The 125,072-nt window shown below is 38.7% G+C and overlaps 2 protein-coding genes and 1 long non-coding RNA gene across 4 annotated transcripts; 1 reads left to right on the top strand and 2 right to left on the bottom strand.

Moving 5' to 3' along the window:
• Positions 1 to 9,651: 9,651 nt before the first annotated feature.
• Positions 9,652 to 17,860, top strand: LOC143854956 (uncharacterized). Its single transcript, XM_077365106.1, has 3 exons — positions 9,652 to 10,058; positions 16,268 to 16,435; positions 17,412 to 17,860. The coding sequence occupies exons 1-3, from the start codon at positions 9,798 to 9,800 to the stop codon at positions 17,649 to 17,651; spliced, it is 669 nt and encodes a 222-aa protein (XP_077221221.1). The 5' UTR covers positions 9,652 to 9,797; the 3' UTR covers positions 17,652 to 17,860.
• An 8,848-nt stretch (positions 17,861 to 26,708) lies between these two features.
• Positions 26,709 to 84,105, bottom strand: LOC143854941 (grpE protein homolog 2, mitochondrial-like). Of its 2 annotated transcripts, XM_077365094.1 has the most exons (6): positions 83,866 to 84,104; positions 59,158 to 59,365; positions 58,889 to 59,076; positions 58,586 to 58,753; positions 34,685 to 34,813; positions 26,709 to 27,116 (listed from the first exon to the last, which is right to left on the bottom strand). In XM_077365094.1, the coding sequence occupies exons 1-6, from the start codon at positions 84,007 to 84,009 to the stop codon at positions 27,027 to 27,029; spliced, it is 927 nt and encodes a 308-aa protein (XP_077221209.1). In that variant the 5' UTR covers positions 84,010 to 84,104; the 3' UTR covers positions 26,709 to 27,026. The 2 variants fall into 2 exon arrangements, with proteins under 2 accessions (XP_077221209.1, XP_077221201.1); XM_077365086.1 differs by having other exon boundaries at positions 58,889 to 59,365; positions 83,866 to 84,105.
• A 6,917-nt stretch (positions 84,106 to 91,022) lies between these two features.
• On the bottom strand, positions 91,023 to 99,268 carry LOC143862531 (uncharacterized). The gene is made up of 2 exons (XR_013240343.1): positions 98,840 to 99,268; positions 91,023 to 92,970 (listed from the first exon to the last, which is right to left on the bottom strand). It is a non-coding gene; the product is annotated as an uncharacterized LOC143862531 (long non-coding RNA).
• Between the last annotated feature and the right edge of the window lie 25,804 nt (positions 99,269 to 125,072).

Raw genomic sequence — 125,072 nt, 5'->3', positions numbered from 1 at the left:
CACATCTGTGGATTTTCAATTTCTTATTTTCAAAGCAAATTTAGAAATATGATTTTTTTCACTGGCAGCTGCTAAAATAGAAATCCAAGAATTTGATCCGTTCCAAATTACAATGTGATGGGGTCAAAAAGATCCCCATTCATAGATCAACACGTGGCACCAAGGCAAGCCCACATGCTCATCAACCAACAAGGGGTAATAGGGTCATCACAGCCTAAAAAATGAAAGATCAAGTGTAAACCTTGCCCGACCACAATCTTGCACATGTCCAAGGGCATGAAGGAAAGGGTAAAGTTTGATCCACTAATAGGCTAACACTTGTCCCCAAGGGCAAAAGGGTAATTCAATACCCAACACTCCACTATAAAAGGCCTCCTAAGGCTCAAAGGTAAGGGACCGAATCCCAAAGAATCGTCATTCCTAGCTTTGGTTTTCCCTTTTTGTGCTCATTACTGACTTGAGTGTCGAAGGGCCCATCCGGAGCTACGACTCTGGGTTGGTCTTATGACCTTGTGCTCTCCTGTGTAGGACACAATCCTTTAATCAGTTTAGCAACTTGGATTCGCCAGATCAGCTCTTTCATCACTGCCTTATTTGTTACCGATTTTGGGCGTACCAGATTGGCGTCATCCGTGGGACCCGAATTAAAAGCTGTTCTAAGTCTCATTACAAATGGCAGGACGAAAGAGTACTCGGGTACCTTTATCCAACCAACATCACATCGCATAGCTTGCGAGCGAATCGCCTCGCAGGTAGTTGTTCCTCCGGCAAATGCAGAGCGAAGTCTAGCTCGTTCAGAGCACCCAACTCCTGCTTCACCTCCTACACCCGAGCAAATTCAAACTCTTTTCCAACAGGGGACTCTAGTCGATCAGTATAAGAACTTGATACAACAAGTCCCTCAACAACCTCGTCCAGAAGTCTCCCAACCTCCACAAGAAAGGTTGAACCCTCAAGTGGAAGAGCCCACACCTCTCCATCGTGATCAGACTCACCACTCCTCTTCAAGACGGAACCATCACTCTAGAACAAGACATGCACGAACAGAGCCTCATCACCGTCATCGATCCCGGTCTCGTTCAGCGCATAGACATCGAGCTAGAGACGACAGTGCAAAACATGCAAGATCTCGCCACCGTCGAAAGAGCTCAGAAAGTCATTCAGATTCAGCAGCAAGTCCCGCTATGGAAAGAAGGAACAGACCAGCTAGCCGAATAGAGAAGAGAGCTGATCCAATGCTACGAAGATTTGAAGAAATAGATCGCCAAATCGAAGAGCTAGCAAAGGATCATAATCAGCCCATTCTAAGGCCATTCTCGAGCAGACCTCCCTTTACGAATAAAGTGTTACACGCACCAGCACCCAGAGGGTTCAAAATGCCGCCAGTCCCACAGTACGATGGAACCACTGATCCCGTCGACCACTTGGAAACGTTCAGAACCATGATGCTCTTTCACGGCGCTTCGAATGACTTCCTTCGCAGAGCTTTTCCAACTACCCTAACAGGGGCTGCGAGAGATTGGTAACCTCGTCAGTAGCCCAGAGTTAGTATTGTACCTATCGATGAGTCCGCTAGCGTTGGCAGCAGTATTGGTTCGAGAAGAAAACAATCAATAGAGACCAATCTATTATGTCAGTAAGGTTTTACATGAAGCTGAAACTAGATACCAGAAGGTGGAAAAGTTGGCGTATGCTCTAATCATGGTGGCCCGAAAGCTGAGGCCATATTTTCAAGCACACACGATCAAGTTCATGACCCATCAACCGCCCAGACAGATCCTCCACAGGCCAGACACTTTAGGACGACTCGTGAGGTGGGCATTGGAACTCAGTGAGTTCGATATCCGGTACTTACCAAGGCCAGCAATAAAGGCCCAAGTACTGGCAGACTTCATTGTTGAATGTACCTTACCCACACAAAATGCCACCTGAAAAGCAGATGAGACGATTCAACCTCCAGGTGCAGAGATTACAACTACACCCGGGAGCAAAGCCAAGAAAGAACGATTCAACCACCAGGTGGGGAGGATACAACTCCACTAGGGGGGCAAAGACAAGAAGAAATACATCTGAAAGAGAATGAACTGGAAGAAGCCGATCCGGATAGCAGCCCACAAATAAGAGAAGGAGACTACACTCCTCTCAACGCTCCTAGAAGTCAGATACTCATGACTATCCGAGATGAGCAGTACCTCAAATGGCCGCCGAAGTTGCTGATAAAAGGGAGTAAAAGAGATGAGTTGAAATATTGTCGATACTATATATCATGGGCATGACACTGACGAGTGCCGACACTTGAAAGAGGAGATAAAGAATTTGATTGGAAGAGGGCACCTCAGAGACTTTGTAGAAAGGGGAGCCCGTCCTCATAGAACACTAGAACGCAGAATTCAAAACCGATCTCCAAGCCCCAGAAGTCCCCGAAGACCACAGGAACAGAGTAGCCCACGAAGAAAAGAACACCATCAATAACTTGCTGGGGTCATTAAAACCATAATCGGTGACCTAACGGCGGGAGGAACCTCGTCCTCTGCGCAGGAAGCTTACGCAAGGCAGGTCAGCTCGGTGCACCTCCCTGATAAATAGCAAAAAACAAATCAATTCATCTCTTTCTCCGACAAGGACTTGGAGGGAGTGCTTCTCGCCCATGACGATGCCATGGTAATCACCATGCTTATCGTCAATTTCGAAGTACACAAGATATTGGTGGACAACGGAAGCTCCGTCGACATTCTGTACTACCACGCCTTCAAACAAAAGCTCTTGCTGGAAAGTCGCCTCTAGCCGGTCAATTCAGACCTGTGTAGGTTCCCTGGAAATGTCGCTCGAGTATAAGGGTCCATAGAGTTATTGGTGTTGGTAGGATCCCCAACTTTACCAAGCCTCTGCTATGGTGAATTTCCTTGTTGTCAAAGCACCCTCGGGTTGGGCCTAAGAGCGAGCTCCTCGGTTAGAATAAACACATGTCCACAAACCTGAGTCCCAGCTCGGGTTGGACATGCCTAAAGCTTGAGGTCCACCTTGGGTTCGGCCTAAGACCGACCTGTTTGGCTAGAATGAACACAAGTCCAAAAATTTGAGTCTCAACTCGGGTTGGACATGCCTAAAGCCTGAGGTCCACCTCGGGTTGGGCCTGAAACCGACCCGTTTGGTTAGAATAAACACAAGTCCAAAAACCTGAGTCCCAGCTCGGGTTGGACATGCCTAAAGCATGAGGTCCAGCTCGGGTTGGGCCTGAAACTGACCCGTTCGGTTAGAATAAACATAATTCCAAAAATCTGAGTCCTAGCTTGTGTTGGACATGTTGGCCTAAAATCTGAGGCCCACTTCGGGTTGGGCCTGAAACCGACCCGTTCGGTTGAAACTTTAAAATGTTAATTCCTAACTTGATTTGAACGTGCTCGCTCCGGACCAAAATCCTGCCTCGAACTAGGTCGAAGATCGAGTAGTTACTAATGCAACGATTAAACCTATCCAAAAAACGATTAGCTGAAGCTCGTTGTGATGACCAGTTCATTCAGAATTTGGCCGACCTGGATACAACACAACCTTCCAAAGTGGCCCACAGAGAGCATGTGGCAGCTCGTCTGAAATCCAAGTCATCCAAAATTCGGCCGATCTGGATACAACACAGCCTTTCACACTTGCCCACAAAGAGCAAGTGGCAGCTCATCCGAAATCCATGTTCGGAAATCCAGGTCATCTAGAATTTCGCCAACCTGGATATAACACAACTTCTACACTTGTTCCACAAAGGATGATTAGTAGCTCTTCCGGAATCCAATACATTCTCAATTCGGATGAACTGGATATAACGCGTGGGTAAAACTTAACCTAAAGAAGGATAAGTTATAGCTCATCCATTTTTAAGCCGACCTGAGGCGGATGACCTGAATCGGATGACCTGAATCGGCTGACCTGAATCAGTTTCCAGTTCATCCGTTTCCCAAGCCGATCTGGTATGACACAATCCACAAAAAGACAAAAATCAGATCGTCTGAAGCCAACCAGGATATAGCGCGATCCGCTACAAGACAAGATTCTGGTCTTCTCAAGCCGACCAGGATATAGCTTGATTCGCTACAAGACAAAATTCTGGTCATCTCAAGCTGACCTGGATATAGCGCGATTCGCTACAAGACAAAATTCTGGTCATCTCAAGCCGACTAGGATATAGCGCGATATGCTAACTTTGGGCTACAGTGAAGTAGTTCGTCCAAACTTCAATGCGGCCTACTCAGTTCGTCCTTAAGCCGAACTGGACACAAAGTTTGCGCAAAAGGACAAAAAACTGCTACAATGAAGCAGTTCGTCCTAACTTCAGTGCGGCCCATTCAGTTCGTTCAACTTCAGTTCGGTCTACTCAGTTCGTCCTTAAGCCGAACTGGACGCAAAGTTAGCGAAACAGGACAAAAATTGCTACAATGAACCAGTTCGTCCAAACTTCAGTGCGACCCTTTCAGTTCGGCCTACTTAGTTCGTTCTTAAGCCGAACTGAACAGAAAGTTTGCGCAAAAGGACAAAAAACTGCTACAGTGAAGCAGTTCGTCCAAACTTCAGTTCAGCCTACTCAGTTCGTGCTTAAGCCGAACAAGATGCAAAGTTTACGAAACAAGACAAAATACTGCTACAGTGAAGCAGTTCGTCCAAACTTTAGTGCGGCCCATTCAGTTCATCCAACTTCAGCTCGGCCTACTCAGTTCGTCCTTAAGCCGAGCTGGACACAAAGTTTGTGTAAAAGGATAAAAAACTGCTACAGTGAAGCAGTTCGTCCAACCTTCAGTGCGGCCCATTCAGTTCGTCCAACTTCAGTCGGCCTACCCAGTTCCTCCAACTTAAGTTCGGCCTACTCAGTTCGTCCTTAAGCCGAACTGGGTGCCAGGTTTGCACAAGAAAACAAAAAATTGCTACAGTGAAGCAGTTTGTCCAAACTTCAGTGTGGCCCATTCAGTTCGTCCAACTTCAGTTCGGCCTACTCAGTTCGTCCTTAAGCCGAACTGGACGCAAAGTTAGCGAAACCTGATAAAAAACTGCTACAGTGAAGTAGTTTGTCCAAACTTCAGTGCGGCCCATTCAGTTCGTCCAACTTTAGTTTGGCCTACTCAGTTCGTCCTTAAGCCGAACTAGACCAAAAGTTAGTGAAACAGGACAAAAAACGGCTACAGTGAAGCAGTTCGTCCAAACTTCAGTGCGGCCTTCTCAGTTCGTCCAACTTCAGTTCGGCCTACTTAGTTCGGCCTACTCAGTTCGTCCTACTTAATTCGTTCTTAAGCCGAACTGAACGCAAAGTTTGCGCAAAAGAACAAAAAACTGCTACAGTGAAGCAGTTCATCCAAACTTCAGTGCGGCCCATTCAGTTCGTCCAAACTTCAGTGCGGCCCATTCAGTTCGTCCAACTTCAGTTCGGCCTCCAAATCTGATTTTCGGCATTGCACCAACCTTCAATTATTCCATTCTTCTTTTTTTTCATCTTCTCTTGATACCTTACATGAAGCTTTTTTTTTTATAAGGGCTTGAAAAGGGCTCTCGAAGTCACTCTCAGATCCATGGCCGTCTTCTCCTGGATGCGTGTTTCGAGTAGTGCTAACTGTGTGAAAGTCTTCACATGTTGTTGGAGTTCTTCATTCTTCGCGGCTAGATCAGGCTGGCCGACATTAGGTGCAACGACTTTTTTTTCTTGTAGGGCATTCGTCATAGATCCCTTGTGCTCTGATACCAACTGATGCAGGGAGTGTGAGAGCAACAACTACAAGATGGAGATCACCACAAGCAGCAACTACAATAATCTTGTGGGGGTTTGAAAACCCATGCCACAATTTTGGGAAAAAACTCTAATATAACACGTGAAAGGAGCCAAGCTCCTTCACCCACATGAAAGAGCCAATGCTGTCTTCACAAGAGATGTCCCAAAAATAAACTTTATTCAATCTATCTTTCTTTTCTCATGCCATTACATAATATAAAGATCTAAAACCTAAGAATAATAACCCTACATACTTGCCTAACAATTATTCTTCATCTTCTATCTAAAGCAACATAAATAAAAGCAAGAAATATCTCTAAGACAATCCTAAAATAGTAATCCCGTAATAAAAACTTACCATATCCTAAAATGGCCTATAACTTAGCCAAATCAAGTCCAAATCGCGTAATCTTGGGCTCTCTAGATAGGTAATCAAAAATCCTTTCTAAACACACCAAAACCAAGCTAAATAGATAAGTTTTGACGCCCCAAAAAATACTATAAATAAATGACGAAAATAAGAAATAAAAAATAAAAGATTTGATTAACGCCATGCGTTCTGCATCATGAGTGAAATCTTCAACTTGCTTTGGGCCTTATGACTTTCTCCATTCTTTGAATTGAACATCTTCAATGGTACATGAGAAGGTCACAAATGCTAGTTCATCTCCAAGCTTCTCTTGGCACTTTGCAAGGCATGTTTGTGGGATCTTTGACTTGAGCTCTTGAATTGAATATCTTCCAAGGATGATGTCTCCAATGTATGTACAAGCTTGTTTGGTTCATTATGCATGTTGATCTGTAGGCCATGTGTTGAGTTATATTGTGTTATATGTACTATCTTTAGATTGACAAGTGAATTTTTTGTCTAAGGCACAACACTACAAAGCAATACATTAGTCTATAAAGACTAATTAATTTGGGTTTGCTAGCATCAAAACAACAAGGAGAAGATGATTAGTTGAACCCATGGGCAACTTTGGGCTAACAGTAAGGGTTTTAAAATATGTTATAATTGATTAAAGTAATTTTGTAGTACTTACCAGGGGCTTCGCCACAGAAAAATATGTTGCGCGTTCAAGAGAATTGTAAACCACTAATTTGTTAATATAAACTACTATTACACCTATTTTCACATTTGAGCCACTATTTGGACACTTTGAACCACTAAATAGACACTTTGAATAATTTTCAACTACTAATTACATATTTCAACCGGTAATTTCTCACTATAAACACTTTGAACCATTATTTGAATACTTTGAACCACTAATTACAGATGTAAACCACTAATTTGTCACTATAAACCACTATTACACCCATTTTCACATTTAGAGTTACTATTTGGACACTTTGAATTAGGGCTGCAACTCGAGCCGGGTTTTACCCGACCCGCATCGACCCGACCCGAAAATAGCCTGGGTCGGGTTCAGGTTTCATGGGTTTCGGGTCGAGCCGGGTTTAGCATTCAAAAACCCGCATGAATCTTGGGTCGAGCCGGGTTTGAAGGGGCCCGACCCGACCTGACCCGAGTTACATAAGTTATAGTATGTACATTTTTTCTATTGATAGTTAAAAGTTAAAGGGATAATTACATTTACACCCCCTCTAGTTTCTGACACATCCACTTCCACCCCTATAGTTTAAAACGTGACAAATACACCCTTGTAGTTTCAACTTGTTTAAGGTAGGCCCCTTCAGCTGAAGGTTCATCCATAGATTGAAGGGTTAGGATGATCCGATGGAGCTGATTTTTTGGGCACACCCTATCTATGTCAGGACCCATCAAATGAATGCTTTGGATCATCCAAACAATGTGGGCCCACATTATTTGGATCATTTTTTGGTAGTGTTTGGATTCGGGTAGGGGCCCACATTATTTGGATGATCCAAAGCGTTCATTTGATGGGTCCTGACATAGATATGGTGTGCCCAAAAAATAAGCTCCGTCGGATCATCCTAACCCCTCAATCTATGGACGAACCTTCAGCTGAGGGGGCAAACCTTAAACAAATTGAAACTAGAGGGGTGTATTTGTCACGTTTTAAACTATAGGGGTGGAAGTGGATGTGTCAGAAACTAGAGGGGGTGTAAATGTAATTATCCCAAAGTTAAAAGTGAAAACCCACGCACCCACTGTTACTGTATGTGAGTGTAATTTCTGCCTCTATGAGTTGAGTTGATTCAAGTGTTTGATTCAGCATTATTTGATTGTAATTACAACATTGTTTGATTACAGCATTGTTTGATTCAAGTGTGATGTGAGTATAATTACATCATTGTTTGATTCAAGTGTAATGTGAGTGTAATTTCTGCTTCTATGAGTTTAGTTGCCTTGCCAAACAAGAATTTTCCTTAAAAATTTGGGTCAACGTGAAAAAACCCGACCCGACCCGAACCGACCCGAGATTTATCATGGGTAGGGCCGGGTTTGGGAATCGTGGGTTTTCTGAAAAAAAACCCGACCCGACCCGACCCGAGATATTTCTCGGGTAGGGTTGGGTTCTCCAAAACCCGACCCGCCCGACCCGAGTTGCAGCCCTACTTTGAATTACTATATAGACAGTTTGAACCACTAAATAGACACTTTGAACCACTAATTACAGATATTAAGCACTAATTTCTCACTATAGACACTTTGAACCATTTTGAACCACTATTTGGCCACTTGGAACCACTAATTACATATTTCAACAACTAATTTGTCACTACAAACCACTATTACACCTATTTTCACATTTTGAACCACTATTTCAACAGTTTGAACCACTATTTGGACACTTTGAACCACTTTTAACCATTAATTACAGATTTCAACCACCAATTTCTCACTATAAACCACTATTACGCCTATTTTTATATTTTGAACAACTATTTGAACATTTTGAACCACTATTTGGACACTTTGAACCACTGCTAGTGGTTTAGAGGGTTCTCAGTAATGGTTCTCCACACAAAAAAACCTAACAAATCCCTAAGGCTCTGTTCACTTGCGTTCCCGGGAAAGCAAATCCCTGGAAAACAGCCTCTTTTTTCCTTGAACCATTGCTAGTGGTTTAGAGGGTTCTCAGTAATGGTTCTCCACACAAAAAAGCCTAACAAATCCCTAAGGCTCTGTTCACTTGCGTTCCCGGGAAAGCAAATCCCTGGAAAACAGCCTCTTTTTTCCTTGACAAGACAGAATTCTGGTGTTCACTTGCTTTCCTGAGAAAGTAACAAGCCTAGGTGGAAAATGTCAATTAATGACATGGAAACTGCCAAAAATGATGTGGAAATGTCTCTTTTCTCACAAGTGTGGGAAACCAAATCCCACTATTTTGGTTGGATTTGCTTTCCCAGGAAAACTAGTGAAAAAAGGTGGGCAAGCAATTTCTCGGGAAACCTTTTCCTGCACAGTTCCTGCGCACGTGAACAGGCGCGGGAAACCTTTTCCTACACAGTTTTTCTGGATTTCTTTTCCTAATGCACGTCAGATTCCCGGAAAACCCTTTCTTTTCCTTTTTCGGAAAAACAAGTGAACAGAGCCTAAATGTAATATGGAAGATGAGAAAAACAAGTGAACAGAGCCTAAATGTAATATGGAAGATGAGAAAACCTACTAACTAAGTCGTGCTTGAACGGTATGCGTCAACGACATGCTTCAACGGCGTGTAAAAATGGCGGGCTTCATCGGGGATGGCGTAAGTTTTTTCCGTCGACACAGAGGTAAGTTTAAAAAAGTAAAAAACAAAAAAGACATGCGAATAGTTTAGTCGAAAGGTTAAAAGCCTTTCCAAAATATGAACAGTGGAATTCACCGGTTGTTTTCAAATGTCCCTGCCTTTTCCAGATTAGTGCGAAAAAGGGCTTTTTTTTGGTTATTTTTGAAAAAAGGGCTTTTTTTGGTTATTTTCCCAAAATATATAGGGAATAAAATCACAATAATTCATAGAGGAGAGAGAGAGAGAGACAACACGCAGAAGAACCTCCTCTCCCTTCCACTGGTTATTTTTCGTCTGAGCTTATTAAACACCACCACCCACCCTATAAGCTGTGCCACCATTTGTCGCCGGAAATGGAGGCGGTGGGGGCCCGATTAGGTAGGTCTTCGACAAGGTACGGCCCGGCAGCCGTGTTCAGTGGGCCCATCCGAAAATGGAAGAAGAAGTGGGTCCCCGTCTCTTCTCCGCCTCCCTCCACCACCAGAAATGGTAATAACACCACCTCTCATCTTCTTCTCTATAAGTGGACCCCTATCTCTCTCAACAACAACCCCAAAGATGACTCTGCCACCGTGCCCGAAGAACCGCCACGTAGGAAGTTCCGATATGTCCCGGTAACCAGACCATATCTCCCTCTATCTTCCCTGTTGGGTTTTTATTTATTTATTTATTTTTGTTACTAGTAATTTTAAATTTGGGTTTTACTATCCGGTCAAAAAAGAAATTGGGTTTTACTAGGGTTTTGGTTTTTGGGCTTAGCATGGGTAGTGGATTTGGAGCTGTTGATGTGCAGAGATCAGAAACGTGAAATGGGTTTTCAAGATTATTAGATTTTGGATGTTGGGTTTCTGTTTGATTGCAGTATTATGGATGGGTATTAGAGTTGATAAACTTGAGGTTTAGGTAGGGTATTGGTTATAGGGCTCTTGTTGTGGAGACGTGGTTTGGATGAGATTGGGTTTGGGGATTATTTGATTTTGGATTTTCGCTCTTGTTTGATTTCACTATCATGGATGGGATTGTATGACAAGGGTTTGGGTTTAGCAAGGCTTTAATTTTTGGGTTGCAGTTGTGGAGGACATTGTTTTTTATAGACTTATCAGTATTATGGATTTGATTGTATGATTTTGGATTTGGCTAGGGTTTAATTCTGAGACTGGTTTTGTGGAAAGATGGTTTGAGTTGGGCTTGGGGATATTAGATTCTGGATTTGGGTTTTCGATTTGATAGCATTCTATGGTGAGGGTTGATGGTTGGCTCTAGCTTGAGGTTTATCATAATCCGCATCAGCATAATAAATACTATTATTATTATTTGCCAATTGTCAATTTAATATAAGCAATCACCAAAGAGAATCTTTCAGGGAAATAAAATCATCAAAGAGTTCTACTAAGCCCCTAAGGCAAGGGTTGTGCAATATACGCATTACAAAGTCGATCTAAAAGTCCACTAGCTGAAGAATGTGTTATCTGGTTTGCCTCCCATTATGCATGGTTAAACTGCAATTTGAAAGTTCTTTGAAGGCCATGTGATGAAATTGTCACTGTATCACCTAAATCGCAGGCTAAGTCTCTACAAAATATTCTCAACTCTTCTATATGTTCTCTTGCTTCGTCATCATTTGCATCATTGATGCTTGAAGGACCCAAAGAAGCGATATTAATCTTACTCTTGTCTCTATTAAATGCCTCACAATATGACATAAAGGATATTGCCTCTTCCACCTGACCAATTTCTTCTCCACCCTCTCAATTATCGGGACCCTAGGGCCTTAGAAGGGCCTTTCAGTCCCAATGGAAGACCTAAGTTTAGTATCGATAAATTCTTACACCCTATTATCTTCACTATCTCATCTGATTTGTCTTTTTCCATTCGTACCCCCATCATCACAATATTCACCATATTACCTTAAACTTGGGATTGCTTCATACCCGTCTCAGTTTTTTTTTGTATGCACTCAATTGATTAACTTCTGAAAAGTAATAGTATAATCCATAACTAAAGGTTTGATATAGAGGAACTAAGTGATGCCGATTGTAGGCCAAATAAGTGGGCATATTTGCCCATTAGGATTTATAGGATTTTTATTTCCATGTTATTTAGTCTTTAGGATTTTATTTTCCATGTTATTTAGATTTAGGGCTTTTATTTACTTTCCATGGAATTTTATTTCAGTTGCCTATATATAGGCCTCATGTATTAGGGTTTGTTTTTGAAGTTTTGGATGAATAATATTGATTGAGATTTCTCCCCTCTATTTCTCCTCCTCCTCGTCCTCCTCTTCTTCTTCTTCTTCTTCTTCTTCTTCTTGTTCTTCTATTATTCTCTTCTCTTCTTCCCCACTTTCTTCTATTTCCCTTCTCTTCTATTTCTCTTCCCGGGCATCACTAAGATTCCCCACTTGTCCTTCAAGTAAATCCATAATCTACTCAAGAAACTAATGGGAGAATTATTCAAGAGAATCAAGAAATGTGACAGTGTCGTTCAAGCCATAATCTGTTCTGTTTTGAACAAGTCATTCATTGAGAAAGAAAAGATGACAAAGTGATACAATGAACCAAAACCAAAAACAAAAGAGAAAAAAAAGTTGCAGCTCTGACTCTTCTACCCAAATAACTATATCATCATAGAGCTCACCAAAGTTTGTTAATCTGTTGGCCTTAAAGCGTCCATCAAGATCATTATACGTAAAGGAACACCTCACAAAACTCGATCTGAGAAGCTCAATGCCTCTAATTATCCCATGGAATCTCCATTCTTAGATCTGTTTAACCATTTAGCAACCCAAATTCTTGAGCTTTTGATCTCATTGAGGAATTTGAAATCAAACCATGCTGCTTTTACTTCAGCATCGTTCACTTAACAATCACAAGAACTCGCATGGGCAAAATAACTCTTCCATTAGTGTCAGAGATGGTTCCCTTCACAGCTGACAGCCCTAATGGTAGAAAAGGAGTTGCATGATTCTTTGCTACCTTCATAATTGAGTCTGAGGCTCTGAGCAAGCTGATCTGTGGGCTTCATGTCTGCAGGGAGAAATATAAGATTTCCAGGCATTGTCCCAAATAGAAACTAGTGAGTTAAGAAAAATAAATTATCCTTAAATTAATTTGCCACAGGCAAGAAGATTTTTCATAGGCACTTCCTCCTTTCATATTGAAAGGACGGCAACACCATTTCCAAAGGTCAAATGCACTTTAGGTTACAGATAAACTATCATTGATATTAAATGTATTAAAGAAGTGAGACCATATCTGGGATTTCCAGATGCAGTGAATAAATATGTGGGAAACAGTCTCCTCTGGGTGCTCACAAAAGACACTATCTTGAGTAAGCAATCCTTCTATATTATAGTTAATTTCTAATATGAATGTTTTCCTTGACAATCATCCATGGGAATGAAACTGCCCCTGAAGAAAGATCAGAATTCCATCCAACTAGAATTCTAGGTCCCTTTGTATGGAGAGGGGTGAGATAAAAATTCTTGATGGTGACTTGGCCAGAGATTTCTGGGGACCATATGAGCTTACCTTGGATCTCTTTAGAAGGGATATAGACTCTTTGGAGTTTAGCTGAAGGGATGTAAGTCATTAGAGGCTCAGTTCAAGAGGTCTTTACTAAGGATAGGGGTCATGATCAGATGCGGGCTACTTCTATTTATTTATTATTTTTTTGGGGGTGGGGTTTTAAATCTTTTTACGATATAAAAGGGGAATCCTCAGCTAGGATGGAGCCACCACACCATTTGTCTAGCCAAAGGCCTTGGATCTGTTTCCAATGTCAAATAAAAAATAATTGATAAAAGATTAAAAAAATAGTTCAAGCCTTAATCCAGTGTTTCACCTCTTTGGTTCTACATTGCTTGAATAGAAGAATTTCAAATCTATATTTGATCACATGCCTTTCTATGTCTACCATGAAAGAATATCCAAATTGTATTCCCTGCTTATGGGACCTGAAAAATCGTAACCTGTTTATTGTTTTGCCTTCCCTCGAAAATCCCCTTGAATGATGAGATGATAGGGCCGGATGTTTCTTTTAACCTCATGGCGTTCAATATGTAGGAATAGTCATTAAGGCTAATCAGTGTAAAGCCTTTTACCTCCCAGCTTTTTCTTCCTTTCGGAGTAGAATGATAAATGTGAAGATTACACACTTATTCAATTAACCCTACTCGTGGAATATATTTGTCAAATACTCCTTTACTCTCGTTTACTACCTCCAATATTCTTGGTAGAAAGCCAAAGAAAAAGCATCTCTCCCAGTGCTGTGTTTCTTCCCAATTCAAAAGTTTCTTCTTTCATTCTTCTCTCCAATTTCTTTTTCTAATTACTTCCATGCCTTGTTAACATAGGTTGGATGTGATATCTTCAAGTTTTGGCCTCCATTCCAAACTTTAGCTTTGGTTTTTTCTAACTGGATAAGACTGTTACAAGGAGTTTGGGAGAATCACCAACAAATCCTTGAAATCCAAACCTGGTAAGAGCAAGGGCATTGGGAAATGCAGGGTCCTATGGATTTCTTTTCTCCGAAGTCTATGAACATTTCCCAAAAGAAGCTAAAGTATATATTCCTTCTGCAACTCAGCAAGGCAAAACCACTGCTAAGTACGACAAGTGGTGGGAGAAATACTAGAAAGGCTGTGGAGACATGTTTGAAGAGCACTTCGAGAAAGCAACTCAGAGAAAGCTGCTGCCTGCAAATGAACCAGCCTTGCCAATACCAACCCAACCATCTCTGCCTGTCCCCATGGATCGATCGCAATCGGAGGCTATAACATCATCGGCCCCCGAAGCGGAAAAGAACTCGAGTTTGAGATTATGCATCAAAACCCAGATGAGTCGTTTCTCACTTATGTGGGGAGATTCAGGGCCACAGCCTCCAACCAGTGATAGAAAGTGACCAGATCGACATGATCCTCAAGACGACGAATAACCTGTTGGCCAGTAACATCTTCTATTTTTTTGAAAGCTAGGCCAGTAACATCTTGATGGGATAATATTGGGACTTCGAGTCTTTGGAAATAGAATGGAATATTTCATGAAAGTGGGGAGGTTCCCTGCAAGCAAAGAAGCTGCTAGTCCTCTCCTGGCTGAAGCGCCTTCCTCTCCCTCCGCCCAATCCGATGAAGAGTGGAACAGAAACAAGAAAAACCACAGGCACGGGAACCGTGGGAATCAAACCAGCAATGAAATTAGCGCTATTTCCCCGGCCCCTGAAGGACGGTTTCATGTCAATCTCCATTGACAACTATCAGAAACTCATGGAAGGACATGGGGTGCACAATCATTTGTTATGGATGGACAAACAAGAGGGGCAGGCCCTTAATGAATTTTTTGGTGGCTTGCCCTCGAGGTACGATGTTCGTGAAGGCGGTAGATGCTACATTAGAAGTGAAGGATGCAATTCAATTCACCCCAAAGATATGGATCGGTCAACCGTAGCAGGGGAAAGGGAAGTAGATGGGATATGGGCATATCACAATCATTCCTCCATCAGATAAATCATCCCTACCTCCTGTCGCAGATGTTGTATCTTCGTTGGCCAGCCGAAGAAGATCCAATTATTCGTTAAGGCTAATAATGGCTTACTCGACATCTTCTTCAGTGCAGTTAGTCAAGCTCTTTCAAGCTAAAAGTAGTTCAGTTAAGTGAAGCAAGTCCAGCTCTTCCGCTAGCTCTAAAGGTAAGCTCTAAAGCAGAGGGGCTTTTTACTTCAACCTTGAGTTCCGTTATGGTAAGCTCGTAGGCGTAAAGTCCCTTCTTTTCCAGCGGCTCATAAAAGAGTTCTGCTTTCGGGCTATCGGTTCATAAGGAAACAAGTTCCTTCTCTTCTGTCGAGCGGTACGGTACTCGCGGGCTTTGTGAAATCAAAGAGAAATGAAACTCATTCCGTTACGGGACTCTAGGCGTAGGCGGTAAAACATTCTGTTTTTTCTTCTGTCCGAGTGTGAATCCTGTATCATCTCTCCACATTAATGCTCTTACAAACTGCCAACCTGCTGAAAATGTGCCTACACTAAACAGGTCCCAGTTGGACATGACACATATTTAAAACCTTTTTTCTAGTTATAAAGGCTATAGAACCATTTTCTCCTGCTTAAATACTTCTGCATACTCTATAATTAGTGAAGAAATCACTGTCTAGAACCACAGTAACTCAACCTTAAGGCAAATCCTCAGCTGACATAGTGGTGGCAGTAGAATTCTACCAAGATTCAATTGACTTAACTAAAAGGGTGTTGCCTGTTGCTACTTTCCATTGGTGTCAAGCACGACTCATTTTATTTTTGTGACAATTTTGAGTAACTTTCCATGCTTCTAACCTACTACTACCACTGTCTTTGGTGAACTGGCTTGGGGTGCACTTGGTACAGATCCTGCTCCGCAATCTACACGACTCATTTGCAGGCAAACCAGGCCTCACTAATCACAGGTTCCCAGCACAGATGGGCCATGGTAAAAACTCTCATTGGTCAGATTCTAGCCATCTAATAAAAAATATTTTTGAAAGATGACTAGTCATATGATCAATGGCATTGAATGTGAATCTCTGGCAACTTCCATTTGAGCTATCTATTATGATTAGACGGCACTTGTTGCCATCTATGCCGGGCCTTTCAATAGGTGCAGTCCATAGTTGCTTCAACACATTCCATGTGGTGAGGCTTAGTGCAGCTCAAGTTGGTGCACTTGACCATAGTATCACACCTCCTACTATATGTTTTTCTTATTCATGTTCTTCTTTTTGTTATTAATGTTATCATCATCATTTTGCTTGAAGATCTGTTATTTGACGGCTATTCAATAACTTGAAAATGCAGGTTTCTGTAATAGAAGAACAGAAAGAAGCAGCTGCCACAAGTGTTGCTGATGATAATGACACTAAGCCAAGTGATGGCGTTGTAACTGATCCATCTCCAGTGGCAACCAAGAGTGATGGATCTGGTGGAAAACCTGATGTGAATGATGTACCAATGGAAGAAACTCAGGTGAGAGTCGAACCCTTTCCTTCAATAAAGCGTACTGTTTTCTGTCATCATTTTATTTACTTCCTCGGTATCTTTTATAGCACAATACAATATGTGTATTAGCGCAATCCAATTTGTTTTGGCTATGTTTAAGTGAACAAGCCCATTCTATGTTGGGGTTTTACCCTAAGCACACTTATGTTTGTATTTAGCATTTGCGTCCATGCATGAGATCTCCATTCCACTTCCTTGTGGAACTGCCAGCCGTCCAGGTTTTTCTTTGTTTATGACATCTTTCCCTTCCCAACTTCTCTAATTCCCATTAAAAGTGGGTTTGCTTCATGTCAAGTTATGCTTCTGCTTTCATAGTTTTATTTAATCTCTGTTTTTTCAATGGCATTTCAATAAGTGAATAAATATATGCGTAGGGCAAGCAATAAGTTCTAATACATTTCGTCTCTAAAACTGCAAGTTTGTGGCTTCATTTTGAATATATGAAAGTTTCCTATTCTCAAATTCATTTTATAAAATCTTGAAACAAAACTCCGAGAAGAATCATTTCTAAGCCACCGAGTCGTGAGAAACGAGTTTTCCTTTATCCAAATATTGCTTGGAGATTGATCTCAAAAAAGTCTAACTCCAACCCACAGCACTATCACCTCAGATTTAATCACTGCTCTGTTTTCATCAGTTTCTTTTAATCTCAGCTATCCAAGATCGTAAAAGAGTCAGGTTTTCTCGTTCCATGACTTCAGGTTTATCTCTTCCATGATTTTATGCCAATGGTCCCTATAAGTGCTATCAAGAAAAATATATTGGTGCAAATTACTATTTTTTTCTTTCAATTTGCATTCTTTCAACTACGTATCTTAGGCGTTGCAATTTGCATGATGCAATTGAAATGTTATATTGATTTTGTTTATTGGACAACATTGAAGTTTCTTGTTTGCTAATGGGAGAGTTTTTGAAGGAAATTTTAATCCACATTATATTTCAGGCTTCAAACAAGGGTCAATCGGCGCCACAACACCTAAATGAAACTAATCTGGATTTGAACTTAGGACTGAAAGCACGCGACGAAGGTAATGATCCAACAATGACAGATCAAAGTGAAAGCGTTCAGCTAGAGCGAGTAAGCTCCGGCGTGGATATTGAGATGAAGCCCGCAAAAAATTCAGAAGGCGAAAACAGAACAAAAAGGAAGTCCATGACACCTGACCTGGAAATGAGAGTGTAAGTTATAAGAGTGTAAGTTTCAGTTCATTCGTTTTCTTAGTTCTGTAGTGTACCTTGTTCAGGCCCATTAATGTACTGTCATCTTCATTTCTTTGCATGGTTAGGCTGCCTTTGCCACGCTCAGTGACACAAATTATGTGAAGTTTAGATAAAACAATGTGATCTTTGTGGGATAGTTTAGAAATTGAAATGAGGCTAAATGTTTGAATATGGTTCCTTTTCTCTTGGCTGCAGAAGCTTCAGTCCTTAATATTAAGATGGTTGTTAAATCTTTGCAATACTCCCTGTTTGTTGGTATTGCAGGAATTTTATGGAAAATTTTGGAAAGAATTTTTTTTCCAATGCCATGTTTGGCAACCAACTCAACTCTAACTCAACAAAGCCTTTGTTCCAAACTTGTTGGGGTCGGCTAGATGAATCCTTTAGAAAAAAATTCGTGAAGAAGGTGAAAGGAATCTACCAGGCACTAGTCCCGGCTCTAGTTGGGTTCTTCTACGTCGTTCATTTTCTTCTATTCTATCCTATTCAAGGCTATGTTCTCTGTTATGTTCCTCGCTATCAAGTATTTCCTCATTGTTTCTACCCAAGTTGTTTTTGGTCTACCCATACCTCTTTTTACTCCATCAATTTGGCACGAGTCGCCTCTTCTCACCGGAGCATCCAAAGGCCTACGTTGGATATGTCCAAATCATCGTAAGCGGTGCTCTCTCATCTTCTCCTCAATTGGTGCAATCCCTACCTTTTTACGAATGTCTTCATTTTTAATTCTATCTAATCTTGTGTGGCTGCACATCCATCTAAGCATTCACATCTCCGCTACACTCATCTTATGCACATGCTACTTCTTGGTGGCCCAACATTTTGAGCCGTATAGCATGACTGGCCTCACAACTGTCTTATAAAACTTTCCCTTCAACTTGGTAGGGATTTTACGGTTGCACAGAACTCTTGAGGCAAGCTTCCATTTCAACCAACCTGCTCTTTTTCTATGGTTAATATCCTCTTCAATCTCTCATTCCTTATATAGAATTGAACCAAGATAGCGAAAGATATCCCTCTTAGGTACCTCCTGTCCAGTCATATTCACTACATCCTCGTCCCGCCTCCTTACATTACTAAAATTGCACTTCATATACTCTGTCTTAGTCCTACCCAGTCTAAAACCTTTGGATTCTCAAGTAATTCTCCATGACTCTAACTTAGCATTTACTCATGCTTTGGTTTCGTCGATTAATACTATGTCATCTGCAAATAACACACACCACGACACCTCATCCTGGATACCCTCCGTAAGCTCATCCATAACTAGTGTAAAAAGATACGGGCTTAGAGTTGATCCGTGGTGCAGTTCTATTGTAATTGGAAACTCACTAGACGTGTCATCCGTGGTTCTGACACTAGTTACTGCTCTATCATACATATCCTTAATCACATCAACATATTTAGTAGGCACTTTTTTCCTTTCAATGACCCACCACATAATACTTTTGGGAATTCTATCATACGCTTTCTCCAAATCAATGAAAATCATATGAAAGTGCTTTATATTTTCTCTAAATCTCTCCATTAACTGCCTAATCAAGAAGATAGCTTCCATAGTCGATTGTCCAGGCATGAATCCAATCTGATTCTTTAACACCTTAGTCTCTTTTCTTAGTCTATATGCTCAAGTACCCTCTCCCAAAGCTTCGGTGTGACTCATTAGCTTAATTCCCCGGTAATTGGTGCAACTCTGAATATCCTTTTTATTCTTATAAATAGGTACTAATGTACTCTTCCTCCACTCATCAGGCATCTTCTTAGTCTTCAAAATATTGTTAAATAATATAGTTAACCAAACCAAACCCACATCACCCAAGCATCTCGAAGTCTCAATAGGAATATTGTCAGGCCCCCTAGCCTTACCTAATTTCATATTTTTCATTGCTACTCTTATCTCTAATATTCGGATTCTACGAACAAACCTTCGATTTGTATCCATCAAAAGCGTTATCAGGTTCTACCAAATTCGCTACCGGTTCTCTATTAAACAATTTATCGAAGTAACTTCTTCACCTCTCTTTAATGTCGTTTACTTTTACTAACAATCTTCGCTTCTCGTCTTGTATGCATTTTATATGATTCAAGTCACTACTCTTCCTTTCTCTCATCTTAGCAAGCTTGTAGACATCTTTTTCGCCCTCTTTTGTCCCTAACCTGTGGTACAAATCCTCATATGCCTTACCTCTAGCTTCCCTTCCTGCCTTCCTAGCTTCTTTTCTAGCCAATGTATACTTCTCAATGTTCTTCTCATATCTACACTTACGCAAATATTTATACCTCTCTTTTAGACCTAATTGCCTTTTGGACCTCCTCGTTCCACCACCACGTGTCTTTAGACGGCGGCCCACTTCCTCTAGATTCTCCAAGTACCTCTCTAGCCACAAACATCCCATTCTACATAATATTAGTCCCCTCGTATAGACTCCAAGGTCCTTCAAGTAGTCTATCGTGAAACATATTTAGTTTTTCCCCTTTGAGATTCCACAACCAAGTTCTCGGATGTCTAACAGCTCTATCTTTTCTACTCCAATGTTTGATACACATATCCAACACCACTAGCCTATGTCGTGTGACTAAACACTCACCGGGTATGACTTTACAATCTTTACACGCAGCTCTGTCCTCTGTCCTAGTGAGGATAAAATATATCTGGCTATAGTTGGTGCCACTGCTAAAGGTTATCAAGTGTGATCTGTTTTCTTAAAAAAAATATTCGTTAACATCAAATCATATGCCACTGCAAACCCAAAATATCTTCTCCTGCCTCATTCCTATTTCCAAAACCCAATCCTCCATGAAACCTCTCAAAACCTCCATTAGTTCTCCCACATGTCCATTTAAATCTCCTCGTATATGCGTTGCACCGTCCCGCGGGTCCAACCATGGGTTCAACCCAATGTGCAATCAAACAAGTAATAGAAAAGTGTAGTGCTTTATAAGCCCTTCTCTTTCTTTTCTCTCATCCGATTTGGGACTATCTTTTCAACTACATTACACTATTCTCTTTCTCTTGCAAAAAGCAACTATTTCCAAAGAAAAGTTTTTCTTTTTCCAAAACACACTTAAAGAAAATATTTTCCAAAAATTGTTTTGACCAAAAACACTTGATTTTGAAAAATCTTTAACAATAACTTCCTCCACTATTTTTTCCACTAGTTCTCCATAACTAAAGAGGGGCTGTTTTTCCACTAGTTCTCCATAACTAAAGAGGAGTTTTTCCACTGCAAACCCCCTGTCAGTGTATCAATAACTAAAGAGGGGCTGTTGTACTTATGTTTTAAGAATTCAATGCCCCTGATTGCCACAAACACTGACAGGGGGTGTTCCTGGTGATCAAAAGGGGCGGATATATCACTTCCCAAAGAAAAAACCTATTTGTAATTCGTTTTATGTTTTCCTTGTTTTTAGGGGCTTTCCACCCTTACCCTCACCCTCTTAAGTCTCTCTATCTCCCGCCCATCGCTCACAACTGGCACCAGAAGTATTCCATGGAATATTTTTGTATGTGGCCAGTCATGGCCTAAAAGTTCCTACATTTTTTACACACAAAGATAGTTTAAATTGAACCAATCCTAAACATGGCCTAAAAGTTCGGACATTTTTTACAATAAAAAAATAGTATAACTTGAACCAATCCTATTCAAATTTTATTTGGAGGGACCATCAATTTATAATGATAACCTACTAGATTTACCATAATCATATCATTTCCCTCTAAATTATAAAAAGAAAATTTTCTTGCAACCCAAATAGGGCCTTAAAAGGAGAGGCAGTATTCACCCAATGAAGGATCTAGATCACATGGGCTCATTCGTTATGTTTTGTACTGACCGTCCATTTGTAAGCCATCGATTGGGTGGTTTAGACCATTCGGTAGGTGCAATTTTTCGAATGTCATTTCCGTGATAGAGCCTACCAAATCAAGAATGAGGATTTCACTAATGAATGTTTACTATTTCCATTTGCAAGATATGATAGACGGCTAGGTTCGTCTGACAAGTCTAATTTTATGATCAAGTTATGTCCACAATAGGGTCAATTAGACAAAGGTTTCAACACCAATTATCTTGGGAGTGTCTCCTATACACCGATCCAAAAATTGAGATCATCATAGGAGTTTGATTGTTGTTATGTCGCTTTTACTGTGGAGGGTACTTAATGAAGAGTTTGGCTAGCACTCGAATTCGTATAATCTAAGTGGATAGTTCTTTTTATCCCGAATTATCCATTTGCAAGCCATCGATTTAATAGTTTGAGATCCCCCCAAAGGTCATATCATCAGTATTATAAAGCCTATAACAGAGGGGGCTCAAGTCGAATTAATAAAAGAACCTGCATATAGTAAGTTGTTATACTTGCACAGTACATCTGCATATTTTCCCCAAGGCTCTGTTTCCCATTTCTTTAAACGTAAAAATGGACATAAAATTTGTTTTATGCTGTAAAAATGAACATAAAACAAATTTACGTCGAAAGAAATGGAGCCTAAACATAAAATAAAACAAATTTTACGCCATTTAATGAGAAGAAGAAAAGAAGGTAAGATAAATTTCATTTTTCATTTTACGCCCATTTTTCAAAAGAAATGGAGTCTACATAAGGGTGTCAATTTTGGCTCGAGCTCGGCTCGGTAAAAGCTAGGCTCGAGCTTGGCTTGAATCCTTAACGAGCCGAGCCGAGCCGGCTGGCTAGGCTCGTTAAGCTTAACGAGCCGAGCCCGAGCTAGGCCAGGATCGGCTCAGCTCGTTAAGGCTCGTTAAGATGAGCATAATGTAAAGAAATACAGAAGGGGGGTGGTTTATCGAACAAGGGTGTGCCAATATCAGTCCATGTATACCAATTGCTAAAGGAGAAAAGACAAATGAAGAGTGCAGTTATCAAAGTGTGAGGGTGCTAATATCAGCACACCCCAATTCCCTATAAATCAGAAAACGACTAGGGTTTAAGGGATGTCTCTCATTTTTAGGGTTTTGACTTTTGAGTTGAAGAGAGAGAGAGAGAGAGGGAGAGAGAGAGAGAGAGAGAGAGAGAGAGAGAGAGAGTCTTCCTTTATCCAATGCAGGAGAGATCTGGTGAGATCTCACATAATCGGAAATGCCGATTGAAGAAGAGATGAGGATCGAAGGTAGATTGTAAGAGTATTTTTCAGGGTTTTAGTGGCGTCTGGATCCATTGAGAGAGAGAAGGGGATCTGGTCATTTTCTCCGACCAGGTCCGCCGACTCTATCTCGCCGGCAACTCCAACTCCGGCCGGAATCCCGCCGTGCCTCCTCCATTGCCGCCCACCTTCATCTCCCCTGACCTCCATGCCATCAAACCCACCTCCATTAACTTCGGCAAGCTCGGTAACTTCCTCCATTGAAACCCCATTTTCTTCCCCAAGCCACTATCACCACGAGCTTGGTAAGGCTCACGAGCTTGGCCTAGTCAATTTTGAGCCCGAGCCCGAGCCGAGCTACGTTTACACCCCTAAGTCTACATAAAATAGACTTTAATATTTTTCTATTAATATATGAGGAATGATAGAGTGAAGGGCGCCTTCACAAAAACCATTTACAACGGCGCCCCAATCGGTCCATCTCAAGAAAATGGCACGGGAAAATATGCAAAGGCACTGACAAATACAAAATTAAATGAACAATAAATGCACTATATTGACAATGACCAATAGGGGCGACCACAAGAACGGTTTCTTTTTCCTTTTTTTCGCAAGGGCGGCCTTTAATCTATCATTCATCTTGACATACTACATAAATCCACCAACTATAATTAAGTCAGAATCGTATCTAAATTTACTGACAGAAATTCTGTATGTATGGATACATTATATAGTTCTATTAGTTAATAACTAATAAAACTTCTTCTGCATCGACACTGCACAAGTTTCTTCTACATCTAATTTAGATCAGAGAAATGTCATGACCTCTAACTTCATCGTACCACTACCATACAATAGTTGTCACTGAGTTGTCATACGAAGCGAGGTAAGAAGCATAAGGGACTTGTCTTTTTTATGCAACTTTTCTTTCACCCTGGGGAGCTGATTCTGAAGCTCATTAAACACGGACATTTAAATGTACCCCTTGCATCTTCAGCTCGTCCCATTAAGCATTAGCCCTTTCATTCTTCGTATTTGCCTTTGATTTGAGCCCGAGAGCATAGAACGAACAACTACTGATAACTACCGTTTTATATATAATAGGTTGGCCAAGCTTTTCAACATACAAGAGGATTATTTCAAAAAAAAAAAACATACAAGGGGTCGTTTGGCAATGTCTGATTTTAAAATAAAAAAATCAGAAAAACATATTTAGCTAATAAAAATAAGATATAGGAATAAATTTTATTGATTTTTCGGCTCCAAAAACATCTAAATGAAACCAACAAAGTTGTTTCTTAAAAATGAAATAGTAGATAGTTTTATGAAGGACTCCTTTTCGCATCCCATGTCTCAAACACTCTACACAACAACCTGCCACTACCGATCAACGTAGAAAGTTTTGAATAGAAGATAAAATTGGAGGAAAAAATATACCAATTGCTTGGAAATTGTTCAGTCTAAAATGCTTCAGCGCGGTCAGTCAGTGCATCGAGTGAGGAGTGTGTGATGTGCGGGCATGCCAACCTCCTTGGAGGCAAAATTCGAGGGGTCAGTGACCGAAACATTTTTGTCCCCTGGGATTGGATTTCAGGCGATAGAGAAGAAGAGGGGAATGCGTCTTCTTCCTTTGGGCTCCTTTGAATTTACACGGATGGAAAGGACTTTTTCAGTACAGACGCAGACGCAGTATCAATTGCGGGGGTGTCGACACATGCAGAATGTGAACAACACGTCGACACATGCAGAATGTTTTTTTTTTTTTGAAATGCAATACACACGCAGAATGTTAACAACTCACAATTGGTCAAAACATCGATGCGCGTAGAACACATGAAATCGTCGATGTATGCAAAATGCATACGACTTTGAGGGATGAGAGACCGTTTGATTTAGCTAAACGACAAAACGACTAAAGCGAAACACCAGTGCCAGGGATTGTTGACTTAAAGAGAAAGACTCACATGGGAAGATGAATTCATTGCTTCCTTAATCCAAGAAAAGCTACAGTTACAAAAAGTAAACGTACAAGTACAGTAATGGAAAAGTAAAAAATAAAATGCTAAAACATGTTTGGATTTTGTTTTGAGATCTCTTCCTTAGAGACATCTGCCTCTTTATATAGCTTTATTTGGGTAAATGCCACTCATTACCCCACATTCTCTAGGAGGGAACTTTTTAGTAACTTTTCATCTCAGGCTCCCTTATTTGCATGTCATACATTCTTCAATGCTGTCATCATTCACCTTCCCTCAAGTGGCAACTAAAGAACCACTTCTTTGACCCGGACTACGTTGTCATTCAGTAATTCGATCCTGCTTGACCGATTGAACTTAGAGATAGGTACAAGTAGAAGAGAATTCCTGATAACTGTCCAAACTTTTAGGTTCCACTCTTTATATAGCTTTATTCGGGTAAATGCCACTCATTACCCCACATTCTCTAGGAGGGAACTTTTTAGTAACTTTTCATCTCAGGCTCCCTTATTTGCATGTCATACATTCTTCAATGCTGTCATCATTCACCTTCCCTCAAGTGGCAACTAAAGAACCACTTCTTTGACCCGGACTACGTTGTCATTCAGTAATTCGATCCTGCTTGACCGATTGAACTTAGAGATAGGTACAAGTAGAAGAGAATTCCTGATAACTGTCCAAACTTTTAGGTTCCACTCTTTATATAGCTTTATTCGGGTAAATGCCACTCATTACCCCACATTCTCTAGGAGGGAACTTTTTAGTAACTTATCATCTCAGGCTCCCTTATTTGCATGTCATACATTCTTCCAGGCTGTTATCATTCACCTTCCCTCAAGTGGCAACTGAAGCACCACTTCTTTGACCCGGACTAGGTGGTCACTCAGTAACTCGATCCTGCTTGACTGATTGAACTTAGAGATAGGTACAAGTAGAAGAGAATTCCTGACAAGTGTCCAAACTTTTAGGTTCCACTATTTGTGAATCCCAACCGCCCCCCCCCCCCCCCCCCCGGCACTGGTTATTTAGGAAGGATACCCACCATACTCAAAGTCGGCAAGCCTTAGATAATGAGTCCAAAATCTGCGGACATATAAGAGAGGTGTGCTAGGATTCCTTCCACAATGAGCCCATTCTAGCCCCCGTCAGTCCTTTGCCTCCTTGAACTTCCCAATCGAAAAGATGGGTTCCTTTTCGTCTCAACAAAGAGGAAAAGAATCATCTTGAAAATGCTCCTAACCCAGCGAAGTCCCTCCTCGAAAGAGGGACGAGCGGAACGGATTCGGTATCGGTACTGACCTGGCTCTTCAATCGACGATCTACTGCTCCCTCTTAGTAGCAGATGCCCATGCTTTGATTCGAAAGCCCCCCTACTCTCTCAAGTGCCAGCCTGGCACATATCTCTTCTGACTTGGACGGTAATTCGGTCTTTTATGACCGATCATGCCCAAAAATGGGTGTAAACCGAAATCATTGCGGAAAATAAAATGCCAATAACAGGCTTGAGAGAATTAAGCAAAAAACAATCAAAACGACTTCCACTCCCGATCATAAATGACCAGGGGCTTGAAAATACAGCGCCCAAACTAAAAAGGCAAGTTGGGTATTTATATTGCAGTTCACATGCAAAGAGCAATCTAGAAAGACACAAATTGCAATTTTTTAACTCTGGTAGACAGATCCAAACGTACCACAAAATTTGAAAAGATGTAACGTGGCAAAACATGTTGAGCGTTTAGGTGGGCAATAATTCTTCACATGCAAGTTTTGAGCTTATCTCCGGAATTTCTATTTGTAATAAATATTTCAAGCTGGCTTTATAGAGATTTTTGGTTTCTTCCTACTGTTCCCAAAACGTGTTTGGAAAGGTATTGGGAGCCACATGCTAATACAATTGAAGAGATAAAAAAAAAAAACCTTGAGCAAAGTAATCACAAGCATGTAAACAATTTCTATTCTTATTTTTACATTAAGTCAATGCAAGGTGACTTTAGTTAATCAGTTATAACCCAATAAATAAGCATTTAGTTTTCATAAGGTTGATCAACTTGAACATCTTCATGAAGTTGAACTGTATTATGGCACATCTACTGATATAAATAAAGAAATAATGTCTATCTATTAAGGCAAAATTTTTATCCACCCATCCTGGAATTAGAGCAAGTGTCCCTAAACATGACCATATCTCACTTACTCTTGACTAAATTCTACCTCACACGGAAGAATACAGATTCCCACCAAAAGAAACACGCAAAGCAGTTCATGCATCAGAACTTTGATCAGCCTCATCGCTTCTAGTAACACCAACATCAGCTGGCCGAATAACACGGTCATAAAGCATGTATCCAGGCTGCACCCAAACCACATTGAAATAATTGTCATCTATTTACTTTCTTAAAGCACCTTATCACATCAGCTCTATTGCAAATGTGAAGAACACTATCAAATATTTCATTTTTTTAATGGCACTATCAAATATTTCTTTAAAATGCAGAACTAGGAAATCGGAACATCCGGAAATTAGGAAATCAGAACATCCGGAAATTACGTCCATCAAGACACCCATCAAATACCAATGCCAATCACTACTGAAACTCAGTAGGAAAACAAATTGCCCCCCCCCCCCCCCCCCAAAAAAAAAACAAAAAAAAAACTCACTGGAATAATTTTTTTTAATAAAGAAACATCGAATGTGCTTACCCGTTCCTAGGGAAACAGAAAATCTCATTTAGGAGGACACAAAAATATATGATTTTTGCAAGTAGGGACATACTGAATAGATAGTTCAGTATTCAGGCACTGGGTCATTCAATATGAAACTGAAATGAACATAGATCCTAATCTCAGTACTAGACCATTTCAGTGATCTGAAGTTTGTGGTATAGGTTGGAGTAGCAAGACTAAGTTAAAAATTGCTGGTTCCCTAATTTGTTCCTTTACAATAATGCATTATATCTCGTAACTTCTAAACACATTTTCACTTGTTTTGAAATTTTATTTTTAACATCGTTTCCACCTACAAACCGACTATAACATTCCATGAAAAAAACCCAAATGACTGAAAAATCATGGGGCTTATGCTGCCTATGTCACAAGTCTGGTTCTCGGGAAATTCTCGGCAAGGGAAAATCTCGGGATATATTAATTTTTTCGGTTTTATTGGGTTTATATCAGGAAAAAGGGTAAAAATCAAATTATTTAAATAAAAAATATTTTTATTAAAAAATTACTTTTGGAATGGTATATATCATTAAAAAAGACCATTTGCAGGTTTAGAAATTAATACATGAGTAAGTTGCATGTTCATCATTCATCATAAGACCACTTGCAGGTTCATCACATAGCAGTAAACTTCATAAGATCACTTGCAGATAGAAGACCACTTGCAGATTTATAAATTAAAACAAGGGTAAGTTGCACGTTTATCATTAAGATAAGACCACTTGCACGTTCATCAAATAGCAGTAAGCTTCATAGGTTCACTTCCAGGTTTATCAAATAAGACCAGGTTAAATTAAGTTTCACATGTAGGTTAATCAATACACAAAAATGGTCCATAGATACATGCAGATTTTCCAACATAGGGATTGGAACCAGATGGCAAGAAAATTCAAAGGGGAATTTTGTTATAAAATCAGTAAACCTTTCATGGAATCTGAGATTTTTCTTGAAAACCGTACAAAATGTAGAGATCAAACAACCAAAAGCTCGGGTCGGAGTTGTACTTTTTGGAATACTTTACACATACTTCAACAAATATTCAAAAGCCCCTTCAATCGATGATAAATATCAGTGTTACGCTTCTCTGCAAGAATAGAGAGGCTATGCATATAAAAAACACAACGAAGATGTAAAAATGAAAAAAAAAAAAAAACCCAAACCTAAATTGAAACAATAACTTAACGAATTGAGGAACTCCCGAATGTACAAAAACCCCCAAACAAAATCGAAAAAAGAGTATTTTAAAAAATTATAGAAACCCTAATGCTCTGTATGGTTGCCGGGTTTTTTTTGTTCCTGGGAGTTATGTGGGAGAAAAAAATACCCTGGGAGATAGGTGGGAAAAAAAAAGTTCTAGAAGCATCCTGGTAAAATAAAAATCCCATGTTTGGTTATGTGGGAGAAAAAAATACCCTGGGAGATATGGTGGGAAAAAAAAACCTTTGTTTGGTTGCTTGAATTGTTGGGTAGAAAAAAATTCTTCTCAAGCTTATTTTTGGTTCCTGAGTTTATTTTTGTTCCTGGGGTTATCTTGGGATGGGATGAAAAAGCAATCATTACAAAAGTGGGATTAAAAAATTCACCCCACAAGCAATCATTACAAGAGTGGGATTAAAATAAACCTAGTGCTAAAAGGCAACCAAACATGGGATGGGACCAAAATTTAACTTATTCTCCCACAAAACTCCCAGGAACAAAAAAAACCCGGTAACCAAACAGAGCATAAAGAGAAGAGGGGAAAAGGCTAACATCTTTTTTCCCAGCCTCTTCTTCTCCCTCTTCTTCTTCTTCTTAGGCCCGGAGGTTCTTCACGGAGATTGAGACGGAAGCACGGCCAAAAACCCTTTTGCACAAGGGAAAGTCGGCCCACGAAAATTTATTCCCAAAACAAAACTTCGTGTCCCGCACGTATTAGATGAAATCGATTTTAGAAAGAGAAGGAAAGTTCTAAAAAAATCGTGAATTTATATATAAAATAGCAAAATTTTAATTTCCGGCAATAAATTTAAATATATAGGGTTTAAAATGTGTTTTAAACGTTTAGATTAAAGTGCGCGAATTTCTCACCATAAATTAAAAATTCGTGAATTTCTCACCATAAATTAAAAACTCGTGAAATTCGCGATTTTCTTAAAGCTTTCTTCTCTTTCTAAAATAGATTTCTCCTAATACGTGCAGGACATGAAGTTTTGTTTTGGGAAGAACCTCTGGACACGAAGTTTCTAAAATAGATTTCTCCTTACGCATAAGGGTTCTTGCCTGTATCTCCGTCTCCATCTCCGTGAAAGAACCTCTGGGCCTAAAAATGAGAAGAAATGGAAGGGAAAAAAAGAGGTTAGTTTCTGTCTCCCCTTTAGGGTTTCTGTAGTTTTTTATATCTTTTTTATAAATTTTGTTTGGGGGTTTTTATACATTCGGGAGTTTCTCAATTAGCTAAGTTATTATTTCGATTTAGGTTTGGGTTTTTTTCCGATTTAGTTTTAGGTTTTTTTTTCGATTTTATTTTTACATCTTTGTTGGGTTCTTCACATGCATAACCTCTCTGTTCTTGCAGAGAACAGAGAAGCTTACTCTAAAATCATCGTCAATGTATAAAAATAAGGATTTTTGTAAGGGTTTTGAAGATCGATTGAAGGGGTTTTTAAATATTTGTTGAATTCTGTGTAAAGTATTCAAAAAAGTACAATTCCGGCACGAGCTTTCAGTTATTTGAAAACTACACTTTGTATGGTTTTGAGGAAAAATCTCGGAATCCATAAAAGGATTATTTATTTTATACCTTTCACTTTAAATTTTCTTGCCATCTGGTTCCAATCCCTATGGATTCCTTGTTCCAATCCTTAGGTTGAAAAATTCGCCGCATATATCTACGGACCAATTCTGTGTATTGATTAACCTATATAACCCGGTCTTATTTGATAAATCTGCAAGTGATCCTATGAAGTGTACTGCTATTTGATGAACCTGTAAGTTGCCTTGTGAAGTTTACTGCTATTTGATGAACCTGGATGAGGCTTTATGAAGCCTACTGCTATTTGATGAATCTCTTAATGGTCTATCTTATGATAAACCTGCAACTCACTCTTGTATTAATTTATAAATCTAAAAGTGATCTTATTTGATAAATCTGCAAGTAATCTTATGAATGTTACTGCTATTTGGTAAACCTGCAAGTGGTCTTATGATAAATGATAAACCTGCAACTTACTCTTTTATTAATACTCTTGTATTAATTTATAAACCTGCAGGTGGTCTTTTTTGAATGATATATACCATTCAAAAAATATATTTTTTAAAGAAAATTTTATATTTAATATTTGTTATTTTCACCATTTTTTCCCGATATAAAACCGGATAAAATCGAAAAATTTAATATATCCCGACATTTTCCCTCGTCGAGAATTTCCTAAGAACCAGATTTGTGACATAGCAAGTAATTACCAACCATTCACGTGCAAAAGTATCTATAATGGTAAGGGATTAAGAATACCAGTGCTTCTTATGCGGCATAAATTGCTTTAATTTATAAATTCATGTATTATGGGCACCTACCTACCAACTTCTATAATAACGGCAAACCAACAAGTACGGAATAAATTTATCTAACCACTATGGAATCTTACCTCAGTTAAAAATCAAGATATGGATATAACTGTGCCTCAGCAGAAATGGTTAAGATGATTGAAAATTACAATTGGAGGGGAGAAAAAGAGACAAAAAATTCCAAATGGAAAGGGATGGATGATCGGGGAAGATGACTATTAGAGACGTTTTCAGAAGCCGGAGGAATATCCCGTTGAGAGTTTCGGGGTTTCAGCAACCTTCATGCTTCTTATGCGAATGTGGAATCAATCTTGAGCAAATTTGGGAGCCTTATATGTCTTGCCTAGATGGAGGCTACTCTGTTATGGAAGTCTTTGAATCACTTGGGATATTTAATCCTTGCTGCAGAAGATATCTATTTTCATTTGGGCATGAAACCAACTTGGAGAGGCCCCATTGGTCCCAATGGCATCCACCGAGATCGCACGCAGGTTCTTTGGGAAGCGTGGAGGACTGGGATACTAGGGGGAGGAGGTTGGATTTTGGTGCTAGGGAGGTTCCTGGTCGGCGAGCTGTGGAATCATCTCGTAGGCCTTTCTCGAATGGGAGTGACTGGTTATGCTCAAAATGTAATTACAGAAACTTTGGTACACACACCTTGTGTAGAAAATGCTTACAACCTCGTAATAGAGAAAACCCAAATTTAGTGTGGAGACCCAAACAGGCTCAAGCTGCCTCCTGTGAAGAGGATCGAAGCCTGGATGTTCCTGTGGTGGTAGTGGAAGAAAGAAAGACATCTTAAGAGCTGTCTTATTGGAAGCTTGAAATCTGGTTTTGGCTTTTAGAGGATGTTTGGGCTAGGGCAAAAAAGTTTTGGGGGCTCCCAGAATTGAAAAAACCCTTTACTATTAGCACAGTGGAGATCCTTTTCCGTTTTGGTTCGGAGGCCTAAGCTACGACTATTCTCCGACGAGGGGAGGCTTTCGGGGGATTCCTCTCCTCCCTCCAGCCATGGTTCCCGGCGTATAATACAGGAGCTAGAACTGTTCGGTTACGGTTTTATAATATTCCACTTCATGCTTGGTCCTCTGCCACGGTGGAGATTCTTGCCTCGCATCTGGGTCAGGTCCTAGAGACCCAACTTTTTGGAAATCACTCCAACTGTTTGACTTTTGCCTCTACCCTGGTTATATCCCCTCTTTGGAAATCCATCCCTCACTCAATTAATTTAAGGGTAGATTTCACCATTTACTCGGTGGGAATTAAGGTTGTGTCTGAAGATAGTATAAATTCTTTGGCCTTGTCGGTAGTGGAAGAGTCCAATAGTAAAGACAATTTTCCTCTTACTGGATATCCGGATGAGTCCCACAGATAAAGATTCACCGGCGGTGATCTGCCCATCGGAAAAGGTGGCAGAGGCCACTAGGTGCGATTCAGAGCCGGTGGCCCCCCTTACAAATTTCGAATTACCCACCTACCCTCCTGGCCCCCCAGAGCTTGTCACTGTCTCGTCAGGTAGTAGGGAGGCTAAGTTGAGGGGACCCGTGACTCTGTCAAATGCTACCAAGTCAGATAGGGTGGTGCAGGGTGGTGCCACGTGGCACCAAAGGAAAGGTGGGTAGAAAGGATATTGTGGTTTTTTTCAGCTTAAAATCGGCCGAGTGGAAGGCCCTAAAATTAAAAAATAGGTTTTGTAGAGCGGGTTCGAGCCCAGATATGAAGAGTACACGTGCGCTTAAAAGCAATCTCAGAAGAGACTCTGGACCGAACGCTCGCCTCTTAGCTACCCGTGGCGGCCTTTTAACTTTGGGCAGGAAAATTAAATGTGCATATCGTAAAAAGGAGGTTAGGAAGAAAAAGCCTCGTTTGAAAAGTCTCCACGAATAGAGAATCTTGCAAACCTCGTCTGGTTCGAATATGACCGGAAAAGCATGTTTTGAAGACCCTAGAAACATAAGGAAGGGAGAAACTTCCATGGTGGATGGAGACTTGGATCTCCTAAAAACTCTTAAATATAATGAAAAATTGGCGAGGAAGGAATCTCCTACTCCTAGTGAGGTGTTAATTTCTCCTCTTAAGAAGCAATGGCTGAAAGAGCGGGCAGCAGTTCATCAAGGCGTGGGTCTGTCCCCTTCCCAGGTCACCCTGAATAGTGAGGAGGAGCTTCATACGCCCCTCCGTAACTTGCCCATCTTTAACAAGATCCTAGAAAAGGAAAGGCTGACGCGAAGGCATTTATGGGAAAAGGAAAAACATTTGGCTATTGCAAACTTGGAATCTAAGCGTGCAACCCTAGATGAAGTTGTGTAGGGATTAGGGCACCTGAGAAGGAACAGGGTCAGTTAGGGCAGCCTAGTGAATCAGGTAGGCGAGATAAAGGAAAAGGAGTCTTGGTATTGAATGATGAGGAAGAACCTGGGCACCCAGAGTTGGAGGGCTTTATGATTTTCTAGCAATGGGCGATGTATTTGGGATCTCCTATCAGGAGAATTTAGGCAAGACAAGAGAAATGTTCCGGGCAATGCAAGCAAGAGCTGCAGATGATACATTAAAAAGAGTTAAAGAGGTTGAACCAAACGTTGGATTACAGGATTAAAGGACACACTTTGGGAGGTGCAGAGATGTAAGTTTTAGGGAGTATGGATTGTCCTCCAAAGATTTCAGTTAATGAAAAATTGAGAGTTGTGGGGTAGTACATAGGTCTTCTGATTTCAGTCCATTTAGACATAATGTTTCAGAGTTATTTAATTGTAAAGAGACAGGTTGGGAAGAAAATGATTGTAGGAAACTCGGAAGTCGGCATCAAGACTATGGAAATTGTGATGATGGTTTCAGTCCCGTAGGTTGAAGGTATGACAATTGTTAGGAAGAATTCTTGAAAGGGTCATTCTCTGCGATGATAATTCAAGATCCCTTTTTTTTTTTGAATGATTGTAATTCAAGATCCTAGTTGTGCTAAAAGAAAGTTGTAGTCTCATGTTAGCTTGAGAGATTATGGTCTTTTGCTAAATGAAGGCATTCTGGTCTGGGAATCTTCATCATTACCCAATCAAGGAATTAAGGTTCGGCAAAAGGTTGTGGGAAGAATATCTTTAAATATGTAATGGATAATATTAGAAAGATAGGATAGAGGAGGGAGGAAAGGGATAATCTTCACTTTTTGTTCTATATGTATACTTCATTGGTTACAGGAATACCTGTGCCAATGTTTATGTTATTCTCTTGTAATGCAGGCTGGGACCTCTGGTCCTGAATGTTTTTGTTTTTGTTTTGAGAACTAATGAAATATGTCAACTTTCAAAAAAAAAAATCAAGATATGGATAGCTGGACTTGGACAATCACCCTCAATATGAATAAAACACTCAATGTGTTCAAATGACATAAATTGTCATGACTTAATGGAGTTTCACTGCCATAACTTAAATTGTCAAATGACTTAATGGGGATTCACTGCCATGACTTAAATTGTCAGATCTGTGACAGCCTAAAAGGTAGCACACCTTAATGCTAGAGTAAGAAAGTCAAATGTCAAGCAACCAAACAATATTCAAGACATATGCAAGTAAGTTTCAAGCAATAGATTTTTATCATGACTAATAACGTACCAAGCAGAATTCATGATTAACTAAAGCATTAAAAATACCAGTCCATACCTTCAAAACAGCAGCAACAGTGCCAGATGGCTTCGAAGCATCAGGTACTTCGAAAACCGCTTGATGTCTATGTGGATCAAAATGCTCATTTATAGGATCAAATTTTTCCACTCCAAACTTTCTGAACACCTGAGAGCAAGAAGGTTAAGAGGAGTTTAAGCTACAAACATCATGGAATCCCGTATATATTGAGCATAAGTGAAAAAAATCATAATAAACTTCTATATATTAATGAAGCATGAGGAATTAGGAAAAACAGATAACTATTGGGTCATCCATTTCCACATAGAAAGGGCTTTCCTAAAAAAGCCTTCTCCTTTCCATTACTTTCCTAGAAATCTGCTTTAACTGTTTGATACAACAAATATGAAATGTAGAAATTTTTCTGCAAAAGTGTTTCTCCTATTTGGATGCTCGTTACTTCGAAAAGGAAAATGAACACATCATTTCTAATCAGTGATATACTATGGTCATTGGAACCCACACAAAGTACTTAAAATTCCCTCAACTAATTTTCCGCAAACATTGAATCATGCAGATCGGGGAAGATCTAATCCATTCTTCTATTAATTTTATGCTTACCCGTTTTATTCTTTAGATTCACACTTGAATTTCAAGTAGATCATCATACACGCATTTATTAGAATACATTCAACATATATCTTTTAGTCGTTAATCCATACTGAATTTATCAATCATATTCATTTTTACTTATATTATATCTCTTAATTAAAATTTTGTTATTTACACCCCTAAAATCCCTTAATCTTCAATTTTAAATTTTGTTATTCACTTACAATTTTAAATTTTGTTGTTTTCATATACGAGTGGGGCCTACATAGAGGGCCCAATGACTAAAAAAGTAATAGCCCCACATGCACATTAATCACTAATATATTTGCTGGACTAAGATGGATGGTCTAACAGCCAAAAAGCAACTGAGCCCCTATATAGTAATGAGTTACCTACTAATTTGTTTTGAACGAAAAAAGGATCCCACATGTACACTAATCAGTGATCTACTAGCAGGGTATTGAGGGCCCAACTAGAAAAAAAGGGGAACGTAAATAATACGGTATATACTAGTGGGGCCAAGATAGAGAGCCTAAGGGTAAAAGATAATGGATCCCACATGTATGTTAATTATGATCCACAAGAGGGGCTAAGATGTAGGGCACAACAATTAAAAAGTAATGGAGCCCACATATATTGAACCAAGTTATATACTAATTACCAAAAACCAAGGGATCCCATACGTCCGGCAATTCTTTCAAGACGGAAAGGTAAGCCGCATCCGAGGTTTTAAGGTGGATGTAAGCCCAAGGTTTCAACCTTGGTAATTCTCTAAGTCATGTTTGGATGATTCCAAACACAATTTGACACTTTATTAGTTGATTGTGCTAATGTGTGTTTTCTATTAGCAAGAAAATTGAAGATCTTATCAAAGAATCAAGTCCAAAAGCATGAATCAAAGGCACAAAACAAATTTGAAGATGTGAGCTTGAAGACATGGAACGCAAAGCCATGGAGTGGAGCTAAGTGAGAAGGCTTTAAAACTAGAATAGGATCCATGTAGAAGATGAGATATAAGTGAAGAATTGAAGAGGTTTTTGTCAAGTCTTATTCTTAGTATGTAATTCTAGTCTCTCTTGTAATAGGTGGATAATGGCACTAGGGAATTTAAAAATATTTTGAAATTATTTTTATCATAAAGTACTCTCTCTTAGCCGAATGCACAAGAATGATGAAATCCAATAAGAAATTAGAGGGATATGAATTTTTGAAGTAAACTGCGCAAAACAAAGGAAATCGAGAATCCTGGACATCTGAGGAACCTCGCTGAGCTCCGTACACAGACCTCCGTGAAACCCCACGGAGCTCCGTGCTATCCGTAGGGAGCCCTATAATGGCTAGTTTTGAGATCCCGTCTATATATAAAGGGCTCTAAGGCCCCAAAACACTCAGCGAACACACTTGAATCCTAATTTGAGCTACATACTTGTGAGAATACCCCTTGAGCCTTTATTTGTACATTATTTGAGGGACTAGGCTTAGGATTTAACTTGTAATCTTTCTTGTTTTGTTCTTGAGCGATACCTTTGTAAATTTGCCTTTGTGAAGGCCATTTTTAATCTACATTGTATTTGGTGGAGGGCACCACATCAACCCTAGGAGTCGAGCTTAGGGGTAAAGCTTGGATTAGTGGACGGGGAACAGCAGGAAGCAAAATCTTGAAACGGTTTGGACTTCACCTGTAAGAAGTCTGGGATAGTGAATCCATGAAGAGGTGAGAGTAGATGTAGGCCGATATTAGGCCGAACCACTATAAAATTGGTGCACACTTCTTCTACTCTTTCTTTTATCTTCTTGTGCATTTAATTTTATCTTCCTAGTTATTCATTGTTAATTTGTTCTTTCTTTATTTGCTATAATATTTTCAAGAGAAACAAAAGTTTTTAAAATCCCATTCCCCCCACTTCTCTTGGGTTACCACCTGGGCCACATAGTCCACTGTGGAAAACTTTAAGACGAAAAATGGGTGTTGTCCTTACATATGGAAAGGTCTTTCCACCATGGAAAGTCTTGTGCAACCAAACAAAGGAAAGTGGTGAAAACTTGGAAAAGGTTTTCCTTTACCCAATTTTCCATCACTTCCTGGCCAACCAGATAGGCCCTATAGTGTAATTAGTCTGTACTAGCATACATGGGTACATTGACAAGTAATATTTCCATATGACCAAATCATTTTCTTCCACTCCTTATTTTTACAAGATTTTAACGCAATGACCTTAGACCCCTTTTTTTTTTTCTTCTCTTTCTAATAACAATCATGCAACTACAATGACAATTTGACAACTTGAATTGATATAAAGTAGATGTCCAAAGGTCAACAGGGGAGTATCATTGATGTAAGCAAGAATCGCTCCCTTGCTTATCAGCATTTTCCATAACTTAAAGGAGAAAGATTTATTTTTATTTTTTTTGAAAATTGACATATCTATTGATAATAACAAATGTATAGAAATTTGGGACCAGTCGTCCCATCCCATTACAACATAAAAAACCAAAGCAAAATATAGCCCATATAAGTACTATCCCAAACAAACAAAAAACAAAGATTTAAAAGGCACAGATGAGGGAAGACTCGATACACGAAAGACCAAGCTCTCTCAAGCAAATTAATCGGGCCTAAAACCCCCATCATATCTCGTGTCTTTCTTCCAAAGAACCAGAGTGGGTAATTCAGCCATCCAAGACCAAAAAACACTATACCCCCTTGTAGCGAAGGACCACAGTCCCTTAAGCACACTTGGTAGTGTTATTATACCATCCCTTTTCAATTAGTAAGCAAGAACAAAATTTCCAAAACACACCAACTAGGACCACCATTTCCGTGCCCTCACAAAAATCGTCACAATCAAAGACACTGTCAACGCCCATGGGCCAGAAAATGCTTTATCTTTTTAGGGCCTTGAGCTCCCTACTTCCCTTTCCTGGAGTCTTCCCCTTTTTTCCACAGCATCATGCCTCTCAATTTCATTGAACATTTCCTTAGATTGGTCCACGTTTTCTTCATAATTGATTCCTAGAAAATTTCCCATTTTCGCCATTTCATCAAACTCGTCCAACTGCTACTCTTCCTCCCCCTCCGATGGTACATTATCGGCCCTGTTTAGATACGATTTACTGTTGACACCAAGTTCCCCGTCCAATGAGTCACGAGAAAGCTTGGTTTCAATGACCTCAACCGCCTTATCACTCGTGCCCTCAACAAGTTCTTCTTTTCGATTCTTCTTTTCTGATAACCCTTCCTCCGTCTCTTGTTTTTTATTTGCTTTAACGAAAGGTTCAAAAACCGGGAAACATACCTCTTCCAGAGACTTTTTCCCCGTTAGGTCCTCCAATTCCTTTTCTTTCCCTTTTGCCTCCTCTAGCAGCTTCCTCCATTGGAGCTTGGGGAATTCCTGTGCCACTTCATCCTTGTTGAAGAGATCCTGCCTCATCTTTCCTTTTTTACTGCTATGCCCAGTCCTCTTGAAAGTTCTCTTTCCATCCACGCCCATAAATTGTTCCCCACCCGAGGTCCTTTTGCTTAGATGGTCCAAGAACTCTCCATCATCCGACGATAAGGAATCGTCAGAGCAATCGAAATTTTCTAACATCGTAAGCAAATTAGAAACAGACAAATGGTGAAACATCAATGGGGATTAACCTGAACCTTTCAGATTCAACCTGAAAAGAAAAATTGAGTTGGGTTTACACTATGGAAAATCGGGTCAGGCAACCTGAGCCGAATTTATATCAGTTTAGGTTTGAGTTGAGGCCTCGGGCAACCCGAGCCGCCCAAAACCAAGGGGTATTTTGGTAGTTAGATACAAAATGAAGTAGGATTTATAAACATAAAATCTCCCTCTCCACTTCTTGCATTTCCCCCTTTCTATAGTTCTCTCTCCCTACAAGCACACCTCCCTTTCTCTCTCTCCATACGTGAAGCCAGGGTTGAAGAGGAAAGAAGAAAGACACACTCAGGTATGCATTGTTTTCCTTTTCCCTTTCATATTCCTCTACTTTTTTTACGATTTGTTCCTCTATTTGTTATTTCTCTTTATTTTATGTTTTTCCTCTCTTGACTTGTTTTTCTTTTTTATATTTCTTATTCTTTTGTTTTTCATTTCTGTAATCTCTTGTTGTGGTTATGTTCGCTTGGTTCTTTTTTCTTAGAAACCTTAGCTACGATTTTAAATAGTTGTCGGTGTACTTATAATGTAGGTTTCTCCTTTTTGAGTCTTTTTTGGGTGGTTTATTTGGAGTTAGATCAGGTAGTTTTATGTAATAATTGAAATTTGTTGATCAGTTGCTGTTTCCACTATTTTAGGCTGAGATTCGCAAAAATCCTTATTAATTTGTTCTTTTTCCTTTTCCGCTAAGTGCAGTCGAAATGAACTCTATTTTTTGAGCATTTCTTGTTGGGAAGTGATCTTTTCACCTGTTTTTTCTTACTTGGGACAGCTCCTATAGTGCATTTATGAGTACTCTTTTACACTAGAGGGGTCTGTCCCAAGTAAGAAAGAATATATCATTTCCCTTATTGTTTTCATCAGGTTAATATGGTATGAATTTTAGGATTATTGATTATTGATTCAATTTTAGACTTTGGGTGTATGGATGCATTTAATTATTATGATTATTATTTATCTTTTCGTATTTGAGTTCTAGAAGCTTAATCTGGGTGATTCGTGGATGATTTTACAAGTGTAGGAACATTTTCTTTGTTTCTTCAATATTTTCCCGATATCCTATTCCCAGTTGATCTCCCAATTTTGTCATTTTTCAAACTCCTCAGAGGTTATACTTTCCTCTGCATCTAGCGATACTTCTCTTTGCTCTTCTGAAGTCTCCTCGCCAGGATTCATCACTTCCCTTTCTTCGTCAGAAGTCTTCATCCCCCTTCTACTGATAGCTGCTTTCCCCTCTCAATGCAAGATTTAATTTTCCCACTGAGTTCCACTTCCATTGAGTCTCTCGTCATTTTGGATTCTTCATCTGGGGGTATTATTTCCTTCTTCTTTACCCTTTCTCTTGCCCAATTGGCCTCCGACCATTCCATAGTTTCATGCCGATTCTTTTCCTTAAAATGAAGCTCAGCTGGAACCGGCGGTTTTAAAGGATTGTCTTCAAAAGCCACGGCATCCTGCCAGAGTTTTGAGAGTTGAAGTTTCTTGAATTCTTTTGCTATCTCGCTTCTTGATGTGGATACATCGTAAGATCTTCCCTGCTTTTGTCTGCGACCTTCCTCTGTTATACTTGCTCCTTCCTTTCCCCTCATCTGAGTGCAACAAGCCACCTGATCTCTCATAGTTTTCTAACATTTTTATTACATTTGAAACAAATAGCTTCCTTTTATGGTCCTTACCATTTGAGACATTTCTCCCTCATCATTTCTTGGAAAACGCGTACCCACCTTTCCTACCTTCTCTGGGAGGGTAAGGGATTTTGGTCATATCGAGGCGGCTTGAGGAAACTTTATTTACACGTAAACTTTGTGATTTCCGTTCATTTTCGCTTTCTGTTCATTTAGCTGATTTTATTGAGATTAAAGAACACCGAGATAGTCAATACATGGGTGGGATAGAAGCATTACAAAGAAAACTAAAACAAAACAAAGAAGAGAATCAAAGAGCGCCAACGATTCCTTAGAGACTCCTCTCGCAAGACTATTGACCACCTTGTTGGCGCAACGGTGCACATGTTGAAACACTAATGAGGAAGATCTCACCTAGTCAAACATCTCATCAAACCACCTATCAAACATCCACGACGGCTTTTGTAAACCATTGACCCAACGGATTACATTTAATGAGTCCCCTTCCACCACTACATTGTCCAGGCAATCTCTTGCCAACAACTTCAATCCCTAATACACAGCTCACACCACCACTTTCGAAGCATCCGCCACCCTTAGGGGACCCGCATAGGCCCAAACTACCTCCCCCTTCTCATTTCTTAGGACTCCCTCAACCCCAGCCGCGCCGGGATTCCCGAAGCTAGAGCCATTGAAGTTAAGCTTCACAAAGCTAGGCACAGGGGGCACCCTGTCTTGAACAATTTTTTGCCTAAATTCCACACTGCCACAAATTTCGCCCCACCTTTCCCATAGATCATAGGTGAAAACAAATTTGAAACAAGGAATAGATTTAACACAAGATTTATAGTTTATGGACATTTTTTTTTTTTTTCAAAATGGTAGACGAATATATTGATAGAAGGAACGAGATGGTCAAGCTACAAGGAGGAACGAATTATATATCAACAAATCGATATCTAAGATAAAACAAAAAAATGGGGGAGGGAATCAAAGAGAACTAGTCATTGCTTCAATACACCCTCTCTAGCTAACCCATCTAATAGTTGATTACCTAAGCGCCGAACATGATGGAAGTCAACCTCCAAAGACTTAACCCAGTCATTCATTTCATCAAACCATCTGTCAAATCTCCATGGCGGTTTTGTGGACCTCTGAGCTATCGAATAACATTCATAGCATCTCCTTCTATCACAACTTTGTTATGATGATGATTCATAATAAGCTCCAACCCTTGATGAACCGCACACACCTCTGCTTCAGAGGCGTGTACCTCCCCGATTGGCCCTGCAAAATCCCAAAGAACTTTGCTACTTTCTAAGAATACCCCCCCCCCCCCCCCCCCCCACCTGCAGGACCAGGGTTCCCCAAACTAGAGCCAGCCATCAAAGTTAAGCTTCATGAAATCTTGTAGAGGAGGCTCCCATTATTGTGAAGGCATATGCTTGCTTTCACCACTATCACATATATCCCTCCACCTTTCCCATAAGTCGTAGTTCGGCACACTTAAATTGAGGTAGCGATGTTACCCAAGTCGTAGGCTAGGCAAACTTAAATTGAGGTAGCAATGTTACCCAAGAGATCACTAAGCAATCATTTTGATAAAAAGGTGAGATGGGCTCTTTGATTTCCCTTTGAAAACCCTAGCATTTTTCTCCTTCCAGCATTTTCCCTTTGTAGCTAGGAAAGAAACATTCCACAGCACTTTGCCTCTCTCCCTCGATGGGTTGGCCGACCTCCAGAGAGAAGGTCAATAAGAGAAGCTGGAAAGACCCAAGGGATACCAAATCTATCTTTTTCTTTGGGTTGGCCTACAAGTGGCACATGTGGCCCCCCACTTTTGGGTTTGGCCATTGCATGTGGATTTTGCTATTTTGCTATTTTGCTATCAAGGAGGTTTGAACCCAGGCATTTGCTCTGGTACCGTGTGAAACTACGGTTACTCCAAAAGTTTAAGCTGTTGGAGGTGTTATTTAATCTTTTATACTTTCACTCACCATTAACCTAAAAGCAGAAAGTGTCCATCTTTCCACTATGGTATGCATCCCTATCATACACCCAAAGTCTACCAAGCAATATCTTTGCAATATTCACAGAGATATCATCACACCACACATAATCAATCCGAGTGGCATAATTGGTTAGGAACCCTTACCGATGATGACATATCATGGAGAATTCCAAGACCTAATGCTGTCACCACGAACACCGCCAGAGCCAAATATGTTCGCATCCTTAGTTTAGAGGACACATCCTTCTACATTCCTCACAGAATTATGCATCGGTTCGGAGGAAAGCAAAGGCCATGGGAACCACTCTCTCATTTCCGTCCACCTGAAGAATTTAGTGAAAATACAGCCAGGACTCTATACTCAGCATGGGAGAATTGCAAGATAGTCTATATCCACGACATACGTGTTTCTCGTGGAGACATGATACATCCAGACTACTACTCAGAATTTCTCTCACACATCCCTTCGGATGCCGAGCCTTCGGATTTCTCAGAAACGTGGAAGCTCAACAAACTCTCTGTTATCTTCATCGCGGCTCAACCTTGCAAGTCAAGGGATTACTTCATATAGAAGATATCACGTTTCATTTTCTTTTTTGCAAAATTTTGTAAAAATACTATCTAAAGTCGGGATACCACAGGCCTTTTGTACAAATTGTAAAAGTTGATCAGACATATGAATAAACTAAGATCATTCGCTAAAAAATCTTGTTTGAAATCTTAAATTGTCTGTATAACTCTTTCTCCTTGCATGAAAAAGTTCTAAAACTAGTGTATATTCCCATCTGCAGGTAGAAAGTTCGTACACTTGAAACCATTGTACCTAGAAAAGAGAAAGCTGGTACCCAAACCGATTCTCGCTTAGTGAGAACCTCAGAACTACCTAGTTCTTTAGTTCATACTTACTCAGTAGAAATTTCAGAACCATCTAGTCCTACAACTCCTCTTGCCATCATGGCAGAACCGACGGACCAGTCCCAGGTTATCCAAGAGCTACAGCAAGCAGTAGCTGAACTCACTCAGACCCTCCACTAACTCTCAGAATAGAATGCCACACTGAGATCACCTCCTCAGGGTACTGTAATACCTAGTACACCTCAGCAACCTCTTCCTACTGTCTAGGAAACCATACCCACTCCACCAACTAATCAGTCTATAGCTCAGCCACCGGATTAGTTCCTAGGAGAGCAGTATGCAGATTAGAACCATCCCTTTGCCCAGATTCTGAAGCAGTGGGAAGATAAGTTTGCCAAGGTTAGTCAAGGCCTCAAAGTTATCACACACCGAGGCAGTTGGCTCTTCGGCATAAAGTCACGAGTATGCTCCCTGTTGACGAGTGTTCGAATCCCGCCTCCGACTTACCTGATACACGTGGTGTGTGTGTCGTTGCGTGTATCCGTAGGGACTAGTCCTACTCCCGAAGGGGGTGGGGACATCCTGCGTCATCAAAAAAAAAAAAGACCTCAAAGTTATCAAGGTTCAGGGGTCATCAGGACTCTTTCCGAGACATCTCTTTGTTTCTGGATGTACAGCTCCCGGCCAGCTTCAAATGGCCTGACATCAATAAATACGATGAAATTGGTTGTCCTCGTAATCACCTGGCAGTATTCGAAAGTATGTTGTGATCACAAGGTCTGTCCCCGGATCAGCTAGCACTCGTCTTTCAGATGTCTCTGAAAGGCGTGGCGCAGAAATGGCTTTAGAGTTTGCCTGAGCTGCCGACTATGGGTTGGGAACGCATTATGAATGAATTCATCAAGCAGTTCTCTTACGAAGACATTACTGAAACTTCTTGTCAAGATCTTCAGACCACCAGACAAGAGCACATGGAAGCCTTCTCCGATTTTATAAAGTGTTGGAGTCAGAAAACAGCTCAGATGCTCAAGCGGCTTACCGAGGAAGAGCAGATCGAATGACGGAGCAGAACGTCACCTTGTCCTTCCAACATCCTATGGCCATTCAAAGCTTCACTAGCCTCAAACACTTCATCGATACCGACAACAAAATTGAGGATTCTTTAGCTCGTGGTTGGCTAAGAAAAGCTTCCTCCGATTCTAAAAATACTCGGTCCAAAAAGCCTCCCGTATCCAAGGAGTTAATGAGACTAAATCAGTTCCAGAAACCTCTGAAACTCCAGTCATTTGGCAACCAAGCAATGCACCTCCGGGACTTGCCATTGTAAACAAGCCACCCAGGGAATTCACTCCCTTACCAGCCAATCTTTCTACCATCATGAAATTACTTCTCCAAGCGAATAAGTTATTTCTACTTGCACCCCGTCCACCTCCTAACCCTCTGCCAAAAAGCTGGAGCAACAGAGTATTGTGAATACCATTAAGGTAGAGGACACCAAACAACTAGATGTCTCACTCTGAAACATGCTATCCAAGGCCTTCTTGAAAGAAGCAGTTCATTCTTCCGCCTGGGCCAACTATCAACACAAACCCTCTTCCAAATCATAACCCATCTTCGTCCACCTTAAATGCCACCTTCACCAAACCTCTGCCAATCGACTTCTCGTCCTTAATTTGTACTATCGAACCCTATTTGTGGGGTACTGATAACAACAATTACATACGAGAAGTCGGGGAAGAAGAAGCCTATCCTCTTGCCATTTGCGCAGACTTCGACGAAGAACCTTATATTCTGGACCTAGAAGAGAGGCTGGGATAGACGAAACTCCTTTCGTCCTTTCATTAGAAGATTGCAGAATCAGTGATCCTCGAACTTCAGAGGTAGAACATCTCACCAGGGACGGTAGGAACTACAAATCCCCAGAACTCAAATCAGATGAGCAGATTGACACTGTCAAACGAAGGGTTATTAGCACAGAGGTTGATCAGGAATTTTTGAACATCATCAGGCAGCTTAGCAAGACTCAAACAGACATCTCACTTTGGGATTACTGATGGTATCCTTTAAACATCGAGAAGTTCTCCTCAAAAGTTTGCCGACTTCCCAAGTGCCGAAGGATACTACACCCGAACAGCTTACGAATCTGGTTGCAGCAGTCGGAGCCTCTAAAGTCCTCTCATTTTCAGATCAAGATCTGACCCCTGAAGGAAAGAATCACTCCAAGCCTCTCCTTGTTACTGTGTTATGTAATCAGAAGAAGGTACCTGCCGTACTCGTGGACAATGGTTCTGCCTTGAACATTTGTCCGCTGAGCACGGCCACAGCCATTGGATTTGGTCCCAGTGATTTCTACCCATCTGATCAAGGCATCATGGCCTACGACAACTCCCGACGAGATATAGCCGGATCTCTTTTTACTGCCATCTATATGGGCGGGGAAATTTTCGATGTTGAGTTCGAAGTGCTTGACATCAGTCATCCTTCAATATGTTCTTAGAACGACCCTGGCTTCACAAAGTTGGAGCTGTACCCTCTTCTTTACATCAAAACTTAAATTCATGAAAGGTAACAAAGTTATCACCATCCGAGGCGATGAAGACTTAGAAGTAGGCGCTATCCTGTCAGATGGTAATGGGAAGTCAGTAGGAGACAGTGTCTATCTCAATGGTTTTCATCTCGATGTTACCACAATCAGCTGGGAACAAGTCAAGAAGGAATTAGTTCCACTCCCATACGATAGCAACCATGTTGTATCTACAATCCTCAAGATCAGCGGTTACATCCCAGGAATGGGATTAGGTCGATATCAGTAAGGAGTAGTTCAGTTCGACGATCTACATTTCCCTTCCAATGTTGGTACAAGTCTAGGTTACCACAACACGTACCAAGAGGAACAAGAGATGTATCGAAGTATAACTCGAAAGAGGCTATACAAAGAAGCTAGAGATACACTAATGACTCTAATGGGAGTGTTAACTAGACTAAACAAGTCTCCTAGAAGAAGAGGAGACAACTAGGGTGCTAGTGAGACTGGGCAAGTCTCATAGACACAGGGACGGGCTCCAAGTAACCTTATCATTGCCCCTGCAATGATAAATAGGAATAAGTCATCTAAAAGACTAAGTTAGTCTTTATCTTACAAAGGGAGTATAACTAATGAGACTCAGTCAGTCTCCTATACCTGATTTGCTAATGAGACTTACAAAGTCTCCTAAAGGGGTAACTACCTAATGAGACAAAGCATGTCCCCTAGAGAGGGGACTTCTCTATTGAGACAAAGCTTGTCTCCTAAAAAAGGGAGGCTTCGGATAGCTCCATCATAGCCCTTGCAATAATAGGAGGATCTAATCTAAAAGACTTGGTCAGTCTCTCATAGAAGACACAAGAAAGAGGGGATGCTATAAGAACTAAGCAAGTCCCCCTAAAGGATGGGCTTATAATCCAACACTCGCTCTGAAACTAGATATGATAAGCACTCGAAAGTCAGAATTAAAAGCCATATTTTATTTTATTTTATTTTTATTTTTTTTTAAAGTGAAGCATACATATGAAATTGCCATTTTATTAAAGGCATTGTTACTGTTCCTAAAGGGTTCTACAAGTTGAGGGGAAAGGTAAGCTAATTACCAGGATATGGATGCGCTAATGCTATCTTCAATTAAGTCAATAGACAACAAAGCTTCTTCCTGAGTTAACATTGAATTTGAGAGTTTCCATAGTCCTAAGAATCAATCATTTATTGCCTCTATGTTCACTCAAAACACCCTTGAATAGCTGAGAATTGAAGTAACACATTCATTAACCACCAGTACTAAAAGAAATCAAGCACCGTTGAGTTGCCAGGATGGTGGTTTTACCAACCCACGCAACCCTAACTGGACTTGGATGTTTTTTTTTCTCATCAAGTGTAAAAGATTAATGGTTCTCTACGGACTACGATACTACGTTCATGTTGCTCCCTCAATCGATAAACAGTTGACACACTTTATCCCCACATAAAACATTAGTGTTGAAGATTAGCATTATAGATCCACTCCTCTTTTGATTTGGGGTCTCCAAGATACATCTCACCACGTCAATCTGAGGGGTATTAACTTCTTCATCAAGATCTTCATCAATATTTTTGCTCGGCCCATGCTCACACTCAAGATCCTCAATTGTAGTATCAATATCGTCCTCAAATCCAACATGGAGGTTTCTAGTGTGGCACTGGTAGGCAAGTTGACCTGACTTACCACCATGATAGCAATCTATTACCCACGTGTGAAGTTTCAGTTGTAACTTGCAACACTCTTAACCTTCATGTCATTTTCTATACCCTTCACACCATTGAATGGGGCAGGCCTAGAAGCATTGGGCCTGGTGATGGTGGTATTAGGTATAGTCCTGGGGAGAGGATCATGTTCTTGTTAAATAATTGGTGTGAGATATAATATTAAAGGAGGATTTTACAGCTATATTTAATGCGGCATCTCACAAAGACTTTTATGTGGATGAATCTTTTTTGCAGAGAGACCTGTCACATGGGTTGGAATTTCAGATTCGGAAAGAATTTCTTAGAGCAGGAAGAAGAAAATGTAACATCCTTATTGACATAGAACCCGATTAGCCCGGTAGATCCAAAAGTACCAGAAAGCCCAGTTGATCTACATATTGTATGATAAAGATAAAAAAAACTTTTAATACAATTTTTAGTCCTTCTTGTCATTAAAATAATGATCTAACTGTTCAAATTGCTAATCGGGACCAATTTGCCCCAAAATGGTCCCCGCCGAGCCCTAATTGATCCTGAAAGGCCTAAAATTTCTAAATTATTAAATTAAATGACAGATGATGAATTAAATATTTTAAGGATCATTTAAAGACCAGCAAGGATCATGTTTAGGAAATTTTAAATAAAAGCTTGCTAGTTTCTGGTAAAATTGCGAGCAATTGAAGGCAATTGAGTATAAATCCATGGAGTAACAAACGGGTCAATGTGGGCACTTGAAATTGAATAAATTAAGATCAATGTCATTAAATCATCTACTATTGGTCTTAAAATATTAATTAATTGTCAAACCATTAATTGTAAATTAATTGGACTGGTAGGCTAAAACAAGCCTGTGATCCGCTTAATTTGTGCCGCCGTTTAAAATTAAGGGCCCACAATTAATTCTCTAATTAAATTTGGGTTTTTAGTGGGTACTTAAGTGAAAAGAAAAAATTAAAAAATAGAAAATGAGAAAACCAAAAAGATCCTCCATTTCTCTCTCTTCATCTCTCTGTTTTCCCACTTTTCCCACTTTCTCTCCTCCAAAGTGCCTCACATTTTTTACAGCAATGAAAAACATGTGAGACTATATTTGCAGCCCCCAATGTAGGGGTGAGCATTATTCGGTTAAAACCGAATAACCGAACCGAATTGGTCGGTTCGGTTCGGTTTCAGTTTTTTTTTTTTTTTGGAAATTCGGTTATTCAGTTTCGGTTTCGGTTTTGGTTTTCTCCAAAACAAAATTTGGTTAACCGAATAACCGAAATTATGGATGAAAACCATTTTTTTCCAAAAAAAAGTGCTATATGTGCACTCCGTAGGATGATCAAAACCGTCCATTTGATTGATCACAACTTAATTAGGTTGTGCTCAAAAAATCATTTCGATCGGATGATCCTAGCCCTCTGAGCCAAACCGAGATTTTGATTTTTTCCCTCCTTTTCTCCCACAATTCGGTTATTCGGTTATAACCGAATAACTGAAATTTTTATTCGGTTCGGTTTCGGATAATTTCGGTTCGGTTTCGGTTACCGAAATTATTTCGGTTACCAAATTTCGGTCTATTCGGTTCGGTTTAAACCGAATAACCACCCCTACCCCAATGTTTCAAAAACCACCCCTTTAGTGCTGCTTCCAAAATCCTAAAGATTGCACAATTTCTTGTAATATCTGGTGGGACCCACAAAATCCTAAAGATTGCACAATTTTACAAAGATCTCAGATATGGTCTAGAAAGGGATAACTTGAGCACCAAGAATGAGATATTCCTTCCCTTTGATCTTTATTCTCTAGGGATTCTCTCAAATCTCTCAAATTCTCCAAAGTACCCCTACAAGGAGATAAATTTGCATGGATATAAGGCTATAGTGTGTAAAACGTCAAAAGATCTCTCTTGAAAAATCAATCTAAGAGATCCATAAATCTCCAAAGATTCCATAGAGATCTCATTCAAGAACTATAAATTGAGTTCTTCACTCACCATTCAAGATAACCAAAAAAGTTCTTAGCTTCCCCACACTCTAAAATTTCTCCACTCTCCAACCCTACGCCCCCATATTAGCAGCTCCCATTCTTTTCTTCTCTCTTCCTAACACTCCCAACAACACCCTCTTTCCTCCTAACACTCCCAACAGTACTCTCTCTCACTCCTTCACCATTAACACTCTCCTAGCCCCTTCTCTCTCTCTCTCTCTCACCTACATCCAACTGCCCTGTCTTTTCCTCTAGTCATTAGGCAAGCAATCATTCGGTCAAGCAAGTAATTCTTCACATTTGGTCAAACACAAAGCAAGGTATGTCCCTACTTTGTTCTTCTTCATGATATTCTAATTCCTCGTGGTGCTTGCATCACTAGTTAGGCTCTTCATCATGTTACTGTTTGCATTAGTCCTTCATATAATCTCATGGTTAAATTAGTTTTTTTTTTATGGGTTATTCCATATAGTTTATTTCATGATCATTTTGATTCTCACATTGTCCATGATTGATTTCAAATGCCATACTCTACTTATTTTATTTCGGCCTATTAAAATGTTAAAATTCATCAAATTATTTAGGTTTTTTTTTGTTGAAGTCAGTAGGTTCATCATGGAAAATCATGTTAAGAGTAGGCTTGTCTTGGAAAGCCAGTAGGGCGTCATGTTGTTTTTGAAGATAACAAAAATTTGGCTCTTAGCCATTGGATGCAAATCAGTAAGAACAAACAAAAAAAAATCGAATCATTGGTTTTGGTAAATGAAAGAAAAATGACACGCAATTGTTTAATGCATAAAAGGAATCATTAGGGTAAAGAAAACAAAATGAGAAGGAATTGCCGATGGAACTCGGGCCTACTCGGCCTTGGAATCCGATCAATACCCATTTTGACCCATTTGGCCATCCGAGCATCCAAACATTAGGGGCCTTCAAGGCCAAGCCAATCCTTTAGGATCCCACCCTATCTGGCTTAGGGTTCCATCCTATTCGCCTTAGGAATCCTACCTTGCTCGCCTAAAGGTGCTCACCCATTCGGCTAATCTCCAGGCCAGTCCCCAACTCGGTCTAACTAAACCCTAGCTGGACCCACACCCAATCCGAGTTAACCCAAATACTTGAGTTAATCCAAAACTCAGCCCAACCCAGACCACCTAGCTTAAGAACCCAACCCTTTGTGCATTAACACATGCGCTGTGCGTATTCATGAAAACAAAATTAACATATGAATGCAGTGTGTGCATGAGTGTTAGGGACATCCATACAAAACCCACATGGATTATCATTCTATACACTGTTCATGTACTGTGTGTATGAATAAACCCATGATTATAGACCCCAAAGAATTAACCCTTGCAATGTGATGTATATACCAATGCACTATGCGCATGAGATATACACATCTATGCAACAGAATTAAGTCTTGAATGCACTTGCGCATCTCCAAAAATATATGTGCTGTGCACATTCAATCGGCCTAACCCCACTCGAACCAGATCACCTCATCCGTACTACCTCATCTGGACCCGACCTAACCGGTCCAACCTGATCCCATACCTCACAGACCCAACCCAACCTGATCCAACACCGATTCAACCCGACTCAACCTGGTCTAACCCAGGCCCAACCTGACTCGACCCGGTCCAATCCGGGCCCAACCTACGCAAATTACCTAACCGAACCCATATTCCCCAATAGACCCATAACCCATATTTATTCAATCACATCCTCATCCTTCATCTAAGCCATCAACCCATATGCCCATACCCACCACCATACTATTCACATGCCTTGTAACATACTCCTACCCATGATATATAGCCCCACCCGCATACAACAGTGCATGGCCCCATCCCATACACCAACATCATACCCCATGATACCATGGGCTATGTTCACCAGACGATACCTCATCATCCCAAATTCTAAATCCATCCCATACCTCATCACCCATTTATATACCATCAGACTTCATAACCCACACCCCATATCATAACACAACCAAATCCGGTCCAACCCAGACCCGCCCCAACCAGGGTCCAACCATGAGTCAACCAAAGGCAACCCGTCCAACTTAAACCCGAGGTGGACCCAAACCCAACCCGAGTCCGGACCAAATCAAACCCCACCCTATTCAAACCCTTTAGGCCCCACTCTATTCGAAACCTAGGATACCTTATCCTTGAACCCGAAACCTAGAGCCCTTAAACTTAGGATACCTTATCCGAGAACCCCGAAGCCAAGAACCCTAAACCTAGGTACCTTATCCATGGATAACCAATCTCTAATCATTAAACCCAAGCCTTAGCTTAGGCTCATTAGGTTCCCTTGCACTAGTTCTAGGATCATTCTAGTACCAGCATAATAGACATATAGGAACTAGCATAGTTGTCAACCCGTGACTCGATTTCTTAATTTTATGACTCGTGACTTGTAAGAGTTTTTAAATTTTTTTTAGAAATTTGGTTGAAAAAATATAATTATATATAAAAAAATGAAGCATGTAAAAAGTATAACCCAATATCACATAGATAAAGCGCTAAGCCAAAAAATATAAATAACTATATGCTTGTAACTCGCATGCACAAAAATAATTAAGTTCTGGTTGGAACTTAATCATGGGTGAAAACCCTTCCTTGCTTTTAGATTTGTATCCACCCATGATTTATGGTATGGTTGGAAGTAGATTTGTAGTGGTTCAGGCCAAGAACCTAAGATTGTAAAAGACGGGAACCTCCAGCACATGATTTTTTGAAGCTAAACTTTGTCGGGTCTAGCATGGGAAACCCCGGTCCTGCCTGAATTGGGGAGTCTTGAGGGATGAAATTGGAGCTATGAAATGGGCTTCTGCGGGTCCCATTAGAGTCACAAACAATAATGAAGCCGAAGTGCAGGCTATCTATTAAGGAATAAGGTATCTTGAGAATGAAAATTTGAATAAGGTAGTGGTAGAAAGAGACTCGCTCAATGTGATAAGGTGGCTTAGTGGCTCTCAGTTCTTCCCTTGGAGATTTGCCTCCTTCTTTGATGAGAGATCCAAGACAAGGTGGGGAATGCATCATCAATTTCTTTCCATCATGTTAGGCAGTCAGCTAATGGTGTCTCAAACAGTTTAGCTAGAGACGGAGTCTCTAGGGCAAGAGTCGAGCTATTTGACTCTGTTCCTCCTTGACCCTTGCAGTGGGGCTTGTTCCTCTCTTTCTTTTTCTCTCCCTTTATTTCTATGTACGTCTTTGGTCTTTTTTTCGCATCTAATGCAAATGCCTACCATTTAGAAAAAAATAATAATTAAGTTTTAAATTCCAACTTCCAAGTTTTCAACATCAAAACAAGAAAGCTCAAGCCCAGCGACTCGACTTGACTGGTAAGAGTTATAGTTTTTTTACTCGACTTGCAGTGACTCGTAAGAGTCATCAAACGACTCGTAAGAGTTTTCAACAGAGGCGAGTCGCCCGTACGACTCGACTCGAGAGTTAACTCGTACGACTCGTAAGGGTTTGACAACTATGGGAACTAGTACTCACTAGCATTTAGCACCCAGAATATCCAATCAATTCTCAATTCTCAATTCTCAGGCACAGTCAAACCACACTTTGGCACCTAGGTCTCATGCTTGGCACTTAGGCATTCTAGCTAGGCATCTAGGACTGCGGTAGGGTAAGAAGCCAATACGACTAATTCAAAGACGAACCTTTACAATGTCCTATCTTTGATTAAGTCAGAGGTGCAAATAAAATCCATGAGCAAATACGTGGTAAACCGATCAATGGTTCTTCCACAATCAATCTCGTGGGACATGTCTAGAAGCACTTAGAATCACCATTACGACTTTTTAACACTTTTAGTTAACATTTAAGTAAATAAAGCTCTCAAATATAAAGACCAGTTTTAACCAGGTGAGTACGGTGCCTAATACCTTTCGTTCTCGTAATTAGGCAACAGTCCCAACCTTATGGGAATGCAGACTTAGTTCGCAGAGTCACTTATGGGTCCTAGGCCCTACCCTTGCTGGCGACTCTGATCAACCCTTTTTCGTGAAGTTCGGATCATTTTATCCCAAATTCACAGAAAAGTGAGGAAAATCAAATACAACACACCCGAACTGAGCAAACGCCAACAAACCAACCAGCAAAGCCTACAACACTCGTGGGTGCGACGGGATCCCGGATCCAGGCTCCATAGATTTCGCGTGGGGTTGGAGAGTCGAGAAATTTTAGAGTGGGGGAAGCCTAGAACTTTTTTTGTTGTCTTGAATGGTGAGGGAAGATCTCAATTTATAGCTCTTGAATGAGATCTCTATGGAATCTTTGGAGACTTATGGATCTCTTAGACTAATTTCTCTAGAGAGATCTTTTGGCTTTTTACACACTATAGCCTTATATCCATGCCAAATTTATCTCTTTGTAGGGGTACTTTGGAGAATTTGAGAGAACCCGTAGAGAATAAGGATCAAAGGGAAAGGAATATCTCATTCTTAGTGCTCAAGTTATCCCTTTTTGGACAAAATCTGAGATCTTTGCAAAATTTTGTGCTCCCATACAGCTTGGATGGACTTTGATGGGATTTTGTGGGTCCTTAAATGATCCGTAAAATATTTAAATCACCCTCGGCCGTTAATTTAATAATTTTGAAATTTTAGGCCTTTCAGGATCAATTAGGGCCCGGCGGGGACCATTTTAGGGCAAATTGGTCTCGATTAGCAATTTGAACGATTAGATCATTATTTTAATGACAAGGACTAAAATTTGTATTAAAAAGTGTTTTTATCTTTATCATACAATATTTAGTTTAACTAGGCCATCAAACGGAATTTTCTACTACTTTTGGATCTACCGGGCTAATCGGGTGAAATTCTGACTGTTAGGGTACAAAAGCAGGCAAATAAATTGTGTAATTTCATGGATAACATGTGAATTATTTTCAACTAAGGTGTAGCAAAATGGGGGTGTCTACAGGAAAGGACATAAGAAATTTCCATTTTAAAAAAGGATAAAAGAATTTTGAAATGGACCCCGATGAGCATCTTCACCATCAAATTTTTCTATGAACAGCATCTTCACCATCAAATCATTTTATGACTTGTTGGTCTTAAGGAATATTTCCTCACCAGCCCAATTAGTTTGGAAAATTTAAAACCCACCGAGGATAAACACATTCTGCTAGTCCACGTGTCTTATTCGATCCTCACTATAGATCACCTTCACAATAGACGGATGATTATTGTTAACTGTTGCACTCTATGCCCTCCCAAGTCCCAACACAAAGTTTGTCGACCATCTTCTTCATTGCCTCTTTACTTGTGTGTGGTAGTTTATCTTTGGTTTCTTGGAAGTTTGTGGGGTTCACTCTAGTCACATCGCTGATCAAATTGAGTCGTGGAGTTTCGCCCCTTGGCCCTCTAGAGGCAGGACTTTGTAGGGACTATTTTTAGCTACTACTATGTGGCTAGTTTAGACTCGGGAGGTGATTATGTAGAACAGCATTCACTCGGAGAGCTCTATGCCCGATGGACCCTTCTACCTACCTCTTGGGAGGTTGAAGCTGAACTTCGATGGTTCGAGTTTTGGTAACCCAAGCTCGGCATGCATTGGGGGACTAATAGTTGTGGGCTTTTTCAGGCCCAATTGGTTACAATGATGCTATCAAGGCAGAGGTTATGATGCTTCTTAGGGGGATTCAATTCACTTCAAGGGACCAGATTCAGCATACCATCATCATGGGTGATACCGTCAATGTCGTCAGATGGGTAAGAAACGGGATTCCCTCTCATGGCGCTTTGCACATGCCACAAGGATTCCAGATTCTTAGAAGGCAGATTCTTTATCACGATCGAGAGTTACTAGAGAGGGCATTATGTTATTAAATCACTTACCACCTTGAGATTATAGTTTGTGCTAGATTCTCTTCTGTTGTGTTTCCTGTTTTTCTTGTATGTTCTCTTCTTCTTCTTTGGCATTGTATCGCGCCTTTAGACCATCTTGGTTCATGTGTTTTGCTTTCCTTCTTTTAATAAATTATTTGCCATTAAGAAAAAGCCTCCAAGTTGTTGCTTCCCCAATTTGAGAGTTCCTAATATGTGGCTGATTCATTTTCTCTTCTATTGTCAACACCATGTGTAACGCTGATATCAAATTCTAGACCCGGAAGGTAGCTAACTAACGATGGATGCCCTGTCATATTCTGCTTTTGAATCGAGAAAGAGTCTCACTATCATCTTCTGAAGTACCAAACTGAATAGTTAACTCCTCAAATTTATGCACGGACTCCACAATTGTCATGTTTCCTCGCCTAAAGGTGATCGTTTGATCAGAGAGTCTCTCTTGAAAATCTCTTGGAAAGTATGTCTCTCAACTGCGCCTTCATTTCTTCCCAAAAAGTGATAAGTGATTATCCCAACTTTTGAAACCCTTGTTCAACATTCATCCACCATATTTTACCATGGTCCACTAGTTTTATTCTAGCAAACCTCGCTCTTCGATCATCTATTATATCATACTAGGCCAAATACTCCTCTATCAGAGCTAGTCATTCAACTAACACTTGTGCATCAAAGAAACCACTAAAATCAGAAACATCTACCTTGACCTTCTTGGTTATATTTCCCATGTGGCACATGGTTTCAAATCTGTCTAATTCAAATATCTCACAAACCAGATCACCTGTAGGAGCTTGAGGCAAATTATTTCTGACACACGGGCCTAGGAAAGGTCTAGGTGGCGGGATAACTTGACATTGTAGTGGTTTCTTTACTTGAGCACCCACCTAGGGGGAGGGCTCTTGTATGGGTGTTATTGAACAAAGAAGTTCTAAGAAAGGGGAAGTGATTACGATGACGATGGAGCATTTCCACAAGGGTGTAAATCCTCTCCAAACTTCTCTCTTAGTATGGTCAAGGAAATGAGGTGAAAACTAAAGGGTGTCTTTGCCGTTTTAGAAAAATACTAAAAACAGGAGTGCAATGGCTACAAAATTGGGGTGGGAATATCATTTCCCTCTATACAACCATGGTTTTAAATTTCGGTTTCGGCATAAATTTCGGTCTTATCCGAAATTTCTGCCGAAATTTGGTAGATTGCGTCAAATTCCGGATTTTTAGGTCTGAAATTTCGGCTGAAATTTTGTAACCAAATAAAAATATAATATTTTTTTTGAAAATTTCGACGAAATAGCTGAAATTTCCGAAATTTCGGCCGGGGGGGGGATTTGGTAAATGTCGGCCATTTCAGTTTCAGTCTCTACCGAAATCCGAAATTATATATATATAACTAGAGGATTGCTAGCCTCACGCGACGAATCTGCCGCTTGAGGCCACGCAGATTATCATTGGTAGCAAAACGTCCAGCCTGGCAAAGTTTTCGGAATTCGGTTTTGTCGACAAACCAAAACCAAAACCACAAACCGCCGTATTGGAAACCAGAAACCACAACATTAAATGCTCTCTCTCTCTCTCTCTCTCTCTGAGCAGGCAGGTTTGAAAAACTGATCCTTCCATTAATGCTTCTTCCAAGTGCAGAAAAGTTACCAACTCCCCCCGTTCTCTTTAACACATTTAATAATCAGTCTTCCTCTTCCCTACCCTCCAATACCCTCTTCCCTTCTCTTTTCTCCCCTCCCAAATCCCCACATTTCTCTATCTTTGAGAAGGAGCATAGATATAAACCCAAGATACAAACTCTTGGAACCCTTGCTCATCTTTAGCTCCCGCAAGCATCCGCAATTTCCTCAGCTCTCTCTCTCTCTCTCTCTCTCTCTCTCTCTCTCTCTCTCTCTCTCTCTCTCTCTCTAACTAGAGAGAAGGAGATAATCGTTTGGTTAGAAGTGGCCTCTATCATTATCTTCTCTTTCAATCAGGTCAATTTCCTCTACTCAAGAAAATAATGGAGGAATAACCATATTTAATTAAGCAGCCATTCTAAAACATCATATCCACAACCCACTCACCAAATCAAAGTAAAATAAAGCATGACTATATTCATATGCCGTTGCCCACACAAGACTATATGCTAAGAAACACCTAACTGGTTCAGAAGGAGATTGAAACTCCTTTTTGATACAAAAAAGAGAATCCTGTAGAATAAAGATGATTTGAACTACCTCAATTCAATTTTTTAATCAAACGGACCTTCAATTTATGATAATATTCATCTAAAATAACCACAATTATAGTTTTCCCCCTTAAATTGTGAAAAGAAGAAATTTTTCCAAGAATTTTTTTTTCTGGGAGTATAGTTCTTGCCCAAAATTCACAAAATCTATTGAGTTCTAATTGCATAGAAAATTTATCCATGGAAATATCGGTGTTTCAGAGAAGAAACCAGTGGTTTTGGTTTTGCAGAGAAGTTTACTGCTGGAAAGCGAGAGAGAGCATTTAATGTTTCTGGTTTCTGGTTTCCTGAATATGGTGGTTTGTGGTTTTGGTTTGTCGAGGAAACCAGAATTGAAAACTTTGCCAGACTGGACATTTTGCAACCAATGAAAATCCGCGTGGCCTCAAGCGGCAAATTCGCCGCGTGAGGCTGCAATCCTCATATAACTATATACAACTATATATATTTAAAACCATGTATACAACTATATATATATATACATATATATATATATATATATATAGAGAGAGAGAGAGAGAGATACACAAATATGCATATACATTACATATAAGTGCCCAGTAAAAAACATTTGAAGGATATACTTGCCAACTACAGTTTGAAATGCATAACAAGTAAAAATTGGATGTATATTTTCCAAAAAATGGAGAAATATTGCAAATCAAGATTTGATTGAGAAAACCATAAGTTCCATGATAGCAGGAAACTTCCACAAAAACAAAGTACAACAGCGAGCATGAAAATCAAAGAGGATCAACCTCTAAGCAACATACTGCACCTTCTTCAACAATCTGGTAAAACAGGAAAATATACAAAAAAAAAAGCATTGCCGCGAAATTACCTCTGCAAGCTGCTTATCAGTCATTTCAACACCCTCCAAAAGTGTTTTTAAAAGTGGAACAGCTCCAGCAGAGTCTTTTGACTGATCAATCTTTGAAAAGCTATCTTTTACAACTGAAGAGGCTCTTCCCAAATTGTCTGCAACATCTAACAAGCTCTTGGCGAAATTCTGCAGCATCATCACAATATTGAGGACCATAGATCTCAAACCCGCCAAAAGCAAATGATGAAGTAATAATAGCCACTAGTATGAAAATGGAACAAACCACTACCAGTAAAAAGAAAAGAACTGTGAGAAGCAAACCTGTATAGCAAATTTTTTTGAGTTCTCTGCTTCACGTTTTGTCCTGTCCATGACATTCTCCATTTCTGCATAGCTACGGAGAACTTTATCTTGCATTTTCTCCACTTCTTTGTGTTTAGCCTTTAGTAACTCTTCCTTCTCAGCAACTAACTTGACTAGATCATCAAAAGATAGATCACTCTCCGTATCTGAATCAGAAAATGCAGTTCGTTTAGTACTTCTCCTCTTCTTTCTGAGAGATTGAGAGTTAGAAAGTTTAGGGTCTGAACTTGAAGACAACTCCTCTGTTTGATCTGAAGCTTTATCATCTTCACTTTTCTTAATTGACTCACTGGTTTTCTCATCTACAACATTTCCTTGTTCATCTGGAAACTGGCTAGTCTCTTTATCAGTTGGTTGTGGAGACGCAGATGATGAAAACCCAAATTGCTGAAGGTTGGCTTTCTCGAGGACTGAATAATGCAATGGCTGGGTAATCTGAAATAAAGGACCATGGTAAGGCACTATATCAATGAAACTATGGTCAAAATTCAAACTATTCGAAATTCAAATTTTGAACTATTTTCAAGCTAGATTGCAATCCACCATGTAGCTTGAAAAATATGTTATCATTGGTAAATCAACAAACCAATGATAGTTCAAAATTCGAATATTTACAAACTAAAGAGTAATGACTTGGAAGATAACATACTTTTCAATGATCAAGGAAAATCATTGTAACAATCAGTTCTAACAGCACCACCACCAAAGGGCATAAAGTAAAAAACCCTTTTCAAATTGTAATCACTTTGCTTTCAAGCTTCATGGCAAACTGCCTCACTGATAGGGTTAAGAACATGCATTTAACAACATGGAAACCTCGTTCTCATTAAAGAAGATAAATGTCTTGAATGGCAGTCTTCACAGGATAATTTAAGCCAGGAAAATGTATTTGAACATTTGAAAGACATGGTTGAGACGCACCAGTTGTAACAGCTTATCAATAGGGACATAGAATGTTAAGTCATATAACAGCACCATCAAAGAAATAAGACATGGCTTAAAATGTTGGCTCATAGAATCAATAATTAAAGCTACAGGTTAGAAGTGCATCTCTGATGTGATCCGAGACGTTGGATTTTTTATTTATTTTTTCATTATTGAACATGTTATTTTATTTTTATTGAGAATTATTAGACTTATTTATGTTTATTTGGTATGCCTAGATGTGGGGGATGTCCACATCATCTAGGACCCATCATTGCACACACCACTCACCTTTTATTTATTTTGTTTAGCCACTTTTTCCTATTATGCCCTTACATGTTATTTTTGTTTTCTTTTGTTTTAGGGGCACAACAGTCCTTAAACTCGGAAGATAAGAGCTAGCAAAGGAGCGTCCACCAAAAAGCACATAAATAAAAACAAAGAGGAGAGAAGCCCTAGTTTTTAATGAATTAAAGAAAAGAACCAAGAAAAGGAGCCGTACGCCTCCCTCTCCCTCTCCACGCCATGGGCGTCCCCCACTTTCTCTCTCCCGGGTAGGGTTTCTCCCTCTACCTCTTCATCTTCTCTCTCTCTCTGTCTCGACTTCTCTCTTTATCCCCTCTTGTTTCTCTCTTTTGCTCCTTTCTCTCACCCGCCCTCATTCAATCTTCTCACAATCTATCTTATTTCCCCTCTCACCCCTTTTCTCTTGTCATTCCTCTCTCCTTCATTCTCACCCTCTCTCTCTTGGTCTCTCTCCCCTCATTCAATCTTCTCACAATCTATCCTATTTCCCAAACTTCTTCATTTCTTCTTCCCCTTTCCTATTTCTATTATTATTTCTCTTTCTTGGCATCCATTTTCATCACTTTTCTTGATTTCTCATCTCCACTCATTTATTCTATTTCTTTCTCTTCTACTCTCTTTATTCTCTTTCAACCCTAATTTCAAGTCATAATTGATGAGACGCTGTTGTCCGAAACTTTGAAATGCTACAACAGGCTTCTCCACCACCCTCTTGGCTTCTTTGCTAGTGAAAGCTCCAAGTGGAAGGACTGCTGCACTTTGCGGGTACTATTTTTTCATATTTCAGCCCCGTTTAGTCATGTATTAGCCTTTAGAACCTTCCCTAGACATCCTTAGTTAATTATCCTAGCCTAGTTTAAGCCTTTTATCACGGTTCTAATAATATTTGGGCCCCAGATTGCTATTTTTCTTCATGACCAGCAGTTAAACATTGAATAAATTCAAGTATTTGAGCCTCATAATTCCCTTTTCATGTTATTTATGCTATTATATGCATTCATGCTTAGTGTAGATTATTTTCCCATTCATGAATTCTCTTTAAAGCTTATTCTTGAATCTTTAAGAGGCCATTAACCATCTTTTATCATTTGCTCATTTATTTTGGATTTGGATATGATTACGCGAATACGAGCTCCTAAAAGTTCCTGTAGAAAAGTCACCAGCCTCCCGGTTTGCACCAAAGTGGTATCAGAGGCTAGAGCTCGTAGTCTTATTCGTGTCCATGGTCACACGCCATCTCGTCGTTCCTTGCTTCCATATAGGGTTTAGTTTGTCTAGTGCATACCATGTGTTCGGTTAAATTTCTGATAGAGTCTAGATTGGTCAATTTTGTCTTGCAGGGCATCTTTAGGTCATAGTGTCAGTCTAGGTCAGTTCCTTAGTCATCCAGTGTAAAGTTTCATTTCGTGTCAGTTGAGTTTCACCTAGTTCCTACATTACAGATGTATTTTCCCATGGCACATAGGGCCAACGCTCTCGCACGGGGCTGGGGCCGGGTCATCTGCAGCCTAGAGGAGCCTGGCAGCAACAAACCCAAGATACACTCGACCAGCAGGCTCAGATGATGGCTGCGATCAGCACAACCTTAGAGAGGATCGGTACCCATCTAGGGATACCACCTACAAGGCCAGTCGCACCTCTTCTACCACAGCTTCTTTTGTCTCCCACTACCACAGGTGGTGAGCATGGTTGTCGAGATCCAGATCATCTGGAGGGTTTCTCAGACGGACTATTAGATAATGATGATACCTGCGATCCAGATGAGGAGCAGGGCCGGTCCCAGGATGGGACCCACGCTTTGAAGAGAGATTGGTTAGAGCTTTCGAGCGTTCACGAGATTATGGCATCAGGGTAGATATCGGGGATTTCCAGGGTCATCTCGATCCCGATGAACATGATTGGGTTGAGAGTGTCGATAATTTCTTCGACTGGAAGGAGCTCCATGGGGACAAAAAGGGTTAAATTTGTGACCACAAAATTGAGTGGTTCTGCCCTCGTTTGGTGGAAACAAGCACAAGTGATGAGAGTTCAACATGGTAAGCGCAAAGTTAAGACCTAGGAAACGATAAAAGGAAATATGAAAAGTAAATACCTCACAGCCGATTTCAGATCCGATCTCTACTAAAGATTGTTAGAACTTCGGCAAGGTGCGAGATCCGTGAGGGAATACACAGAGGAGTTCCACATTTTGACTGCTCGCAACAGTATAGTAGAGGATGATGAGCAGGCCGCTGCTCGATATATTCGCGGGCTGAGGTATCAGATTCAGGATACTATTTCCTTTCATATCATCCATATGGTGGACGAAGCCTCCCGCCTAGCCTTGAAAGCTGAGAGAATAGCCCAACGCTCTCAGAAGCAAGACGCATCCCGAGCCCAGTCTTAGCTCGTCCAGTCGAGGGACCACAAGCAGTCGTCCACCACCTACTCCCACCTCAGAGTACGGCTGTGAGGCCCATTCACGGTGATATGGGAGCAGGTCGTGGTCTACTTGGACCTAGGCCACAGACCATACCAGGCAGATGCTTTAAATGTGGTGAGCCGGGTCATCGCTCAGCAGAGTGTCGATGTACGGCATTCAATCCTCAGCCAGTACATGCTGAGGATGATCAGGATTCTGAGTACGATGAGGCCCCCCTCGGTGATGTCCCTCTCGAGGATGATACAAAAGAGCATGAGGTTACCCTTGATGGAGACCAGGGCTTTGATACACTTATTATTCATAAGGCCATGATATCTCCTAAAATGCCAAAATCCTGAAAAATGGTCGCGAAGCAACATCTTCCACACCACATGCACATCTAGAGGGAAGCTTTGCACCATCATAGCTGATAGTGGAAGCAGGAGAATCTCGTCTCCTAATTAATGGTCGATCGATTGAAGTCGAGACAGAAAAACTTAATCGACTATATAAAATCACATGGTTCAAGGGTGGAGCTGAAGTACCCGTTACATCTCGTTGTCTTGTGAACTTTTCCATTGGAACTGTTTACAAAGACGAGGTTTGGTGCGATGTGGCTCCTCTTGAAGTATGTCATATTCGGCAGTATGATAGAAATACCTCCAATGACGGGGAGAAGAATACGTACTCCTTTGTGAAAGACGGTATTCACATCACTTTAAGTCCTGTAAAGGGTCCCCCTAAACCGTCTAGGAATGTGTCAACACCTCGTGACTCAATTAAAGAGGGTGTTTCACCCAAAAGTAAGTTGCTGGCACTATTCCTCACACGTTTTCCGTTTGAGAGCACTCATCAAAGCACAGGCTCTATCATAGGTTCCTCTGTTATCAAGACCACTAGTAATCGCGAGCTTAGAAGCACGAAGCGAGTGCGGGTGTGGAGGCGAGGAAGCGTGAGGGTCTAAGTTAGGGAGCGTCATGGGAGCGTGTATGTAATATTTTCTTTATATATCTTTCAAAATTCAAGTACATCAAAAAATAATAGTTTCTAACCATTTTCATATGTATCTTTCAAAATTTAGGTATATCAAAAAGCAATAATTTCTAACCATCTTCATTTTCGTGCACTCGTTCCTCGTGCCTTTCGAAGATCCACAAGCCTTTGTTCTTGCTCCAATGAAGTACTTTCAAAAGTTGGAGGAGTTTGATGCAAGAAAGTTGGTGATGGTGGGACTTATAGGGTAATAGAAGCAGGCTTGGAGAGTCATGGGAGAGATTCCCGTCTCTTTGGGGTTGCGCTCCCTGGAAGCTCCTTCTTAAGGAGCGTCGAATCGAGGTTCCGGGGTGGGAGCGACAAAAGTAGTTATTTGGAAAACTCTATGGAGCATAATGGATTACCAATCTTCATTTCAGTAGTGCTTGCCATTCTCATTTAAATGGGCAAACAAAAGTGGTTAATCGCAACTTACGTGATTTATTAACATGTTTAGCTGGTGAGAGACCCCTTCAATGGGATTTGATTCTACCTCAAGCTGATTTTGCATATCATAGTTCTATTATTACAGCCACAGGTAGATCACCCTTTGTGACTATTTGCGACCTTTTCATTCATCACCTACTTGACCATACCCACATACCTTACCATAAATGTAGCAGCGCTGAAGCAGAGGATTTTATTCAACACATCACAGAGGTACTACAAGAGGTGTTGGAGCGGTTTCGTGCGCATTGAGGCATATGAGACAGTCACGATCAGTATCGCAGAGAGCAGGATTTTAGTACGGATGGTTTGCTGATGATATATTTCCGATGTGAGTGACTTCCAGGCAGAGTAGACTTTTCAGAACATGAGCCAGGCGACACGCGTACATTACTATTTCGAGTCAGTACTTCTTTAGAGGCGCAGATTGATGATACATTTGACACGCAGACGATAGGTGCCTACCAAGGGACACACCGGTGATATTTTGTTCGGTGATATTTTGTTCGATGATATTTTGTTCGATGGCATGGCAGTTTCCAGCTGAGCGCAGATTTGCCTCGACGGAGTCGAGTTCTTCCCACCCGGGGAAAATTGTTGTGATCCGAGCCGTTGGATTATTTTTTCATTATTGCACACGTTATTTTATTTTTATTGAGGATTGTTAGACTTATTTATGTTTATTTGGTATGCCTAGATGTGGGGGATGTCCACATCATTTAGGGCCCACCATTGCACACACTACTCACCTTTTATTTATTTTGTTTAGCCACTTTTTCCTATTATGCCCTTACATGTTATTTTTGTTTTCTTTAGTTTTAGGGGCACAACAGTCTTTTCACTCGGAAGATAAGAGCTAGCAAAGGAGGGTCCACCAAAAAGTATATAAATAGGAACTAAGAGGAGAGAAGCCCTAGTTTTTAATGAATTAAAGAAAAGAACCAAGAAAAGGAGCCGTATGCCTCCCTCTCTCCCTCTCCACATCATGGGCGTCCCCCACTTTCTCTCTCCCGGGTAGGGTTTCTCTCTCTACCTCTTCATCTTCCCTCTCTCTATCTCGACTTCTCTCTTTATCCCCTCTTGTTTCTATCTCTTTCTTGCTCCTTTCTCTCATCCTCTCTCATCCTCTCTCATTCGATCTTCTCACAATCTATCTTATTTCCCCTCTCGCCCCTTTTCTCTTGCCATTCCTCTCTCCTTCACTCTTGCCCTCTCTCTCTTGATCTCTCTCCCCTCATTCAATCTTCTCACAATCTATCTTATTTCCCAAAGTTCTTCATTTCTTTTTCCCCTTCCCTACTTCTATTATTCTTTCTCTTTCTTGGCATCACTTTTCTTGATTCTCATCTTCACTCATTTATTATATTTCTTTCTCTTCTTCTACTCTCTTTATTCTCTTTCAACCCTAATTTAAAGCCTTAATTGACGAGACGTTGTTGTCCGGGACTTTGGAATGTTGCAAAGGGCTTCTCCACCACCCTCTTGGCTTCTTTGCTAGTGAAATCTCCAAGTGGAAGGACTGCTGCACTTTGAGGGTACTATTTTTCCATATTTCAGCCCCATTTAGTCATGTATTAGCCTTTAGAACCTTCACTAGCCTAGTTTAAGCCTTTTATCACATTTCTAATAATATTTGGGCCCTAGATTGCTATTTTTCTTCATGACAAGCAGTTAAACATTGAATAAATTTAAGTATTTGAGCCTCGTAATTTCTTCTTTTCATGTTATTTATGCTATTATATGCATTCAGGCTTAGTGTAGATAATTTTCCCATTCATGAATTCTCTTTAAAGCTTACTGTTAAATCTTTAAGTGGCCATTAACCATCTTTTATTATTTGCTCATTTATTTTGGATTTGGATATGATCTGTGTCACAAATGTCATTCTCGGGAATTTCTCGGCAAGGGGAAATCTAGGGATATATTATTTTTTATTAATTTTTTCGGGTTTATATCGGTAAATAAATTGTAAAATTAAAATTATCTAAAAAATATATAAAAATATTAAATTTAAGAAAAAATATAAAGTTAAAAAATTGTAAAAAAATCGGGATAATATCGTGATATTTTGTGATAAAAACGAAAATATTGCTATGTTTTTTAAATCTCGGGATTAGTTCGGGATTTTGTCGTTTTATCAAAATCTCGCGATAAAAAAGCTATATTTTGAAAATATCGGAGACATTTGTGACATAGGATATGATTACGCGAATATGAAGTTGGTTCCCATGAGCTCCTAAAAGTTCTTGTAGAAAGTCGGGAGCCTCCGGGTTTGCACCAATCTCATAATATTTCCCTTCCAAAACATAACTGCTGATGCCAAATCCCACGTAACATACAGTGGAACATATGATTCATTGTGGGGAGATGATATTCCACACCCATTTTTGTGCTTCCATTCGCCTTGCTGGCTGTGACCAGTGAGAACTTGGAAAACCAGGCTGAAATTCTGGAAAAGGTCGGTAAATGATGTGGTTGGCCAAAAGTTGAGGTCTTCCTATATCTGAAGATATGAGGATGGGATATGGGTTTCATAGGCTTAGGGATTGTAAGGTGAGGTTGTCGGTGATAAGGGAAAGGGGATAGATGGACTGTGTACTGCTGGGTTTACAGATTTCTGGGCAATCATGGGGTTAAGGGTAAAAATCAAAAGGTAGAAAGATGAGGGATAAGGTGGTTGCAGGTTTATAAGGAAAAAGAAAACATAAAGGAACACGGGAGAAGAGAAGAGGAAGTTCAGGCACTTACAGTCGAAAATCAGAGGCTTCAGAATCTCTTGTGGAAGGGTAGACCATCCACGCTTAGGGAAAAAAAATCAAAAATTGATTTCATTCAACTGATCTTTAAGGACATATGCCATTCAATATTTATAGACAACTCAAGCCCTATGAAAATGCAAATTTTAATGAAATAACATTAGTAAGGTCCAATGGAAACTTACCATGTGGCAAAGATTCTTGCAAATCCTAACGACTTAAGGACTCTTATGTGGACTTGGTCACAGGACCTTCAAAATAATAATAATTAATCCCACAAAAATATTAAGGGCACCCCCACCACCCACCCACCCACCTACGTATACACACAACCCCCAACCAACAACAACACACACAAAAAAAAAAAAAAACAACTCGGTAAAGTGACGTGATGTCACATTATATCATTCAAATAACTCTTATAACCTCGTGGTAATATTGGCACCCTCTACTTATTAACACCCCTAAATGATAATGATACTCATTAGAAAATCTTCCATGTAATAGACCCATCTTTTTCATCCTAATCTCGTATCAACAGTTGGGCTCTGGAGGTGGAAACTTTGGATCTTCACTGGTATGTTTTAAACGGCTTTTAGTTCCTATCAGGAGATGACCTGTTATTCACTACAGCACCAGTAATAGTTATATCAAGCACTAAGAAATGAGCACTTCATCAACAACTGAACTGGCAAACATAGCCATAATGATGCCTTCACAACAAAGTGAGAAATGATCTGGAAGGCGACCATGGTTTTAAATTTCGACCGAAACGAAATGAAATGACCGAAATATTTCGGTTTCGGCAACGGCGAAGCGAAATTTACATGAAGTCGTTTCTTTACAAGATTTCGGCGAAATTTCACCGAAATTTTGATTTCGGTTTAAATTTCATTTTTAGCCATTTTTACAAAATTTTAACTATGATGTCCATCGAAATAGCCAAAATTTCCACCGAAATCGCTGAATTTCACACCGAAATTTTAGACATTTTGGTCGAAATTTAAAAAAAAACGAAATCGTTATCATAATTTTTACATGATTTCGACCGAAACCAAAATATTTCAGTAGTGGCTGAAACCGACATCAAAACCGAAATTTAAAACCTTGGAGGTGACATAGTCTAGATTAAAGACAAGATATCCCCAAGAACAAACAAACAGAAAAACTAGTGACCACAAAGATTACAAAATAGGGAAGATGATGCTGATAGTAAGGCCCAAGCGAGAAAGGATGACCTAGATTTTCTGCTCAAAAAAGAATCATCTCACTCATCTAAGCAACCAATTGTTGAAAACATGTGAGAAAATTGATGACAGCTCACAATATATTCTGGATAACTCAGTTTTAGAGAGTCGTTATTCCAGAAAAAAAGAAGTGAAGCAGCGAGCAGTCAAGGTTTGGAGATACCACCTTCAATCCCTACAACAGTGGCAAACTTAAACATAAGGTTCGTCAAATTTAACATCACGATTAGGGAAAAATAAAGAGAATCATTGTAAATATCGATGGATTCGATGTAGTAGTATCGACCAACCACCAAGGGTGAAAATTAAGTCTTGTTTCATTAAGGAAAGAAAAGTTTGTCGTAGGACTGCCTAGTGGATGTTATGAATTCATACGAAATAAGTTCCAAGCTCATGGAATCGATTTCATCGGACTCATCTATAAGACACTATTTAAAGCAATTTATCAAACAATGCTCTCACAAAATGAAGGTGGAGGCAGCTGTGAGAAAATATCTTAAGTTTAGAGACATTTCTTGACAATTCGGGATTGAAAAAACTCTCGGACCAAGAGATTGTCATGCTAGATGAATGCCTCACAAATGTCTCGATCATTCTCAAGCATACGACAACTCTCAAATGACAATTCAAAACATCCAGAGACGAAAGAGGACACATCCGAGTGTGTGGCCATGCAATGGGAATTGTTCCAACTTTAAGTCTAACAAGCATGGAGGCATTTCGATGCTTCAAAATCTCATTATGCCTCGCATAGAAATTCCACTCATCACAGAAAAGTCATTGAAGAAAATTTTTCCTCCCAATAAAAGCAATCGAAAAGCTTATAAGAATGCATTCAGCCAGCCCAATGACAATAGCGAATCTAAGCTTTGAAACCCATGATATTGAATGTAAAAATCAATTGACCAAGGGCAAAATCCCCAAATTAGAAAGTAAGCTTTATTAGCCAAGGAAGCACTCCAACACCCAAATCAATGGCTCTATCACTTCACTGCATCTTCAAAGAACCAATGACGGCAATGGCAAAAATCGAGACACCCATGCCGATGCAACTCAAACTCCAATGATAAAGAATCTGAAAAACCCTTCATCAACATGCCTGCTAAAAGATGCAAAAGCAAGGGATCAAAGAAACATTAAATATGATGTGCCCAATTGGATGGAGTCTTACTGAAAGCAGAGGATCGAAGAAACAAGAGAAATAGTTCAGTTTTCCTCCAAAATGTGAAACGAAGCACAAAACTGATATCCCATGATGAAAAGGAAGTCCTAACAGCAATTTACTTTCATTGGACTAAAACTGTTATGTTTCAAAAAACAATTGAATGATTAAAGTGATATTAAATTTTTGAGTTCATTTCCTTAATCAAGAGTTTCTCCCAAGGTGATGGGGATCAACCTCGGCCTCATATTTTAATTTTAAGCTTCTATTACAAAAGGCGCAAACCCCAACTAGTTTGGGACAAAGGCTTAGTTGAGTTGAGTGTTACAAAAGGCGTTAAGGGGGGCATTAAAGTATTCTTGTGGGTGTCCTTATCAAACTTACTAAATATAGTAAGTTCGTATTTACTAAATATAGTAGATTCATACTTACTAGAAATCGAGAGTTCAATTTTTCTAAAAATAATAAATATAAACTTGTGCTGAGTTGTTATTTGCCAAGAGCTCATACAAGAGACTACTTTCGTCAGCTACTATTATCCAAAGTTGCACACAAGGATTGCAAGTGCTACGAGCACTCAACTTGAAGCGACGAACAAGAGTTGCACTCGTGACTCACCGAAATGCATACCCGTATGTTTCCACCGAAACCGATATGAAACGACAGAAATGTTTCCAATTCCATCCCCACCAAAATACATACAGAAACCATAGGTGTGTTAGTGCCATACTATACATAATATATATATATATATATATATATATATTTATTTATTTATTTATTTATGATCATATTTACAAGAATTACATGTGAAATGTGGTTGTGTAATTTGTATAAATATTAATATGAATTACGTGTGACATGTGGTATGTACTAAATTATATGACATGTGCAACAATGCATGTCAATAGGTGTTCAATGTTGTTAAACCAATGTGGATGGATGTCTTGTTTATGTGATAGTTTCTAAGAGTGTATTTATTCTCTTCTTTTTTTTAATGGTATGTGTATTTGTTCTTATTCTAGTATTTTCTGGGGTGTCAACTTAAAATTCTATAATTTGCATATGATTCCACATGTTTTTGTGATTTTATAGGATCACCACCAAAATTTCCAACCGAAATGGAAATATTTCTGTCTGTAGCAACTGAAACCAAAATTTAAAACATCGATATGAATGGAGTATTAGAAAAGGATGTAAAGAACCTTGAAGCCATACAAATCTTTGTAAGAAGGCAAGAAATGTTGTGTCTCACAACTTCAGCACCAAAAACGTCAAAGGTGAGATAAACTCACTATCGAATTTCCTCAATCGAGAATTCTCCTATGAGAGGAAATCAACATAGAACAAACCAACATGATGATTTCAACTCTAATAGAGAGTAATCATCAACTCACTGACCCCATGGGGCAATAGAAATAAAAAAGACATCCGAGTCAAAAGGGTACTGAACAAAGATATAAAGAGACATTAGAATCGATGGGTGGAAAGGATTTATTTTTTGCAAAAAGCTGATAGCTATAGAAAAGAAAACAAATTCCCAGAAAAAAGGTTGGATGAGGAGCAAAAGAAGAAAAAAGAGGAGGTGTTGAAACCAATTGGGGACCTCGACAAGGCTGAAGAAGAGCAATCTTTAAATCAAGAGGAAAAAAGTACACGATGGGCCCTGAAGATGGAATACGAGGAGATGTTGAGAAGGGAAGAAATCAGCTAGAGACAGAAGGCTATTTGGCTAAAGGAAGGTGACAAGAACACCAAATTTTTTCACAAGATGGCAGGTACAACGAGGGTAAATGCTACTAATTGTCTTCACGATGACGAAGAATTGGTAGAAGACAAGAAAAGGATAAAGAGCCTTACTACCCAATACTTCTCGAAGTTATATACTCTTAAGAGGTTTGCATGGAGGCCCAAGATGGAGGGCTTAGTCTTCAAAAGACTAAGACATGAACAGGCAACCTGGTTAGAAAGAGATTTTGACGAAGAAGAAATCCAAGCAACCATATTTAGTATGAAGAAAAATAAAGCTCCTAGGCCTAACGGTCTCCCAATGGCTTTTAAGAAAAAAATATTGGGAGGTGGTTAAGACGGATGTTCTCGCTTTTATGGCCAAGTTCTATATCAGAGGAAAGATGGGAAAGGAAATGAACAAAACTTTCATCACCCTCATACCCAAAAAAGGAAGCCATGGAGCTCAAAGATAATCAGCCTATAAGCCTTATTCACAGTGCTTATTAAATCCTAATCAAAGTCTTGGGGAGAAGAGTTAAAGAAGTTATGGAAAGTGCCATTTCCTAGTTTTAAGGAGCTCTTTTGAAAGGCCGGCAAATACTTGGTGGAATCCTTTATTGTCAATAAAGTGATAGATACGTGGAAAAGAAAAGATGAAAAGGGTGTGGTTTGCAAAATAGATATGGAAAAGGGCTACGACCATGTGGAATGGAACTTTCTCGACTTTATCAAAGAAAGGATGGGTTTTAGTGCAAGATGGAGGAAATGATTTTCAGCATGCATCTCTTCGACATCTTTCTCGATATTAGTCAATGGTTCTCCTGTCGGATTTATCACAAGCTCTAAAGGCATTAGGCAAGGGGACCCCATATCTCCATATTTATTCATTATGATAGCAAAAGCTTTGAGCTTATTGATCTCCAAGTCAGAAGAAAAGGGTTTAATTAGCGGTCTAGAGCCGAGCAAAAGCATGCAAGTTGTGTCGTACCTTCAATTTGTGGATGACACTACGATATTCCCAAAGGAAGATATTCGGCACACATTGAATCTCAAGAGACTTTTTACATAGTTCGAAATGCCTTAGGCCTGAAGATTAGTTTTGGTAAAAGCCTCCTCATTGGGATTAATATGCAGATGGACAATGTGGCCTTCCACGCTACTGTTCTTGGTTGCAAGAAAGAGGAGTTACTCATCACCTATTTAGGCCTGCCATTAGGCTGTGGGATTCCAAAAGCCTCTCTTTGGGACCCAGCTGTCGAGCAGATAGAAAGAAAGTTGGCAACTTGGAAGAAGAACTATCTATCTTTCAGGGGAGAATAGTGCTGATAAAGGCAGCCTTGTCAAATGCTGGTAAACCATATGACCCTCTACAAAATCCCGGTAAAAGTGGCAAAATGTATTGAAAAATTGCAAAGGGATTTTTTGTGGGAAGGGAAGGACCAAGCAAAGTGAAGCATCTCATGCACTGGAAAAAGGTTTGTAGAGCAAAATGTTACGGAGACATCAGAATTGGAAGAATCGGAATAAGAAATAGGGCTCTCAAGGGCAAATGACTGAGAAGAGATAGAAGCTCTATGGATGTCAATCATTAGGGAGAACTATGGGAGGATTGGGGGACTGGGAGAGTAGGAACCCAAGTATAGGTAAAGGTTCAAAAGCATGGAAATCTATTTGCGTTTCTAGACCCTTGCATGACTCGGTCAGGTTTAGTGTGGGAAGGGGGAAAGGGACTTGGTTTTGGATAGATCTTTGGCTAGGCGAGTCACATTCAAGGATTTAAATTTTGGTTTCGGCCACAATTGAAACCGAAATTTTTTCGTTTCGGCCGAAATCATGTAAAACTTTCTATAAAATTTTGGTTTTTAAATTTTTCCATCGTGGAAATTTCATTGATTTCGGTGGAAATCATAAAATTTCAGTCGGTTGAATTTTAAAAAATTCGTTGGATATCACCTTGAAGCGGGTAGACCATTTCACCTTTTTCTTGAAAATTTTCAAAAGGATTCATTTAGCCTACCCCAACTAGTTTGGGACAAAGGCTTAGTTGAGTTGAGTTGAGTATAAAAACAAAATTTCGGCAAAATTCCGAAATTTAAGAAATCTCACCAAAATCTTGCACGAAATCAATTACATGTACTTTAGGTATCAGTCCTAACGGACACCGATCTATTTCGGCCTAAATTTCAGATTTTGGCCGAAATTTAAAACTATGGTCACAGTAATGCCATGCGTTCCGGATCTCTTTCTATTTGCAATCAATAGAGGAGCAAGAATTTGTGACTATACATTAAGGAGAGAGGGGGGGAGGAGGGTAGTATGGGTAATCAAGTTTAGAATGAACCTTAAATATAGTTAGATCAGTAGCCTGTCATCCTCCTTGAGCTTCTTGAGTTGTTCTCCATGTTACTCGGACCAGAGTTTGGTCTCCTAATCGTAATGGCTTCTTCTCTGTTTGTTCCTTCTTATACAGGTTGACAAGCGAGGACAAATCTGGTTCTATATACATCCTTTGGAGATCGGCAGCTCCTCCATGGGTGGTGGCGTTCACATGGACGGTAGTCAACAAAAGAATTAACACATGTGATCGCCTCCAAAAAAGACAGATTCAGATAGCTGTTGGTGTGTGTTGTGCAACCCGAACGAAGAATCCCTTGATCATGTCCTCCTTTGTCCCGCCGCCTATAGCATAGGGCATGCCTTCGTAAAAAAATTGGAATGCACTAGGTTTTTCATAGATCAATCAATAGCACCATTTTAAATTAAAGTTGCGAGCCTTTCGGCGAAGTATGGCAAACTCTTTGGTGTCTCCTTCCCTTCGCTATCACTTGGCACATTTGGAAAGAAAAAAATGATCGTAATTTCAAAGACAAGGCAAAGATGATGAGCACAGTTATCAAAAAATAAAGGTTGTTATTGTCGCATGGGTAAGGCAACATAACTTGTTATCTACCTATAGCATGAGAGACATATTGCGAAATTGGAAAGCAATTATCTTTGAGAAGGGACTGAAGCTCAAGCAGGCCCCCAGATGGCGTCCCTCTCCACCAGGTTGCGTAAATATCAGCTTTGATGGTGTCTCGAAAGGAAAACCTGGTAAGGTGGGTACAACTGGAATCTTCCAGGACGATATGCGAAATGTGATCCAAGCCTTTTCGGGCCCAGGTGGAATTTGTGACTAATGAGGCACATGCCAAAGCTCTACTTTGTGATCTTAAATGGTTTGTACAATCACAGTATGAGCCATTAATCATTGAAGGAGACTCCACAAATGCACTGACGTGGGCAGCGGGTAAGGCTCCCACAGACCCTGATCATTGGCTAGCGTAATATCGGAGATTCGAGATCTATGTCGGTCTGTCACGCCCCGAACCCAGAATTTTAGGTATGGCGGACGTGACAGCCGCCGCACGCCCATAGGGTCGCAAGGCTCCTTTACAATCAACTATTCTCAACATTCAGAGCAACTAATAATTGCGGGAATTTTAGTCTCAATTAAAGCTCAAATGAAATACATATATAGGTCCATAAGTCTAAATCCACAATAAAACAACGAAAGTTTCTAAATTGGAAATAATGAAAGAAAGCAGGAAATGTCTTAGGTTCCAATCCAAGTGCCTGAACTCAGCAAGTCTACTGCCGCTCCTCGGTATCTGAAAATTGTTAAACCACATAATGAGCTAACAGCCCAGCCGGTTTTCCAAATCCAAGCCAGCTAATAGGAAAATGAAAACATGATGGTGCGGAAAAGAAGTAACATGCCATAAAACTTTAGCCAATGCAGAAATTGATAAGAAGCGGGAAAATCATTTCTACATTAGCTACGTAAGAAAAATACATGTTTTTACAAAAACGGTTCCAACCACTCGGTTATGCAGTTTTCCGCTTTGAAATCAATGACGATGAATATATATTTCCAAACACTTGTTTTTGCAGTTTTTCCACTTAGAAATCAAATACTTAACAGTCTTCTCTGTGGCCAATTTCCAACCTTATTGGCAAGTAGCGTAACCCAAGGCGAATACTCGTTCGCAGGACTCACAGGTCCTAAAGCGCGCAATATCACAATATCAATAGCCAGAGGACTCCCGACTGGCCGCCCAAGATCAACCTTACGAGCAATTAAACTCGACCGGTCTATGTGATCACGTCCACTGTACTCATCTGGCAGGTTGGGCATTAGATCCCCACCAGAGATCAACCTTACTGGCGGAATCCATTCCATACCAAGACTGTATACAAATATAGAGAAAAGCAATTTAATGTTTTCAATACCGTGCCATAAATTTTGAAGACGTTTCAAACCATTGGGGGCTCCCCCGTTCCAAACCATTGAAACCATATCATATATAGAATGCTTTTCAATAGTGTTTCATGAATTTGAGTTTCCAAAAACATGTTAGTCACAAAACTCCTTTTTGTATAAATAAGGAAGCATGTTAAGACTAAAAACATTTCATGGATAATGACAATTCAACCATCTAGTATGACATGCTAAAAGATATCAGTGAGAAACCTTTTCAAAACAAGTTCCATAAAATGAACTGTAATAAAAGCTTGCAACAAATCTAAATATATGCAAGTATACGTAATACACTGACATAGGGTAGGATCACCTACCTTAAGCGCAATCTCCAAGAATTACTTTGCAAGGTCAAGATTGATGCAGGTGTAACCACTAGCTCAGTTAATACCCAAGTCTAGGGAAGGATCAACTTCTTTAAGGAATTCCGTCGAACACCCTATGTAGCATCAAATTCCAATAAGGATTTTATTCTAGAAGATATCAACTAGTAAAAATCATTTAGGCCTTGGATATGGTTCAAATATGATCATCGAAACCACTAAGCTCCATAGTTTGTGATAAAAGCCAAAGGTCAGACTAAGGAATTCAACTTCCTGGACATTTTAGTACCCATAGCTCAATTGGAGACATCATAACCAATGTTGGTTCTATTATTAGAGAATAGCCATAAGGCATAGCATGATGATCTGAACCGTCCAATTCATGCCTAGGGTAGCCAAATGCCTTATGGAGTGAAATTAATTCACTTTTGGTTCCATTTATGAAAACTTGATGATCAGCTATAGTGGAAATTGAGAGGGCTTTTACAATCAATTTGTACTGTTCAAAGAAGACATTTAAATTAAAATACCACCTTTAAACAATGGCTAGGGATTTGTTAATTTTTAAGACAAATTACATTTTTTGAAGCTAAGTCTCAAGATTAACAAAAAGATCCCCCCTAAAGCAGAGAGAGATGAGAAAGAGGTTGGTGGATGAAATGAAACCTAGAGTTATCGGACTGTTGAGGTGGAAGGTTACTCACCTCTCGCTGCAAAGACCAAGCAATAGTAGGCTTTTTCCCGGTTGAGAAGGGACGGTGACAACCAATTGTGGTAGTGATAAAGGTGACTACAGGTATGAGATAGAGGGTCCAAAGACAGCAAGCTTCCTCTTGCAATCCCCACCAAAGAGGACACAGAACTGCCAAGGTATTTCAGAACCCCAAGAGAGGAGGCTAAACAATGCAAATGAATGGCGGACGGGGCTAAAACAACTAGCAATAGGGGCTGCTTGTATTGGATTAGAATCCAATAGCATTAAACTATAGGTGATGCTGTAGATGAGGGCACAACACAAGGTGGTTGCTGTCATTCAAGGAAGAGGGGAAAAATGATGCCTTGAAAGAGAACTAATCTAGTCTCTGATATTATCTTCAATTGAGAGAAAAGACCAACAATGGTCTCTTGTCTAAAGTCAATCCTCTTCATACATGCTAGGTGACTCATTTTTCCATAAGGCTTGATTTGTAAGAAAGGCAACTGCCTTGATCGACCATGCAACAATTAAATTTGATTTGGCAAAATTTCCTTCCTTGCATATGACAAAAAGGTACGCAATTTAATTGGGTTAGGTAACTTGCCTTCCTTGCCCATGGCCAACCCAACACACCAATCCAAATTGCCTTGCTTGCCCACCATGCTATATTTAGTTAAGAAATTAATTGGCTATTCTTATGGCAACAAATCATGGCCATCCAAAATTCAAAGAAGGCACTAACGGATTTGGTCATCTCTCCTACTTTCCCTTTATAAACAAGATTGATATGGGAATATCATTCTTTACACTTTCCTTTAAGAACTTCTATTTAGGATCCTACAGTACCTTACCAATCCAATAATCATCATGGCCTTTAAAAATTAAAACACTTCTAATTCAATTTCTAGTCACCGAAATTGAAATCCCTAATGAGCACACAAAAATCTTGTCCTTACTTTATTTATGGCATTTGCTTAAAAGCATAGCTACTTTTAGTAAAACATCAAATACCTGATTTTGATAATGACACCCTACTCAAAAAAAACTACCACTTTTAAAATTACCCTATTCTAGAGGCATGAGTTTTGGTAGGGACACTCATTTCCAAGCAAATATTCCTAATTTCGATTTTAGTAACGACACTCATTCCAAGGAAATTAATCATAAGTCCATTTGATAATAACACCCATTACAAGTAGTTAAAACATGTTCAAGCATTGGGGCTGGGTGTTACAGTCCGTTCAGTCGGCTTTTAATCACATGAAGCACACCTGAATTTTAATCACATGAAGCAGGACAGATAATATTTCGGCGAATAAGCCCGTCAAGGAAGGAATTGATAGGTTTTTCTTTGGGGGGGAAATACAGATGTGTCCCCTCAACTTTCTAACATTTTCAATTATACCCGGACTTTTAAAAGTCAACAACTACACCCCCTAAGGTTTCAATTTGTATAAGGTAGACCCCCTCAGTTGACGGTTCATCCACAGATCGAAGGGTTAGGATGATCCTATAGAGCTGATTTTTTGGGCACACCCTATCTATGTTAGGGCCCATCAAATGAACGTTTTGGATCACCCAAACAATGTGGGCCCACTGTGTTTTTGGTAGTGTTTGGATTCGGGTATGGGGTTGTGGGGGAGGGGGGGGGTATGAGGTCTTCATTAGCATTGATAGTGTTTCAAAAGAGTGGGTCTACCTTAAACAAATTGAAACCTCAGGGGGTGTAGATGGCAACTTTTAAAAGTCGGGGTTAGAGTTGAAATGTCAGAAAGTTGAGGGGGTGTAACTGTATTTTTCCCTTCTTCTTTGTTTTTTGCATCTTTAGTGGAGTAACCAGTCTATATTACCAGGGAGGTTAGCAGGTGCATATATTTAGTGGGACGCCTAGTCCCTGGTTATTGTTTCCAGTTTATGCTTTTCTTTAATAAAATCAATCACCAGTAATCTTTCAAAAAAAAATCAAGAGACATATCTAGACACCATAGCGAAGTCACCAAGTGATCCATGTGGCAAACGTATTCCACTAAGGTTATATATTGCAGCCACATGGGATCAATGACAGAACAACATGAAGTGCACAAATCAATTATGGAACATGAGGATGCGGATTACTCAAAGGGCAGCTAGTGCACGAGGCTCCCACCATTGAGGGGTCTGGGGGGCAGGATGTGGATTACTAATTAAAGAAAATCATCTCTTTTCTTATTCTAATCAAACTCAAGGGACAAAAAACATTATCCCTAACGGAAAGCAGTGTTTAAAAACTCGTTGACGCGACTCGGAACTCGCCCGAGTCGACCCCCTTTTACCTCGCCCGAGTTATGACCGCATCAACCGCGTTCTTGGCCGCGCCAGCGCCGAGTCAACAAGGATTTTTCTTGGCCGTGTTCCGCGTCACATCCGCATTTTTAAACACTGTCGGGAAGTACCATAAAATTTGAAGGAATAAGATATTATTATCTTTTTACCAAGGGAATGTACAATTAACAAGGTGAAGGGTGAAGAAATAACTCCGCCTGTGTTTTTCATAGACAGTCGCAAGCCAGGATAAAGGAGGGTAGGCGTCAGGTTGGCAGCCGGCCGTAAACTTTGCCTCTTTTCTATGAAATGAATCATAAGGAAAATTCGTTGGGGCGTAACCTTATTGGTGATGTGCTGCATCGGCGCCCGGATGTAGTGTTAAATGAGCAAGGGTCCTTGCACCTTCATGGGCGGGTGCGGGGGGTGAGGAGGCTAGTCTTGAGCCGTCACTCCCTTAGTGCCGCGTCACATCGGCGCCCGGGTGTGGTGAAAAATGAGCAAGGGTCCTCACACTTTATTGGACGGGTGTGAGGGGCGAGGAAGCTAGTTCAAGAAAATAGGATTCATTTAGCCAGTTGGAACATAGGTTCACTAACAGATAAGTTGAGGGAATTAGTTGATACGATGAGTAGAAGGAGAGTTAATATAGCTTGCCTTCAGGAGACTAAATGAGTAGGAGAAAAATCTAGAGAAATAGAAAATACAAGTTTCAAGTTTATAATAGATAAGAGCCAAAGAAATGAGGTTGTAGATGTCAAAAGGAAGGGTGATAGAATTGTTCTAATTAAATTAATATTAGGTGAAGAGACGATTAATGTTATTAGTACGTATGCCCCTCAAATAGGATTAAATGACTCGGTCAAGAGGCAATTTTGGGAGGATATGGATGAAGTAGTCCAAGGAATACCACATGGAGAGAAGTTATTTATAGGAGGAGATTTAAATGGGCATGTGGGAAGAACTAGTAGAGGTTTTGAGAGGGTTCATGGAGGATTGGATTTTGGCAATAGGAATGAGTCAGCAAAAGATATTTTGTAGTTTGCAGTGGCATATGATTTGATGTTAAAATATGCTTTTTTTTAAGATAAGAGATTGACACGTGATAACCTTTAGCAGTGGCACCAACTGTAGCCAGATAGATTTTATCCTCACTAGGAGAGAAGACAAAGCTACGTGTAAAGATTGTAAAGTCATACCAAGGGAGTGTTTAGTCACACAACATAGGCTGGTGGCATTAGATATATGCATTAAACATTGGAAGAGAAACGATAGAGATGCTAGACATTCAAGGACTTGGTGGTGGAATCTCAAAGGGGAAAAACTAAATATGTTTAAGGATAGACTGCTTAAAGAAGGACCTTGGAGTCGTAACAAAGGGACTAATATTATGTGGAATGAGATGTCTAGTTATATCAGGAAAGTGGCTAGAGTGGTACTTGGAGAATCTAGAAGGAGTGGACCGCGGTCTAAAGATACGTGGTGGTGAAATGAGGAGGTCCAAAAGGCGATTAGGTCTAAAAGGGAGTGTTATAAATGTTTGCATAAGTGTAGAAATGAGGAGAACAATGAGAAGTATAAATTGGCTAAAAACGAGGCTACGAAGGCAATAAGGGAAGCTAGAGACGAGGCCTATGAAGATTTGTACCACAAGTTAGGAACGAAATAGGTTGAAAAAGATGTTTACAAGATTGCTAAGATGAGAGAAATTACGAGCAAGGACTTGAATCACATAAAATGCATCAAAGACAGGATCAAAGATTGTTAGTAAAAGAAAACAAGGTTAAAGAGAGGTGGAGAAGTTACTTCGATAAGTTGTTTAATGGAGAACTCGTAGCGAATTTGGGAGAACTTGATAACGCTTTTGATGATACAAACCAAAGGTTTGTCCGTAGAATCCGAACATCAGAGGTAAGAGTAGCTATGAAAAAGATGAAATTAGGTTAGCCTATGGGGCCTAGTGGTATTCCTATTGAGACTTAGAGATGCTTGGGTGACGTGGGTTTGGTTTGGTTAACTAGATTATTTAACAATATTTTGAAGACTAAGAAGATGCCTGATGAGTGGAGGAAGAGTATATTAGTTCCTATTTATAAGAATAAAAGGGGATATATAGAGTTGCACCAATTATTGAGGAATTAAGCTAACGAGTCACACCATGTGGCTTTGGGCGAGGGTAATTGAGCATAGACTAAGAAAATAGACTAAGGTGTCATAGAATCAGTTTGGCTCCATGCCCAGACGATCGACTATGGGAGCTATCTTCTTGATTAGGCGGTTAATGGAGAGATTTAGAGAAAATAAAAAGGAGAGATTTAGAGAAAATAAAAAGGACCTTCATATGGTTTTCATTGATTTGAAGAAAGCTTATCATAGTGTTCCCAGGAGTGTTATGTGGTGGTGGGTCCTTGAAAGGCAAAAAGTGTCTGCTAAATATGTTGATATGATTAAGGATATGTACGATGGAGCAGTAACTAGTGTCAGATCTACGGATGGCACGTCTAGTGAGTTTCCAATTACAATAGGACTGCACCAAGGATCAGCTCTAAGCCCTTATCTTTTTACTCTAGTTATGGATGAACTTACGGAGGGTATCCAGGACGACATGCCGTAGTGTATGTTATTTGCAGATGACAAAGTATTAATTGACGAAACCAAAGCAAGAGTTAATGCTAAGTTAGAGTTATGGAGAACTACTTTGGAATTCAAAGGTTTTAGACTGAGCAGGACTAAAACAGAGTATATGGAGTGCAACTTTAGTAATGTAAGGAGGCGGGACGAAGATATAGTAAATATGACTGGATAGGAGGTACCTAAGAGGGATATCTTTTGCTATCTTGGTTCAATCCTACATAAGGACGGAGAGATTAAAGAGGATGTTAATCACATAATAAGAGCAGGTTGGTTGAAGTGGAGGCATGCTTCAGGAGTTCTGTGCGACCATAAAATACCTTACCAAGTTGAAAGGTAAGTTTTATAAGACAGCTGTAAGGCCAGCCATGTTATACGGCTCAAAATGTTGGGCCACCAAGAAGCAACATGTGCAGAAGATGAGTGTAGCGGAGATGCGAATGCTTAGATGGATGTGCAGCCACACAAGGTTAGATCGAATTAAAAATGAAGACATCCGTAAAAAGGTGGGTGGGGGTGGCACCAATTGAAGAGAAGATGAGAGAGCACCGCTTTAGATGGTTTGGGCATATCCAACGTAGGCCTTTGGATGCTCCGGTGAGAAGAAGTGACTCGTGCCAAGTTGATGGAGTAAAAAGAGGTAGGGCAGACTGAAAACAACTTGGGTAAAAACAGTGAGGAAAGACTTGAGGGCTAGGAACATAACAGAGAACATGACCTTGGATATGATAGAATAGAAGAAAATGATCCATGTAGACGAACCCAACTAGTGTCAGGATTAGACTTAGTCAATTTGAGCAGGGTAGATCATTTCACCTTCTTCATGAAAATTTTCTAAATGATTCTTAGCCGACCGCAACTAGTTTGGGACAAAGGCTTAGTTGAGTTGAGTTGTAGAATAATGGTTTGCATTTACTTCACGTCATACAAGCGATAAGATTTTTAAGATAAGATGTGCTTGATTTTCAGTTATAAATTTCAAGTTGTAAAGACTCCTACTTCCCCTATTCATAAAAGGGAAAAAGTGTAAGTTTACATTCATAGCCTATATCGCACTTTGAGTTTCTAAGGCGATTTGCGCGTCAAGTTTTAGATGTGTTCTAAGTATTTCACATCAAAGTTGTGTATTTATGTTCTTCCATCCTCTTTCTGGCGTCTCTTCAACGAGCTTTTATTTCATATACCTCAGTTTTTGGTACTCAAGAGTCATAACTACATAAGCCTCAGTTTAGTCTACATTTTCCTTTGGAAGCTTCTAGGCTTAGGTTTCTGGGGAGTGGCCTATTCCTTCCCTCTCTCTTAAATCCTTTCAATGGTTCATACAACTCAATTGGAATTGTAACAAACTATAAAAGAGTCTAAAAGAAAGAGGCAGGAAGTTACCAAAAAATAGTGTCAAAAATATCATTTCTTAACAATTGTATATGTATTAGTATTGGTCTACTTCTACTGCCGTGTGCCTCTCGGCCTCCTTGCTAGTATTGGGTTCCTAATTGCCAGAGACTAACACTATCAAATCACTAATACCTTAATCTATTATACTCAAGCCTTAGTAAGAAAAATGAGACAGTGAAATATATTCTTGTAAAATAAGTATGCCTAAATTTACGAATCAATGATTCTAGGAAAATTGAAAAGAAAACAAACATTCTGATGATTCTATAATTTGTATTAGCAAAATGTTGACCGATAATCATAAACTATAACATCATGGAAAAAGAAATTAGAATCTAAAAAGAATAGTTATATCCTATAATATAGGAAATGTATTCTACAAAACGGGTTTCCTAGAAAAGCACTCGGGGAATATATTGAAAATTTTGATGGGAAGCTTATATGATGACCTGAAAGAAGTTTCCTTGAAAATATGAGTAAACAAAATGCATTACTATGTAATTATGTAGAAAATCATCCATCAATTGCTATGGCCATGTTTGGCATGTAATATTAGTTTATCAAGTAGTGAGAGAGGGCATGAGTGTGGAGAGGGTGAGAAGTGGCCAGAAAACAGGGAAAAAAATTATTTTGAGTGGAGTTTTTTTCCCTTATTTTTCACCCTTTTCATAGCCTATCCTCACACAGTCCCCCTCAAAGGTCTCTCCCTCTCTTGCCCTCCCTCATAATTGAGTACGCAAATATTCCATAAAAAAAAAATCATGGTTGCCAAACATGGCCTATGTGTACCACCAAGTTGGACTAAATCACTGCCTAATTCAACCCTTCTTTTCTAACATAAATCCTAAACGGCTGAGACTCGAATACTCAGCTCTGCTCCATAAACATAGAAAGCTGACTACGAAAAAAAGGTACACAAACAAACACCATAAACCCTAAACCCTAGACATTAGAATTCAAGCAAAAACAAAAACCCTAAACCCTAGACATCAGAATTCAAGCAAAAAGCAATCATGCAGTCAACAGAAAAGCCTGGCTATCAATCAACCCTAGACATTACAATTCAAGCAAAAACAAACATCTTAAACCCTAAGCCCTGGGCATAATAATTCAAGCAAAAAGCAATCACGCAGCAAACAGAAAAGCCTAGCTTTGAATCAACTACCAAAAACCCTAACCTCGCACCAAAACCAAAACCCTAAAGTCGCAATCCTTAAGAAAAAATCTGAGCTTTTTCGAAGTACAAAAACAAAACAAAAATTGAAAATAAGAAGGTGATTACCTTGCTAAAAGAGCCTGCGGATTCGGGCAGAGAATGGGAATTGTTGGAGAGATTCGGAAGCAGTTTGTGTCGAGAAGACACGAAAGATCGGAAATTGATAACGCCACTCCTCGAAATCCGAGAGAAAACCCTAGAAACAAGCATTTTGGCTATGGAGAGAAGTAAATGGAAAAACGGTGAACGGGCAATGTCTAGAAAAAGAGCTTTTGCTTGGAGAGAAAGAATGGGAGGGTTTTTGTAAATTGTAAGTGACCGACCAGAATCACCGTTGGGATTTTCTGATCAACATAAACGACACACGTGTCTACCATCATACTGTTGATTTTTGAACATTATTGATATCCAACTAGACTGGCAAGAAGTGACCCGGACCCGGGTCGACCCACCCGCCTGTATTTTCCTGGACCGGATCACTCATTTGTGACCCCGTTTGGAAATGACCGGCGGGTCCACCCGGCCCATAAAAACTGGGCCGGTCAGGGTGGACCCCCGGGTGCCTGAAGTGAAATAACCTTTTTCCCATAGGTTTTAGATTTCATGGATTCTTTCCGTAGTTTTTTTTTTCGTAAAGGTACTTTTTTGGGTAGTTTTTTCCGTAGTTTTTCTAATTTGAAGCTTATTTCTCTTAATTTTTCTCCTAGACTTTACCACATGATTATCATGAAGGGGCTTGTTAGCCACCTTTGCAGAAAGCTACTTCCGAACATCATATGATTTTTTCTTTTGGTAGGTCCGCACATCATATGATGGCAGCCACGTCAATGAATAAGACAAATCTGCCAAAAAGTCAACATAAATGGCTATCATCACATGCAAAGGATGAGCGCGTACGGGTGGGGTCCGGATCAACCAATTAGTGGCCCGTAAATTTACGGGTCAGTTTTTTACCCGGCCCATTTGACCCAGACCCGTACAGGTCGGGTGAAACCCCGGCCCGGCCCACCAGTTTGCCAGATCTAATATCAACATTCACCACATAACCCTATAAACAATCAACGGATAGGATTATAAGATCCTGAACCACAATACTGGATGGGACTTGTGGTTGCCCACAAAATCAACCAAACCTATCACATATGTATGGCACACAGGGGCCCATAGGTTGGATGGTTAGATTGTAGGGGATTTTGGTATAGGGCCCACCCATTATAGGCCAGGTAGATCAACGGTTTCAATCATCAAACCACTTTCAAAACGTATATTTTTAGGGATTTGCTAGGGACTATCGCATAAGGCATTTTGCGGGACTGCTGTTGGATGAGAGAGCAGCCACCACAGATGAATTAAATGAATAAGACAAAATATGTTGATAAGTGAGCTTATGTGGCTGCTCTCTCATGCAACAACTGTCCCATTAAATGCCTCATCGTATGGTCCCTCGCAAATCTCATATTTTTTAAGGGTCAAGCTGCAATTGTTTAAAATAATCTGAAAAAGCTTTAAAAAATTCCGTTAAAATTTGCAAGAAAAAAAATCTTTATATTTACAATAACAAAATATTAGATCGTGCTCATCAGCCATTATTAGTGTTGTGGTGATATGGATAAATATCAATCGACAATAGTTGATAGACTTCATGGAAATTTTTTATTCAAGTATTGCGTACATGATATGAGGAATGATAGACTGAAGGGCGTCCTTGCAATAAAAAAAACCAGTTACAAGGGTGCTCCTATTGGTCCTTATAAGCAAAGTGCATTTATGGTTATAGTTGTCAACGTTATTTCTAAATAATTATGCACTTTCCTTGCTTCCTCGGTGGTACTCCTTGTTGAAGAATTACTCGGAATGCTACCAAATATCAGTATCTTTGGTTTAATAGTCAAGAGTATAATAAGTCAATTTGTAATCTTTAATACCCACTTTGAATCCAACACTTGTTTTAGTATCTGTCAGCAATTAGATAATTGGAGTTATCATCTCATTAGTCTAGGGTTTATCTTTTCAATCATATGTATTCTTTCGGGAGCTGTATGGGCTAATGAGGCATGTGGATCTTACTGGAATTGGGACACTAAGGAAACTTGGGCATTTATTACTTGGACCATATTCACGATTTATTTACATAGTAGAACAAATCAAAATTTGCAAGGTCTGAATTCGATTGTAGCTTCTATCGGATTTCTTATAATTTGGATATGCGATTTTGGGGTCAATCTTCTAGGAATGAGACTACATAGTTATGGTTCATTCACATTTGCAAAAAAACCAATTACAAGGGTACTCCTATTGGTCCTTATAAGCAAAGTGCATGTATGATTCTAGTTGTAAACATTATTTCTAAATTATTTATGGCCTAATAAATGCACTTTCTTGCTATGGACCGATGAGGGAGCCCTTGCAAAAAAAAAAAACCCAGTTATAATAGCGTCCTTATAAGCAAAGCGCATTTATGGTTATAGTGGTCAATGTTATTTCTATATTATTTGTGCCCTTATAAATGCACTTCTTGCTATGAATTAATGAGGGAGTCCTTGTAACTAGCTTTGCAAGGGCGTCGTTCATTCTAGCTTTCCTCCACATGATATATGTATTTTAATTTTAGAGAAATGATATTAGCACAACCATGTTTTAATAATTGCAAAAACTAGGCTTTTCTTTTTTTAACTAACTAGAGAGAGCTTTTTGGGAACTATGATGACCTTTTGATAGTTATTTAAATAATCAAAGACAAGATGGGTTAGCACAATTATTAAAACATGGTTGTGTTGATATCATTCTCCTAATTTTATTATATATCTATACAAAAATATTTTTATTAGCCAATGAGGGTAAATAGGGGGTAAAATTTTTTTTACCTCCAAATCAAATGTTGTGGTTGTCCCAATTGTTTCAACTTAAGAAACTTACATCGTAGGTGAATTCCGCATCATTATTCATTTATCTTAATTTTTGTACCCCCTTTCACATAGTAAATAACTTGATCGTTGTAGACACCCCATTTTTCCAAGATCGGATAGTTTGCCACGATGATGGTCCCAATGATAAATCCGTTCTAAGGATGAATTTGTCCTAGTGATGAATTAATCCCCAGTTGAGTCCGAAAAGCTTCGGCACTCTCTAGGCAAATTGTCTTTTATAGAGTGGAAGAATTCCCAACCCATTGCCTTGTGACCTAAAAATACCTTTAAACTCAGTTCCAGTTTGACCAAACCAGATTACAAATACCACCAAAGCTTGCTAATCTGAGATCCTTGAGATCAAGACTAGAACCAACAAAACAGCCCAGAGCTAACCAGTTTCAAAGCTTTTTATCAAATGTACGATCATAGCATTTGGAGTCAATCGTACGAATGAAAATCGTACGATCTTACGATCTGAGATCGATCGTGCAATCTGAGATGAATGCTATTTTTTAGCCCCACATCGGAAATGAAGAGATTTATGTCCACGTTTTGCGCCAATAAATAGGCATTCAGCTTTAAGTTCGGGAAGAAGAGTTCCCCAGCTCAAATTCTACTAAAAGGAGGGAAGTTATCTCAATTTTGAGAGTTGGGGAGTGTGAATTCTTGCCGGAGACGATCAGAATCTGACCGGAATTCTAGAAGAAAAAATTCCAGAGGAGAAGTTTGGCCATTATGGCTTTTCCTAACCTCCTCCGACGAGTTTTTCGGTTAGATTATCTAAAAGATCGCATGAAGGACCAGAACGATGCCCCTCGGATCGCCGGAGCATGCCAAAGTTCGTCAGAGTTCTTTATTTAGGTATTTTACAGTTGATTTCAATTCTGCTTTTCATTTTTTTTAGCTAGAGATTAGGGAGAAGTCTAGGGGATTAGGATTTCATACCCTAATTCTCAAGGCTTCACCCTAATCTAATTAGGTTTAGATCTAGGATTAGCATCTCTAGGTTAGATTAACTTTCGTTTATCTTTAGTTTTCAGAATTCTTATGAAGAATCAAGAAGATTATGGAAATCATTCCATAATTCCCATGTATCTATGGGGAATTCAATGAAATCTAAAGATCTATTCAGATCCAGTGAATAATTCTAGGGAAATAATATTTCCCCCTCTGATAGATAAAATCCCCCCCAACGGATCCCCCCTAACATTATTCGTTAAGTTTAAAAGGCAAAGATAAACGTTAAAGGGGGTGAATTTATCCTCAAGCAGTGAACCATTCTCACAGAAACCGATAAGAGGGGGGGATTTATCTGTTTAGGGAAGGAATATCATTTCCCTAATTATATGATAGATTAGTTTGTAATAATCCCTAAAACCTCTATTAAGCCTAGGATCTCATAAATTCCAAAGAATTATGAAATTCAAAATGTGTGATCCAGATTTTGTTTATGCGATTTCTTATTGTACATTTGGATTTGTATGATTTGATGTTTCCCAGGAAATTTCAAATTTGAATATGGAGGGAATAGATCTAACGATCGTAAATTTAAGAATTGATCGTTGTAGACACCCCCATTTTGCTACGCCTTAACCGACAATATTCCACAAATTAACCGTGAAAAGGTCACTAGTTTTACCAGAGAAATAATGAAAAATGGCTTAAGTGTACTAAATCATGTGAGAGAACCTCGAACATGATTTCAAACACTTTGGGTCATCAAAACAATAATCCGACCGTACCAATTTTTAATCAGGTCAAAATTACTCAGGGTTGCTTTTCGGTCGATCGACCAATAACTTGTCGAAACCCAGCTTTCGAAAGGACCCTAAATCAAGGGATAAAAATGATTGAGGGATTTCCATGGTTGTATGTAAGCCAAAGGGTACATCCCTCTCTTGTTTTGATGATCAACAAACCCAAATTGATGGTAGTTCGCTAATGGCTTCTCTAGTGTTGTGATTTAGACAGGTTTCATTCATGTCAACACTTGAAGCTAGAAAAATAAGAGCTAGTCTTGGAGAATGTCAAGTCTTGGTGGTTATCCTTCAAGCTGTATGGTGTATAAAAAAATCAAGGGAACCACAAGCGTGAGAACGTATTTGAAGACTATCTCAAGACAAGGAGAAGCTCATGCAAGCACCTAAGAAGATTGAAGATAAAAAAGACTCAAGGTTCATATTTTTAGAATGCATAGGAGTCATCTTGGCATTTAGTGTGCATGTTTTGAAATCATCTTTAAAACTATTTTTCTAAGTGCATTAATGTATTTGAAAACACATGTTTAAAGCCCAAAGACCAAGGCCGAAAGTCCTTTGCACAAAAGATTTTAAAACAGTTTTTTAAAGCAGGGCTGGTTGACCGGGCTATGCCGGGCGACCGCGGGATGGAACCTGGAAATTCAAGACATCTCGAATTTTAGCGGGCCGGTCGACCACGGATCGGTTTTCTAGAAATTCAGAAAACATCCAGGTTGGTCTCGGCGGATGATCGCAACCCCCCCGGTCGACCGCGAAATGTTTCAAAGGCAAAATAAATTTTTTAAACAGATTCTCCTTGGCAGGCGACCGCGATGAGCCGGTCGACCGCTCCTTATTTTTTGAGCCAAAATTGTTCAAACAGATTGCCCTCGGAGGGCCACCGTGGATGCCCCAGACGACCGCCGCAGTATGAATTTTGAAAATAAAAAAGGGTGTCCGATAAGGGCGGGCGAATGCCATGGCCCGGTCGACCGCGCCGGTTCGGCGAAAGAGCCATTAGAGCCTGCAATGGATAGGTGCACCTCTCCAGTTTTATTACAGTTTTTCCCTTGAAGGATCTCAAATGAACTAGGGCTATTTAAACCCCATCAAAGACCTTATTTTATACCTTTTGAGCAATTATCTTTCAAACCCTAAAGCTTCACTCTTTGAAATCAAAAGGATCCTTCTTCAAACCTCGTGTGCATTTAAACTTGCGTTCATTTCTTGCCAAGAGGATCTCCCCAAGCATTTACTTTCAATTATTGGGAGAATATTGTGAGCTTGAGAGTTGTATATGCCTTAAAGAGGCTTGAGAGCTTTTCATTCCCTATTTTCTTTCCTTTATTGTATTTGGAGTTGCAAAGAGGAGTTTCTTTCTTTAAGGCGGTGGTGCAACGAAGAAGAACGTCCTCGGAGACAGATTGTAAACAAGGGTGTGTTCCCTTGTGGAGGAGGTGATCGTTTGTAAACGCTTTGTGAGGCGGCGTTGAGGAGTCTCACCGTAGTGGAGAAAGTCTCAAGGAAAGACCAAGTACTTGAGTAGTGGAGTAGGTCAAGTTGTGACCGAACCACTATAAAATTGTCGTGTAGTCTCATTGCTCCCCTCTCCTCTCTCTTGTGGTGTGATTGGTAATCTCTTTCCATTTTCTATTTGAATATAATTTTGAACAAGGGTTAGAACTAACTAGGTTAATTTCGTAAGCCCTAACTTTTGAATAGAAATTTTTTAAAACACCCAATTCACCCCCTCTCGTGTGTTGCCCTTTGGGATTTCATTGTCCAAGGTTGTTAGATCAGTATCAAGTAACCTAGGATCAATGTTGTGTCTTGATAACAGGCTAGTGCGATTGAATTGGAAAAATACAGTGAATAGATCCACGGATCATCAATAGATCAATGAGAGCCATTAAGATTGTAGGGGTTGATTGCACATCAGTAGTGGTTGATTGCACATCAGTAGTTTACCCATTTAAAGTTCTCAAATCCATCAAATAATGGTTTATATCATCAATTAGAATCAAGGATAAGCCACACGCTTCGAACGGTTCGTAAATACGTTGATTTGGTTGACGATTGGGTCGCGTTCGAAATCGATGGCTCTCATTAAACATTAGGGCTCGACCTATGAATTTGACTTTGTTATCTGAAAGTCTTCTCTCAACATCTTCACTAGCTTTACTTGAAGTTTGATGCTCATCTCTCTAGAATTTCTACTTTTAGACTTGAGGTCTAAAGCCGATGGGGTCTTACTTTGTGTCATACCTCAGGGCATTCTCCCAGTTTATCCTTATAGGATCAAGCAAGACTACGTTGAATCCCTCTAAATAGGTTTATCAGTTCTTCGCTCTCCTCGAAAGATAAAGTTTTGTCAATCCATCTTTCTCGAGTTTCGAATTTCGATACCACTGTCGATAGTTTTGATTTATTCTTCGAGTGACTATGCTCGATGCTCTTCCTCTCGTTTTTCCATCTTTCAGATCTCGAGGGGAATTTCTTCTGCAACTTATCCGAGGAGGGTGTCTTTGTTTATTTAGACATTAGATCTAAGAGTGAATCATAAGAACATAAAAAATACAGAATCAAATTCTGTATTGAATTGAAGACTTTAAGTACATCAGTAATTTTTTACGGGCCTCAATGGGCTCTACATCAGATTTGACAAAAAAAAAAACACTCACTTTGAACAAGAAAGACTGACAGACATGATACACTTTGAAGTGACACTGACACAACTCGATTTACCAACTTTAGACACAGGAGTTAGTATACACTCGACAAAGAACATACTTTAGGAATAGGACACTTCTTCAGGGATATGAGACTGGCACTACAAGTTCACAAGTCGCACACCTCCCTCCATGACAATGGTGAATATAGAGTTCGGTCCCGGAGTAGAAATCTCGGAAATGGTAATCCCACAAAGTCTGGATAACCTGGCTCGCATTGATCTTCATTCTCTGGCATCATTGAAATCTTCTTGGACATGACAGAGCTTTCTAGAACCTCTAACTCTGGATCTTTTCCTTTCACAGTTAGTTTACCTCTCGCCACTGGGGCATGGGTAAGAATGGTTGGTTTTGTTAAGGGCCGAATAGGCTCATCACTTTCATCCCACCTCAGAACATATGCATCATGCTTCGGCGCAGGCCTCTGATAAGTACTAAGCTCATAAAGAACATGAGGGTCCTTATCTATCAAGTCTTGAATTTCATGTCTCAGCTTTGCACAATGATAAGTCCTATGGCCATGACATTGATGGTACAAACAATATATTCCACCATCGTTTGTATTCTCAAGATTTCTCGGAGGGTTGGAAGTTGAGGCAAAATTAGTTTTCCCTCTCCGGCTAACTTCTTTAAGGCGCTTTCAATTGAACAAGGTAGTGTAGAGAATTCTCTTTCGCATTTCTGAGCAGGTTTTGGAACAGGTTTCTGAGAAGTACTGAGTTCATTAAGAACAAGGGGGTCCTTTTCTATTAAGTTCTGGATCTTGTGTTTCAGCGCTACACAATGACCGGTTTTATGACTAAGACATTGATGGTATAAACAATATGCCTCACCATCACCCTGATTCACCAGGTTTTTCAAAGGGTTTGAACATTGAGGCAAGGTTAATTTTTTCCTTTTGACTAACTTCTTTAAGGCAGCTGCATGTGTACAGGGTAATCTGGAGAATTCTCTTTCGTGTTTCTTAGCTGGTTTTTCTTCTGGAACAAAAGATTTCTTCAGAGGTTGACGAGAAGTCCCAATATGATTCATTTTCTTTAAAGTAGTGAAGTACTTCTTTCCCTTTGACGGACCAGCTTCTAGCTTAGACTCTCCACTCGGTTTCTGCTTGGGTGATTTCTGCCCTTGATAGATGATTTCATCTATATTTCCATAGGAAAACTGATCAAGGAACCTCTCTACTATATCCTTCCGACTTCTAATATCCTTTCGGTTCAAAGTGCAGAACCATTTCTTGGCCATACCAGTTACAGAGAATGGGAATAGCTTAGCCATTTGGTCTGGAGATAGGCCTTGCCTTTCTAGCAAAGGAATGTACGACTGCAAATGGCTCCTTGGACATCCCGTCCCATCATATATATCAAACTCAAGAAATAGATGTAGTTATTAAGGTCAAACTTCTTTTTGCCCTGAACCCTCTTATTTTCATCATTAAGGTCTAATATTCCAAGCTCTTCTAACGCTGATTTTCCTTTGTCTGTCTTGGTCTTATGCCCACAACACTTCTCCTTGACATGTTGTCCATCACAATCATCTTCAAGTGTTTTTCTAGATTGGACTAAGCCTGAATTCATGGAAGGGTTGCAAACAACCTGATCCTTAGAAATTGGTGATTTTTCCATAACTTGAGCCTTCAAACGGGTCATGTCTTTTTTCATACTTATCATCTCCGTGGAGGGGGTCTTCATCATGTCTCTCATTTCCTTTAGAATATCCACAGACTCAGCCATTTGGGTAAAAATCAGGTGAAATTGGAGAAAGTTGAATTAACAAAGTGAGTAAAGCGAAGGCTACCTGAATCAAATGAGTTTGAAAATGATTAGTCTTTTGAAAGGATAATTATTTGCTGAAATCAAACTCTTGAATTGGAAGCACACGCACTAGATCAATAGTCATGGGATAAAAATTCTGTACAAATCAAGGCAAAAGCAAATCTTGAGCATATCGATTGATATTTGAGTTGGAATTTTAGATAGAGACAACTCATGGAGGTCAAAGAAAGATAGGCAGTGAGAATATGACCTACACCAACATGGTCTCAAGGAATCCTCAATCCACTCCTTTAAGTCTTCTTTGGATGTGACTGTTTTCTTTTGAGTATGAAAGAGTAGGAACGATAAACACCCCTAATCTAAATAGGTTTTGATCTCAGCAATAATCATGCACTCATAGGATAGATAGGCAAGATTTAACTAATCCACTAGTGGTCACGATATAAGAGTGATTAATCCATGTTGAAAACCATGAGACGGATTCATGGTTGATAGATCAAAGAATAGATTATAGCTAAAAAGTCAATAATCTAATGATAATCCACAAAATGGATAGATAGGAACAATTGATTACATTAGGAAGGAGACCTTAATTAAGAAGTAGACCATAATCTAGTAATAAATATATATATATATATATATATACACACACATACATCCTAACCAGGAGCACCATCCCTAGTTCTAATTTAGCGGAGTCAAGAAGGTCTTGACTCATGACTGACGGTGAGTGAACTAAGAAATGGAGCGAGTAGCCACAAAAGGCGAACTACTATTCTATACTACATAGGTTAAGGCCAGGCTCTAACCTAGGTTCACATGTGCTAGGTGCACATGTACGTCCTATATGCATACATAATATAATAATGTCAACGTAAGGCCCAAAACATAGGTCTCTATGCTGATACACAACTCTTAGCGTACATCATGAATATCTAGGTGATGTACAGAGCTATATATCATTGCCTAAAGGCTGCATAGCATTGGGTATAGATCTAATCGGTGACACGTCCAGGTCATGACTTACTATTGTCCTGGCGAGATCTACCCCAAGGCTGACTCGTATAACTATCAAAACCAAAAATAATAATGCATGAAGTGAAGTGTGTGGATCCATTTTTACGCATCTACTTGGTGCCCTTGGATTCTAACGATAAAGTTCCCATTTTTCGAGTTTTTGTCCAAAATTCTTCAAAATTAATAATAATGGCATTTTTTACAGAGTTAGGCATAATTTGAGACATCCCCAGCAGAGTCGTCAGCCTGTGGGACCCGATCTCGAGGCGCGGACTGCGGGATGAGACCCCGCGGGCCTCTCGATCTCCACACGAGTTGGAGAGCTCCGCTGCAGCTCTCTAAAAAATAGTGCCGTCACAGCATGAGTCATGGAGGGTGCGATACCTCTTGATTCAAAGTAGAAACTCGGAACCAAGACGTACCTAAATATAAAGAAGAGTCATCATCCAGGATTAAGGCCGGGAACCCATAATATATGCTCTGTGCAACGGATAACTAGAGAAGAAAAGGGTCCGTGCCTGGTTACGAGTGGGGAAGGTATTAGGCACCCCACTCGCCCGAGTGAACTCGGTATGTTATGCCATTTTATTATAATGAAGAATTTTAGGCAAAAATCTTGTAATGGGAACATGCATCCCTGAGAAGACGATCTACCCAGAGCATGCATGACCCGGGGATGGGAAATCACATACAAAAGAAAGATAAAACTTCCATGACCTACGGAGGGTTGATACCAGTATCACTTGACATTGGAATGAATACTAGAATCTGCCGTCTCCCCCTCTCAATAAGTAAAAATAAACAATCTTAGTACACACAACATATGAATAACAACCTCACATCACACATGGAGAGGCAGAGAAGACTAGTGCTGATTCAATACCAAATAAGCTTGCTACCTGTCTCCACTAATGCTAACTCATCACATCTAAAAAAGCGGTAAACAATCACATACGTGCTACAGCTAAGCAGATAAGCAGATAAATGAGCAGATATGATGTGATAAGATAAACAAATAAGAGTAAAGATCTATATAACTAATCAGATAAGCAAGAAATAATAAGCAGGTATGCAATAAAGAGCTACAACTAATCATGTGAATGAGCAAATAATCAAGATCATATGAGCAAGTAAATGCTACAACTAGACATGTGAGTAAGCAGGTAAACAAAGCATGAAAATGATAATATACTATAGCTAAGCATATGAACGGAACAATAAAGTACAGAACATTACAGCTAAGTATATGCAACCATGTAAAACTATGCAAGAGATATAGCTGAGAAGTAAACAATCAGAATAAAGAAGAAACCACACTATCATGTGTAAGCCCAATGGTTCCCACCTTGGCAATTCCCATCTTATTTTGATGATTCCAATACACAAGTGATTTATGATCACTAATGTGTTTGATTGTCTAAGTTGTAGATCATAATTGCTTAAAGACATCATTGCTTGGATTAAGGCCAAAAAAGCTCGCATTGGACCGCTTATGAAGGCCAAAGACATCGGAGATCCAAGACAAATGAAGACTTGATGAATCGCATTGAAGATCGAAGTCAATTTAGATTGTATAAAATCCAATCTTAGTTTTAGATTTTAAGTGGCATAACTAAGGAAATAAACACACACCCAAAATTTATATGTGATTGTCTTTGTGGTGTTCCAACACCTTGGAACCCTCATAGCAATCCCAACTTGGTGTTAAGTTGGAAGCCCAAAAACATGAAGTGAAAATCTGCTCTTCATAGGCTTCTCGGAACTCCGAGAGAAATTCTCGGAACTCCGAGAAATGGTCCAGTAGACTTTTTTTCATCTTCTGTTTGTATTCCAGGAACTCCGAGAATTTTTCTCGAAACTTCGAGAATTTTTCTCGAAACTCCGAGAATTCTCGGAACTCTGAGAAATATTCTCGGAACTCCGAGAACACTGTAACGGTCATATTTTGAGCCGTTGGGAATTTTGCTGGAATTACCACAATGCCATTGAACGGTCATATTTTGGTCTTCCTATATATATGGGCATTCTAAACTTCAAGACCATCAATCCTAACACTCTAAAAACCTACTTGAACATCCTTAGAGTGAATCAAACTTGTTTATGCCTCTCATCATCTAAGATTAGGATTCAGATCTATAGGCTATATTTGTACATCTTCTGCAAAGTTGTAAACCCTTGTGGGGGATTTTTGTTCTTTCTTTCTTATTCAAGAAATTGTATTCGGGCGAGTGTTAGGAGAAGCGTAGCCCACTCTCCGTGGTGAAGATTGCCACCAAGGTTAAAGGTAATCGGAATTTGTAATCGGCACCGATCTTCGCCGAAGTTAAGAAGATCACTTAGTGAAGCCATCCACGGGTCTTTGTTGGTGGAGTGGAGTAGGCCTCGCGTTTTGAGGACCGAACCACTTTAAATCTCGGGTGCACTCTCTCTTGAACTCTAGCTCTTTATTTTGCATTGCACCTCTAGATTTAACTTTTGTAATTGAATTTCATTTTGATCTCTTAATTTCCAATTTAGGTTTGAGTTTTCAAAAGATTAAAACTTGATAGAAACCTAATAAATTTTCACTCCTCATAGTTGCCGTACTCGGGACCACCCTTGGAATTTCATCATGCATCTATACAAGGGATGATGATAAACAATACACCACAAACTCTAATACCTTAAAAAATCTAAAAAATGTGCATAGGGTGATCTGGACCTGGATGGCCGTCCAAGCTGCCTACAGCCTACGTATCCAAGTCTATTTTTGATTCAAGATCAATGTAGTTCGGTGGCACTATTCTAAGCTACAGTGCTGTGGTACCTGATCCGGGAGAAGATCCCTTCACGACCTACGAGGGTGGCTTTAATTTGAATTACTCTTACCTGGTTTATTAATTTTTGATAAAAGTTTCTTTTCTGTGACACTGCTAAACTAATCTGCTATCACATTTGTCTAGGTCCGTTACCTGATTACGAGAATGGAAGGTGTTAGGCACCATTCTCGCCTGGTAAACCGGTCTTCAATTTTAAAGGAATAACTCTCTTTAATTTGGTTAAAAGGCTCGTTTGATTCTCCAATATGCGAGCTATGTGACATGCAACCTAAATGGTCTAATTTGGATGTGAAACCTAGCATTTCGCTCAATTTATGTATGAAGAAAGCAATAAGCAAACAATCACGCAAATCATGAAACAATATATGCAAAGAAGCAAACAAAGAGCAATTGACCACAAGACCAAGGAGATAATATATATAAAAACAATGAAATAATATACATATGAAGAGACAGAAAAGGAAAGAAAAAGCGTGCGTCTGAACTTGGAGGCCACCCAAGCTGCCTAAGTACCCGAACCGCAAGGGATCAAGTCGCTCGTAGTTCAACGTCCTAAGGTGCCTAAACTACAGGCTTAAATACCTAACTTATGGGTCTGGGACTGGTACTGGTAATTGATTTTGTATGCTTAAGGGTTCCATCTAGGATCTTTATATGCAACTAATGCAAAGGACCTATCATTCTAGGTGCAACTAGGCTTGACCTTAGAGATTGAGGGTTCACAAGTGACCCATAGCTAAGGTTTGACTAGCCTAATGACTAAGGGTTCTTAATAAGCTCTAACGGTTCCTACGGGATTTCGAATCCAAAGCCCTAAGGAATTTTGAGTTGTTTTTAGGCTTGCTGAATCTTTTAGAGTTTTCTAGAACTTTTAGTTATTTGAAGATATTTAGGTGTGTTTTGTATCTTTTATGTTTTATATTTAGAAAGTTTTAATTAATTTAAATCTTTTAATTATTTGAAAGCTTTAATTACACTGGAATCTTTTATTAGTTTTGAAATCTTTTATTGTTTTGGAGTTATTTTTTTCTTACTTGAATCTTTTCTTTGAGGTTTCTTAATTGAGTTTTTAGCTTTTATTTATTTTTAGACCCCTTTTTTATTTTCCTCGAATTTTAACTATTTTCTGTGTATTATCAGGTATTTTCAGCATTTTCTAACCATTTTGGGATATTTTTATGTAATTTCTTCAAATTCTGGGTATTTGTATGTAATTTCTGGACAAATTGGGTATTTCAGTGTAATTTTTTGGAATTCTGTTTCCAGGTTTTCCCAATTCTGAATTCTACTTTCTGGATTCAGGATTCCAGGATTCTGGTTTCTGGATTCCAGGATTCTGATCACCAGGATTCAGAATTCTGGATTTTAATGGATTGTTGGATTTCCATGAATTTCTGGATTTGTTTTAGGAGTGGATTTTATATTTCTAAAGATATTTGGGACTGGATTTTAATTTCCAAATGGTGTTTGTTGGTGGATTTTAATTTCCAAAGAGTGTTTGGGTTGTTGAACGAAATGGATCTAATGATGTTAAATCGATTTTGGTTTTGTTATTGAGTTAGCTGCAAAAATTGATTCTGGGGCAAAAGCTAATTAGGTTTGTGGCTGCAAATATCAATTGAAATGGGGGTTTCCAATATCAAATGGAATGGGCTACTGGTATCAATTAGAAGTGGGGTGTCTTAGGTGCAAAAATTGAAGTGGGCTGTTTTGAATGCAAAAGTTGAAGCGGGCAGTTTATGGACAAAAATTGATTGGGCTATTTAGAGGGCTAAAGTTGATTGGGCTGAAAAATAAAAGTGTGTTTTAATTATTTTGATTAGTTTTTTTTCCAAAAAAAATAAAAAATCCTCTAGAGCTAAAGGGTTCAAAATTCCATCCTAATCTCTAATTAGGTACCTTAATTAAAGCTTTTTAATTATTCATTTTTGTGAAATTATTATAAACCCCAGCATAAAAAATAAGCACATACAATTGGAAATTAGAAATTTTATGCTGAACAAAAAGCAAACGAGAACTTAAGCATGCCATTCTAAAAAAAACTAAAACACATACCTTTTCATGAGATGCATCCGGTCAATTATGCTTGGAAAGATGAGTCTCGTAAAGATTTTGATCACCAAGTGAGGAGAGAGAATCAGCCTCCAATAGAACTCACCAGATTCGTCTTCAAATATTCGAGCGCAAAGAATCAAATTCTTGAAGCTTCGTTCGCAAGTATTGGCCCACCAATGATTCAGCTACCACTTTTAAAAGAGAGAGGGATAAAGGAGACGACGAAGGGATGGTTGCCGAAATCTAAAAGCGGGTAAAGTGCACTTATTTTCTCTACAGTGTGCGAGAGGAGAGCCCAGATTTTAAGATGGCATGAAAGAGGATGTAAGCATATGAGGGGATGAGAGGACTGCAAATTTCGTGAGGTGGGAGAGAGAGGGCTGCAAATTTCGTGAGGTGGAAGAAAGAGAGAGTTGGGAAAATTTTGGAATCGTGATCTCTCCTCCCTAAAGTTGAAAGAATACCCTTTTTATAAGTGTCCTCCTCAAGTTCAACTTTCCACTTCAAGATAGAACAGAAACCAAAAAAAAGAATCCCATAGTTTTACACATTCTTGAATTAAGATGAAGTCCAAATGGGTCCCATAAAACAACACGTTTCTCTCTTTAACCGAAGACCTTATTTAGAGGGGAACTCCTTTTGGATAAGTGAAAACTTCCCAAAAATGGGCGTGACGTATGGTTGGGCTCTTTTTTGTAAGGAACTCCTTTTAGCATTAACACTTCTTTTCTAAAACAAATTGGAAAAGTAGAGTTCGGTCATAGGAAGAAAGCTCAAACTCTACAAAAGTGCAACAATCAAATCTCCTCTATAAATCCATGTCTATGTGGATAAATATTAGCCACATCTTTAACTCCATATTCCATTTAGAATTAGCCAATACTTAAAGAATTATTCAATGGAACCCACACAAAGTTAGTCGAATTCCATATTCCCATTGAATTTCTTTTCATGTTTTAAATAATGGCAGGCCCCACTCAAATGTGGCCGAATTCATCATGCAAATGTTTGCAATAATTGTGGTCCCCACTCATGTTGACAAAATTTTTCCTCTCTTTGGAAAGAGACATACCACACCCCCCCGCCCCCCCCCCCACAAATCATTCGTAGAAATGATCCAAACCGTCCAAGTGACGGACCACTGCTTAAATAGGATGCGCCCCTTAAATCATTTCCCTGAAATGATCAAGGCCATCCACTTGATAGGCCACAATGTAAATCGGTTATCCCTCCAAAACCATTTTCATAGGTTCATCCGAGCTGTCCAATTGGCGAGCCACATCTTGAATTGGTCATGCCCCGCGAATCATCTCCATAGCATGATCTGAACTGTCCATTTGATGAGGCCACATTGTGAATATGTTGTACCTCATAAATAACGTTCGTAGGGAGATCCAACCGTTCAATTTGTGAGTCACCAATACAAATTAGTCACGCCCCATAAATCTTTTCATTGCTTTCTAAAACTGACACTTGGTGGACCCCATTGAATATTGACCGAAACACATATGGCCCCCCCATAGAAAACAAATTTATTTATTGGATCGAAATTAGTTCAAAACTCATGTTTTTCAAACAATGCGGGGCACACTTGCTTAATCCAATCAAAATGTTCAATGCACGCCTACCAAATGGGTCCAAATTCTCTCTTGTTTGGATTCTTACAAAACATGGCGGAAATGACCGAAACGATTGAGAAAATGTAATGAACGGACACGGAAATGGAAAACATTGGAAAAACCGATAGAAAAACACTAACTTCTTTGTTGTCCAAAGTAGAGCAAAATGGGGGTGTCTACAGACACGTATTGTGCCTAGAACCACTAAACTGGACTCGATCAACTAGACTGGACTAGTGATTAAAGCTTTTTGAAGATGATTAGTTAAGGTTAAGTTGATAGTGAGTTTTTAAGACTCCCTATATTCTCCTAAACTAAATGCAAGTTTAACCCTGGACTAATGCAGGTGGACCCTATTCCTATGTGTAACTGGCTGTTCCTAAAAGAAAAGATGGGCTATCTCGTGAACCCTATTCTTGTCATCAGTTGACGATGTGTATAACAGATCAAACAGAGGCACTCCTAATTTCTAGGACTCTTCTAGACATTTAGGACAAACTCCTATTGTAAACAAAATTTTATTTTGAAAGGTTTGATTTTTGTAAAAGGTTTGCAAAGTTTTGTTTAAATGTTTGACTGGACTTGGGATGACGGTCCCAAACTGCCTACGTACCTTGTGGAAAGGGGTCAAGCCAACGTAGTTCAGAAAATGCTTTTCCAAAATATTTCTAGTGACTTTTAGCTTGTTTTTGTGTCGTTTTACATTTTCTGATGTTTTTACTGTTTTCAAGTGTTTTCACCCTTTCAGCTAAAGGGAACCTATATGACCACACCGTGATCCACAGCCTGGCAGAGTGTCAACACTAAGGATAAAATCCCTAGAGCCTACGGGGAGAATCCCTAACAAGTGAACTAGTGTCCCACTAAATGAGATGATCCCAAGAAAGGTAAAGCTCTAACAAGATTGAGCTGGTCTCCATGGAAAAGGATATCTAAGCTATAGGACAGAATCCTAACTAAAGGACAGACTCCCTAAATAAGGTTAGACTCTCTCTAACTAAGGACATGCTCTTATACTATGAGCTCTAAAGAGGGGTGTTAACTAGACTAAGTAAGTCTCCTAGTAGAAGGGGAGATAACTGAGGTGCTAGTGAGACCGGGAAAGCCTCCTAGACACAGACATGGGCTCCAAGTAACCTTATCATTGCCCCTGCAATGATAAATAAGAATATCTAAACGACTGGGTTAGTCCCTAATCGGTAGGGGTGCTCTACTTGAGACTTGGATTGTTTCCTTGGAGTGACTTACTAATGAGACTTACGAAGCCTCCTAAGGGGTGACTTGCTACAGAGACAAAGCATGTCTCCTAAAGGGAAGACTTTTCTAATGAGACAAAGCTTGTCACCTAAAGGGGAACTTTTCTACTGAGACAAAGCATGTCTCCTAAGGGGGAGTTTTCGGATAGATCTCTCATTGCCTCTGCAATGATATGAACTAATGAATGACTAGGGAAAGTGTCTAAAAGACTAAGTAAGTCTCTATAAAAGGGAAGAGAGAAGATGGGTTACTGCAAGGATTAAGCAAGTCCCCTAAAGGATGGGCTCTAGATGACTCTTTCATTGCTCTAAAGGCTAAATGTAAAATCTAATCATTTCCAGAATAGATCTTAAAAAAAAACTATGCTATGCTATTATGCTATTAAACTAAATCTTAGGATCAATTAATCATAGGAAGCAAATGACAATTCATATTAAAAATTTAGCTAACAATTACACTCCCACTGACTATTATTGCATAATTTAACAACTAAGCAAAATAATTTGTATATAAAATTGAACTAATCTAGTTTGAAATATATCTAGCAATCAGATGACTTACCATACACTACATCTTAGATAAAATAATATGGTATATGGCTACTACCACTGACTCATAAAGAAACCTAATGTATTTCATATAATATTCAACAAGACACTATAACAATGAGGGCAATACAAAAGAATTTCTTACCAATACTGTATTATTGATACACAGGAATCAAACAAGATTTTCACATATGAACTCTCTTAGAAGAATTTAGGCAAACATGATATCATTCCCATAAAATAATGCCTAATAGAAAATCCTTAAAGAATTTTTTTTGGAAACTCTTAATGTACTTATCCAATAAAAAGTCATCAAAGTAAATTATCTTGTATCTCAAACGGAAAATACAAATTCCTTTCTTTTATACTATAAGCAATACTAAGGTTTTTCATAAATCATAATTATGCTATGTAAAAACAAAACTTTTGTAGCAATAACCTGCTAACAAGGGCCTAGCAAACTTTATAAAAATTTATGACATTCCATAAACAAAATCCCAATGAGCTTAATTACATAACTATGTTCATAACATTTGATAAACAGAGCACTAAAAATCGTTGTATTAAAATCACTATTGAACTGTTCATTGACGAACAAACCACAAACTTTGACTCATGACCTGAAAGAAGTTCCTCCATATTTCTATAATGTTATGCTTAAAAATGAATTTCCCACATAAATTTATAATCCAGATGCTTTATAATGGGTGCTATATTTATGTAAATGACAATATATGTCTTCCAGAATATCTCAATGAAAATATTGCACAATTCAATTTTCCAATTAGGACTTTAATGATTCCTCAAATATAGAATGATCATGATCTTAAAAGAAATTTCAATCTGTTGACAAGATAGTCTGAATATCAACATAAACAATTCACACAACTCATGTATCTTTAAAAAGAAAAAATCCTGTACTATCAACAAAATCCCATTAAATTGACATCCAAACAGAATTATCCAAACACATCTAATGTTATTCCTAAAATAGCATACCATAAGTGTCAACAAAATTAACAAGTCTTATACCACTCTAAAAAAAACTATTAGCATTTGAAATTCCAATAGGAGTTCTGTTTGGCAACCTAGAGAGTTGCGAATTCGTTGAACTTAAAACAATTATTACAAGTTAATATAAGTTCAAAACCTTTGTTGATTAACAAGCTTAATTAAGTGATTAAGGTGGCCAATTTAGCAATGTAAAGATATTCAAGTTTTAATGCCAATTCTAACTCCCTCAATTCTAAATAACAATGCAAGCATAAATAAGAGAGTGAGAGGGAGTGAGAGTGAGAGTGAGAGAAATACCAATCACACAAGTGACACAAGGATTTACTATAGTTCGGCCAAGGGCCTACTCCACTCTACTTAAGGTCGCACTTGAGGATTTCTACTATTGAGACCTCTACGACGCCCGGCTCCGAGGCTTTTACAACTAAGAGAATTAAATGAGGATGCCCTTTACCACCTTTACAATGTCTCTCCTACACGATCGAGAACTAAGCCCTTCTCCTAAGAGAATTAACATCTGATGCCCTTGCCACCGATCTTGTCTCTCCTACGCCGCCGAGATCTAAGCGCTTTCCGAAGAAGAAGATTTGCTTTGCCTCTACGTAGGCTACAATGCACAATGAAGCTCCCACAAGGTTCTCTAAAAAATAAGTACAATTCAAAGCCTAAACCAATCTCAAATATTTTTCTCAAATCAAGGCACAATGAGTTTGGTGAGAGAAATTTGTCCAAAAATAGTTGCAAGTGATTTTCAAGGGTTCTTTAGGGTTAGAACATGTTCATCATCATATTTTAGACTCATATAATGGGTATATATAGAGTTCCAACTCAATATGACCGTTTGGGGGTCTCTAACGGCTAGTACGGAGGCACTGCACGGAGCTTCGTCATAGCCGTTGGGCCTATTATGTTTTTCGGACAGGTTGCTCCACGGAGCCTCGTGAGGTTCCACGGAGTTCCCTGCACGGAGCTCCGTGAAAACCCACAGAGTTCTACCTGGATTCCAGATTTCAGTTCCTATTTTTGAAAATTCATATCTCGTTCGTTTCTCGTCGGATTTCAACGTTTTTATACTCTACGGATATGAGAAAAATGAGAGCTATTTGTTAAAAATATTTTAAACAAGTTTTGATAGGATTTAGTTGCTGATCCAGGTTGTCCACTTAGAACTTTGTTTTGTTCAACGTTGTGTTGAATGCCATATGGGTCCCAACATGTTGGTACACCACCATGTCCATTCACTTGTCCATTTAAGTCCTTAAAGGGTGTGTTAGTCTCTTTGAAAAATATATTTTTAGGGGCGTTTAAGATATGCCTTAATCAAGAGAAAGCCCAAGAGAGAGATGAATACATTCTACCATTTTGAACACTCTCTTAAATGAACTCTTGAGCCAATCTTCATTTGATCTTCAATATGGTTCTTGGCTTGCTTGTAGGATCTTCACTTGAGCTCCTTGCTTTGACATCTTCCAAGGATGATGCCACCAATGTGTTCAAGCTCCTTTGCATGTTAATCTTTAAGCCATGTGTTGCGCTGTATTGTGTAATGGCGATATGACATGTAAGTTGTTGATCGGCAAGCTTTGGCCTTCATTGATCTTCTTTTGTTTGTTCAATGCTTTGAGAGGTTGATGTTGAGCTTCTCCTTGGTTTACCCTACAAGGCATGATTGATCTAAGTATGCTCCAGCTCCTTTTACATGTGTTATGCTCATCTTCAAGCATAAGCCATCAATGGTGTGTGCTAGCATGGATTGACCTGTGAATTACCTGTCTATAGCACAACATTCAGGCAAACAATTAGTCCATAAAAGACTAGTCAATTTGCGTTTGTTAATCATCAAAACAAGGTGATTGAATGAACTCGTGGAGAACCCTTGGGTTAACAATCTCCCCCTTTTTTATGATGACAAACCAAATTGATTAGAGAGGTGGGAGGATCCTCTTATGAGGATTAGATAAGCAAGATGAGTGTGACTACTCCCCATCAACATATGCATAAGTTATATTTAAGAAATTATAGTACAAGAATGCATACGATTATGGATCTAATAAATTACAGAAATTCTCCCCCTTTTGGCATCGGCAAAAAGAGAAGGTAAAATATTTAAGCACAATACATAAATTATCAACCATTTTCAATGAAACTAGATGCTCCCCCTAGTTTCTAATCATGGAATCAAGATAAAAAAAGTGTAGCTGACATGATAAGAGACAAACAACATAGGAACAATATACCAAATGTAAATCCAAGCCTATGTTGGGAAAAGAAAGAGACATGTCATTTAGCTCAAATTTTTTGGGGTGAATAGTTAGGAATTACATAAACGTTATTCATATACACCCTACGACCAACAAAACATAAATGTTGCATTTTAAGCTCATTTTATACTTATCATGAATGAAAAACAAGCAAGTTCAAAGATTAGCATGATAAGCTCCAATTTTATTTTATTTTTGTAAATTCCTTATAGAATCTTATCATGAGGTGATAGGTAGATATAATATCAAGTAAAACCTGTCATGATAAGCAAGACTAGATATAATGAAAGTTAAGAACTCCGCCTTATGAATTATCATGCATATGGTTAACTTTTGGCACATTTCATGACATGATAGTGAGGTATATCATGGGTATATGAGTAAAAAGGTAAAAGCACACATGATAACCACTCAACTTCATAGAAATTAGGATGAGCAAGTATAATATACTTCTATGAATAAGGATAAAAAATGATATTAAGGTTTTAGTACAAAATTTAAAAAGTTGATCATGAAACCCTTTTTTTGTTAAAGATATGCAAATTAAAGCACAAATATATGGAGAATATCAAAATGGACAATGCACACAAGTCATTATAGTCCATATGATTCTAAATATAACACTAGTAAGCTCTCATCCTTTCTTTTTATCATTGGCCTTAGGTGAAACCTATATGGCAAGGCATTACATTACACAATAGGCCAAAGGCATGAAAGTGAATACATGGTCACAAAGAAACTTATCATGATTATATATACTAAATAACTTTAGAAACACATGATAAGGATGTCTAATGATAGGAATTAAGATAAACAACTCTAAGAAAGATCATATGAAAGGGATTCTAGGGAATACACAAGGACACCACTAAAATGGAAACTTATTCTTGGAATGACAATTACCACATATTGATATGAAAATGATATAAAATGAAATCAAATAGATGATCCAAGATAAGTCTAATAGGATATGACCTTAAAATCTAGGCTATGGGCTTACTTGTCTTAAACTCAAAATACACATACAAGCACAAGATAATGCCAAAATAACCCATATGGAGCAACCATGCTCCAAATGAGTGTACTTATCATATAAGGAATGATATACACATTTAGAATCATATGATAAGACATGAGGACATTATTAACTTTAAAGTTCCCCCTTTGAAAAAGAATCATACAATGCTTGAATCAAAGGGTTGTCCTCACATAACCTCCAAGGATTTTTGGATATATTTTCCAAAAGATACCAAGTTAGACTCAACCCTTGGGCTACAATGATACTTACTCTCTAAGTGTCAGTTTATCATGATTAAAATGATAGCCATAGTCTAACTCATCATAATAAACAAGCATAGCACAAAAGATTTATAATTTTTGGCTCATGCTCCCCCTAAGTGTGATATCATTTTCTACAATTTTAAATTTTCTTCCCTAAGTATAAAGCATACAAACAAGCTAGGGAGATCACACAAATACATATACCTATTCATGATTGAGATGGTGGCACAAGGCCAATTGATTAAGTATTTTAATTATTGTGAAGGTACCGATTCCCCCTTTAGTCAAAGTGGGCTATGGGTACCAATTGAGTAGCTTTTAAGGTTAAGGTTTGACATCTCAATTATGTAGATACTACTAACCAGGGGTGATAACTATAGATTATTTAAATATACCAATTTGACTCAATTCTATAGGATTTAGACATAGAAGAATGGACAATATTGTACCATGTCAAAGAGAGACATTCATGGCTCATGAGTGAGAGTATATCACTATGGATAATCATGAGCAAGATATAATTTATATCAAAACATCTATTGATAGTCTACCATGTTTGGACATAAAGAACATGACATATAAGGTGCATCATCCAAATATTTATATTTACATCCACAAACCACCAATATAAAGACAAGGCATTAAGCACAAAGTGCATAAGCCCATAGGAAAACCAAAATATGTGAGAGACATATGTTCCCATCACAAGGTATAAGGTATCAACCACCAAGGTGAAATATGCCAAAATAAGATACTAGATTCACAAGATGTTTTCAATTTTACTTAAATACATTGAATCTAGACCATTTTTAATTTTTCCTACAAAATACATTCTATAAGAATCTAGGGATGGATCCAAGGACTCTAAGGATAAATATCAAGTGAATACCTTGGACATATGTATTTCAAAGAAGAACTACCATGACTAAATACATATCATTTAAGTTTCTAATTTCATACTAGTCATGAGAGGATATTCATTATAAGCTTTTACGAATACAAATACAAATGACTTATCAAAGACTTCATATTATATATAGTGATGACACTTTAGCACATAATAGAAAAGTCTTGTGAGTGGGTGAAGAACAACTAGGTGCATAGGAACTTGGAATCATATTTGCTCACCTAGGGCAAGAAAGATGTCTAAGGATATTCATTGATTTTCCTAGCCATGGCATATAGATCCATAGATTTGCTAGAAATAGTGTCATAAATATATTAAATACAAAATAATCTAGCACATGCCAATTTTGTCCAAAACTAGAGTTCAAATATGAAGGATATGACTTGTGAGTTTATCATGAACTCATGGGCAAAGAGGGGTTGATAATCATGAAGGACCAACTATGGTTTTCACATTAAGTTCTAGAGTGGCATGTCATGTGGATGGCTATTAAGTTCAAAAGGATCTAAGTCTTAGTGAGTGCACTTAGAGTAGTACATATAGATACACAGGAATCAAACAATATAAGTCTATTGTATCTATAAGTTGTTTCTTTCAAAAAAAATGTGATCTTTAAAACACATATGAGGCTAGATGCAAGAAAATAAGAATGTGACATCTAGCACCCAAATAAACATAAAGGATGTGGCATTTAAGCTCAAGACTAACTAGATACATGGGAATCAAGCATATTGTATCTAGAAGCATACATTCCATAGGATTTGACAATTTTAGCTCAAACATAAACTAGACATCAAGTGAGATATCTAGGGAACCTTTTCTAATTGATATAACAATTTAGTGCAATGTGTCAAAGTCTAATACAAATCAAGTTTTAAGCATATAGATTTTGGATTTTCAAAAAGAGATTTATCATTTAAGCACAAGCATGCATAGATACATGGAATCAAAACAAGAATAAGCACATGGTATCTATACAACCAAATTTATCAAATGATTTTCAAATTAAAACTCATACCCCTAAATCTAAGATAAGCAACATATATATCATATTGAGGGTTTTGGAACCCAAACCATGTTGGTTCCACTTAAGTTTGTCTTATAAGATGAATCTTTTCTAACCCAAACAAACTTGGTACTTTTTACAAATCTAAGTCTACATCTAGATTTGTAATGTCCAACTCTACCACAATAATCGCAAGAAGCATATGAGTAGGTAGATGGACGGGATGAACAATATGATCTACAAGAGTGAATACAAACATGTTTATCTTTTTCTTCTTGTAGAAAATAATTTTCCAACTCAAGATTTTCATTCTTCAATCTTATTTCTTCAATTTCCATATTCAAGTGATTTATTTAATGAGATGAAGATGTCTTTAGTTCATCTTCTTTTTCCATTAAGATTTTGAGTTCATCCATTAATTCAAAAATTTTCTTTTCAAGAATATTGTTATCTTCAATCAACTTCTTTTGTTCATTTACCAACTTTTGATAGTCATTTTCAAGATTTTCAAATTCCTTAGAAATTGAGTTGAGAGACTTTTCAAGTGTTTTATTCTTGGAGACGTCACAATTTAAAGCATTATTTAGTCTTTCACATTCATCAATAAGTTCATCAAAAGTGGGAGGCTCAACACTATCTAAATCACCATTTTCTTTACTTTTATTTTCTAATGCCATCAAGCATTTTATATTAAAGGTATTTTCAAGTGAGGTCCATATTTGTTTAGCATTTTTGCAATTAGATATTTTGTCAAACATGTTGGATGGTAAAGAGCAACATAAAACAATCATGGCTTTTGAATTCAAAGAAAATATTCTTTTATCATATTCACTAATTTTTTTAGATTTTGAGTTTAGTGCAAAGCCATTTTTTCAATTACTTTTAATAAGTCACTATCTAGACTCTTAAGATAAGACTTCATACGGATCGACCAAGATCCATAGTCGGTTCCATCGAAACATGGAAGTCTAGAAGCATTAGGTTGCCAATATAGATCTTTTCTCTTGAAGAAATTTGCAAGTTCAAAAATCTATATAAGAGCCTTTAGCTTTGATACCAAGTAAAATTCCAATCGGAGTCCGGTTTGGCAACCTAGAGGAGGGTGAATAAGTTGTTTATAAAAACTTTTGCCTTTTAAAAGTTTTTACCAAAATCACCCTAGTTTTATGTTCTTCTTAATTAAGTTTAATTCGTTGAACTTAAAACAATTATTACAACTTAATATAAGTACAAAACCTTTGTTGATTAACAAGCTTAATTAAGTGATTAAGGTGGCCAATTTGGCAATGCAAAGATATTCAAGTTTTAATGCCAATTCTAACTCCCTCAATTCTAAGTAACAATGCAAGCATAAATAAGAGAGTGAGAGGGAGAGAAAAGTCTTGTTGGCTTAGGCGGGAACTGGACCCAGATCGGAGGTTGGCCGCATGGTCCTAGGCCTTGTGCCAGCAATGCCCCTGGTCTGGACTCTTAATAAAGATAATGGTTGCGCCTTTCACATCACCAATTGGTTTTGGGATAGTTGGTAGCACCACGATCCTACAAGTGGTATCAAAGCCAGGTCTCAGGTTCGAGTCCCCCCGGGGTCATTGTTGGGGTGGGGATTGTTGGCCTCGGCGGGAACTGGACCCAGATCGAAGGTTGGCCGCGTGGTCTTAGGCCTTGTGCCAGCAATGCCCCTGGTCTGAACTCTTAATAAAGATAATGGTTGCGCCTTTCCCATCACCAATTGGTTTTGGGATAGTTGGTAGCACCACGATCCTACAAGTGTTCCTACACGATCGTGTACATAAGCTATCTATTCCGTCGTCTTAAAATATAGTGGGGGCCCACGTTGTTTGGGTGATCCAAACCATTCATTTGATGGGCCCTCACATAGATAGGGTGTGACAAAAAAGTCAGCTCCATAGGATCATCCTGATTCTATCGTTTGTGTGTATGTATATGTATTTAATGAAACTGAAATACAGGTGTGACAATCCAAGAGGAGGGTGAATTGGTCAATTAGAAGTTTTAGGCTTAATTAAGAGAAGATTAAAAAATAATCCTTTAATTAAGCACTAATTAATCTAACTCTTGTTCAAATAATCATATTAGTGAAATCTAGGGATTAGACATTCTAATCATGCACACTTGCTAACCCTTGTTGAAATAGATATTATAATGCAATTTAGGGTTTAGACATTCAACTTAAGTGCATTTACTAAACCTTGTTCAATTAAAGCATAAACATAAGCAAAGTTAGATATTATCAATCACCACACGTGCAAGAGAAGGAAAGGAAGAGAGAGAGATACAATGAACACAAGATTTATAATGGTTCGGTCTATCACAAGACATACTATACTATTCACGTCTACGCGTGAGTTCCACTATCTCGATCCTCCTTCAAGGCCGGATCAATGAGCCATTACATGACCAAGCTTTTCCATTCTCAAGGGCCAAAGCGAAGCCCATCTGCACGAGGCCTTCGGCGAGGGGACACACCCTCATATGCCGTCTTCACCTTTCTTAATGGGCCGAAGAGGAGACCCTTGTCTTCAGCTTTCTTCACGGGCCGAAGAGAAGACGCTCTTCTTCACAATTCTTACCGGGCCGAAGAAAATATCTTCAACGAAGAACAAATACACTGAAAAACACTCAATGCCTCTTAAATAGGCGGATTAAAAGTTGTAAGCTCACATTCACTCCAAAGAAATAAACAAATAAAAGCCCTACGGAGTGCCTCTTGATAAAATGTTAAAATACAAGCTCAAAGAGGTTTTTACTTTTGATTTAAAAAGCTAAAGCTCAAAGAGAAATGGGATTTGATCTTCTCAAATGTTCAAAAGCTTTTTGAGATAGGTTTTAATGATATATATATAATGTATTTGAAAATATAACCGTTTGGGGTAAAACTGTAAATAACTGATTTGAAATAGTCAAGTAGAAAACGCTCCAACGGCTAGTTTGCCCGACCGTCGCGATCGACCAAGGCACCGCGGTCGCCCGCCCCTATCGGGCGTCCTTTTATATTTTTAAATTTCTTACCATCGCGGTCGACCGGCCCCATGGCGGTCGTCCGGCAAGGCTAACTTGTTAGCTCAAAAATTCGGCTCAAAAACCTATCCGCGGTCAACCAACCCATGGCGGTCGTCTGCCAAGCCCAACCTGGATGTTTTCTGGATTTCCAGAAAATCAACGTGCAGTCGACCGGATTGGCCTGGTTGACCGGCCCGATACATTTCGAGATAATTTCGAGATGTCCTGGACTTCCAGGTTTCATCTCGCGGTCGCCCGGCAAAGCCCGGTCGACCGGCCCTGTGTGAAATTTCATTTTGAACTTTAAAAATTAGGGGCTTTTGGGCCATGGTCTTGGGCTTAAGTCATAGGTTTTCAAACACAGTTTAGGGTGTGTTTATGGTTTTCAAAGATGTAAAAAGTTAAGTATGAAAATAATTTGAAAACCTTTTGAAAGTACATTTTAAATAAAATCAAGAGGCCTCTAAATACATTCTAAAAATAAGAACCTTGAGTCTTCTTGGAATGTATCAGCTCCTATGCACTTCCATGGACTTCTTCGGCTTGAGCGAACATCTTGACCTTGTCTTGGCTCTTGTGACTTCTCCTCTAATCTTCAATGCATGTTGAGGTACATGAGGTGTCACCATGGCATGTTCAACTCCATGCTCCTTCTTGACACTTGCTTAGGGAACTTGTGGGATCTTCATGTCGAGGTTCTTGACTTAAACATCTTCAAATGATGATGTCTCCAATGTAAGTGCAAGCTCTTGGTTCCTTTGATCCTTGATCCACAAGCTATGTGTTGAGAAGAGTTGTGTAATGGTGATTATGACATAAAATCCTGTAAACAACACAACACCTCAAAGCAACACATTAGTCCATAAATGCTAACAATTTGGTTTGCTAGCATCAAAACAAGAAGGTAAGGTGAATGATTAACCCATGGGAACCCTTGGGCTTATAGAAACTAATATCAGCACTACCATATCCTATGTTTACACCCGATTTTGGGCACGAACGGTCAAGCGAAACGAGATAACCAAACAATGACCCGTTTGGACTAGGTCAAGGAAGTTATATGCCAAATTGGCATTTAGTGGGAGCAAAGGGAACATGCGAACTAGATGATTATCATAAGTTCCCTCTTACATACAAATTTGATCGGTCAAGTGACTGAGTTACTTAAACTAACCAGTTGAACTAGGTAAAATACGTGGTGCCCTTAGTGTGTTTCCTTGAAAAAGAAATTCCCTCATCAATGACATAAAATGTTATGATCTATGGATTTGAGATAGGCTTGCATTTGTGCTTTCCAAGCTCCATAATTCGTTCCATCAAAAAGTGGAGGAATTAGGGTGGATCGGCCTTTCTCAAAATCCATATGGATTGTCACAGATCTTTTCTCTTGTAGATTTTTAAAATTAAAATCTCTTTAAGAGCCTTTGCTTTGAGACCAAATGAAATACAAGTGTGACAATTCAAGAGGGAGGGTGAATTGGTCAATTAGAAGTTTTAGGCTTAATTAAGAGACGATTAAAAATTAATCATTTAATTAAGCACTAATTAATCTAACCCTTGTTCAAATAATCATATTAGTGAAATCTAGGGATTAGACATTCTAATCATGCACATTTGCTAACCCTTGTTCAAATAGATATTATAATGCAATTTAGGGTTTAAACATTCAACTTAAGTGCATTTACTAAACCTTGTTCAATTAAAGCATAAACATAAGTGTAAGGTTAGAGATTACTAATCACCACACGTGCAAGAGAAGGAAAGGAAGAGAGAGAGACAATGAACACAAAATTTATAGTGGTTCGGTCTATCACAAGACCTACTCCACTCTTCATGTCCACGCGTGAGTTCCACTATCTCGATCCTCCTTCAAGGCCGGATCAATGAGCCATTACATGATCAAGCTTTTTCATTCTCAAGGGCCAAAGCGAAGCCCATCTGCACGAAGTTTTCGGCGAGGTGACACACTCTCATATGCCGTCTTCACCTTTCTTAACGGGTCGAAGAGGAGACCCTCGTCTTCACCTTGCTTCACAGGCCGAAGAGAAGACCCTCTTCTTCACAATTCTTACCGGGCCGAAGAGAAGACCCTCAACGAAGAACAAATACAATGAAAAGCACTCAATGCCTCTCAAATAGGCGGATTACAAAGTTGTAAGCTCACATTCACTCCAAAGAAATAAACAAATAAAAGCCCTATGGAGTGCCTCTTGATAGAATGTTGAAATACAAGCTCAAAGAGGTTTTTGCTTTTGATTTAGAAAGTTGAAGCTCAAAGAGAAATGAGATTTGATCTTTCTCAAATGTTATAAGCTTTTTGAGATAAGTTTTAATGATGTATATATAGTGTATTTAAAAATATGACCGTTTTGGGTAAAACTGTAAATAACTAGCTTGAAAAAGTCAAGCAGAAAACGCCCCAACGGCTAGTTTGCCTGACCGTCGCTGTCGACCGAGCCACTGCAGTCGCCCGCTCCTATCGTGTGCCCTTTTATATTTTTAAATTTCTTACCATTGCGGTCGACCGGCCCCATGGCCGTCCTTCGGCACGGCTAACCTGTTAGCTCAAAAATTCGGCTCAAAAACCTTTCCGCGGTCGACCGACACATTGCGGTCGTCCGCCAAGGTCAACCTAGATGTTTTCTGGATTTGTAGAAAATCAATCCACGGTCAACCGGCCTGACAAATTTCGGGATGTCCTGGACTTCTAGGTTCCATCTCGCGGTCGCCCGGCAAAGCCCGGTCGACCGGCCTTGTGTGAAATTTCAGTTTTAACTTTAAAAATCAAGAGCTTTTGGGCTATGGTCTTGGGCTTAAGTCCTAGGTTTTTAAACACATTTTAGGGTGTGTGTATGGTTTTCAAAGATGTAAAAAGTTAAGTATGAAAACCTTTTGAAAGTTCATTTGACATAAAATCAAGAGGACTCTAAATACATTCTAAAAATAAGAACCTTGAGTCTTCTTGGAATGTATCAGCTCCTTTGCACTTCCATAGACTTCTTCGGCTTGAGTGAACATCTTGACCTTGTCTTGGCTCTTGTGACTTCTCCTCAAATCTTCAATGCATGTTGAGGTGCATGAGGTGTCACCATGGCATGTTCAACTCCAAGCTCCTTCTTAACACTTGCTTAGGGAACTTGTGGGATCTTCATGTTGAGGTTCTTGACTTAAACATCTTCAAATGATGATGTCTCCAATGTAGGTGCAAGCTCTTGGTTCCTTTGATCCTTGATTTACAAGCTATGTGTTGAGAAGTGTTAGCCCAAGGGTTCCCATGTGGGGCCCTACTCATAGTTTTGATGACAACAAACCCAAATTGTTCAAAGTAGGTTGATACTAATGATTTTATCATAATAAGCTTACACAGGAAATTTAGAGTACCAAGATGGACAACAAGGTAGAACATGACAATCAAAGGCAAAGTGAAAATCCGTCAATCAAGCTGAACGTTAGAGAAGAGCAATCAACATCTAAATGGAACATTAAGAGCTAAATCAAGTTGAAGACTAAAGAATAAGCATGAACAAGAAAGGCTAAGCACGCTCATTCAACCACTGGACTCAAGAGGATTATTCAAGAGTAGGTTGAATGGAGATCAACTTCAAAATATGATTGCAATTATTTGCAAAGAGTTTCCAATGTGTTTTTAAAGCAAACATCCAAATATCCTTTGAAAACCATAATTAAGACCATTTGCTTTTCTATCACGAAGGGACCCAATGTTTTCTGATTGAGCTAAAATTTTGTCCACAACTTTCTCTCATATCTACTTTAACATGTAAAAAAATGGGAACAAAATTTATTCATTTACTAGCTAAACTTGCAGACCAGACCTTGCGGCAGAAGTCTGGTCCGATCATCTGGTTGATAAAACAGGGACCCAAACGTTTTCACAATGAGCTAAATTTTGGTCCATAATCTTCCCTAATATCAATACATATGTGTACAAAAAATTAGAGAAAAACTCATTCATTTGGTAAGTGAAGTTGCAAACCTGACCTTGCGGCAGAGGTCTGCCCGATCAACTGGTTGATCCCTGGAGGCAACCAGACGTCTGGGCAGATGTCTGGCGTCGGGAAAATATGACCGTTGGGAGTTGCGGTTGGTTTTTTTTTAAATTTTTCAAAACCCAAAAATGCCCAATATGTCCTCCAACTGTTATATCTTCTAAGGGGCTATATATATGAGTTTATTTTCATCATTTTAACACTTTTGCAAGCTTGAAAAAAGAACCCTACTTGTGATTTAAGTTTTTCAAGCATTTTTACAAAAGCTCTTCTTTTTTGCTCTAAATCTTGCAATCTACTTTGAAGAAGATCTTCTTAAGCCCACTTCCAATCTATTTGAAGAAGAATCACTCAAGATCAATTTTCCATCATCATCAACAAGGTCAAGCTTGAAGCTCAACTTGTAAAACATCAACAACAAGCCAAGCTTCATCAAGCCTCATCGTGCAATCATCTTCAAGAAGCATTCACAAGCTTATTTGCATATCTCTTTGTAAAGAAGAAGCTTTGTACTCAAACTTAAGTGTATTAGCCTTTGAAGAAGGCACACACACTTGTATTCTTCAAGAAACTCTTGGTGGAGAGTTGGTACAGAGGGCCCCGTATTTAAACCCCTCATATACATTGTAAAGGCGGAAAGGGTACCAATATTAAATCCCTTGGAATTAGCGAGTGCTCGGAGATGCGGAGCCATCTTCGTGGGCGAGTGTTGAAGATGCGGAGCCTTCTTCGTTGTATCAAGAATCAAACTTCATATAGTGGAATCCCTCGAGGAGCAAAACTTGAGAAGAGTGGAGTAGGTCTTGTTTTAAACTGAACCACTATAAATCTTGTGTGCATTTATCTCTTGGTACATCTCTCTCTCTTTACTTTATCTTGTTGTGGTGTTTGTTCTTTATTTTTTTACTTGCATGAATCATCCACAAAGTGTGAGTTAAAAGAACTAAAGAGAGTAAATCAACTAGGGTTTCACTAAGTGTTTGATAAAAGGACTAAAAGAAACCATTCCTCTTATTCCTTATCTTATTGTGAGATTTGCATTTCATTTATAATCTTAAATCATCCATCAAGTGTTTTGATAAAAAGATTAAAAGAAAATAACCAAGTAGAGTTTTCCTTCCAATGATAAAGACACTAATGAAAGTACCTTGAAGGGTGAAAACTATGAGGAACTACTTAATTCCTTCCAAAAATCACATGAATATTGGAAAAATAAAATATCTAAAAATAAAATTCTCAAGAATACGATTACTAGCCTTAAAAAGGAAAATAAATGGCTAGAAGAGGATCATCAATTAATCACTAAAGAACATGATGAATTTAGCCTTGAAATTGATGATCTAAATAAAAAAATTAGCAATCTTGAGAAAGAAAACCAACTTCTAAAAGAAGAAGAAGAAAAATTGAAAACATCTTCATTTCATATCATAAGTAACTTAGAAAAGGAAATTGAAAAAATGAGATTGAAGAATGAAAGTGCATGATCTTCTAATGAGAGTGTGCCTTACTTCAACATATTTTGTTCTTGAATGTTGTATAGGGTCCTTTGTTAGGATGATTGCACTTGATGGCACTAGTTTTATCACACATGATGGGAAAGTTTTTCAACTTTATCCTATAGTCCTTCAATATGTTCTTCATCTAGAGGATTTGAGCACGACAAGCTCCAGTTGATATCCCCATACATTTATTCATCCATGGTTTTTCAAAATTCCTTCTTATCTAGTTTCACCATGAAACTTATAGGAGTTCTTAAGATTTTGTAATTGTACATTCCAAATAGCTAGATCAACTCCTTAGTGTAATCTTCTTGATGACCAAACAATCCCATTTTAAGATGTTTGCCTTTTAGTCCTAAGAAATAATTTGTTTCATCTATTTAACTTATTTTAGACTCATTATCTCTAGAAGCAATGGACACTTAGAACTAATCTCATATCAAACCAAAAAGAGATATGTATCCTAATGATCAATAAAAAGTAACTATATGAAATTTATTCAAACATGTTCTCAAAGAGATATAAACACATTAAGGTACAACATATATCAATGCATGGAAGGCAATCACATGTATTAATGAGACATATTTTCAAATGATATGCAATTTTAGGGCATATAACCATTTGATATACAAATGGCAAGCATAGTTAAGCATATGTATCAATTTCATTACTTTAAATGATCTGATCATTTAAGCTCATCCCCTAGATCTAAGATCTTCAAGTTGGGGATTTAGTACCCAAGCTATCTTGGGTACGATCAAGTTTGTTCTATATAGTTCATCTTTCTTTACCCAAACAAACATACTTGTTTTTACAAATCTAAGCTTGCATCTAGATTTGTAATGCCCTAATCTACCACAATAATCACATGAAATAGATGACCAAGTAGGTGAGGAAGATGATATAAAAGAGTGACAATGATTGTGACTAAAGTTTGCATCTTCTTGTAGTTTGTGACTTTCTAACACCAAAATGGGACATGTTTGGAATACATAAACACCAAAGTTCAAATTACTAATATTTTCATTAAATCCCTAAATGAGGAGAGGATGTGTGCTAAAAGAAGTGCCTTAACATTTGAAGTAGAGAACAAGTAAAAGAAACTTGCGGAAAAAAAAAATTGTGTCTTATGCTTGATTTGCTTGCCATATGTTTCTTATGAGATATGACTTGATCTAACTTGAAAATTTGACTTAATAGGGCTTGTGAAATGGTTGAAATATATCTATCATTTAAGCTCATCCCCTAGATCTAAGATCTTCAAGTTGGGGATTTAGTACCCAAGCTATCTTGGGTACAATCAAGTTTGTTCTATATAGTTCATCTTTCTTTACCCAAACAAACCTACTTGTTTTTACAAATCTAAGCTTGCATCTAGATTTGTAATGCCCTAATCTACCACAATAATCGCATGAAATAGATGACCAAGTAGGTGAGGAAGATGATATAAAAGAGTGACAATGATTGTGACTAAAGTTTGCATCTTCTTGTAGTTTGTGACTTTCTAACACCAAAAGGGGACACGTTTGGAATACATAAACACCAAAGTTCAAATTACTAATATTTTCATTAAATCCATAAATGAGGAGAGGATGTGTGATAAAAGAAGTGCCTTAACATTTGAAGTAGAGAACAAGTAAAAGAAACTTGCGGAAAAAAAAAATTGTGTCTTATGCTTGATTTGCTTGCCATATGTTTCTTATGAGATATGACTTGATCTAACTTGAAAATTTGACTTAATGGGGCTTGTGAAATGGTTGAAATATATCTATCATAGAGTAATTCGATAAAATCCCATCTCTAGTCAACCCATTCAAGAATATCCATGCATGACAACTAAGAATCTTTTCACATGGATTGAAAATTGTTGAAAATACATGTATACCATGATCAACATATCATTTTTGAGTTGCTCACACATCCAAATTCATTAAAACTCATGCATAAGTCAAAAAACTCAACTTGGCCTCAATTTCAACACTTTAAAAAAAAACCTCCAAAACACACAATTTTAAACATTTTTAAACTAACTCAAAATCAATGCAAAAATTGGAAATATAGTGTGTTTTAAGAAGGATTATATGAGAAAAATCATTAAAATATAAACGGGCATCAAAATCCAAAGGACAAATTGATTGGGTCATCCAGAAGTTTGGGCAGACATCTGGACAGGACCAGAAGTTAAACTAAAGGTCTGGTTCACTAGTTTTGTCTGATTCCATGCGCTGATCTTGCAAAATTCATATCTCCCTCGTTTCTTATCGGATATTAACGTTCTTATACTCTACGGATATCAGAAGAATAAGAGGAATCTATTAAAAATATGTTAAAAATATTTAAAAATTTTCTGGAGTCATTATCCCTGAAACAAAGTCCAAGATCCAGTTTGCTTTTAGTTTAGCTTGCTCTATTTGCTTTTCTAAGAATGTTTTCTTGGAGCATGTTTCTAGGCCTACTTATTTTTTGCTATTTTGTGATTGTTATGGGTGTAGCCATCATTGGTATATCTCTATAATTGATTTTTGGACCTTACACATGTGCCTTTTGTTATGATTCATGAAATCAAAAGAGTTGATAATTTGAATGAAGCATTTTACCTACTTCTGGTGCAATGTGCTTCACATGCTTATCTTTTACGCTTCATGCTCAATGGACTCCCATGGAATATACTTGAATTGTATATGTTATTCCTACCTAGCATACTTCACCCTTGATTGGTATGTCTATGGATGATATCCTTCAACGAGATGTGTAATCCTTGCTTCGATATGATTCCTATACTTGAAAGATTAATGGAATAAAATGGATATTGGCTAAATATTCAGAAATATATCCTTTTCCAAGCTTTAGATCTTCCATTTGAGCTAAATCCTTGAAAATATCTTAATTGAATGAGAAATCCTTAAAAATCTCCTATTTAGAAGTAAAATTCTTGAAGATCTCATAGGTTTGATGATGATCTTGAAGTTTCCATCCTCCACCTCAACCAACAATTATTCATCTATGGTATATCTGATCATGATTAGTTATCTCAGCTTCTATAAAAATGATTATACTCATATATGAGATAGTTCATTGAGCTAACTTGTTATATCTTTATCACTTGTGCTTCCTCCATTGATTACCCATAAAGATTTTTCTTATCATCCTTGATAAGAAGAAAGTACCAAATTCAGACGGAGAAGTATTTTTCTTGCTTATTCTATATGCTTTCAATTTGATAATCTATTGAAGGAATAAGTTTCAAATCAAAGGTTCACTTGGGTAGTTATTGACTCAACCTCTTCTTGATAAACCTCAATGGACTCTATTTGTTTTAGAGGGTAGTCAATGGTTTGCTAAGGTCTATGTTGATTCACACATGTACTTGTGTATCTCAACCATAGCAAACTCTTGCCATGATATGCATATCACTAGCCTATTACTCTAGCATGACAGTAAGAACTTGTAAGTGTATTCTACTCTTACTTGTCATGATCATGAAAGGCTTTCAAGGCCTGCAAAGTAGCTCTAATTGAATAATCTCTAGCTACATAAACTTAGATTCAGCTTATGTATCTTTGGTTGTTGGATATCATTCATGGTTGTAATTGGCACATCATTAAATGAATAAATTACTCCTTTAGTCGCTTGTTTCTCTATGTGTTTATTTCATTGCTTCAGTTTTATTTATTGTTTGCCTTGTATGGATGGTGCTTGCTTTGTGTTGCTTGGTTTATTTGTATATCATTATCTACCTATCTATTATCACACTTGTTTGTGTGGGACCCGATCCCGCGAGAGGGTCGCGAGCGCCGAGGCGCCATACTCTCTCTTGGTCTCTCGTACCCACGCGATTAGCTTGTGCTTTTTATTATTGATTTAATTCGTCTTTTTCATGAACTTGGGATCACTAAAGCAATCCGAATTCCCCGTAAAAGAGAATGACAAAGTCACCACCTAGATGAGAGATCTAGGACCCATAAATGACCAAAAAATAGATTCATTACCTGATTACGAGAATGGAAGGTATGGGGAGTTACCACCACATGCACCATTCTTGCCCGATAATCCGGTCTTCAATTTAAAAAAAGTTATATCTCTTGAATTTCTTTTAAATGGCTTATTTAACTCTATATTAATGTGCGAACTACGTGATATGCATCATAAGATCTAATTTCAATGTATTCCTTAATGTGTATCTTGATTTGTTTGGATTCAATCTATGTGAATATTCTCCTAAAATGCTAATTTGAGGGAAATCCTACATATTTTAATTAAGAATTTTATAAAAGAACTAATATACAAAATCCCACCATTTGTGTGTGGGGCCGACTCGTGATTGGTATGTCATTTAGCATCCAAGCTGCCTACGTACCCAAGCCTTACTGGGATCAGAGTCGACGTAGTTCGGTGCATTTAAAGTAAGCTACTTATGCCTAACTCATCTAGGACACCGATCTAGACTGGATTGACTGTTTCAGCAGTTTTAAGAGAAATTATTTAGTTCAAGTTGAAGATTTTATTATCCTAGGACTTCATCTAAGATGCTATATAGTCCTAGCTAAGTGCAAGACGTGCCTTAGACTAATGCAGGTTAACTTACATCCTAGGTAACTAGGCCTGTCTTATGGGAAAATTGAGTTATTAGTGTAACTAGATCTATGGCACGGTTGCTATCCATAGCAAACAACCGTGATGAGGCTAGACTCCTAACTCTAGAACTCTCTAAAGCCTACAACACAACGTGACGTAAGTGTTCCTAAGGGGCTCTAAAGGTTCTTACGATGGAAAACTGTAATCCAACGGTCCCAAGGACAAGGATTAAATCAATTCAGTTTTCCGAAGTGAATGATTTCCAATTCTTTAAAAGTTTTTGATTCCTAAGATTTAAGGACTACTAAAGGCTCTAGGGCTTGATTAGTTTCAGCCTAGGATTGCATCCATGAAAGGGAATAGTGCTCTCAACCCTTGTATAATTTAACACATAAGTTATAGTATATTATTGCCTGGCATGTTTCTCAGGATTTTCTTGGACAGTGGACCTGAGAGCCAACAACATACTATAATTTACATGTTCAAATTATGCAGGATCGATCACAATTAGTATACGATTATGGATGCGATCTCGGCAGTTGAACTATCGCGATATAGCGAATTTACATGGGAGATCTATGAAGCCTAAGGTTTCTGTTTCAAATAAGTTAGGGATTGAATTCAAGATGAAAAGTTAAGATTTTTTAGAGATTTTTACTGACTTTTGTATTGATTTGCTATTAAGTTGTGATTTATTAACATTAAGATTAGATTGATAGGATTATACAGAAACCGTAAGCAATTTAATTCCAAATCAGTTGAAACTTTTTCAATAACAAGGTATGGATGATTGTAGTTTACTGGAAGAGTTTCATGCATTGTAATTTAGATTTACTACCTATTTCCTATTTTTCAAGATTCGGGTCAGATTGTAGATTAACAAAGCAACTCATAGCATATGAATCTCAAATCAAGTCAAAATTTTATATTATAAATATAATCATGAGTGAGAGTAAACTACTGTAAAACTCTCATAGATTTTTATTACGATTTGACATCAATTAAAATTCACACAAAAATCGGATGAAATCAAAGAATTAATTAAAAGGCAAACCTAATGATATCCTAAAATCAAAAAAACATTCCAGTAGATATATCATAAATTATAAAATTTTCTTTCAAAATTTCAAAACCAAAAAAATTAAAGCTCTGCCATAAAATTGATTTTTAAATAGAAAATGTCAATATCTTTCTTAGGAACTGAAACCCGCTTATTAAATTAATCTTGTAAAACTATATCAAATCTTTTCAAAACCCTTTCAAACTTTTTCTCTAACGTTCCAGTAACCTAGGTTATTGGTTTGTGAAGAAAATTTCAAAAATCCACAAGTTTGGTACGAAAAAGAATTCCGGCACGCAAAACGGAGAATCGATTAGAAAATAGTAAAGAAAAGAACTTTTCCAAAATTGTCTTCAATGAAAAATTCACTTTATATTTAAAATTTAATTCTGAAAAGTTTCATCAATTTTCAAAAATTTTTGGTATTTATTAAAAATAGGCCGAATTTAAAATAATTTAAATTCGGATTAAAAAAATTAAAAAAATTCAAACTTTTTAAGGTAAACTAGAAATCCAAAAATCAGTTTGGAAACAAATTTTCATAAAATTTGGACTTGATTTGACCCGTTTTCTATTTTATTTTTCAAGAAATAACCCTTTGCTGGGTTATCTTTCAAAAAATAAAATGAAAATCGAGGTGGTCAAACTGTAGTCCAAGATCTTATTTTCCAATAATTTTGAAATTTTTATTATCATAAAAAAAATTTGGTTTTTGAAAAAGACAATGTTTTCAAACACTTGTCTTGAAAATCCAAATTAAATCCATGTCGAAGAAAAAAGAAAGAAAATCAATATTTATATGAAGGAAAATTAATTTTTTAGTGAAATTTTAGATTTTGAAAACTTATAATCTATACTATACATACTGGAATTTTAAAGAAAAATTCAATAATTTGATCTATCAAAAATAAAACCCTAGCATGCCTTTTCTACTTCGCAAAGATGATAAATACTTACCGTTGATCGCGATCCTTGTCTCTAGGGTTAGTGATCCGAGATATACACTTTGTCCAACCCTTTTATATGCTCAAGAAGACTCAAAGAGTGTTGCAATAATCCTTGATTATATGATGCATTGGATAAGAAGAAGTTCAAGAACCCCTTTTTATGAAGAACACTTGAGAGAAAGATGAACACACTTGAAGAGAGGAATGAATTCCAAGGAGGAAGAGAGAGAGAGGGATGAATTTTCTAGAGCTAGGCCAAAGGTTGTGCTTGCTTTGTTTTTATAGAAAAAGTTAGGGTTAGATTGGATTTGGAAGTTTCCAATGTGAGGACTCCTACCTTTAGTTAGTTTCTAATTCTCACCTATGGCTTGCTTTTTCCTTACCTTCTAAATTGTATTTACTTCTAATATTGATTTCTTGCAAGCTAAGCAATGCTAAATTACACAATGGAGATCCTTCAAGATCAATATAGAAGCCTTCTCACATAGGAAACTAGCTTTTATGAATGATTTTCGTCCAAAAACGGCTACCCGATGTTTGAGCTCATTTTTACCTATTTAGAGGCTGATTCAGGAAAGTTCATAAACTAGAAAGTTGTAGATCTTTTCGAGACGTTCAAAACAAGTACAATCATTAAATTTTTTGGATAAAAAGATAAAAAATTATGGAAGTTTTAGTAACCTGACCATACAAGCCCTTTCTAATTATAACTCTTCCTTTCTTTATTTTTTTCTAAAACAAATATGATGTCACCAACCACCTCATCCCATGTTGGAGCTTTTTGCATGTAGCGTCCTCTTGTGGGGCGCCCACTTATGTGGCCAACACACATGGGTGGGTCCACATGGACCCCACATTATGGGCTTTAGCTCAATAGGCCTTATGACATGTATTTTAGGTTTTTTTCAATGAAAATTCAATAAAATCCTTTAAATTCAAATTTTTTATTGATGAACCCAACCCATATGATATTTATAGTTCACCCTTAACACGTGATCGAACCATCTTTTTTGGGAAAATAACTTTTCAGACCAAAATGCTCTTATTTGACCATTACACATCCAAATGCGACCAAAATACCCTCAAATTGGTTCACCCCTAAAGGAAAAAATAAAAAAACGGAAAGTCTTTGTGGTCAAACTTCAAAAATAAAAACTTTTAAACTTGGGTCCTTTCGGTGAGCAATATCATACAAGATCATTTGGTATCCCCTGAAAATATCCAAAAT

The sequence above is a fragment of the Tasmannia lanceolata genome, unplaced genomic scaffold (assembly GCF_043159265.1).
Source record: "Tasmannia lanceolata isolate RefF3 unplaced genomic scaffold, GAP_Taslan_0.1 ptg000003l, whole genome shotgun sequence".
Lineage (NCBI taxonomy): Eukaryota > Viridiplantae > Streptophyta > Magnoliopsida > Canellales > Winteraceae > Tasmannia > Tasmannia lanceolata.
This window is presented reverse-complemented; position numbering and strand designations above follow the sequence as displayed.

What these genes read in the sequence shown, in the direction of transcription:
- LOC143854956 (XM_077365106.1), top strand. Translation starts at nt 9,798, where the DNA reads ATGGAGGCGGTGGGGGCCCGATTAGGTAGGTCTTCGACAAGGTACGGC. An exon ending in GGAAGTTCCGATATGTCCCG is followed by an intron (nt 10,059 to 16,267) that starts GTAACCAGACCA and finishes TTGAAAATGCAG; the next exon opens with GTTTCTGTAATAGAAGAACA. An exon ending in TACCAATGGAAGAAACTCAG is followed by an intron (nt 16,436 to 17,411) that starts GTGAGAGTCGAA and finishes ATTATATTTCAG; the next exon opens with GCTTCAAACAAGGGTCAATC.
- LOC143854941 (XM_077365086.1), bottom strand. Translation starts at nt 84,009, where the DNA reads ATGCTTGTTTCTAGGGTTTTCTCTCGGATTTCGAGGAGTGGCGTTATC. An exon ending in CCGCAGGCTCTTTTAGCAAG is followed by an intron (nt 59,366 to 83,865) that starts GTAATCACCTTC and finishes CCTTTATTTCAG; the next exon opens with ATTACCCAGCCATTGCATTA. An exon ending in CTGATAAGCAGCTTGCAGAG is followed by an intron (nt 34,814 to 58,585) that starts GTAATTTCGCGG and finishes TCTTGCTCTCAG; the next exon opens with GTGTTCAGAAAGTTTGGAGT.